This window comes from Styela clava, chromosome 13 (assembly GCF_964204865.1).
Source record: "Styela clava chromosome 13, kaStyClav1.hap1.2, whole genome shotgun sequence".
Taxonomy (NCBI): Eukaryota; Metazoa; Chordata; class Ascidiacea; order Stolidobranchia; family Styelidae; genus Styela; species Styela clava.
The window spans coordinates 7,921,477-8,043,048 of NC_135262.1; the positions used below are offsets into that span (position 1 = coordinate 7,921,477).

Below are 121,572 nucleotides of genomic sequence, written 5' to 3' on the forward strand. Positions count from 1 at the left end.
TATTAACTTGATTGATTTCATGTTAATGAACCTGCCCTTTATGTATTATGTAAATTACCGAAATTAGGAATTAGCTGGTATTAATGTTTGGTATAAACGTTTGCGGCCCGCAAGGAATTTCGTCATGTAAAAGTGGCCCGCGAGACCAAAAAGGTTGGGCAGGCCTGTACTACATGATAACATGTCCCGCTTCCTTATGTACAAACTGAATTTACCTTTGATTTGAATCGATAACTGAAACCAACTTCTCATCGCTCCTGACTGAGCAGACACAGTCTATGTATGACTCATAATTCTCGTCTGCAAGTTTGCACATTTTATCAGGGTGAAATATACTATAGCAGTGTCCCAAGTCCCAGATAAGTTCCGGTGAATTATTGGAATACAATACGATAGCGAAAAATTTTTCCTGCTAATCCTTTAATTCTGATCAAAAGATAACCGGGTTAGAAAAGTGAAAATCGTGATATATATTTGTAGCCAAACTTTAGCAAAAATAACTGCATGAAATATAGTTAGGCGTAGAAACTGTCGACAAAAACTACAGTATTTTGCTCGATGGATTATTAAAGAAAATAAATTAAAAACTATTTGGGCGACAGCAAAATGTTGCCCAAATATTTCTGTCGCCCAAATACAGCGAAAGTAACCCCGTGTTGTCGATCAAATCGATAAAATAAATGTATATATATATATATCGTATGCTTGTGAATATGCCATTGCATGCTTGGTTGTTCGCCTACACGCAGGCGATTTCTCTGTGTCAAAAGTATCGCATGTTTTGTGATTGCTTATTTTATTTTTAAAATGGTTCCCCTAAAAACCGGCTAAAATAAATCAAATTCACTGTGAAGTAAGTTAAGTATGACCAAAACACGACCAAGTGTGACAACCTGTATTGGCGTGTATTTATGGAACAATTCGAGTTTGGGTCTCATTGATATGTCGTAAAAGACATAGCTCGTTCGTCCAGTACAAAAATATTACACCTGTCGTATTACACCATCGACAAAATCCACCAGGCTGAGTCTTCGTTATAGGGCCTAGGCTGAATAAAATCGACTTTGATGAACTTAATACCACGCTTTTAGTTATAGAGTTAATATATAAATGTTGACTAAGTGTTCTAAGCGGTTTAGTAAAATTGACGATTTTTTTCAATGACATCCGTGGCGGAAATAGCTTGAGTATGTCACAAAACCTTCTTACAACAATAATAATAATTGAAAATTGATATATTTGGCGTATGGTTATGTCGAACAAAGAGTCTTAGCTCCCGATGGGTTTGGAAGTTTTTTTCACAATTTACTGCAATCTGTTACTGTCAACGTCTTGCATTGCGAGACATAAATAAATACTTAGGTGAATTCCAATCGATTGCGAAGTATGTGACTGTGTATTTATACTGAGTTGCATTAAATTTTAACGAATACAAAATTGGTATACTCATTAGGAATCTTTTTGTGGGACTATTTCAAAACAAGTCTAGTAAACTAATTGCTTTGAGAAATTTCTCCAACAATACCGCATACCGCAAGTAGAACATGAGCTTATGTTATTGACACTGTGATTCACTCAATAACCAAATTCACAAAATAATCAAATAAGATTATTATAAGAGATTATTGTAACCACGATGAGTCAATATCGGCAATACATTGCAATATTAAGAAAATAGCTTACTTGTGCATGAACAATGAATATACATTGAATAATATGACCGTTTTGTGTTTATTATATACACGATATTTTACGACATTCTTATTTACTCATTCATTAAAATGCAATATATATATATCTGTTCAATAGTAAAATAGTTGCTAGCATTATAGTTAAATAAATGTATTCCATATTAGGCTATTCCAACATTTGCTTAATACTTCAATACAAATAATGGTATATAGTATTAGTTGGAAAGATTATATATATATGTATATTATATATACATTTGAGTATAACGGCTCTCAAAACCCATTCAAACATATTTAAACTGAAAATATGAATGAAATTTTTTTTATTTTTAAAACCATTGAAACACCTCTGTTTTCTGGGGCAGTAAAATACCCAAATAAAAGTTAGCCTCAATATTATGATCTGATATTAATCTGGGAATTGGCATTTTGCAAACAGGTTTAAAAAAATTCCAATTTAAAGGGGAAATTTTTTGTTTGCTCTGCTATACATGGTGGTTTTGTCTTAAATTTTTCAACCTTCGGGGCAAATGTGGCGTGGCTTATATATAAACGATGCGACGAAACAAGTTTTAAATCGTATTTTCGACTGGAATATTAGAGCGTATGATACGTTTCTAATCAGGTAAGTGTTTGCTTCTCATTATGAGTAATCCCAACTGAAAATGTTAAAATTAAAAAAAGACCTGTGACGCCGAATCTGATACCTATGAATATTGTGTTTTTAACGATTCAAAAATAAGGAAATGATCCCGAATTGAAAGTTACTAAATTTACAAATGTTTTCAAGAATGAAAGCAAATTGTGTAGTGCTTCAAATTTTGCTTCATCGTGTTTAATTTTGATCAAGATCGTGAAACATTTTCTAAAATGCTTTTTTTTCTTGATTGGCGCAAGGCTACTTCGATTCCATTAGAATATATTGCTAGAATATGCTCCAATTTTTCAAATTTTCAGCATCTTAGTTTCGGCTTTCAAGTTAATTTTTTTTTGCTTTTTTTTAATATTTTCGAAGATAGTAAATTTAATAAATAATTAATCAACTATTTTTAGTTACAGAAATGCTGAAACTTGTAGCGACTGTTATTGCCTATTTGCTCTTTGCGGGCGATATCGCTGCGGGTCAAAAGTGAGTATTGTCTTGTTTTGTGTCAGATTTGTTATTTTGACATGTTTTGGTTTAGTTGAGTTATGAAGTTCTCAATGTCACGTAATCGGAATTGTGGAGGTTAAAAATTTACTTGGGAACCACACGCCCAAAATGCAAATTATAGCAGTAAAAGTAAATCAGCATGATATGTACAAAAATAGATTTATAGTACAAGAACTGTGGTAGTAGTTGAGGTAAAATCAAAAATGTGATTTTAATCTGATATTGATGATGAAAAATGATCCCGATGTAGCAACACGCGACAGAGTTGAATCGAATTATTTGAACTATTTTAAAAAAATATCAAACATGGCTTGTTGTCATCGCCAATAGTCGTTTGTAGCTCCACTATCAGTCTCCTCTATTTGTTTCAAGTTGGTGTCTCGCGATCTTGTTTTAAAAAATAAAAGTTAAAATTATATCTTATGTCCAAATTTTATCAAGAGCGGCTTTACGTCATTGCAAGTATTTCGTAAATAGCCTTTATTACCAACACATACTTCGGATATATATTATTTTGTCAAACTACGAAGCAACGGGTACCGCAATATTAATCAGTATAATATATCTATGTTCTATCAAACTTTCCGAAGCTATTAATGTAATGAATAACTTTATTTTAGCACATACGCTGTGTACATACCCAAATATGTTCGACGTGGAATCCCATTTAAGATTGGTGTAAAAATAATACAAAGTGAAAATCCCGTCATTGTTGAAGCAACTCTCAAATCGAAGGATTTCAATGAAACGTCAGTTGCAACAACTATTGGAAGCGGTGAGTGGAATCAAAATATTTCTATCTAGTTTATAATTGCGTATATACCAGTGGTCTGCCCTTTCAATAACAGTATTTGCGATAACTAACCAACTAGGAAACATATATTTTATAACCCTCCAATGAGGAATATATAATTATTCATTTCTCTTTCTTTTGCAGGCGAAACTCAAACGATCATCATCAAAGAGGTATTTTTTTTTTATATAACCACATTTATTTTGACACGCGTTAATCTATAATTGTAATACAAAATCTTGACTGCGCCATTTTGTAAATTTGTACAACTTTTTTCTCGTGTGTTGATTATTTTAGTACACAAAAAGCGCGACAGAGAAGAACAATTTTTATCGCAAATTTAAATTTAAAAGACGCAAATTAAAAAAAAAGACAAGCATAAATTCATCTTATAAGAATGTCTTGCAAAATGTTGCTAACAAACTTCTCACGAAATGAACTAGTCTATGAATACTTGTCAATTCATACATTGTTTAATTAAATCACAATTTTTGGAGAATGATAAGGACAAGGTGAGAGTAATGCGATTTAAACAATAATTATGATTTATTTGATACTATTACCTAACCAATTTTAAGTTTATTTTAAAGGTATATGTTTGAAAAAAATTAATACCAACTTATTATTCAATCAGGTTCCTTTAGAATACAAGGATGATCATTATTTTCAAATCGAAGTCGTCGGTACAGACAGTGTTACGGGTGTAGAATTATTTTTCAACAAAACCGAAGAATATAAACTTAGATTGCAGGACAAAGCTTTTTCTATTTTTATTCAAACTGATAAAGCAATCTATCAGCCTGGCCAGACAAGTAAGTAAAATGATGGTGTATGTTTACCTGACCAGGAAAATATAATGTTTTGCAAGAAAAGCTTTCAAGTACATACATAAAAATATAAGTGGATAATGTGAAAACTTAAAAGCTTCGTTTAAGTGATTATATAAAATACAAAAGCGTGCTAATTATCTTCTCCACGTACTTTGATTATAGTAAAAAATAATCAGCATAATGAATCAAATATACCCATTGCATTAAATTCATGTTCTTCCTGAGAAACAAGTACTGTATATACAAATGAATATTTTTGCATTTCGCGAGTTTTATTTTCTATGTTTCAGTCAAATTTCGTGCAGTGGTAACGACACCCGATCTCAAACCACTAAAGAATGCTGACGGCAAATTACCCGTGGTGAAATATAGTTTGAACGATCCAAGTGGCAACACCGTACTTCTTAATAGCAGTGCTAGTCTGGTCAATGGAGTTGTTGGTTCGCAATTTACACTTGGTCGACACGCCAGTCTCGGATCTTGGCGAGTTAAATATACAGTTTATGTAAATATTCTCTTATAAATATTTTGTCTTTTTATTTTTATCACAAATTATACCGATATTACGAATAAAACAAGAGAGAGAAAAAAATCTGGTTGAATTTAAATTTTTTTCACACGATTCTATCACGTATGTAGTACAAAAGCATTTGTGTGAATTTGCATTGACTTATAAGCGATGATATTGCGTTTGGACGTGAATCATAATAAATGTGCAATTCCCATCGCCTTTGAAATATATTCCACACCTATGAATATTAATTAACACCTATCCAAACTTTTTTCTTTTATCATAGCCATAGATCGTAATAACATTGCTTCAAATTCAGCCATTATTCTAGAGATTTTTTTGCAAAAATATAGTACAAATTTAATGAAACTCTGAACAACGTTTACGGTGTTTTTAGGAACACGTTGAATCGATGGATGTTACAGTTGAAGAATACAAACTACCCAAAGTCAGAATACAAATCAAAACAGATCAAAAATATTTGCACCCGAAATCAACGGAGCTAACTGGGGAAATCAGAGCTCTGTAAGTTTCGAGTAATTTTATGTTATAGTCTATGTTTGCTATCATCTATTGACGAAACATTACAGAAAAACGAATTTAATTACTAGAACTTTGGACTAGATTCCAATGAAGTAAATTAACGATTTTGTTAGCAGAATACTTCTAAACCCTCATGTTTTAACTTTGTAGATCATGTATAAAGTTACCGCATTTACTCTGGATAATTAAATCCATTTACCATACGTCTTTTTAAAACAATGATTGACGTCAATTGTTTAGCCAAACAATATAATATTCAATAGATAATAGAATAATTAGAATAATATTCACAGATATTGTAGTACTTTTTTCCACTTATATAGTTTTCTAATACAAGCTTCCAGCGCTGTAGTTTATGATTGGTCCGTACTGGTCTCGGTGACTGTATTCTTATTATCAAACAAATTTAAAGTTACATTTATCGTCAGTGTTTGCATTAATCTACAGCTCAAAAAACTTTCTTGTTGCTTAATTCTACGTGTGATACTTTAGTTTAGAGTAATTATTAGTTGTAATGGGACAGTTGCAAGCATCGATGTTCAGAAATGTAGTGAAAACTAGTTAGATAGGAGTTGGACTGTCTTTTCTCAACTGTTAATTGGACACGACGTAAACTATGAATAGTTTAGAAAAAAATGTTTTTGTTGCTGGGGTCATTGTTGTTATGAATGATATAAAATTAATTTCTTCATCAAATAATGGACCGGTTGATTTTCAGTAAAAATTCAGTACCTAAATATGGAAGAAGTCACTAGGAAGCTGTTTTTAATTATTTATAATGTTCTTATTTATTTTTGAGTCTCATAAAACCCGATGTTTTACCACAATTGATGCTTTTTTTAGTCCATTCGACGCGAATGATTTTTATGAAATATGGCAACCCTTTTTTACCATCACGCTCGACCGCCTCCCTAATGCTCTCCGGTCGGTCTTTTCCGCAAACTCAGTGCTCTCCTGTGACGTTGTTCCTCCTTCGACTTCATATAATTCAACTTTGCTCTCTTGTTTTATCGTTAGTTACTGACATGTGTGAAACCAATATTTTAAATATTATTAGCGATACCAAACTGCCTGCTTCCTTATAAGGCTCTTGGCGCGTAAGTCGCATCTTAATTAAAGGTGTCTATCTTATTTATTCCAGGTTTACATTCGGACAGCCAGTCAAAGGAAGCGGAAGAATAGAATTCACTGTTGAAAATTACTACGGCAGGAATTCCCAACAAACCATCGTACAAAAATTCTCCGTAAGGTTATAAAATAAACTATAACACAATAAATCTACATGCCTTTCCATATTTCAACAGGTGGGTCAGATGCAAGTAATAAACTTTTTTGTTAAGGAATTCAACGGGACAGCATTTTTCTCCATCAGGACGTTGGACATCAAGAACGTTCTAGGATGGAACCAAAAAGACATGTATACAGAACCTTTAAAAATTACAGCTTATGTCAAAGATAAAAACACAGGAGAAGAATATAAAAGTGAGAAAACCATTTTTGCATGATGTTTTATTCAATATTTTCACATAAATCCACAGAAAAAGTTTCAAGAGGCCATAAGAAAATTATTGATCATTAGCGACCATTTTCGTTCTCTTGTCCCCTTCAATGTTGAAGGAGTTCAGATAAATGCTTGTTTGATCAAATGATAAATTATGAATTTACTTATCCACTATAACTAATGCATCAACTAACTCGCCAAATTTGGCCTCGGAATATCTCTGTAACAAGTATTTTTTCTAATTATGAAACTTATTGGGAGAACTTCGTACAGTGAGTGGGTTTAAATTAGGCTTATTATACTTATATGAATAATTTTAAGAAGATGAACAAATAATCAAAAATGTTCTTCAATCTAGTCACTACCTCAAACTTTAGAAATTACTCCAAAATATTTTTTTCGAATTTCCCTTTTTTGCACAGAGACAACGTCTGTCGCCCTCAAGACACAACGGTTGATGTTTGAAGCTGTTGCAACACCTCATATTATCAAACCTGGATTTCCTTATACAGCATATGTGAGTCTGGGCGGAACTCCACATTATAGTTTTAATTGAAATGATAAACTAACTGATCACGCGTTTACTTCTGATTTGTTTCATCGTTTTGACGGTTTATCAGGTTCGATACAGAATTTGTGTGTAGATGGGTGCAATAGACTGTGCCGTAGCTTTTAATAAATTGATATATATATATAGCGATATAGATATGGATTATTATATTGTTTTGAAAAATATTTTAGATCATGGTGTCAGAAATGGATGGAACACTTCTTTCTGAAGAAGAACGAAATAATTTTCCAATATACATTGATATTGAATATTCGTGAGTTTTTACATATTTAAACCTAAAAAAGCCCCTTTTCCCCTTTTCATTTGTATTAAACATCAGAAGATATTCGACGTGGCTCTAGACATTTGACAGCCGAGTTTGATACATGATTCATTTTTGAGAAGTAGGTCTCTGTTTGACAGCCAAATACTTTTTTATGGAAACCTAGGATTCAAAGTATAATCAGCGTTCAATGATCATTATAGATATATATATAGCTTGGCGAAATGCAATTGTCATTTCTTTTTAATCTAGTTCATTTAGTGATCCAAACATCGTAAAATACTGACAAGCTAATTTTTATTCCACAAATCCTATTTAGTTCGCAGCCTAAACTTTTATTAATGGTTTAATAGTTTGGATTTATGCCGAATAATATTTCTCAAATTTTTCTTTTCACTCCTTTAGTCATTTTACTTTTCATTTACATATAATTAGAAACATATAATGTATGAGACAGCAACTCATTTTTACTTAATATTATTTTTTTGCGATGTGACTAAGATAGATTTTTAAGATAAATGGAGCATTCTGGAACAATCAAAAAACCTGTAAAAAGTTTGAAACATAGGAAATATCATGTGCCCGCTCACCAGCACATACACAAAAAATCACAAACCTTGTTAAACATATTCACAAATCGTCAGTAATTCTAGTCGAATTAATTCAGTTTTTTGCAACGTTCAAAATTACACCTTTACCTGTTAAGATACGAGTGGATCCTGGATGACGATAAACTTGGCAATCGAAAGAAAGAAAAAAAAATCTCAGTTCCTGTCGAGGTTGATGAGAATGGTATTGCCAAATTGGATATAATAGCGGATACAAGTGATTTTATTCGAGCAGACTTCAAAGTAAGACTTACTTATAACCATAGCAGCGAGTTGAACAGACCATTTTGGCTCTGCGATTTGAATGTCTCCGGTTAAGTTCTCATGTAGAGTATAGTGAATTTGGTAGAACACGGTAAACCAGAAAGTTTTTGGTACTCCCTAAATATTTGGTTCAATCAAAGATCGGTTTTTTGAATAACCGCCACACTAAAAATTCCAAAGCCCTTTTTATAAAACAGAGAGCCAAATTACTAACAATCATATGACGCAGTACACCATTACCAGATACCCATACCAGTTTAACAATTAGTTTATTTAAGAAAAATCTACGATGTTTAATCAAATTATATCTTAATTAATGGATCCTCATATAGATAAAATATTATACAATATAAAAGGCTATTTGAACTCTTATTGCTACAAGATACTCCGTTATGTCGAAGCAATCAAAATATAAACAAATTACTCATAAAACAAATTACCAACAGTACATTTTTTTCACTTCAGGTGGAGGTTCCTTCAAGTTTCGACGAAAACCAGTTTTGGTTGACTTGGGTTACAAATGCTTTTTTATCACCTTCGAACAGTTTTATAGAAATATCTACCGACGATCTTGCATTGGAAATAGGAAAAAAAGCAAATCTCACTATTCATACAACAGATATTTCCGAAAACTATTGGTTTATGGTGGGTAAATATTTAAATACGTATTAGTTAGGTAAGTTAGTTATGTACCTATTATTCCTTAAATAAGCTTATTGAGATACGTGAATACCCTGACTATTAAGATTGCGTTCAATCCTAAGATAACGGCTCGTTGGATTTGTGGCGACCACAAAACTATAAAATAGACCAGGGCTTCCCAAACTAGGGGCCGCGAAACGAATTTTAGGGGCCGCAAAGAGAGCACCAATTTTACACAAAGTACCATATCTATTGTACTTTTCCAGACTCTTGATTCGAAAAACAAATATTAAAAATAATGTGAAACAATTTCACGATTCGTAATGAACACATCATCATTCTGTGTAAATAAGACAGTGTCTTCAATTTTATTTCGAAAATAACACTAGGGCTTATTTTGGGAATATGTAGAGAATAACGAGATTTTTTATTATGCCAAATATGAATACGGATTTTCATTACTTATAAATAGCACGTCTTCATTTAAAATAACTGCTACATATAGAATATTAACCAATTATAAGAGTAGAAATTTCTTGCTATCGACTAGGACTCAGTGGTTCTCGAACTTCATTATATTGTGACGCCTTCCAAAAATATGCTCAAGTTACGACTACTCGTGAAAATACGTATTGATACCTTTCAATAAGAGACTTTTTTTGCAATGAGTTTCATATGAAGGAACAAAAAAACATAACGATAGTCAGTGAAATCATACTTAATGGGCCTTGGTAGAAAAGTCTGCTTTATATAAAAACGAAATCGCAAAGGGGATAGGAGTCCGCAACGCTTTTTGAACCAAGAAAAATAATCTTTATCTACAGAAAACCAAATTTTCAGAATTAAACTTTTTTATTGTAACACCATCACAGGTAAGGTCGATATAATCTCCCCCTTTTTCTGTAAAAGTAGAAGATATGGGTTGTTTGAAAGGTTCACGATTCACGAAATTTTGCGACGTCCTAGCAAAATTGAAACGACGCACTTCCACGGGATTAGGTCAAAAAAATTTGCGCTATTGACTAAGTCTTTTTTAAAGGGGAGCGCTTATATTAAAATAATCTATAAAATTTAGGCATGGTTTTATTTTCGGGGAAACACAGTAGAATCCCCGCGCTTATATAACAATGCATATTTTGATCGAAAGACCCGATTTGCGTGTGCTTTCATAACAATGCCAATGCCTAAAAGGCTTTAATAATTGTTAAGCTAGTTTGCTAAGTGCGCCTCAAAATTTATAACATATTTTATTTATTCTAAATGTTTTCTTGCTTATCATTGTTGCAAATGTTGTGTACACGAATAAAATTCATTTTACTGTTCTGTGATGTGTACGCTCTGATACGTCGGGTATCCTACATGCTTCAATTTCGTAGGCTGCAGTTTATTCATTTGCTGAACATGAATGATTTTTTTTTAGCATCTTAGAGAAAAACCAGGCAGAGATAAGAAGTACATATTAACGATGACGAAATTGTGTTTTATCAGGCAGCATATTTTTCGTGTAGGTGCGCCCTGAGTTTTTTCCATGATAATTTGGCGTCACACAAACCGCTGTCTTATGCTAAGTTTGATCAATAAGAGTGAATAATTCCAGATAAGTACCATGCCGTCGGTGGCCAGCAACGACTAACATACGGTAGCCAGACATCGTAATTCATCATTTAGGCCTGCATAAACAAACATTGAGCCAAGGCTGGACTTGCTATGCAGCAAAAGCATTCGCACCCATTACACTGAATAATTAAGTAACGTTAATCTGAATAAAAGTGTGCTTGTTTTTGTAATTGAGTAGGCCTATTAAAAGTTGAGATATAGCTGTGTCAATAAAACATCAAAATGCATATTTCGAGCTGTTTAGCATTATTAGCGCGAACAAGGGCCGCGGAAAATTTTAATATATTAAAAGGGGCCGCGAGCTAAAAATTTTGGGAAGCCCTGAAATAGACTATATATAGATTAGTGTTGTTCTAACTGTTTTCGTCGCGAGCAACTTGATACGGCCAAATATTTCGCGACACTCCGTAGCTAAAATAAAGTAATAGAACAAGTACTAAGCATAAATAGAACAATTACTGCTCTACTGCACTTTTCATCAAAACCAGTCACTACTAATTGCTTAGATTTAACTTCCCCTGAACCTCAGTACCGGTAGCCTATATTTCGTTGGCACTTTCTTCAAACATAAAATCTTAGAGCCAGAAGCGACGTTGTGACGTAACAATAGTTATCTAACGCATGATGACTCGTCTACGTTTGGTTTTGTTCTGCCTGGCGGAGGCGTACTTAGTTCTCTAAATAAAATTTACTTAGTTCACTGAACACTTTAACGATAATATCGGTCGGAGACCGAAGACTTATCGATCGAAACTGCGGTTTGGATTCATGACTCTATAGTGACACCGCGTGTCTCATCACTAATTAATTAATTACTCGCTAATTATACAACATAATGCATCCAAAATCAATAGGCTTCTAGTCCGAGATATGATGAATGCACATGCAAAATGGAGCAGATTCAACCTCGCTTTCGTGAGATATCATGTGCGTCTAACAGACAGACAAATACCTATCAACATACTTACCGATCAAGATCGATATGTAATTATGTCTTGAAACACTAATGCGATCCCACTGAGCCCTTTCGTGACCCATCGGGGGATTTGGGCCCCTCAGTTTGTAGAGCCAAGTGATATGTACAATTGAGTTAATTTTTGTGCGATGCCTAATTACGTTTACGTGATGAATGAGAACGTTTTCTACTCCTACGTCCGTGAGAAGGTTTAGCGAATCTGTTAACTTGTTTTGTTTGGTATACTGGGAGCTTCGGTATTTTGACATGTTATTAGACGTTGACGTCACCCCACTGCCTTTTTAATTCATTTTATTGTTTACAGATTATTGCCAAAGGAAACATCGTAAAACAAGAATTGTATTCACCCCTCAATCATGTTAAGGAATCAAACTTTTCAAGCTTTGAATATAGTTTTGATGTCACAACGGAAATGACTCCCAATGTTCTTATCATGGTATCATTCGTGCGTGAAGACAGTGAAATTGTTGCAGACAGTGTTAAAATCCCAGTACGGGCAGTTTTAGCCAATAAGGTAACATTGTTACTAGTATCAGATGCATATATTATCGGCACGTCAGTGAACATAACGATTTATTATGCATTTTATGCTGGCACTCTTCTTCTTCTTCTTGTTCTGTGTCACAGCAAAAAACGCTTCTCTCTTTGATGACTAGACCAATCTCTTTAAAATTTTCAGAGGTTGAAGATTTAATTTTTTGCTAGATAGCTATTGTTGTTGTTGTGTGTCCATATATTTGAGCATAGCTCTCTTGTTTATTTTTGTAAAGTTATTTTTGAATGATGAGTTTATTTAATATTGCTCCAAGCACGTTAGAAATAATAAGTTGACACATATTCACTTTCAGGTGACCTTAACTACAAATACTGATCAAACAGACATAAGATTACCAGTCAATATTACGATTAATGCAGAACCAGGTTCCTTCTTTGGTTTGAGAGCTATCGATCAGAGTGTTCTGCTGTTGAAATCAGGAAACGATATTACTCAGAGCAAGGTGGGAATGGACAATTTTTTACCTGATAAGAGTGTAAACCAATGCTGCGTCCATATGCCACTTTTCAGAGATATTCCCTGAAAGGCAAGACCTCGTCTTATTGATTGAACCTGGCTACGCCATCCTTGCTGATAATTTTGACATTTGAGATTGTAATCTTAGCATTTCATAAAGATTTACTCAAAAACTTTTTTATTCTTATTCTTCTAGTAATGGCCACCATAGTGACCATCTTCATTGACACATTTCCCTTCTTCGACGATTCTATTTTACGATTTACCTAATTTCACGTCTGTTTCGAATGATTGTCAAGAGAAAATAAACACGTCTAACATTCGAATCTGAAAAACAATACAAAAATTATATAGACAAGTAGTAAATATTTTATAAAAGAAATACCTAAATATTGAAATATTTTGTTATTTTTTATATAGATTTTCAGTGACTTGGACAAATATGGAAGAAATGAACATACAACTACCGGTTGGAACACACCATGGGCGAACAAATGGTGGTCTTACCCTATTCATGGAAATAACGTAGCTGAAGTTTTTGAGGTAGCTGAATAAGTTTTATTCTAAATCACAGATTATTGCAAGTGTAAGTTTCATGGTACTCGTGTACGTTACTCCAACGGAGTTAGTTTATTATTAATTGTCGAGTTCCGACATCGACACATTCCAATATTGCAGTATATATAATCTTTCAATTCCTGTTGTAACTTTTTATTTTGTAGAATGCCCTACTGATAGTTTTGACGGATGCTCTAGTATACCAAACAGTGAGACTGGGTAAGACTAGATGTAAAACTGAAACACTACCATAACCCACTTATCACGCATGTCAAAAGTGCACAATGAACAATATTTGCATTGTGACACTGACAATCGGAAACAATTACAAGAGGATTCTGATTACTATGCAGAGGCGTGGCCAAGGGGTGGTTAGTTGTTTCGATCTAACTTGGCAAATATAAAATTTGGAACCACGCCCTTTGAAAATTTCTGGCTACGGCTCTGTTACTATGGCCTATTTGTTAGTAATGATATTAAACTTTTACAATGATATACTCAAACACACTTGCGTACACGCAGCACATATCTTTGTAAAATCTCAAACAAGATGAAAAAGACAGATAATAAATAACATGCTAAAAGAGATCCGAGTTCAATATTGAAAAGTTATTTCCACTTATAATGTTGTAAATATTTTCTTTCCATAATAGGAAGCGAAAAATATTTAATGAAATTTTATTCCATTTTCTGTAAATACAACAGCAAAATATTATATATAATTAACAATGTTTTCTTTAATTTAATTAAAGATCCATGCCGACCCATTAATAGTAGTTATCTTGGAGATGACCGTCTTGGCACCCCAGCAGTACCGAGAAAAGACTTTCCAGAAACTTGGATTTGGACTGATGGGTACATTGGGTGAGACAACTATTTATTATTTAGCACAATGTTTTTCAAACGGGGTGCTGCGGCACACCGGTGTGCCGTAAAATATTTTCAGGGGTGCCGCGGGGAATTCTCCAATTTGTATGTCTATGCGGTGTAGTGCCCGGCAGAGTAATCATGTAGTACTTTTAGTTATCAGAAGGTGGCAATTTGCCTTGTGCTTGCAGACGAGAAAAATGATCAGTCTTTTCATAGTAGAATTGCCATTATTGTCGACTTATTAAATCATAATTTGAACTCAAAATAGAATTCACGGATTCCACGCAATGACTTTGCAGGGTTTTTATTCACTATTTAATACGAAAATAAAACCACAATAGAAAAGTAAAATCATGAAGGTCAATAGTGTCTTCATGAATATCCGCATTCTGGCGTCAGAAATGATAATATTTTTAGCTTAAAACTGAGAAAGTTGATTCACAAACGGTGACAGGAAAGATCAAAGCCGACCCAAAAGATAAAAATCGGAATAAAATCCCGAATTTTTTGAAATTATTCGATTCGATGAAAATATTTTCTCACCCTTGCGATCTGTAATCACGCCAGTAATCTGGCGAAACGCGTGGTAGTTCAAACACTGATGCAATGAAACTTAATAAAACTTCATAAATTTAGGAAATTGCACTACTTCATGAAAGCGTGGTGGAATTGACGATTATTTCATATCTTGAACACAAAAACGGTTATATTTTTAGGATAGTTCCTAAGCGGTCAGAAAGTCGAATAAGCGTTTTGACATAGTAAATGCCATAATCTTTGCCATCAAATTATGGTCGGGCACGACATTCACAACGTGTTAATTTAAAATTGTTCATAACAACTTTAGCATATTTAGTGTTTTTAGCGATAATACTTAATTGTTGTAGTGAAATACAGTTTGTTTGCCTCTTTCCTTTCTCTCGCAAGTGCCGACAATAACACTATTGAATGATTTTGGCAATGGGAAAAACCTATTGAATTGTAACAAAAATGATTTAGGTTGTGAAAAAGTCAGAATACATGTGATAATAATAAGGCCCGTAACGTGGAACGGGGGAGGGCGTGCAAAACCAGAGGGCGTAATCGGCGGTGCGTTTGAAGACCACGTATTACCCGTGCGGCCGCGAAACTTTTACAATAATGTGAGATGTTTCGAATACGTGAGAAAACAGTTGAAATGTCGGTAACTATTAACCATTTGTTCGCGTCCGACTATCGCACTCTTTATGAGTAAAAAATGTTTAAGTTTTGTGATAGGTGTGCCGCGAATATTTAAAGAGCTAAATAGTGTGCCGCGATATAAAAAAAGGTTGGGAACCACTGATAGCAAACTTTAACTGGAAAATACCTTTGAATCTTCCTAAGAACTTTCTATTTCGTATTGCTTGCCTGCCGATATTTTTAGCAAACTTGGTGTTCTCGAGTGCCGATACCGATATCTGTGTGTCCATATATTTGAACATTGCCCTTTTGTTTTCATAATGTTTGTACTTAACTCAACATAATATTTCTCCATGAATTTAGTAAGGACGGTTCCACCACATTAACCTACAAAACACCGGACACAATAACATCCTGGGAACTTAGTAGTTTTGCTATTTCTGATACAAAAGGACTTGGAGTCACTAGGAAAAATTCCGAGGTGAGAACGATGCTAGCTAGATGCTGAATAATTTAGAAAGTTTTGTTGCATTGAATTAAAAACTCGAACAAAGCTCGATATCAACGAAGATAAAAGTTGGTGGCTAAGAACTGACTGAAGAACTTTCGATCGATAAGTCTTCGGTCTCTGATTGATATTCTCGTTTTTATTTTGACGCTTAAGGAACAGAGAGTTTCTGCACTAATTAAGTTCACAATCAATCAATCTAATGAAATGTTTTATGAAACTCTTGTGGCATGCAACAAGCATTCAACCCCCGTGTCAAATTTAAATTGTTTCCCCATTCACAAATTCCATATTTCTTCTTCATGTATGTTATAACTTATAACCACAGGAAAAAATTGTAACATATTTAGTATTATTATTTTGCTTCTTAGATCAGAGTATTTCGAAACTTCTTTATCTCCCTCAATCTCCCGCCAACTATGATCAGAGGAGAAACACTCAACATGAGGACGACGATCTTCAACTACTTTGATAAAGATATTGAGGCGAGTGAATTGGTTGTACTTGAATAAAATATAATTAAACGAGAGCAAAATAGCGCGCATTTTACAATATGCCATAATATATCATGGAACCTAAGTCTTCGACGCAACTAGTGACAATAATTGCGTCATCAAGAATGAATTTAAGTCCGTTGGTCACCAAAACCTCTTCGAATAAAGGAAATTTAACTATTAAGCAATTTTTTATAAATGTTTCGTCTGACTAATGCACTACAGAAAATTATTCCTCCATTAATTTTATCTAGTACATTGGTCAGACGGAACGTTACAGAAATATACCTGAGATAATGCCCAGAAAAACTATTGAATCCTTTAGAATAGCGATCCTCACTTCTGCTAGTCATCCTTGCATTTTATACATAGTGATCCACCAGCACAATAGAAGAAGGATAAGTAGTTTTTCCCATAGACACCCAATCACAAGTTAATATAACTTCATTACAATATTGTTACATCGTCATCCTCGATCTTGAAAGCACATTTTATATTGAGTCTGTTATATACTAATTTCGCTTAAAAATGTAACAGGTTACCGTTACATTGGAAGAGAACGAATGGTACGATCTTATCATTATTGGAGATGATAAAATTGCAGCAGGTCCAATTCGAAATATTAAAATACCTGAGAAGGATTCAGCAACAGTCGTGTTCCCGATAACGTTTAAAAAAGCTGGAAATGCAAAAATACTTGTGAAAGCGCTGACATCTCAAGCTGGAGATGCAGTGGAAAGAACAATGGTTGTCAAGGTGAGACTATAACTTTGTTACTAATTACTTGCTGATAATCGATTTTAATCGGCAAGTATGTTGATAGGTATTTGTCTGTCTATTTGTCTGTTAGATGCACGCCATATCTCACGGAAGCGAGATTGAATCTCCTCCAGATTTTGCATGTGCATTCATCATATGTCGGACCAGAAGCCTATTGATTTTATTGAATTATGTCGTATAATGAGCGAGTTATTAATTAATTAGTGATCCCCTAACCTTCGATCGATAAGTCTCCGGTCTCTGACCGATATTCTCGTTTGACAGTTAATACCTCACCTAATTATATGTTTCAGTGTACGTTGGTGTTAATCTCGAACATGACGTCATTCAAATCATTTCACCCGGCGTAGTAAATACATGATAAATTCATATATTAGGAATAGCGCTACAGAAAGCATTAGAATTGTATTTTACTTTTAGCCCGAAGGAATTCAAAAGATTGAATCTCATAGTAGCATAATTGACAAAGCAAAAAATGATAGTAAAGCCGAATCAGTAATTTTCCCTGTTACTATTCCTGAATATGCTGTCATGGATTCTGCTCATGTAAAGTTCTCGGTATCAGGTAAAAAAGTTAATCAATAATCCATGAATATAAGGGGTTTTGTCAAGTTCGTGTATTTTTGGGGGTCATTGACCTGTTATTATTGTAACTTAAATATGAATAAATATCGAATTATTGTTGAACACGAAAGAAAATAAAATTGAGAAATTTAAATGTAGAAACTAGACTAGCCATTGTATGTAGTATATAATTGGTGTTTCAATCTCAATCTCAATAAATAAACACAACGATAACAGTTTAATAACCTAACAAAAAAAGCATACTGTACCGTTATGTTATTTAAAGTTTGTTTTTAGGCAACATACTGGGTAATGCTCTCAGTAACCTTGGAAATCTTCTAACAATGCCGAGTGGATGTGGCGAACAAACTATGGTCAGTTTCGCACCGGATGTTTACATCAGTCTTTATCTGGATAAAACAGGACAATTAGAGGGAGAAACTAAACAAAAATCAGAGAACCACATAAGAGGAGGTTTTATAAATGAGTTGAGGTACTTTCATCAAAAGTGTTACAAAATCCTGTGCATTTTTGCATTATAAATTGGATCAAAGCTACGCAATGTGCAAGTTCAATTTCTAACAAAAATATGGCATTACATGCTTCCGCCACATGTTTATAAACTTACTTATAATCGTCGCCACAATCCCACAACATGAGCTTTTTTAGCTGATGGTATAGGAATATCACATAGAAATCTATGCATATATGATAGTCAAAATAATCCAAATATTATCTTTGTGTTTCGACTTCGAAAGAACTGAGCATATTGCAGCTTACCAACAAAAGTTATGGCACAGAAATTTTTTCAACATCTTTTCGGTGGAGTTTATATTGTTTACTTTAATCTGTCTGACTGCGTTTACAGTGCCATCGTTTATCAGTATTTGAAAATTTCTTATGGCTTCTTACGTCTTGGCATAAATTCCAGTTTTATATTGACGGGTAACATTCTGGTCAAATCCGCGTACGTGATAACTGTATCTTTCCTGACTTCTAGATATCAACGATATGACGGATCATTTAGTGCATTTGGAAAGAGAGATAAGTTCGGTAGTACCTGGTTGACGGCATTTGTCGTAAAATGTTTCATAGCAGCAAAAGAGCTCAACAGTGATTATATTGAGAAATGGCCGCTTGAAAATGCAATTTCATTTCTTCTCAATCAACAAAATGATAACGGAACTTTTAACGAACTGGGGAAATTATTAAACACAAACATGCAGGTTATATACTTATTTATATATATATTTATGGTAATCTCGAAGCAATGATTATATTGAATAACTATAATTGTTATGATCAAATAGATTAGTGAAACTAAACCACCGTTCGAATAAAATTTATTGAAAATGTGACTTTTTGATAATTTTCGAAAAAAACTTTTGTTTCAGGGTGGAGTCAACAGCAAAGACACTTTGTCAGCCTACATATTAATATCTCTGCTAGAAAAAAATTACACAACTGACAAGGTAGTATATTGATACTTTAATGGGTAAACTTTAAAACCACAATGCCGTGCCTTATAGGAATATATTGTTGGACACAGAGTGAACCTATGAATCGTCTTGTTATTATGTTGATGTAGTAAAACTATCGCCTTTCTCCTCAACTACCGGACCAATCTCTTTCGCAGTAGTTGAAGCTTGTTGTTGTCGCTAGAAGAGTATTACTTTTATTTATTTCAAAAATATCTGGGGGCTCTATGGAATTTGTTTTTGTCTTCGAAGTTTCGTGGGATGACGTCATAAAAAAAATATGCATGCCGTGGTTCCGTGATCTCCTGAAGTATGCGCACCAAGATGGCGCACAACCTGTACTCAGGAGTACCAAAGATTTTATACTACTCCGATTTGGCATTTGTGTCCATATATTTGAGCATTGTTCTCTTGTTTAATTGTAAGAATTCTGGTGGATAGAATTTCAAATCTATGGTTTATATTCACAGCATAGCGTACCTCCAACAACTGGTATATCAATCCACAGTAACAGGAGTTTCGAAATGCCTAACAATCCACCTATTTTCGCGATTATCTAAATAAAAGTCTTTTTAATAACATCCCATATTGCACCACATACATTAGCAATTTGAAAAAGGGGTATATATGCTTTGGCACGTCACATTGCATTGTATTTTATGGAAGTATCACTTGAGTTCTGATTTATATCTTGGCTAAAGTCTTGGGATCTTTCTCTAGTATAGTTTAGTTGATATTTGAAATTAAAATCATATACTTTCGCAATATTTGTCTTTATCAATTCAATTCAGTATATAGAAAAAACAATAGAAAAGGCTCGCAAATATTTGGAATCCCGAATCAATTCTGTCAAAGATCTCTACTCTCTTACGATAATGACGTATGCACTCGCTTTGACTGGGAGTGATAAAGCAACAGATATGTTACAAAGTATAGATAAGATGTCTACTGTGAAAGGTAAGGATCAAATTATAGTTAGACTATCGCATCATGCTCTGAAGTGATGTAGGATACGTTGTGAATATGTTATTAAAAGTATTTTGCTAAATAAGGCTTCACGCTAGCATGGTAACTAAAACGGAAAAATGGTAAACTATGTGATCTGCGTACGGTACATATGGCTCAAATTAAAATCTAATAACCGATGATAATCTGTCAGTTTACTTCTTGTAAGACAAGGCGCAATGCTTAAATATATACCACAGTACCAGCAGCAAACGCCAGGAGTTCTCAAACTTTTGGTGTTATATAGTTATTTTGGTTGAAATATGGAGAACGAACCATAAGGAAGGCAATTTTTCGAAACAAAAAATTCAACGAAAACAAGACAAAACAACATCTTTTCAGAAGATCAATTCTTATGGCCATTTCTGCGGAACCATTTTTCTCCTAAATAACACTATAAGCTACCTTGTAACTTCTAATCTGCAGAAAACACAAAATTTTGGGAGAAATCTGTTGTTGGAGTATCAAAGTGTGAGGCTAGAAAAGAACGCTGTCCATTCAGCAATGACAAACCAAGTGCATCCTCTATTGAAATGACCGCTTATATCCTGTTGACGTACGTAAAAATGGGTAGAAAAGACGTAATGCCGATTGTCAGATGGTTAGTGGAACAACGTGGAGCATTCGGCGGATACCAATCAACGCAGGTGATCATTTTTGCAACTCGATATATACATCAAAAAATTCTAAAAATTAATCAATATCAATAATCAATACGTAGAATTCTAGGGTATTTTGGCAGGATAAAATGTAAGCGCCAATTCGCATTTGTTGCAGTGGCGTAGCATCCACCCCCGCGGTCGCGGGGGAGCCACAGCGCAGAGGGGCCCCGAGCGGTTAAAATTTAAAAATTTAAGCCGCAAAACCAAAAGCTGCATTGCAAAACCAGTAATGCACATCTTATAATGTTAATGTTAGTTCTGCTCTAATCGTTTTGTTACTTCACAATGCCGGGGTCGTCGATTTTCGGCGTCGTGTAGTTTGATCGCGACGAAGACTGTCAGAATGATGTCGAAAGCAAAACCTCTCAGTGGCGCACAGAAACGAAGAAAAAGTCCAAAAGAGGTAGAACGTATGAAAAAAATTAAAGTAACCAAGATAAACGAAATATTTAAACCAAAATTGAAACAAGTAGACTTGGGAATACCGAACGTAACTGAGGAGGAATTAGGCCTAGCGCCGGTGGTATCGGTAGAAAACCAGATACGCGTTGAATCTCTAAAAGTGATGGCGCCGGCGCGAATGAATTTTCTTCCAAAACTTACACGACAATTATCACAGGTAAGCTACTGATTTTTGGAGCAAATTCAAAAAAATTGATATGACGAAGATGGTGGATGAGTTTGCTAACGCGAAAGCGCAAATTTTAAGATAACATAGCCTTTTTATAGCGACATGTTATGCTTTTTGACGAAATAAAAAACAACAACGTTGTTTTAGCTTATGTCCGAGAGTTTTTAGGGTCATTTCCACGAAATATTTTGCCGAGGGGGGGGGGGGGGGGGGGCACGAGAGTCTTGCTACGCTACTGATTCGTTGTACAGTGTTGCGAAATAATTGTAATTTCATTTATTTACATCGTATTTTGGAGTTTAAATTCTTATGTTGACAATGTCTCAACACGTTGAAGTAGTACCTTGTCTTGTTTAGGATACCGTTATGGCGATACAGGCCCTAGCAACTGTTGCTGCGTTATTTTCTGAACGAGATATGAATCTTCAGGTGACCGTGAAACACAGTGAAAACAAAGATTTCATGGAAACATTCCAACTGGAGAAGAACAATCAAATAGTGCTTCAATCGACCGAAGTAATTTTTTCAAAGATAACATTGTTTTTCTATAAATGGACAAATAGCATGACACCGTTTACTATACTTCCATAGTTTTTGTCCTATCATCACTGCTCTGTCTTCTTTTTATCGCAAATACTTACAAATTCAAAATTTTCAGTTGCCAGCTATATCTGGAGATGTATTAGTGTCTGCTACTGGACATGGTTTCGCCGACGTTCAACTTACAGTTTGGTATAATCTACCTGTCGGCCCGAAAACAGATGATCCTTTCATTGTTGAAGTCCAAATGAAAGAAAAATATGGAGGCGAGATGATGTCGTTAGTTGCATGCTCGAGGTGAATACCAAAATTTTTTTTTTTTTAAATATTGTTTATTTTTACACGTCTCTTAAATATTAGGGCATTTTTTATATAAATATAAACAGTTTCATGAACTATCCATTAATCATACGAAAAAATCCCATAACGGTAATAAGTAATTGTTAATTGGTCATTATTATTGATTACGATGGTCGATGAACAAAACTCTTATATTTCAGAATCAACGACAAACGCAGAGACGTAGTGAACCGCACTGGAATGTTTGTGATAACAGGAAAACTTCCCAGTGGATACACTGCCAACGAAAAAGAAGCGACGACACAAAATGAAGATACCAAGATTGTTGAACTCGTAGACAATGAAATTACCGGATATTTTGATGAGGTTAGTGCAAATTTTGCTCTGTTTCAATACAGCGTTATCATCTACAAAAAATTCAAAACTTAAAAGGGGAGTTATAAGCGCTGCTCTGGTAGCGTATAAACTTTGATTATTCCCAGAGCTGTGGAGTATTAGCGGTATTATTGCCGGAAATCGTCAAACAACTACTTTTGATGGGAACAAAACCGATCCCAAGTGATGCAAGACAAGAATCTTGCTACACGCTATCACAAATTTATTTTTGTGATGTTTCACTACCAAGGTCAGATTTCCTCAGATATCAATTGCAGTTATTAACAGGACCGTGTCAAACTTTTTTATGCTGTCCAGGGCGAATTTTTGATAATATTTCCCCTTATACCTAACTTCATAACAAATTCGGGGATAAACAAATTATAGATGTTGTTGTACATGAGAATTTGTATTATTGCGCTAAACCATGCAATGACCAGACGAGCACATTGGTGGGAAAGGGCCAAAGCCATTGCTGACTCACTATCACCACAATCAGTGGATTGCATATTCTAATTGTTCTACAGCTTCCAAAAGGGAAAACAATGTGTATGAACTTGAGATTGACACGTTTTGCAGAAGTATCCGGAATTAAACCTCAGTTATTTCAAGCATATGATTACTACGAACCAGGTTTGTAGAATGTGATAATTGTATAATACAGACAAAAATATTATTCCCTAATATCTTCATATTACAGTTTATACTGTCAATCGTTGAAGAGAATTGTGAATTCGATATTTGCGCTCCTCGTTACTCGTTCAAATTCCACGGAGTCTAGAGCCGAAATATTGAACTTTCCGAAGACTCCTCCCAAAGTCAAGAGTTTCACAACAATATGAAAATTTAAATTTAATTTCTGTTGTAAAGTGTATTGTGGCATTTTGATGTGGTAATATGAAGTTTTGCCATGTCGATATTCAAATTTAGACTTTTCTCTTAATATTTAGCCAAAACAACATCATTGCTGTATTCTCTACCAGAAACAGACGAAGGGCGGATATGTGCCTCTTGTGGATCAGATTGTGTTGGATGCCCACGTTAGTATAATTTAAATTAAACTATCAATTGCAATTAAATAAATCATTTTGAATTCATGGTGAGAAAGAAAGCACGTTGGGATGTTATAGTATAGCTTATAATTTTTGTTTAATTTGTCCTTCAAGTGAAACTATACATTCATTTTAGATGTATGTTCTGAAGTTTTTATTGTTTTTCAGCAAAACAAATTACACTGGATTACTGCAAGTATCCTTGTCTCAAAAGTAGGTGACATTTGAGTATTTGAAATCTGAAAGCATTAACTTTCATTTTTTTTTATCAAGTATTCGTTTGCAGAAACTTTTCCAATTATTTTCCAGTTTATAAACGGCGACGTTTTTCAGAAACATAATTTTACAGAAATGACACAACTCACTCAGCATAAAACTGCTTAACTTGAGATAAATATTAACTGAACTAAAGGAATGTCATACCCGAATTACACAATCACACGATTGAAAATTTTAAATTGTATTTGCATGCTACTAATATTTTCGACATATTTGAAATAATTGTAATACTCATTTATGCCAACATTCAAACTGTACTAAAGCTGAAATGAGAGTTGCTTGCATCACTTGCTAATGATCTATTTAAAACCGAAACGGAGTTTTCATGCATAGTGAAATGGAATGAAGAATTTTGAAACAAGCACAGAAAGGAATGTATCAAAAACCCACCGCTGTCAAACGAACCATTTCTATTTACGCAATTTAATTCTCAATACCAATCGAAATCGAATTTCCTAAAGTACATTTGGTCTTTAAAATATTGAACTTGAATAAATGAGTAAATAAGTTAAGTAAACAAATACTACTATTTGGTTTCAGAAATACAAGCAATTGATAATGGATATTGTGACTTCCCTTGTCCAGGTAAGCTTATTTTCTTCTACATGTATTATTAATAATAACTAGTTTAAATGTAGCAGTATTATATATCTTTTGTTATTATGGAAAAATATACTGATATCACTCCAGTATTTCATTTGAAAACATCATTTTTGTCATATTTTTAGATTATACTGACGGTCTTTACTTCGATCCTGGATCGCATATTTACAAACTGATGCAAAAATATTCCAAACATACCAAATGCAGTGTTCCCAATGGTGCAGGAAACTCAGAACTATATATGGGCCCACCAGGTAAAATTTAATTGACTTTTAGATGCCATTACGTCATGAGGAAAACATATAAAAAAACAACTTTGTTTTACATTGCACAGTATACCATGATTAAGTTCAAATTGTAGCTCATTTTCTAACTTTGATGACCCATAAGCGGGAAAGAGAATATTATATATTTACTTAATATCTGAATTTGGTGACAAGACGTTTTCAACACAATATATATGAAAAATGTACACTAAAACGTTACAACATTATCATTATTTTTACAGCCACACTGCTCGATGGTAAAAGCGAATACATTGAATGTTCCTCTTCCAGATATTTGAAGCAAATGCTTTCAAGCAAAAAAGGATTTACAATATCGTTATTGGTGTATCTTAGGGAAAATCCACCATACGCAAAACGCTTTACTTTCTTCACAATCGGAACAAAAAAATCCAGAAAACCTTTTGTGGTGTTTGAAAAACCTCAATGGTTAGTACACGCACTACGAGGTATTTTTATTTTCTATAACTCATTTTCTTTAGAGTAATCCTTGATTTACACCACTTTTGAAAGTATCATGTGTGACGCTAAAAATTTAATTTTAGAGTCAGTGAAAATCTTCATAATACGCTATTTGAAAATTGGCTCTGGCTACAAAAATGTAACTTTTTTTTTTATTTCCAACCGCTGACTACAGATGACCAAATTTTTACTTTCTTGAATGTCCAAGCTAGCTACAAATCAACTAACCAACTTACATTGTCTTAATTGTGAATTTTATTCGACTTACTCACCTTGGAAAGTATTATCTTTTTTCTAGGTCTTCCTATTACTCATTTCGGGTAAACTTGAATGGATTCGAATATACCGTCGACGATATATATTCGTATGGCGAGATTAAACCTAATAAATGGACGATGCTAACAGTAAGATTGAGACAGGCAAAAGCTGAGGTCTTTTTAAACGACAAAAGAAAAGGAAAAAGTTCTAGAAAGTAAATTTGCTATAATGACTAGTTCTAAACTTCTAAAAAAGCGAAATATTCTTTTGGCGTTTATAGTCATTATCTTTAAACTACAAAACCGACATAGTTAATTTCAATGTCCTGACCGGATGTCTCTCGAAAAAAAAACATGAAAAAGGGGAAAGATGAAATATTGGAAGGGAATTATGTCATATGATTTTGTGGAACGGACTTAGTGTCGGCGTTTTTGTTCCCCGGACATGTCTATGTGTGTGGCAATATTGCAATAATGTGATAGTAAGTGAAAGAATCACTGCCTTGAATGATTCCTGAATAACTTTGTAAATATATAAATGATTCAAAATTCATTTTTTAAAAATTGTAGAAGACGAGCTACAAGAAAAATAACATCCGGTTTTACTCTCAAGATAGGACAACCTCTCATTGTGAAAGGCAAGCGACAAGGTAAGCTATTTTAAATTGAAAATGCATTTCTGATGTAAAAGTTATGTTGAGAAAATATGACGCATCGAGCGCGGTTTCCTGACACAAGAAACAAACACTACTCTACCAGATATCTCTTTTGTGATAAAGCGCTTTCGGATTCAGTCGTACTCATTTCAATTTTTAGTGTGATAGGAATCCACAAAAAATGAAGCATTTTTTCAAAAACTTATTGTGAAGCATGTGCTCGTTTCCATACTTTTGTGAAATGGATTGATTTGTACTTTAGGAAACCTCAAAGGACTGGTGTCTTCGCTTCATATTTGGTCTCGTTATTTGAACTACCAACAAATTTTGGATTTCTACTATTATGTCAATCCAATGATGTCAATTCACGATCCTCGACTGAGCAATTCTCGAGTACAAGAGCTTCTCCCTAATACGTTGCGTCAGTGTTTCATGGATTCAAATTATGAGTCATCTGATTTGAAGAAAAGAGCGGGAAGTTTAGCCACATCCTGCGACGATATGAGCGCAATATAATGTTCTAATTTTGTCGCATCTTTAAAACCTGTCAAATTAAATTTTACCAATAGTTATACTTGCTCATGAATCGTCAAATTTGTACCATTGGTCTTTACTAGGTCTTGGACATAAAACATAGACATCGATATTTTGATAATTAATTCTTGTTAAATATGATTTGTGTAATTGATGAATTGAATAAAATATGGTTGAATCAGTCTCTGTAGTTCAATAAGCGCGAAGAGTTAAAGGTTAACTAGCGACGAAATGTTGTTCATTGTGGAAAGTGTAAGCTATATTTATCCGAGAGCCTCAAATTTTCATTCACCAAGTTTCAAAACTAGATAGCGATCGGAGACCACCGACGTATCGATTTTGCGGTTTCGATTTCTTCGCTCTGACTCTACAGCGACAACGCGTGTCTCATCACTAATTAATTAATAACTTGCTAATTATACGACGTAATTCAATAGGCTTCTGGTCCGAGATATGATGAATGCACATGCAAAATTTGGAGCAGATTCAACCTCGCTTTTGTGAGATATCGCGTAACAAGCAGACAAATACCTATCAACATACCTACCGATAGAGGTCGATAAGTAAAAACGATTACATTGAATGTATATATAACATAGATATATGTTTGGCACCAACGTATTAAATTGAAATAACGGAGGTCGATAATAACGCTGGAACAATGAATATTTGCGATGCGGAGAGATGGCGTATGTAGGTCACAGCATATCTCGATTTACAATTCAAATTGTATGGAATTGGATTTTGCCTTTATCATGTAAGGTACTGCAACACATTGTGCTATGCAAAAGTGTTAGAAAAGTTCAGTAAGAACGATTAGCCATATTTAAATGTCACGAATGAAATTGATTAGCACAACACCACACCACGCATCAGTTTGTTAGAGATTGGTAAATAGCCTGGTAAAAAATTGCTAGTGCAGTACGATTCTGAGTTTTTCTGTCACTGACTCAACTGTTACATACCGATACTACTGATATTAATGTAATCGTGAATTTCAATTCCAACTCACTTACAATCCAAACTTAACTTTGAGAATTAAGGTGTAGAGGCAAAAACAACGTTTGAATACACTTGCTGTTAAGTTTAGCTTCTGTTTTAGCCATCCTCGACCCAGGTCAGAAAGAAGATAGTAGCCTATAAGCATACACTGCGTCCCGTTTCAATACTTCAGCCCTTTTCACTAATCAATCTCTGGCGTAGATTGTTATCTGCATCGAGGGGCAACATAAAAATGATAATTATCACCAAACTGGGAAATTGTTAACAAACACATTGACCAACGCAGATATCATTTCAATATAGAAACCGGTGTTTCGGTTTCGAGTAATGGTCAGTAATCAATTGGTCAAGGATATGGATCGATCTTCCGAGTCTGTGACGTCGCAATTTAACGAAAAACCCGTTTTCGACTATTGTGTAACTGTGCCCGTTCCTCAAAGTAAGTCGTACATTGTATCTTCTCTCTTTATGATGCCGAAAGTAGCCTTTGAACAATTTTTGAAAACACGTTTCCACGTTTTTTCTTTCGTTTGGCACAATATAGAAACGAATATTAAGCTTGCTCTCTTGCCAATAAAAGAGTTAACTACGAAACTTCTCCGTGATTGCAGTTATTAGTATGCAGTTGAGAGTTTCTAATATTAAGCGCTTAGTAAAGCGGAAATCTCACAAATCAGAAAATTGATTGAATGTTTCTTTGTTATATTTTATTTTATGCTGCATCTCCTTCGTTTGTTGTTCGTTTCTGTTGTTAAAAATTAACAGGTATCATAGTATGACTAAAATGTTTTGCGCCCCGCTTACTCAGTGGAGACTGATAAAATGGCGATAACAAATAGGTTCGTCACCCCTGATATATACTGTTCCTTTCTGTCTTAACTCTCCCCCTTCTTAACTCAGACAGTGACGATTTGCGATATAATAAGTTGGGTCTCTAAGTTAATGTACTATCGAGCACGGCAGGAGACGGCAACCTCCCCTGGGGGGTACAGCGCAAAGAGGCCCCAAGCGGTTAGAATTTAGAAATTTAAGCCGCCAAACTAAAAGCTGCATTGCAAAACCAGTAAAGCACATCTTATAATGTTGATGTTAGTACTGCTCAAATCGTTTTGTTATGTAACAATGCCAGGGAGTCGTCGATTTGTGGCGTCGTGTGGTTTGATCGTACCGGCACAATTGTGAAGACTGTCAGAATGATGTCGAAAGCAAAACCTTTCAGTGGCGCACAGAAACGCAAAAAAGGGCAGAAGAGGTAGAACGTATGAAAAAAATTAAAGTAACCAAGATAAACGAAATATTCAAACCAAATTTAAACAAGTAGCCTGGGAATACCGAACGTAACTGAGGAGGAATTAGGCCTAGCATCGGTGGTATCGGTAGAAAACTCCGGAAAACCAGATACGTGTTCAATCTCCAAACGTGATGGCGCCGGCGCGAATGAGTTTCTCTCAAAATTTACACGACAATTATCACAGGTAAGCTACTGATTTTCGAAACAAATTTAAAAGGTTGCATAATTTGGTTTTTGAAACTGAAATTAATAAAAAATCATCTCAGGAGCACGATGTCGCAGAAAAGGCTCTCTGGACTGGCGCTGCTGAGTATTGAATCTGAACGCTCCACCCGACTTGATGTGAGGAAGATGGTGGATAAGTTTGCTAATGTGAAAGCGCGAATATTAGGTTACCAATTCAGTGTTAACTCTAAGCGAATTATGAGTGCGAAAGTGCTTCGCAGTCGAAAAAAAAAGTGCGAAAGTGCTTTTGCCGATTTTAACAAGTTAGGTGCTCTAGCCTTTCATATAACCCATTTAAAACGGCATAGATACTCGAAAAAGCGCTCCTCCGGTTAATATTATGAATTAAAGAGAAGCCTTTCCGTTAACCGAGTTCCCTTTAAGCGAATTCATGTTTAATTAAAACAAGCGAATTCATCGGCAACGAAAAGACACTTGCCGCGAACAAAACTTTCATGCAATGTATCACGGTGTCAGTTGCTTACTCGCGTGAACAGCAAAGGCTTTCACATTTGTTACTCCTTCCATCTAACAGACAACGATTGATACACGTAGGCTGGAAACCATATTAGTTACAGGGTGGATCATTTGTACAAATCCTGTGCAAAATAATCCCCCCCCCCCCAAATATAAATAGCAATCAACTAATTAGGGTTAGGTGCGCTGGTAATTCAACTTTTCGATTTATCCCTAAACCTAATCTGATAATTAATAATTTGTGATTTTGAACCACTTTGAAAGTCGCCACCTGCTGTTTTAAAAGATAGGTTAACCTACGTTCCCTCCGAAATATTACACAGGATATTCCCCTGTTTTAGGAGATAGGTTGACCTACTTTCCTGTTAAACTTTTGTTTGTAAAGTTTAGAAACCAACAAACAGAAAATAACTTATCCTAAAACACAATTAAAATTCAGTCGGCAAGAAATTCGTCGCCAAGACGATGCCATACAAAACAAAAAAGATTTGGTCGCGAGAGTTACGTTAGATGACTGCAAAACGACGTTGTTTTTTAAGCAGAATGTAAAACAATCAAATTAAAAAACGGGAGTTACGACACCTTTAACACATCGTGTGTATTAAACTTCCCTGGTAAGTACTATTATTATTGTACTTATACACCTGTTGGAGTATTTCGGACAATTTCGGCTTTAAAATTAATGAAAACCCGACATATAATAAAGACGCAAAAGTAAAATGAACATTTATTGAAAAAGTTATTATTTAAGAAAGACAACATGATCGTACAATTCCGCCCAAACCTCGATGTTCGCAAGTGAGATGATAAATAAATATTTCCCTGTATTCGATCAATCAACTTTAGCGTATCGTTGTTCTGCCAACAAACAGCCGGGTGCAAAATATTTCCGTCCTGTGATATGCTCACAAATATTCTCGATATTAATATCATACCCTCGCGTATGTACTTTCTATTAGCTCTTTAGTGATCCCTTCCATCCATGGCCAAGTCATGTTTCGAATATGTGAACATTTTATTCGACCATACATGGCCGGCGGGATGTTAAAATTGTAAACAAGAGAGAGGTAAAATCAATCGCGAATTTCGTTATAACGGCTCGTTTACGAATTGTTGCGCCTGTTATCGTCGAAAATGATTACATTTGTTGTATTTTGAGGCAAGCAGTAATAATTAGGGCATGACATCATCAAAATCGTCAAGTGAGATCTTGAAATTGCAAATTCCGTAAATAAAATTGTGAATTACTCGGTAACGAATTCAGCTTCAATGACCGTCAGGGTATTGTTTTGTTGAAAATTATAATTAATGTGAGAGCGCCAAAAACATACAGTCCATACCGATGCGACTGCAATTTATATGGCCGCACTTGGTGTGGCGCGTTTATTAATAGTGTTAAATAAATTAAACGAATATCAATTATAACCAAGCCTGTCAGCGTGTTTATTTTCTGTGGGCAAGAATCGTAAAATACCATCTTGGGACAAATTCACTTCTATTATAAAATCTAAATTTTCAGTTATTATCGTTATACAAATAACGTGTGGCAACTTTTTAATTTATCGGCGACCAAAAAACCGCCCCACACTCGTCCAAACGTGTGTCAAGCTTGACCGACAGGAACAGATTCATCGACGACTTTAATTAGGGAAAATATGTATTTTGTTGGGAATGCAAAATAAATGTAACAAAACGCATTTTTTTGTGATATAACTTTGTATTTTTTAACTTTAACTTTTTTGTTTTATCTATCGTCTAACTAACGTCTGGTACACATTTTCGGGGAGAACTCTAGCCCGCGAAACGTCATTTAATTTAAAATAGTGAATGTTCCACGCATTTCAAAACGGAAAATCACCAGTAAGTCGACAGGGATTCAACCCTCCGGATTCAGTATTCTATATCCCTCCGTGTCAGAAATTTCTGAAGATTGGAACAAAGAACCCGTCAAACCGCCGCGGAAGAAGGGGAGTATTTTTTTCACTAATAATTAGGGCGTGACATTATCAATATCGTCAAGAAACTGGTGAATTTTCAAATTCCATAAATAAAATTGTGAATTGCTCGGTAACATTTTAGCTATAATTATCGCCGGGGTATTGTTTTGTTGAAAACATGTTGAAACTTGAGGGAATTAGTTACAATTAGCGCCTGACCTCTATTAGGCACTCGAGCACTCGAAAAAAAAAGCACTCGAGTCCAATCTTTTTAGCATTAAGTCGCATACGTAAAATATCCTGTAAAAGAAGTGCTGTTCATTAACGTCATCTCGTATTATGACCACGCAGAAATGCCTTTATTGCCGAATTATTCAATCACTATTTTAAATCAACATTCAGGATTGGCACAATTTCAGATTTGCGAAGTTTATCACCATAGAAAAACATGAGAAAGTTAATTATCGTCTTAATAAATATCAGCATCACGGTATCGACAATATTATTACCATTCGCATAAAATTGGGACCGTAAATTTACAAATCTTGATAGGTAATATTAAAGCCAACGCAAATGTTAATTTGAGTCCTCAATGTCTTCAACAGCTGTTGCCGATGTGAACAAACGGGTAAACCCGAAATATAAAACTTCGATGTCTGCCAACCCGCAAGAATTCATATTTGTAAAAAAGAGAGGGCGGGAATATAGATTAACAAAACCTGGATATCGCCGCCAAAACGATTGGTGATAAGAACAATTAGCGATTACAACGGAGTTAACCAGTAAAAAGGCTTTGTCGCCGATTTTTTAATGTTTTAATGTTTCCACCGACGTTCCAAAATATTTGTTATTCGGTACTCGTTAAAAATATTCAATTCAATAAAATATTAAATTTTGCCCACCCGTACTCGCATATCAATGAGAAATAGTTGTGTAAATATCGCAAAATGCCACGTGCTTTCAATATTGTGATTACAATAAAATGGCACTTGATGGTATTTTGTGATTTTGCAAATCTGTGACATGCTGCTAAAAGTTTCGTCTGATTTGAAAATCGTGCACTTTGGTTACAATACACCCAAAGTGACAATAACACTTTTATAGTCATTTTGAATTCAACGATATTATTGATAGTCACATGACCACTTTCGTCCAAATAAAGGCACTGCGTAGTATTCCAACATCTGGTTTCAAAGACGCGGAGCGTTTTTGCGGGAGAAGCGGAATCGGTGTGCTCGGGCACGAGAGTCTTGCTACGCCACTGGTTTACATATTCACCTTCGCCGGATCAATTTCAATAAAGCTACATTTCATTACATGAAATGGATATAATTGACTTGTATAACAAAGCATAATATGATGTGTATGCATCAAGTACTGACATACCTTAGGTAACTCCAACAATGGGGAGCATAGGTCATCCATTTACTAACTACATCCTATCATATATGATAACACCTTGCTTATAATATAATTATTCGTACTTGACATTAATCAATTCATTCAAAAATGTTCACCGACCTAAATTCCTTTCAATAACAAAAACATGAAATATATCAGTTTCCATCATTTTGGAAAAGCTTAAAATGAATAAATGAGATTGGAAGGGTGGGAATTCAAAATTTTCTAAAGATCAATTTCCATTTTTATTTTGATTATACGACTTTCTTGATTCTATTTTTTATACATTTTCTAATTCATGTTTGATACGAATTAAAACTAATTTCCTTAGCAGCGGTTTCCCCCAGTAACTTCGATGCACGCGCCGTTGACGTATGAACTTTCATCTGATGCTAGAAATAAACAAACATTCGCTACTTCCTCAGGTTTACCGAGTCTTTGCATTGGATTTTGCTTGATAGCATTCTCAGTTCTGTCAACGCCACCAAGCATAGGGGTGTCAATCATATCTGGCAATACGGCATTGAATCGAACTTTTTGTTTTTGGAACTCTAATGCCATGGTCTTCGTCAAACCTATAACTCCAAATTTGGAGGCTGAGTATGGCGATGATACCACGCTTGCTCGAATACCTGCAAGGCTTGACAGATTCACCACGATACCTCTAGTTTCCTCTTCCACACCTGAGTTTTCCAGTGAAGCCACAAACTTTTGAGACATAAGATACGTGCCTCTCAAATTCACTTTGATGACTTCATCAAATTCTTTAATAGTAGTTCCTTTCAATATTCCAGCACAATTAACAAGAATAGTTATTTGTTTGTCGAGATTGTGTTGGGCGGTTTTGAAAGCTTGTTCTACTTGTTCAGGAGAAGATACATCAGCTTTGACTGCACAATGTTTATTATTTTGATCGCTTTGCAGTAGTTTTATAGTTTCTTTTATCCCGTCTTCATCTATGTCAAGAACAGCAACACTGGCTCCTTCTTTTGCAAAAACTTGACAAACTGCTCGTCCGATTCCTCTGCCACCACCTGTCACGAGAGCTGCTTTCCCAGCCAGTCGTCCCGATGACATTTTATTGTATCTAGTTATTTCACCACACTTGCTTTTGAGAAGATATTGTTACTGGAATCAGCGTATTCAATTGTATTGCTCAATAGTTCTAGTTATTTTTATGACAAGTGTCCAAATTAAAGTCATAAATGGCTTTATGACTCACAAGTCAACTCAGTGCCGACTCTTGTGATGGATGTATGGCAATAGAATAAAACAAGCTAAACCAGTGTCTCGTTACTTACCGAAAAGGGAAAAAATATCGAAAGGAAACGCAGTCTATAGATAGACATTTGGCCTATTCTAACCCCTTTCCAACATAAATAGACAGACAATGGGGTAGACATAAAATATATATTTTATAATCTTTGTTAGGACCAGCACAGAGGTTATTAAGCTTAGACTACTTTTCGTTTCGCTCATTTCTATACTTACCACAGCCATCAAAATAATCATTGTCTTTGCATGCGACTTAACCTTGACTTTCAAACTAAAATTTACAAACTTTGTGAAAGAGTTAGGATCAATATTGACGAATATACTATGTCAGATCTATCAGCATGTCAGTAGCAGCAAAACCACAAGCCTACTATACTAGCAATCTGCTGCACTCTGCTTTTTTGTCGACCTCTAAACAAATTGATGCGTCGTGTTGTGCCAATCCAATTATGTTTATGGAAATCATCCAACTAAATAAGACCAATTCGTATTTACTGACCTATTCTAACTCTTTCCATATAGCACAATGTTATGCAGTAACAGGCCAAAGGCAAGATGTAATTCGATACTAATTCGTTTGTAAACGCAGTCTCATCGCATCGCAAATATTGATTGTTTGATCTGTCACAAACTGTTGGCGCCTGAGGGATATGCACCACTGAACTATAAATATATGGAACGATCTTCTCTCTCGTTTTGCGTTGTCTCAGCGCGGGATCATTTATTCGCCGCCATTTTGGCATTTATGCTTCCAAACTTTCTTCGTGCTGCATCTTGTTTTGGCTTGTTTTCGTCTATTTTAGTACCTAGTGATCGGCATATAGATGCAAAAACGTTATAAAGGGAAGGGCTGTCGAAGTGATTGCGAAGGAGATGTTGATGGCGAAAATGAATATATCAAAGGTCTTTTATTACGTAAGAAAAATTGTCTAGCAGTACCGTATGTTTAACAATATCAGTATTTATGGGCCTGTCAGTGTGGTGTTGGACAGTTTTCGACCTTGGCTGTTCAGATTTAAGTATTAAGTTTTCCATAATCAATATTCATATTCAAAATATAGATCGAAGGCTATTTAAACTACAGGCAAGAGATTATTAGCAGATTGCATAGCATGTAAGCTCATTCATTTCAAATATATCTTTGTGGTCAACGACGTGTGAAGTAATGAGGGTTTGACATAATATTTCGTGATGACTGGATGCTGGATCAACTCGACAATTCATATTTTTTCTTCCATATGGAACATCATTGACTTTCACTGTATATTTTCTGTGTGGTAGTTATTCAATGATTATTCTTGTCTTTTTTCACTTTGATATCATTCAAAGAGTCTGTTGTGTGGGCCGAATTTTCTGACGAGAACATGTTTAGAAAGTATAACCTCTTCTTCATATTTTTAAGCAGCTTTTGGGGAACTATTTCAAAACTAGTCTAGCAAACTAATCGCTTTAGGAAATTTTTTGAGCAATCATACCGCATAAGTAGAACATAAGTTTATGCCAGTGTTTTCCAACCCGAGTCCGCGGTCTCAAATGAGTCCGCAGAGCATTTGAATGAGTCCACAACGAGCAAGAATTTAACTGCGGGCCGCGAACGTTTTTGCGAAACTTAACTATCAGCCAAGTTACGATTTACGTTAGAATTGACATAAAAAATATAAAGCAAAGCAAAATATAAAGCAAGCAATTCATATAACATTAATCGAGTTAATAATTACTGGTTACTGAGTAGGGATGGACATATGTTCGAATATTCAACTATTAGAATAGAAATTTACTTTTCGAAAATATGGTCACTTGCGCGTCGCTCAATCAAACGATGGGACTCACTTGCGGATTTCCGACGAAAACACGAGTGAGTCTGCACACGTGTCGATAGATGGTGTTTTTCGTGAGTTCAAACATCCAGGAATAATTTTTTTTTTGGTAGGTGTCAATTGTGGCAACCCAAATTTTCTCAATTGAAAAGCGGCAATACAAAATACTAAAAAAACGGGGAACACCATAAGTTTTTTCGCTTAGGATTATTTGCTTTACTACCTCCACATTGGTTAGTACAGTACCCGCCGTAGGTACGAACAGCTCAGATTTGTCGAATTAACAAAAATAAAAACAAAATATAATGGGGCAATTTGCCACGCATTTTTATGTCCACGGATTGTCATGATATTTTCTGAGAGTAGTGCTTTTATTTCGTCCAGACAAACCGCAGATTAAAAAGATCACATAAAATTAATAATAAAGCCAGGCGATGAATATGTATTTTTGATTTACTAATATACGTTAAATATATTCTTAATAAGTACTAAATCAAGTACTTTCTGGAAATTTATAGCAGATAGTAGGATTTTTCTAACGGCGATAACAAATTCGCAAGATCGTAAAATAATATGTATCAAAACTAAATATAATCGGGCAATATATTCTCACATTATTATGTTCGCAGATTGCCGTGGCATTTTGAAGAAGTAATGCTTTCATCTTGTCGTAACCCGTCGTCTCAACCGCGAGTTACCATGAACACAATTAAAATAAAATAGAAAGACATTTTAAATTCTCGTCGTTGTCATGGATTGAAAATTGTGCGACAGAAAAGGCCATTATACACTGAAACAGTCGACTCTTAACGAACGCGTGATTGCAGCGAATTTCCGATTTTGAAATTTGTTAAATTTCTGTTGTGTTTGGTTTTATTGCTTCTTCACACAGAGTACGGTTGCAATGAACGCACCTTGAGTCCGCAAAGGTTTTTGCCGTTGAGAAAATAGTCCGCGACCAAAAAAGGTTGAGAAACGCTGGTTTATGCTATTGACACCGTTATTCCAGTGTTGCCAACTTGGATTATTTTAATCTAGATTTAGATTATTTTTGTGTGATTTAGATGTAAGAAATACCCATTTAGATGTTGGATTATTTTCTGGATTATTTCAGCGTCCATTTAGATTATTTTTTACAAATGTTATTTTGCATTGTTTTCTAGTGGCAAAGAAGTTCACCAGTACCTAACATTTGTAGATATAGATTAAAATACAGAAAAGTTTTCCAATCGAAGTTAGGGTAATAGTGCTCAAAACAACAGCGGAGGTTCGCCAAAATATTGGCAATTATTATTAGGCTATTCTATCCAATTAAAGAGTCCAGCTGCACACTAACACAAACGTATTCCTGTAACGTTGAAACTGCTTGTCTAAGGAAGTCTGACTCTGGTCGGACGAAACGTTACAGAAATACATTTGCGTTAGTGTGCAGCTGGACTCTTTAATTGGATAGAATAGTCATGTTTATTCCAGCTACAGTATACGCATACGGATCCACTAGCATAAAGGCATAGAGAAAAGATAGGAAGTTAGTCTCGCGCAACCAAACTCAAATTTATTTTTATTATTAGGCTATTGCTCTAAAAGTAGCGTGAACTGAACGCTGTTGTTATGCTAAAATCTGAAGTCAGGAAATACTGTCAGACTGTTGTTCACTAATTCTACTCCTATACTGCTATAAGAATGTTTAAAGAAACAAGTGCAGAAGTGGCAAACGATATGACCAGAAATTTTAAAAATAGTGGCTAAAGGATGACTTGCTGAAAGAGTGGTTAGCGCCCATGGCTGCTTATGAATCTAAGTCATTCTGCCAGTTCTATAAATACGGAGTCAAAGCAAAATATCAATATTTGAAGCAGCATACTGAGAACCAGAAACATTTTAAAGCTTGTCCATTCATTACCAGGACTCTTGATTCATCTATGACTCTTAAAAACTCCGAAACAGCAGAGCTGGAAGCGTCTATTTCCACATTTTTATGTTGTCACTCAGCTATTTCTAACTGCAGAATTGTGGCCATTTAGTTGATTTATGTAAAAGAAATTTCCCTACAAACAAAACAATGTCCGAAATGAAAATGCACCGAACTAAATACAGAAATGTACCCTTATCATACTGTCATGGGAAATACGGTACTCAGTGTGAGCTTTTAAAACAGACCTAAGATATGGTCTCTATATTGTCAGAGCCACCAAGTTTTTACGTAATAAGGTTTCTAAAGTCAGTAAAATAGTTGGTTAACCCGTTGACTTATATATTTTATAAACGATGCGATAAACAAGTTTCAAATCGTATTTTCGAATATTAGAGCGTATGATACGTTTCTGATCAGGTAAGTGTTTACTTCTCCCTATTACTAATTCTAACCGGAGATTTCGCCCGAGTTTCAAAAAAAGACCTATAAGCTGAAACTATGACGCTAAAAATGATAACTACGAAATATTGTGTACTTAGCGATTCATAAATAGAAAATGATTCCGAATTGAAAGTTACTAAAATTACAAATGTTGTCAAGAATAAAAGCAAATTGTGTAGTGCAACATAGCAATATTTCACTGTTTACAGCAGGGGTTCCCAAGCCGCGGTCCAATTAAGGCTCGCGAGACGATTTAAAATGGCCCGTCGAACATTAGTGAAACTATATCGTGAATAAATACTAATACGTTTAACAAATTAAATGTGTTCATCTTTTTGCGTCGTAGTCCTAGATGCCGCCAATTGTTACGTCATTTCAAGCACGTGTATATTCGTAAAAATTCAATTATACCGGTATCCTGTGTATACGTACCGGTATTAGGGTTACGTACGGCAGTATTTTAGTTATCAGCTCTATATTGAGAAAGCTTAAAGATGTCACAGAAACGAAAACTAAACACTAAAAACAGACGTTTTTTGGATGAATAGCAGCGTTCTTATTTCTTTATTGGAAAGAATCAAACTTCAGCGATTTGTCCTCCTTGCCAAAAACTATTCCAGTTCTGAAGGAATACAACATCAAGCGCCATTATGAGACGGAGCATACTTCAAATTATGATCAGTTGACGCGCGTATTTAAAGATTCAAGTCATTGCTAAATTCATACAAAAATCAAATGAACATGTTTAAATAAATGTCAAATGGTAGTGAATCCAAGTTATTGGCCAGTTATATTAAAGCCTACAACATCGCTAAAAAGAATCGTCCGTTTGTTGAAGGAGAATTTTTACGCGAATGCAAGTAGATGTCATTTCAAACAAAATGTAGCAGAACAAACCATGATTCGCTATCTGGGGTCATCTCGTACAGCCTCTGCATGTGTCAGTGAATAATATTGGTAGTTCAGCTGCCTAAGCCATACTCACCAGAGATAACAGTGTTATAAAAACTTCAACTCCAAACTTAATTAAATATCAGACCTTGGGTGTCGCTGCTTAATAATCAGTTCCCCGCGACTTCGCTTCCCAGTGAAAATGTGTGTAAATTTTACGTTTTTCATAATTTCGTTTGTTATTTTTACTGGATTGAAAAAATAAACTTGACTATGATATGAGTAGCCATTTATACGGAGTCGTATTCCAGATGTGCAAGTAACTTCATTAGTCGCAATCAGTTGCAAATCCTTGTTGAAAGTCGTGCTCGTTATTCCTCGGGTATTCTATCATCTAACTATTATACTCTATGATTTTATTACATAACAAACTGCGATACTGCGTGTATCTAGAATCAATCTTGCGGCCTATTTTGGTGCTTTTTTTCAAAATTTTCTCAGTGCGCTCAAGCGCGCCCTGAACCCCGGCCGTTACGTCGCGCTCTTTTGGTCACTCCCCTTTACTGGCCCGCGAGTATCCTCGCCTTGAAGTTTTGGCCCGCGGCCAAATAGGTTTGGGAACCCCTGGTTTACAGCATTGGCCAACACATGAGAGCTTACGGGGCCAAATACAAGGATTTTGCTTCATTTTGTTTAATTTTGATCAAGATCGTACAACATTTCCTATAATGCATTTTTTTTCTTGATTGCCATAATGCTACTTCAATACCTTTAGAATACATATTCTAGAACAGGGATGGCGAACCACTGACCCGCGGGTCACAAAGTGACCCACCGCGTTTTATTCGTGACCCGCCAAGGCACGAATAAAATAAAAATGCTAACATATCGATTATGAAAATTAATAAAACTGGCCTTAAATTAATCTAACAATAACTAAGCTTGGGCAGTCAGGGCCGCGATCGCTCATATTCAAATTGCTAATTTCTAAACCGGTATGATAATTTTCAAATCCCTCAATGTTGGACGTATGTCTGCACCGCTGTGTACCGTTATTCAGCTATTGGCTCTGACATCGTTTATGACATAACAATTGATCTGTTCATTTCTCGTAACGTCTTGTCTCTTCCGGAAGTGCATCTGCAGACTGTTTTAGGGGTTTTACGAGAACTAGATGCTACTTTGCATTTTAGTTTTTTATTTAGTTTCCCGGCTACAATGCCATTGAAAAAACAAAAGCTTTCAGACTTGAAATAAAAACCTAGCGAACTGAAATAACAATGGGCCAGTGTAAAAGTGCCTCAACGGGGTTTAAAGCTGACCGAACGCGTTGGAACCGTAAGATAATTTGCCGCATCAGCCTAGACGCATTTAGTAACCTGTATGCGTGTTTTCGTACTCTAATTTCATAAAATCGAGTGCCATGAAAATCCCTGATACACCAACTAGGCTTATAAGGTTTCAGAAGTTTCTTATAGTTACAAACATTGAATAAATATCTGTGACCCACTCTCTTCTGTTCCGCGATAAAAATATCATTTGTGACCCATTTATTGAAAAAGGTTCGCCATCCCTGTTCTAGAATATGCTCAAATTTTTCTATTTTTGGCATCTTAGTTTTGACTTTCAAGACAATTTGTGATTGAGTTTTTTTCTTGCTTTGTATAGGTTTTCCAATATGTTCAATATTTATAAGTTCGAAGATAATAAGTTTATCTAACTGTTTTTAGTTCAGAAATGCTGAAATTTGTACCAACTGTTGTTGCTTATTTGCTCTTCGCGGGCGATAGCACTGCTGGTCAAAAGTGAGTATTGTCGGATCAGACCTGTTGTTAGCATGTTCTGCTCTAGTCGGGTTACAAAGTTCTCAATAATTAGGCCTGATTACATGTCCATCGCAACCAGTCCAGTGAACCGGTTCGATTCGGAAATGTCAAAGTAGTCTCGGAGACCACTTAGCGCCCCCGATTACATGTCCAAACTAACAAGATCAGAACAGTTTTAGATCTGCCGGACTAAAGCAAATGAGTCGTGGTTTGCAAACACTGCATATAATTTATTTTCAATAAATCCATAAATTCAATACAAATGTTAATTAATTAAAGTATCAAAATTATATGCACGTTCTTGATTGAAGTTCTGTGAAGTTATTTGCAGAATATGATGAGGTGTTGCTTTCCCATTGAAATTTGCCCATAATCTAAGAACAAAACGTCAAATTAATTAAAGGCATAAAAGGTAGACGAGTTAGATCATTTTGGCCGTCCATTCAGCGTTCAACGGCACCTTATGTCACACGATACATTAACAAAATAATACGGTAGGCCTACAGTTACCACCAGTAGTCTACTGGGAACCAAATTTAAACATATACAGTTTATCAATCGAACACTTTGTGTGAAGTGGGCTCATCATATGTCAATAGAAGCACTTTCATTATTTAATATCGCCCTACTACTGCAACGTTACCGACACTGAAGCATTGAATTTGTACCGGTATGTACAGTTAGGGTACCGTTGCCAGCTAGGATGAGGTATGGTGAAATTTCATAACATTTCTCAATGCAAACTGAAGTTTATCAACATATGTCGTATTGCGCTCAGCTCCTACCAATGATCTTTAGACATTAAAACTTAATTCTCTATTTCAAAACAACAACCCAGCATGCCGCACCGGGATCCCACCAGTACAATTCAATTCAAATTCGTTTATTACTCCAGACCGCTGTGGTCCATATAAAAACAACACAACAAATAAACATAAGCAAAACAAAAATAACGCAATATATACATAAAATACCTGATATGACAATCAGATTCACAGTAAGTCTCAAAAAGAGTTATAATATAGCAATTTAAGAGACCAGAAGTGAAGTATAGAATCTAAGATAGCCCGTAACAAACAGTATCTGGGAATCAAATAATGATTGTAATATAAAATGTTATTGGAGTTCCTGCATCTCGTCATGAACAACCACAGATTTTTTCTATGGAGTGCTTCGAAAGAGGGAATGTTCCCAGATACCATTTTGTGACAGACACTCTCAGATCTAGAGACACAGTGAATTACGCGATAAGCATTATTATATGAAATTTTAACTTTTTTTATATTTATAAATATTGAAAAACAACTAGCGCTGGCAGTTATAAATGCTACAACAATACGTCTCAAATAAAAGATTTTTCACAGTAGTGGAACAATTGACGAAATTTTTCAAAATTATATGGGCTATAAAATAAATTGATTTATACTGACGTTTCAAGCCAAGGTCATCTCTAAGATCACTGGATAGAAAAACACCAAGATATTTAGTGGACGAAACATAAGTCAATACAGAATTACAAAGTTTGATATCAGGCAAGGTACCGGTATTTCAAATTTGGGTTCAACAGCGACGCAATAGATGCGGAAGTAGTTTAAATTAAACTTGCACTATCTAGCTAAATTTTTATTTGTTGAAAAACGCTACTCACTTACCAGAGATGAAAAGGAAAACAACTTTCATACCCCTTCGATCAACGTACGTAACTGCGATTTCTCGAGGAGCAGGATGAAGCAACTGAGCAAGACCAGTGCAGATAACTTTGAGACCTCCTCGATAAGGTGGTCTGATGTTGTTGACCGATAGCACGGATTTGAATCGCAGGCGAACCACTGAAGCGTGAAATAGTTCCCATATGTGGTCTGCTGGACCGGTCCCAGTGGACATGTAAGCAGGCCTTATAATCAGAATGTGATGGTTAACAACTCACCACACGCCCAATTTACAGCAGAAAAAGTCAAACAGCATAATGTGTACAAAAGAAGGTTTATAGTACAAGAACTGTGGTGGTGGTCAATAATTTTTCTTCCCCTTGCTCGTACACGCAAAGCCTGAACGATAATAATTGATAAGAAAAACTTCAGAAAGTCATTTCAACAAAGCAAATATTATCCATGCTAATAACATCGAATTCATCCTTTGTTATAAAATGAATACTTTTCACTATGTAATATATATAAAACACTGTAATGAAACGTTATGCCAATAACACAATTGTGCGTCTAAAAACGGTAAACATCAATATAACTAATTTATATGTAAATTACATTTTCATTCTCTATTTCCATTTTAACAAAAAGTTTCGTTCGCTTCAATCCCTCAATACGACCTCTACAAAGGATGGACACAATGCAGATCTAATACCTCCCAGGCTAGATCTATTCATGCAAGCAGGATTGCAATTGAACGTCGAACTATTTCCATGAAAATCGAGGTCTTGTGGCATTGAACATGAATTTCTCTTGGGTTACTCATTTACCTTCCAACGGATTCTGACAATCTTGAACAAAGTTCCTCATGATCGCAATTCACCGATATTTCGTCTAAAACCGAGAAAAAATCACCTGAACGTGTAATAAACGCCGCATTGGGGTTAACAAAATTCCATGCTTATTAATGTCGAATATCCGAAACAAAGTTGATCAATGCAAAATATATTAGTTACCGAAGTAAAAAATTAGAGTTGTCAAAGATAGAAACAGTAGGTTTGGGAGATATCTCTGAAGATAATGACATTTTCACAGATGTTGTCATAGCACCGATTTGACTTGAATCTTTGTCAATGCGATCTGTCGCATTTTCTACACAAGCGTAAGTCTTTAGCGAAAAAAGTTATTACTCAAAATTATTTATCATAAGGTTCAATTATTTTTTACATTATACATATATGTGCGTTGCGCCAGATTGAAAAAAATATTTATTTACAACTACACCTCGTCTGATATATATAATTCCTGGCGAAGGAGAAAAGTTATATTTTTCTATTTCTTTCCCCAAGGGCTCTATCGTATCCTTATGAGACTTTTCAGAATTTCGACAACATGTGTTCGTTTTTTTTCAGGTATTTGACAATGTATTTCATCTTTTTTGATATCGCTACCGATTTCGTTAGATGAAACATTCCCTGCCTCGCTCTTTGTAACTGAAAAGACTCCACGGTCACGAACTTTAATATTTTCAACTGCGCTTTCCCATTGAGGTTTTTCTAAACTCTCTGACTGCGGACCATGCAGATTTTAGAATTTTTCCTGTAAAGAGAAAAAATTGAATGGCTTTCAATAAAAAAACTGCAAAAAAATATACCTCAAATAAGTAATACACTACTATAAATAGCAAGTTACATGCGTACCCAAATTGCTTGGGTGTTAATTATTCCTTTAATTAATAAATTCGGTTTCGGCACAGAATTTAAACTGCATAAAGTCGATTTGAACATACCTCTATTGAGAACTGTTGTTGTGGTTAGTTTTGTTGAAGGCAGCCAATCCTCGTTGATTCAGCTAACCTTCCTTAGCTATTGACTGCTCTGTCTGGCTCCGAAGCATTAAAGCGATCTATGAGGGCCTGAACTGTCCAGATCGAATAATCATTTGGACAAAAATCCAGTTTTATTTTTTTCGTGGGGTCAACAATGGAATTATTCGAAAACCATTGGACGTTGGATAAGGCGACGTATTCACAGTGACAAATTGTCACATGAGGATTTGTTGCTCATCGTTTGGGTGGGGTACTGGTAAAATAGTAGACTAATCTTGTGTGCTAGTATAAATAATAGCTGCAAAAAAATAATATTTGAATCTTCTGCTAATGTTGGTATCAACGAAGTTTATACTTTTGAGCCCAGTCTACAGTTTTATTTTACTTCTATTAACTATTTAGTTGAGGTAAATACCAGCACTCCTTGCACCTTTCGAATTTGATCTTCCAGATAAAGTTAGGACTGAGAAATGAGGAAGCTTCTCGTAGCAACAGCCGTTGTCAAGAATCTTCTGTGGATCTGTATCGTCACAATGTCGATGTCGTGATGTATTGAATGGAGACATTTTTGTTGTATCCGAAAAAAAAACTATTACTAGCTTTCGCTCTATTATTAGGCTCAAAGTAACCATATTGATCCATTTGCTGAACTGTTGTGTTTATTGGACACGAAGTGGCTGAATGGATCGTGTTGCTTGATGAAATCCACCAGGTTTGGGTACATATCGACCAAGGTGGTATAACATGATGATTTACGTCGAGTTCTCATGAATTTGTATACAACTGCAGAATTTAAGTAAAAGTTTGTATTTCATATAACTCGAATGGCTAAACCAGGCCTGCACAACTCGATGCAGTACAAGGGCCATAACAGCACAGAAAATCTTGTCGCGGGCCGCATGCTATCGCTGTTGTAACTACTACTGTTCCGGTGTAACGTCTTATGGTCGTGGAATAAGTAAAAAAACGTTACCTCTTAACCAGCATACTAAAAACATCTAATTGTTGTTTCTAGTATTTTTTGGCAGGAAAAACTGATTAATTGCCGTGTTTCATGAATCTTTTATTAGGGCTTGTAACCGCTTTCGATTATTCTTTTAGAAATAGTAACTTTCTCAAGGCAGGGACAAATCATCGGAAGTTATCAAAATGTAAGATACATTGCAAACATTGACAATAAATCAACAATAAACACAAAATATCACAAAATAAAGATTAATGTGAAATGTTACACCTCTTGTTTGCAACAAGCTCAGCATAATCCGGCACGATGCTGGAACAAGATATTTTTAATATATCTTCCAGATGTCCATCAGTAATAGAGGAACGTTGTTTGTTTTTGTTGAAGTTCATAACTGAGAACGTTTGTTCACATATATAAGCGCTCCCAAATAAGCTGGAAATTTGCTTTGCCAAAGTAAGTAAATTTTTGAAGCTTTCTTTGTTCAAGCACTTGTAAAAGTCTTGCAACCTGCTTTCTGCATGTTTACTTTTGTATGCAGATGAAGCCTGCAAATCGATAAGTTACATTTGTAAACGTGGAGGTGCTTCTGCTGGATCGATTGAAAAAGGGTTTTCAATAATTTTTAGATGTAGTTCTTCTCCACTGGAAAGACTGAGTCTGTTGTTAAATTCTTCATTGAGGAGTTCGATGTGTTCAGCGTATTTGATTCCTGCTGCTAATTGTCTCTCTGGCGAAATATGCTGTGAGCAGATAGGAAAATGTATCAACATTCCTTTTAAAAATTGACTTTTGAAAAGTCTTAACTTTGCTTTGAAACTGATTACCGCAGCAAGAAAATCGAAGATCAGTTTTCTTTTTCCTTGAAGCTTGATATCCAGGTCGTTTAAATGTGAAGTAATGTCGCCAAGAAAAAATAAATCTTCATTCCAAGAAGAGTCGTTCAACTCGGAAAATACTTTGTACTCTGTTTTCAAAAATGTTGTTATCTCAGTTTTCAGAGAAATGAACCGTTTTAGCACATTTGCGCGACCTAGCCATCTTACGTCGGTATGATACACTACGTCGCCATATTCTGCATCAACTTCTTCCAGAAATAATTTAAATAAGCGGTGTTTTAGTTTTCTAGTTCGGAGATAGTTAACAATCGAAACAACGACCGACATCACATGATCAAATTCTAAAACCTTGCTGCATAAAACTTGCTGATGTATAATACAGTGGTGAGTGATAACCGTTCTTCAAATGTGAGCCTGTAGCAGAGCGGTGGCTCCATTTCTTTTTCCGCACATAGCTGGAGCACCGTCTGTGCACAATCCAACCAATTTTTTAAAATCACTGGATAGCTTTTTGGTAACACAATCTATAATAGCGCTGCAGATGTCTTTTCCAGTAGTACGACCTTGCATAGACTGCATACCAGCAAGCTCCTCAAATGCGTCAAAGTTATCGTCAATACCTCTTACAAACACTAAAAGCTGTGCTGTATCAGTAGCATCTGTACTTTCATCAATAGCCGAAGAATAATAAAAAAATTCCATTGCTTTGTGGCCCAACTGTTGAGTTATATTCTTCGAAATATCTTCAATTCTTCGTTGTACGGTCGTGCGTGAAAGGCTCACGTTTTGAAACTTTTTAATCTCACTAGGGCAGATTAAAGAAACTGCACTTAACATGCATTTCTTAATGAAGTCTCTCTCAGTAAAATTTCCCTCGAAATTTCGAAGCTAACTCTGGTAGCAGTAGTACCAGTGGCGGCGCGGCAATAGGGCCAACCGGGGCAATGCCCCGGTTCTTTTTTCGGTATAATAAAAAATATTCGAAAAATACCTCAATATCGGTTGCACAGACTGTCTACACTAGCCATATTCTCCCGACATGGTTCATTTTTCGCTCGCAAAGCCTTCGCCGAACGTCGACGGGGCGACGCCGATTTTGCCCCGGTTGCTCATTGTATATCGTATTCTCTCTTTTATCTTCCACTCGCCGCGTTTGTCTCGTTTGTTTTCTGTTTCTTTTACTAAATCATCGGGGCTAGCCCCGAAATTATGACGACACAATGCCGACGTTTCTTACAACAACGTGTTGACATATTCACGCATTCCTTCTCGTTCGTTGGTTGCTTGAAGAGTTGATAGTTTCCTCGCCTTCGTTTTTGTCGCTTGTTTCGCTATTTGAATCAGTTAGAGACCTTTAGTCCATTTGCTTTCGATTTTCCACATTCCTTTTGAGCTCCTCACTTCTTTCCGGCTTCGCATTTCTTAGCCTTAGACCTCATAATGAATAAGGTTGATGCACTACTTCGCACTCCGTTGTCGCAGCTGCAGCTAGAACAAAAATTAGAGGTACAACGTCTTGGGCCTTATCAACCAAAAAATTCTTCACTGGAACAATCCCATGACGGAGGAAAACGTCGGCGTACATTCTGCGCAGAAACTTGGTATAAAAAACACGAATGGTTGTGTTACAGCGAGGACAAAAATGCACTTTTTTGTTTTTATTGCTTACTTTTTGCTAACGCCCGTGACTCACGTTGGTGTAAATTTGGTTTTAGATATCTTAAACATCTTTCCGAGCGTGCCAGGGATCATCAATCTTCTATGGAGCATCTGGACAATGCAGTAAAATACCGAACATTCGGAAATGTTAATATTGCAACACAGTTGGATGAAGGACGCGCGGTTTCTATTCGTCGGCACAACCAAAACGTCGAAAAAAACCGCCATGTTCTCGGTCGATTGATAGATGTTTTGAAGTTCATTGGTTGTCACGAGCTGTTCCTCCGTGGGCACGATGAACGGGCTGGCTCTTCTAATAGAGGGGTATTTTTGGATATGGTGGAATACACCGCATCCCTAGATACAGTATTGAGAGATCATCTTGGTGCCGCAACTGTTTCGAAAGGGACATCTAAGGATATCCAAAATGATATGCTCGACTCAATGTATAAAATTTATTTACAACATTTGGCTCTGGAAATTGAGAATTGACAGTTCTTTTCGATTCAGTCTGACGAGACAACTGACATCACGTGCGTTTCCCAACTGGCTGTGATTTTTCGGTTTGTGAAAGATGGTAAACCTACCGAGAGATTTCACAGCTTTGTACCAATCGTTGATCGCACGGCTTGCGGGATATCGGCTGTACTGAAAGAAGTGTTACAGCCTTACAACGCGAAGTCAAAATTGATAGCTCAAACTTATGACGGCGCGGCAGTCATGGGTGGGTCGAAACATGGTGTTCAAGTTTATATAAAAGAAGATTTTCCTCATGCGCATTTTTTACATTGTTATGCACACCAATTTAACCTCGTTATTAAAAATATGTGTCTTGTCCGTATATTTTTTGCAAATGTTTCGGGGTTTTCTTCATTTTTTTCCGTTTCGCCGAAGCGCTCTGACCTCCTTCGCCAGATATGTAGCCGCTTGTGCACCAACACGTTGGAACTTCCAATCACGCATGGTGCAGGGCGTGTCCGAAATTAGGTGAGCTCATTGAGTGTTTCAATGGCATTCAGAACTCTCCGGTTTGGGACGAACGCTCTGTGAGGGAGGCGGCAGGTCTAAAGCGTCTGCTAGAAGATGGTGAGTTTTCATTTTTTCTCCACAATATTCTATCACATGGATGTATTATACGGCGCATTGCAGTCAAGGCTAATGGATGGAGCGTCTGTGCAGTCGTGTATTTCAGACTTCTGCGATGCTGTATCTCGTATCCGGGAAACAATAAAATACGACGACACATGGAGTGCTTCTTTACGCCGCGGGCAAACAACGCAGCGTTTGATTTTGTCTGCAAAGGAATTCTGGTGAATCAAATAGGCGATCGTCTGCGCACTGAACACCTTGCCGCGTTCTCTTTGATGAACCCCAAAAAATGTTCAAAATTTGCACGTCAATTTCCCATCCAATTGTCGGCTACTGTCTCCAATTTTACCCCATGATAAACGTGGGTAAATTGGAAAATGAATTGCGATGTATATACACCAATCAAACTTTTTTGAACATCACATCAACTTGCGCGCTCTATGGGTTCCTCATAGATAACACTCTAGTAACTATCTTTGCGGCGTATGCAAAATTTCTGGACATCATTTTGACGACGCCTATTTCTTCCGCCGACGCAGAGCGAACATTCAGCACGCTGAAGCGTATTAAAACGTATCTCAGAAACACAATGAAGCAAGATAGATTAAATTCCTTGGCTGTTTTATTCATTCGCATAGACGTTATTTCTGGGATGCATGACTTTAATCAGCGCGTTATTGAGCATTTTGCTTCCAAGAAACCGCGGCGTGTTGCATATATGTTCAAGCAGTAGAAGTCTAGCAGCATATATATCTATGAGTGAGCGACGCATGTCCTTATCTTTGCATTATATTTCCTTTCTTCATAGTAACGTTTTAAACCTTATTTTAGGTTTTGTCTGCTTTTCCGAAGTTTCTGTTAATATGTCATTGTATTTATCTGGGTAAATATTGCCTTTTCGTTTTGAAAGAGGTTTCAAAATAAACTATGTCTATATTTATTAATCCCTTGACTTGGGCGGGTTTTAAAGACACTTTCTTATCGTTAAAAATTGTCGCTTTTGCCGATTGGTTGTTACCGATGGAATGGTTTTTATACTCATAAAATGATGGGAGAACTTACAGCGCTCATCCTGTCCCCGTAGATGGGGGTGACTTGGTCCCGCAGTAGCTTGCCCCGGTTGTCAAAATGACCACGCGCCGCCACTGAGTAGTACTATCATTGCTTGAAAGTTTTAAAAAAATTTGTTCAGAGCGAAGATTGGTACGTAAACTTTCTGCTTTAAGTCGCTTTTCATTTGCATTTAGTTCAGCGAGGTTCGGGTGATTGGTTTCAAAATGGCGTCTAAGATTATATTCTTTTGAAACTGAAACCACGCTTCGGCAAGCTAAACAAAGTGTTTTTGAGTTTACTGCTGTAAATAAGTATTTATTTGTCCATTCTGAGTTAAACACTCTGCCCTCAGTTTCTATCTTTCTTTTCTTGTTTTCAGTCATTGCAACACTGCGGCATGCTACACAACAAACTAACTGCTGTCAAATAACCTGAAAGCGAAAATGCTCGGCAAACCACCAATTAATTGTTCATCACAATGGACTAATCGAGAGTCTTTGGTCAAACCCGCACGCACCGTAGATTTTCGTTTTACGTACATACACACAATTGTATCAGACACTCGCATCACAATACAAATACACAAACATATATTGCTAAAAACAAATTTCTCAAAACCATTTCGAGGGCCGCAATAAAAGGCTTCGCGGGCCGTATGTTGTGCAGGCCTGGGCTAAACTCTCTTCGACAACAAACATCAGACTAACAACGACGACATAGCATCCAAATGACCACTATAATTATATGGCGAATGCTAATTAGTAGTTGCTTTTAATGGATTTTATAAAAAGGTCTCTATTCATAACTTTACAACGTTAAATATTGTGACGAAACAAACTCACAGAAAGTTCTTGGCAACTACGGTTGCTACGAGAACCACTGTGAAGTGTGAATCCAACGGAATTTCAACGAAAAATTATTTCGCAGTTTCCAACCAGTTCCCACGCGGAAAATAACCTTTGTTAAATAATATTTCTTACGAAGAAATGGATTCTAGTCGGAAAAAAATAAATTTAAAATGATTTAAAGTCTAATTCGATATAAATATGAGTCTGAAAAATGCCGACAACGTTTGACAATGATTTCATTTACACGTACAAGTCGAGTGTCTAACACCACAGTATGATCAGCGGAACGAAACTTAAAAAAAAAAATGGGCCTTCAAAATCGACGAAAAATCAGATTTTGCCATATTTGGTGATAACTCAATGCTTCGAGGCGAAATTTGAAACTCCACATGCCTACGACGTTTGACAATAATTTCTTCTACATGTACAAGTCAAGTGTCTACCTCAGGCCTGGGAAAGTAGCGGCCCGCGGACGCATCCGGTCCGTGGCAATGTTTCCTCCGGCCCGCGAGCAGAGTTCTAGATTCAGACATTTTTTTTAATTACATATAAAATACACTTTAACCGTGAACTTCATTATTGTAATGAAAATCAGTGTTTTAGTGCTTTGTTTTATAGACCATGGCACCATCTTGCTATCGCAGTCAACTATACTCTGTGGAAATTATCAGCGCCTGTTTTTGCACATGTTCACTGAACACCAGAATAATCTAAGCGTAAATTTTGCAGGAAACAAGAACAGAAATGTTGACACACAATTAAGGGTATTTAAGGAAAATTGGACAGCCTAGTATTTATTCACTGAAGTTGATGAAATAGCTGTTTGTTTGGTTTGCCCAGAGAAGGTGGGCGTTCTTAAGGTTTTCAATTTGAGAAGACATTTTGAGACAAAGCATGCAAAGAAATACAAAAATTTCAGTGATAACGGAATGACACAGCCAGCGGAGCGTATGGCAACAAAGCTACAGAAGCAGCAAAGTTTTTTCCCAACCTAGCTATCCTGGCGGATCGGTAAAATTATATAAAATGTTTTCGTGGACCGGCAAAAAATTGAAATGTGTGGGACAGAAAAAAATAACATATATTTGCGTAATATATTGCAATGTCGGGCACTCATTATGCTTCTAGATGAAAATAGGCACACTTAAAAACATTCCACATGAAGAAAACTATCAAATAACGTGCCGGCCATAAATTGAAATGGGTGGAACATGAAATAATAACATTTATTTTCGTAATAAAATGCAGTGCTGGGCGCCCATTATGCGTAAGAAAGACATATAGAAAACATCTCACATGAAAAACATTTACATGCCAAACCAAACATGAGCTTAAATGGATATATAGTTTTCGTTTACGATTTTCTTTTTTATTGGCTTGATGGGCTTGGGTGTAAATCGAATGCATTTATTCTCCGGCTCGAAAATTCATAACTTTTTTCTTGGATTCCAGCAACGGACAATAAATACTGGTGCAAAAAAAAATGGATTTGGAGTAGGTCTATCACAAAAATTGCAGCAAACTGTTTAGCATTCAAAATCCGGAAACAAATTGAATTGGGTAAGTTGTACGATTGTATAACATCAAGATTTTTTAGAGCAAAACCTTTGAACTGTTAGCAAGGCATTATGCTTGATCTAACCTAAGAAATGGTTCTTTATTTCTAGTCTCCGATGCCTGGCATCAAAAGATATTCATGTTCAATGCCACAAGACCTCGATTTTCATAGAAATAGTTCGATGTTCAATTGCAATCCTGCTTGCATGAATAGATCTCGCTTGGGATGTATTAGATCCGCATCCTGTCCATCCTTTGTAGAAGTCGTACCTTTTCAGATGAAAAACATGGCAAATGAAACATATGATACTGTTTGTAAAATGAGTCGATTTGAGCGAACGAAACTTTTCGTTAAAATGGAAATACAGACCAAAAATGTAAGTTACATATTAATTACCGGTAGCACAATTGTGTTATTGTCATAACGTTTCATTACAGTATTTTATATATATAACATAGTGAAAAGTATTCATTTTATAACAAAGGATAAATTTGATGTTATTAATATGGATAATATTTGCTTTGTTGAAAAGACTTTCTGAAGATTATTTTACCAATTATTACCGTGCAGGCTTTGCGAAAAATTATTGAAACAAATTCAGGAAAAAGCATCAAGAAAAAATAATGTTTTTCATGAAATAAAAAAATTCTTCACCTTAAAATGCTCTCGTCCTAGTCAATCCAATAACTTGCTTCTTCTTGAGGAATATATTGTAGATATCCAAAAAAAGTACACTGAAAAAATGAGGTTATACATATATATATACTCAAGTTCAAATGTAGTAAAATAAAGGGCATTGCATATCAGTGCCGTCTGGTGGTATACCCAATATACAATGAATGCATGTATTACTAACTATACGGCTGCTATCTATTTAGCTTATGGTCCCATATGTTGATAAATAACTCGCTATTTGAAATATTTAAAACAATTTTACCAATACATATATCAACGAAAACAAAGTTGTCTAGCACAGTGGTTCCCAAACTTTTTTGACAATCGCCCCCCTATAGTAGTTTATACAACTTCATCGCCCCCCGGCAAGACAAAAAATATAAAGTCAGAATCGAATATATTACAGACCAAATAAGAAGACAAATCATAGTTTATAGTGTTTTTTAATGAAATAGATGAGCTTGGTGTTCTTCAGCGAGTTTTTTATGGTATCCAAAATTACCCCGTTTACTGGTGGAAAGGCGATTTCGTTGTTTTGATAGCAATAGTAACACGGCTGAAAACCCCTTTTTCACCATATAATAGGTCGGAAATGAAAGAATCCAGGGTTCTACCTCCTCAAAAACCGCCGTGTACTCTTGCCTTATAGTATTTTACTTCCTAAATTCACCCTATTTCACATTAAAATAATGACAACAAAGTTAATTTTCCCAAACTTATAATAATGATTTTCGTACATCTCATTCATTCGTACAGCATGATGACATGCACCAGAATACTTTGGTAAAATTCATCCCCGATTCCTCATCCTACCACGGCCTCCAGTCCGATCACCAGTCCATAATTAATCAGCCATTTGTTTTTGGATTCATGGATTCGGATGTGGAAGAAGTCGTGATCGACTATCGGCTACGGCTCGCGGGACAAAATTCAGGGCCAGTCTTTTGCGGGTCGCATATATTTTTTGAAAGTAAACGGAACAACGCGCGAAAACTGCGACAATTCGTGAACTCAACTCAGTCGTCTTATTAAAAAAATATTACAATGACATTCAATGTGACACTGTCTTGTTGCTGCATCACGCTGAATAGCTTTACGACGCCAAAATTGGAACATTTTCTAAATGGGCATCACTAATCCCAGTTCTTTGCTTGTTCTTTGTAATGTTCATTTTTGAAAAAAATTGTTCGCACAAATATGTACTTCCAAACATCGAAGTGAATATTTTTGCATGATTTGTGAAATTTTGATAAAGATTTCCTTTAAGAAGATACATTCTTACAAAAATAACCAGTGATGAATGTCTCGAATAGAATATGAATTTTATTTCCTTATTGCATTGCAATATATTCGAATATTGACTGCGCTATTGAACCCCTGCCCTCAGCATCAACTTTTCTTCGTGTTTCCATTTGTCTAATTATAATTAAATTGTGGGCTCGTTAAACGAGTAGCTGTTCAATAGAATTTGTAGAATATAATAAAATTTAGTCCAAACGTGTTTCAAGATAAATTCTGTTGCGTAAAAAAATGTAGTAATTTACTCCTCGAGCGTAGATTATAAATAAAAAAAATTTCATCGGCAAAACCGCCGTTTGGATGTTTACCCGGACATAGACTTCCTTGTTTACTTCGTAACATTGGCCAATCAGCAAGATGCAAAAACGTAACAATGCCCCTTTTCACATCCGCTCAGACACGCTCACTCAAACAGATTTTCAGGCGTGGTCGTGAACATTACCTCAGTTTCGCTTTTTGAATTATGTTCGTTAGTTTTTAGTTGTTTTTCGGAAATTTAAATATAAATCAAATAAATCAATGATTACTTTGTCTTCCTATGAGTTTCAGTTTAATTACAGGAATCAAAAATTAGTGTAGAAATAGCTGTGATAGACTAGGCTAAAATTCTTTATCGGTACTTTTAAAAAACAGATTGTTGAATGGTGTGTATTAGAATGATAGTTTGAAACAAATACCCCATTTTACAGGCAACAACTCGCGAAACCACTCTTAAAATAAACACCGAAAATTTTAAAATGGTAAAGTATGGGAAGAATTTCCCGCGGTCAAAGGTCCATTCAGCGAATCGTCTCGGGCCAGATTATTTTACTCCGGCCGTATTTTGCCGACCACTGGGATACGCAACTACTGTCCCTTACTGCGAATACGAGTCCAGAAATCCTTTCGCGTGTGATAATCGCCCACGTGATTCAAGCCTGCGAATGCACACAGATTACAGAATTAAGTGCGCCGAACATAAAACAGGTTTCTCGAAATCGCCCCCCTATCGTCCCGTTCGACTTTTTCGCCCCCCTCTGTATCGTTTTCGCCCACTGGGGGGCGATATCGCCCACTTTGGGAATCACTGGACTCCAGCATAATATACAACATATATAGACCTAACTTATTTTGAAGACAATTTTGTGACAACAGGATGATTGGCCATATATCATACAAGATTCGACATTTACGACTATACAAAAACGTCGTTGTACTATAATAGCTAGATTTTTGTAACAGTTTCATCAATTCGGAAGACTTCTAGCACGCGATCAATATTGGCGACTTGTCCCCTTATCGCGTCAAATAAGATTTTCGGGTTAACAAAGTCATCCAGCAGAAAATTTATTTGACATAAAACGGCATATTTAATGCATACTACGGATCAATTAGGTGTAGATGGAGATATAGTTACGGATATACGAACTTAATAACCGGAAGCGAAAATATAGCTCGATTACTAAATATTGGATTATCTAATTATGAGAGCTGTACTAACGAAACAACGTTACGCACGACGTCATAACGCAATGTAAATATTGTGAACGATTGCCAATGTCAATGAACCCCGGAAAGGAGAAAAGTTGTGTTAAATGTGGCGAATAATATTAATCATTCAATGTTTTTATTGCTGTCTTGAACTACCGACAATCGTGTCGATCGAATTTTGCGGAACACCCCCAAGGCGTATGCCGTTAATTACTTAGCATTTTATCCGATTTCCTTCTTATTTTGTACTGGTAACGTTATTCTGCGTAGAAAAATTATACTGGCGTCATTGAATAAAGCATGTCGCTGGTGTTTATGTTGTTTGCAAAAGTGTTTTTCGATACACCCTTTTTGACGAATCACATTATGAGTCAAGTCAGAATAGCAATTTTAACGATAAATTTGTTACAAATATAACATTTAACGTGGCTTATTCCAAATCATCATCGAAACCCCCTTAAATCATATATTTAAACTGGTGACAAACAATTTCAATTTGTGACTTTTCAGCTTGTGGAATTCGTGTCATCAAACTAGTTTTCATTCAGCAAATATTACATCATAAATCAATGACTTATTTGCATCGATCATATTTACTTGTTCGTTTTCACTCCCATATACCTTAGAATTGGATCACCAATTCCCTGACCATTGACCGAGATGTTATGTAACTTATTCTATGATGAAGATATATTACGAATACCCCACCAACGACAAGTGGGAACCACCTGATGCATGTATGGATATAATATCATATTTAACATATCGTGACGAAATCAATCCGTTGCGAGAAACTTGTTGTAATTTTACCATTCAGTTGAATGGTCGATTGAACGTCATGTTATTCCGAGAAACTTATTTTGTCATAAACAAATTTTTAGTAACGAATATGACTCCCTTTCTCTTGTAGGGCATTTGCTGCGTGAACTCGGCCGCGTGTGATCCGAAACTAATTGCCGCGTTGCCCATGTAGATTCATAAAAACGACATTGGAAAGAGTTACGTGATCGATTACAGAATGTTCCCTTCTTTAAAACTTGTGGAACGAGATCATGCCATTTTGTTTCTCATGATGACAAATAGGTTTTTTAAAATAACTTTTTATAATTGACCCCATGGTTGAATTGTCGTTTTACATACTAACCGCGCTGACTCACTTGAGCATACAAAACAAAATCATCGCTGACCAATCGTTCTAATTTAAAGTGATGTGCGATGAAATACTTGGGAAAGGAGAAAATTTATAGCAATATTGTAAATTTATCTTCAAATTAGAATCTATAGTTTAAGATTTTGTTAGCCCACGTTGATATGATTTGAAACTTGACGATGTCACAATATCTAAAATAGCCAGGTACTCGACCCTCATATCCCACACGAATCACAGTACGAGCAGTGGGCGTTTTAATGGAGTTACCAAATCACTTGGAATCTAGATAGCACTTAATGCTAAAAGAATATATGTTGAACAGACCTGGCCTTGTTCATTGATATATCCTGGCGTTTTGCATTCAAGCGGCATTCAAATCGAATTAGGGTAAAATATTGTATAACTATTCTCATGACACCGGAAATTTATCGTGAAGCATTACTGAGAAATCTGCAGATTTATACAACCATTTCGAAGATAAATTCATAACAAATCGAGTCGACGTAAAGGTGATTTTCTCAATACATTCCAGGAATTGACGATTGTTTCATCCTAAAACTTTGTCACTGGTTGCGTAAGTCAAAATTTTGTCACAACCGGTAAAAGTCCCTAAACAGTTTCGGTGTGGAGCATTTAAAGGTGCGTCCTCCACCCTTCTAGTCAGTGTCAAACGAAGTCGGTGTACGTAGCTAATGACCCACGTACTATATTGCTTGCGATTAACGTATATATTGAATAACTTGTAAATTGAATCCTACGTAAGCACGTATGCCGTAAAATTTCAAATTTATGTTTAGTTAAATGGTACCTTTTTGGCGTATATTATATTATATTGCCCTTAGACTTCTAAAATCCATAAGTTAGAAAGGCTAACGGACGAATGGGAAATCTAAAGAAATCTTTTCTTCTCTAACATAATAAAATATAAAAGCATAAGAGTATTGTACTCCCAAATAACAATGGAACTTGCTAATTGCATTGAGTTAATAAAAAGTTTCAGAGTAATGTTATTAGATGTAAAAATTGCAATCTAGAATTATATGTTCAAAACGCGGATGAATATCGGAAACGCCGTCGCAAAAGGCGGGAAATTTTGCAAAAATGCGCTATTTGCAATTCGACCGCGAAGTATGAGACGTTATCACAGTATTAGAGTTAAGTCACGTCTTTTGTGATTCAGGAAAATTGTTTTAATTTTTGTTTTGTTTTTTTGCTATAATTTTCACACAAACTTTTTACATAAATATATTTATAAATATTCAACAGATTTTAATTAGCGAAATTATGTTGTTTCATAACGCGTTACTGTTATGTTCCCTGGGCTTTGTGGGGACAATATCAGGTCTTCCAATTACGAGTACAAATGAAGGAAGATATCTTGAAAGTTTTATGAGGCTCGGAGTTGACAAAGTAGGTATTATACCTGACTACACTGTACAAAGTACAATGCAAACTGGAAGTGTCAGAACCGCACCGGAGCCAGTATTTTTTGTTGAAGCAAGGAATCAGTTCGGTGGGAGCCTGGGAAATGAAAAACCACCAAGGAAACTGAATCGAAATGAGCAATATCAACCACGAATTGATGTTGCTCCTATTTACGGATTGAAATCTGTCCCAGCGGGTTTAAGTGCGCTTACCGATGATCAAAAGGACTCTATAGCTACGGTAAGTGCTGAACTGGTCAAAACGATACCAGTGACAATTAGGAAGTGAATACGTTAGGGCAAGAGTATAAATTATATTTGACTATATCTGTATATCGAACGAATAACTCGTGTTTCTCTATATGTACTCTTTGTTGTCGTGAATATTTTTCTAGTTTATTAGAATTATTAAAAAAAATTTGGCCAACATAATTTCTTACATTAAACTAATAACTTTTAGTACTCTGTAGTCTGTACCTAAAATTTCTCTTTACGTATCTTTGACATGTTTTCAAGTTTACCTATTTACATTACGACTTTCATGATCCTTCCGCGCATCTATAAATTTTAAATTTGATCTTTTCAGGAATTTTTGATAAAATATAAATATGTGAAAAAAGAAACACCAACAAAAAGCGACATGATCGCAAAAATGCAAGAAAATTATGGAATGGAAAAAACAGGTATGGCTCAAGTCTAAAATTATCAATGGAATTTTTACGCTTCTAATAAATATGTAAAAAAAAACTGTAGTGAAGTGAGAAAACTGTGTTTGTTATCAAACAAATGCGTGATACGTTTTTAAAAATGTTGTAAATTTAATATATACATTTAGGCAATCTGGACGAAGAAACCGTTATTGAGATGTTAAGGCCAAGATGTGGAGTGAATGATGGCCCTTCCGAATACAACACGTATCCTGGTAGATTGAGGTGGCTAGACAAGAATGTCACATATAAGTAAGTCGGATCATTTTATCTTCACAAGAACCTAAAACGTACCTATCATTTCAATTTTTCATATATCATGAAATTCTCACAATTGGCATCGTTCGGAGTGTCTTGCACTCATTATTATGACCCTCTACTAATTTCCAAGGCCACTACTTTTTAACAGCCCGGTTAGTGGATTTACAAGGTTAATGTAGATATTCTGACCACGAAGTTTCAAAAATTATATTATTATTCACAGAATCAAAGGTTACACACCGGACATGAGTCAATGCCAGCAGAGAAACACATTCAAACGTGCATTCAGAGTATGGGAGGAAGTGACTGACCTAACGTTTGAAATGTCCGACTCTGATGACGCAGATATCATCATCTACTTTGGATATAGTGAGTAGAATTTCCCTTCAACTTGGATGAGTTCAATTTTGCTCATAGTTGGGGCGTTGCTTAAAATACGTATGAAATTGGCATTCAGATTTCAGGTCATGGTCAGCATAGTGGGTAAATAAATTTCTCATCTTCTGGTAATAAATTAATAGAATATTCCGTGCGTCGGAAATCCTAGAATTTGCGAACATATTTTCCGTAGCCCTTTGAAACGCTACCTGCAGGATTTTTCAACTGTGCCAACAAAATTTCATATTTTCAATGATCTAAATCGCAATTCTAACTATTATTCTTTCCACTTTTCTAGGAGAACATGGCGACGGATATCCTTTTGATGCCGAAAATGGCTTGTTAGCACATGCTTTCACACCAGGTCGTAGTCCTTTATCTGGTGACAGCCATTTTGATGAAAGTGAATTCTGGACGTTGGGTAAAGGAAGAGGTGAGACGCATAATAGTTGAACTAATTTGTACCACGATAATAAGTGGTGCCAGGTTTTCGTGCATACTACTGTACATTTTCAATTTCACATAAATATTTTTAATAGAGAGACTTAATTCACAATTTTACAAAAGTAATATATATAATCTATGTTTATTGTTCAAATTCTAAATCTTCTTTCTTCAGTTTTTGACACGTACGACGGTACTTCTGGTGGCGATGCCTGCGTCTTCCCGTTTTATTTTAAAAATAAATCATACAGATCCTGCACGTCTGTTGGTAGAGACGATGGATTGGAATGGTGTGCAACAACTTCTGATTATGATAAAGATGAGAAATGGGCTTTCTGTCCGCATGAGAGTAAGTAACGTGATATGTTCAATCGTAAAAATTAGTCACTGTTTGAGCACTCGGTGGTGTTGTAGACCGGATTTTGTAGTTCGAGAAATGTTCTATCCGACTGCGAGCCATATCGACTCCGGTTACCAACAAAAACAGTCAAACTTCAATTCAGTATTCCAACTCCGCTCTCTTAGTTATGGTTGAAAAATATTTTGGTGTCTTTCAGAACTTTTTACATACGGAGGCAACAGTGACAATAAACCTTGCGTGTTTCCTTTCGTTTTTCTGGGAAAGACGTATGATAGTTGCACGTATGATGGAAGAGATGATGGATATAGCTGGTGTGCTACTACATCTAATTACGACAAAGACGAGAAATATGGATTCTGTCCAAGCAGAGGTAAACACCCCGCATACACTGCCTATACTAAAAGTAAATTTTACAAGTCCCACCGTCCTAACACATCCCTTTTTTTAAGCTCATGGAACTAAAGGAGGCAATTCTGGCGGTGATGCTTGTCATTTCCCATTTAAATTCGAGGGATACGTATATTCTTCTTGTACTACAAGTGGTAGAAGCGATTACAAACTATGGTGTGCAACTACTGATGATTACGACAGGGACGAAAAGTGGGGATTTTGTAACGGAAACGGATACAGTTTATTTTTAGTAGCCGCTCACGAATTTGGGCATGCCATTGGATTGGATCACTCTAAAGTGCGAGGGGCACTCATGTACGCGAGGTGAGTAACATTTCACAATCACGCGATAATATACATTAAAATAAAATATATTTCGCATACTGCAATTTCTTTAAATTTTCTCCTCACGTTTATTCTTATTTTCAACTATTCTCACAGTTACGCATATTACGAAGATTTCAAATTACCAGACGATGACACTAGGGGCGCTCGAGATTTGTATGGTGGTCCAAGAACAAAATATTTACCTCCCCTTGAATTAGAGAAATGTGGCGGTACTTTGAAGGGTAGTACAACAGGTACGTGCAAAATTTTAGACACGAAAATGTTCATTTATATACATATACTTTGTGTAATATTAGTATTTGTAACGGGGTTTCTATATTTTAAGGACCAACTGCTACTCCAACAACCCTACCCTCCACATCAATAAGAACTAGGATAACTTCACCAACAAGAAGAACAACTACGGCCGGAATACCAGATCGATGTGACGAAAGTAACGAGCCGACAAATATTGGCGACAGGAAGATTGATGCCGTCATGCTGTTTCAAGACGAAACTTTCATATTCCAGGTAACGATCTGTTGAAACTTAAGGGGTTGTTAACTCGTATGATCGGTGTTGTGACGTTCACAACTTACGTGGAATCTGAATGTGGATAATTATTTCAGATCTATTATTTTAGTAACAGTTTATCCTAACGCATTGCTGTTTATTCATCGTTTAGGGACCTTTCGTTTGGAGAGTAAAAGGGTCGAGAAAATGTAAGAGTAAAAGATTAGAAAAAGTTCAGAGCCACTGGCCTGTTATCAAATGCGGAGTCGATGCTGCGTATCAAAGACCTTGGGACAACAAGCTGATATTTTTCAAAGGTAGATTTTTGTATGGTGTGTTATTTAGTTGTAAATGGTATATTGCAATAACGATTCGTTGTCTGTGAAGATAATCTCGATGAACCTTTCTGAAAGCCTTTGTTTGGTCACTCCAAACCAACATCTAGTAACCTAACCCGATGTACTTTTTAGGTAGCCAATATTTTGTTTACAACGGAGCAAAGATCGAACCCGGTTATCCCAGAGAAGTGACTGAACTTGGACTACCGGCAAGAACAGTAGTTGATGACGTAGTTTATATGCACGCTAAGAATCCGAATACCAAAAAAACTGAAGAAAGAACATATTATTTTGTGGGAGACAAAGCATATCGGTAGGTATCATGGATATTAATTATATCGTAGTACAAACGCGAAACTTTCTGTCTGTTCTACTCCAGTGCCATTACGATTTTACTAGTATAAACCATTCATGCGTGACTGGTCAGAATAATTTCATAACGGATGAGTCTATTTCATTGGTATTTAAAATTTCCGCAGAGTTAATATTCAAGATGGAACCGTTTTGAAAGAATTCCCTCCAACTACACTTGGTGAAGGAGAATGGAATAAAATTCCAAGGGATGTCGATGCAGTGTTCAGAGAGTCACTATATAAACGTAAGTTAAAAATGAATAAGCATTAAAACAAACTAGTAGGCAGATGAATAGAGGATATACATTGATGGAAGTTTTGCCAAGTAGCTGTTTTAAACGCAGTCACTTGAATTGGAAGATGAATGAAGATCTCATAAAAATTACATGCTTTTTAATTGAAAGTTCACTGATAATATTGAAATGCTATGCTCTCACACGATAACTCCATCGAAATTTGTAGAGTTCTTATTTCAAGTTTACAGTAAAAGTATAAAGATATTAAATTTTTAATCCAATTGAATAGAAAGAGAGTAGTGCCATCTGATTGCAATACTTCATTGATAAATTTATTTCTGAGAAATGGAGCAATAATAAAAAAAAATATAATTCAAAAGAAATCAAGTGAACAAGACGGGGCAATTTCCCGTAGTGTGTGTACCAATTTAAAGTTAGGCCATGATTTCATTCCGATTTTTTTTATTTTAGTGCTTATACAATTTCGGGGACTGTCTATGTTAGCCAAGTGAATGCCCATATGTTTCAGTCCCTTTACACAACTTAATTTAAAGTATGTGAACAAAATTAGTTACCTCCATATTGGTACACACATTTCGTGAGCGCCAAATTTTAGGCATAGAAATTTCGAATTATAACATTTTAGAATTTGTGCTAAAATCAATTTTTATATTTCCAGCATACACAGTTTTTGTGAAAGGCGACACATATTATAGATACGAAAACAAGAAGGAAAAGCTTGATTTTTCACGACCTTCAAATACAATGTTCCGATGTCCAACGCAATCTCGCTAATATGATTTCACGTCCGAAATGCTTCAAAATATTGCTTGTATTTAGCGTGTTGAAATATACATTTTTCTATGTAACCTAACTTTAATATAACCAGATAGTGTGTGAAAATTCTACTTTTTATATATCATGAAGATGCATATTACGTTCACTTCTTATTTGTATTTAACGCTATTTTTTTTCTTTGGACTCGCTTTATTTTTATTGCACTTGTTTTTATTTACGGTGTCATGTCACAAAAAATCCCAGTTGCAGGGTCGAATTAAGTTTCAGCCATCCTCCGAATACAGGTCATTGGCGAATCCGACAAGTAACAATGAAATGACAAATATTTCAGCTTCAACTGCGACTTCATTTCTCTGCTTTTGCAGTAATATTTCAGTGCTGGTAAACTTTGAACCTTGTATTGATTCTGAAAGTCTAAAACCACAATTTAGGAAAACTATAAATTATCATAATGCGCCATAATTTAATTTATTTTTGCACTTTTCCAAATGTAATAACTGTACTGCTTTTTTGATTGTTGATATTTCCATTTGTATAGGAGAAAGAACCTATTTAATTCTCATTATTGAAAAATAAACAGAATTCACGAAGATTACTTGTCTTAATTTTTGAAATTTTGGTGTCGTAAATTTCAGACTTGATGTATACATTGAGAATTCAATGTAACATTTATATAAAAGTTTAGTTTTGCGTGGAGATTTTTCTGTCCCTATATCCAAAAGGTATTGTCACAATTAGCTCTTTTAGGAAAAGTTGTCTCGATTATCTACAACTTTTCAAGACATTTTCTTATTTGACGTTGACATTTGTTCATAATGAACATACGATTTCTAATAACATATTGGTCCCACGGACCAACAAGGCAAAATCGAGAGAAAACTCCATCATATTCAATCTCATTTGTTTCGTATTCTAATCATCACAAAACATGACAGGAAGACAAATTTGACGCTTTACCTTCTAGGCAAACTTCACTACAAAAATATGTTCCCCACTCTAGTATGAGAATAGGCGTATGACATTTTGGGCCAAAAACAGCGCTCGAAGTATTCTTTTGTAAATGACTTTGCTGCCATCAACTCCTATTTTTATGTTGTCATTTTTTCGGTTGGTAGATAGATATATATCATTCGGTAGCGTCAGAGAATTTTTGACACAATTGGCTATAGATTTGCGCTAATTTCGACACTTTATGAAGATATGATTATTTTGGTTGCAACGCCAATCTTCACACTTCAGCGGCATAAATGAATTTTCAAACTTCATACTAAATACCATGCTAATATACGGCTAATAAATTACTCATAACCACAGAAAAGAACATTTTGAACTCGGGGGGAAACCAAACTGCCAATACGTAATTTTCCCGCCAAGTTGAACCAAAATTAAAATTTTGTAGATAGTATAAACTTTACCAAGTATGTATCATAGAAGGACCGCGCCTCATCGGCGCGTTCCACTTATGATACATACTTGATAATACCTTGTTGACAAAATACACATTTGTTGAATTTGAGTCAATGAATAAATGTTGAGTGATGATGAGCAATGGGGTCTTTCCTAACAAATAAGCAAATATTCATTGATTACTTGAGCAAAACATCTCAACCGGAAGTATTTAAAATTGCAGACTTTTCAAATTCATTCAATTACATCATTCTGTAAGTCCAATGAGTCAGTTAGAATTTGTTTCGTTTTTTTTATTTATTTCAAATTTGAATATTTTAATAGTGAGTTTCTTGCTAATAGAAACTGATTCAGTAAGGGATGCAATGATGATAGATATATCTGCAAATTTAACTATTTTAATCTAATTTTCTCATGGAAATATTATTTCTGAATGGTCATTGAGGTTAGTTATACATTCGAAGTACAACTATGATTAATTTGGCTGATTGAGCCAGTTTCAGAAGGTACCAAAAAAATGAAAAAAATTATGCACGAAATTTTCAAAAACTTAGTGAAAATGCCGTGGTGTATTTTTAAAAATATCATTGGTTTTACTTATGTTAATAAACTCAGGTAATCAAATTGAATGGAGTTTGTTAACCTTTCAAAGTGCGAAGCGCCCCATAAAAGTAGATCTTTATTTGGCAATGATAATGTAGAAGTATTAGAATCGCTCTCCGTAAAGATAGCAATCCAAGTAACCTATTCTGTTGGGAAAGAGATGACGAAAATTGTTAAACGAGAAGAGACTTTGAAATGCATATGAGTGTGTATTATATATTAAACACTTCTGTAAACGTCGCATGCTTCGGCTGCTTAGAATTCTGTAGACATTTTTTGACACTTGTGCATGTATATGAGGTAATGCTATATCTCAATAGGATTGAAGAAAAAAACTTACGTTTCAAAACCGGTATCGGTGTCAACACGTACTGCTTCATTTCATCTACCGATGCAGTTTTAAGCGAAGTAGAACGAATACAGTTATTGCAATGTTGTGCGGAAACCTCAAGCGTGAACGCTCAGAAGTTCTTTGTTCGTCGATATTGTAGTTGGAAATCCGTCAGCTTGATCTACAGTTAGAACTATTCTGTTTGCAATTTCGTATAGTAGTTTTACAATAATGCTTGTTTTTATTTAACATGTAACTATAGAAAGGTTATGTTGACTTCCGCTGGACACCAGGTATCATTACATAACAAATGCAACAGGCATATTGTTTACAGATCTTTTTCCCGGAAGTATTTTTGACAAGTGACTGTTAACATAAAACTGAAGAAAAAAATGAGAAATTTTACAAAATAGGATATATATAGAAGAGCGGATGTTTTTCGTTAAAGTAAATTAGCACGTCGACAGCGACAACAAAAGCTTTCGGATTGAGCACTCTAGAAATTAACAGCAAATTAATTTTCATTTCCTAATTTAGTGTTAAGTTACTTATGTCATAGCATCCTTTTTTGAACTTGGGGAAATAGTAAAGTAAGGGAGGCTTACATTTAATTCGGTATCATTTCGAGTACATTCATTCGGAATAGATAACAACTTTGGGGTGTTTTTACCTAGGGGGTATGTCATTACGAATGTTTCTATATCATACTGACACTTCAGAGAAGTATGCTATTAGTCATGGAATTGGCAGACCCCTAGTTTCTATTACCGATAATGAATTATGAGCTTTAACTGTGTGATACAATGATAGTTCTCTAGTCGGCCGTGTCTGATATAAAAAAATCTGTTGCCGGACGAAAAACAACGACTTAAATGAAATCACATATATAATTTGTCATTGCAAGGTATTTTTCGATTTCCGTATTGGGTGTGAGGTGGGATAAGGAGAAAGTGTTGTAATATTTGCTCTGTAACATATTATTTAAACATGCTATATATGCATAGATAGATGTATTATTTGAAATTCTGTAAAATCTACTGGTAATTTGCAGCAATTTGAGTATACCCGTGCATTGAACAGTATGAGACATTTTAGCATGTGTTAATTGTACAAGTACACACAACAAAAGTGTTGTAGTAAAATGAACAGTGTAATCCGTGTTATTCCTGTTAGATTTACAATTTTTTTCATCCGAAACCACCATTTCAAACATATAGTCAGATTCAAAACATAAAGATTCATTTTCAGATATTTTTCGAGATGTACAAATACTCTAGAGCTGCTATAACAGGGTTGTTATGTTTTGCACTGCTGGTTTGTTACTGTAATGCGAGGCCACGAAATAGGCACGGAGGAGCTCCCGGCTTCCGAGCTCCTAAGTTTATGAAATCCACTTCATACGGGAGAAAACAAGAAAACAAGTTTCGACTTGGGGTCGACAATACAGGTCTCATCCAGGGATGGACAATCAAAAGTCCATATCAACAAAGTCGACTTAGAAGTGAAGCAGAACCAATACAGTATATTTCACCACGAGCTCAATTGAATGGAAACTTCGGTAAAAGCCAAGCAGCACCGCAGAGACTTGGCAGACGACAGTATATACCCAAGCACTTTGAAGCCCCAGAAGCAGGACTCGAATCCGCTCCACATGCCTTGAAAATAATGACCGAGTCACAAAAAAACGCAATTGCCCAGGTAATAATTTTTATCAACATGTTTATGTATGCCTATGTTTTAATTTCATTGCAATCAAAATTTCTAACAGGCGAGTCACAAAAAAGATGAAACCAGAAAAATGATCATTTTTAGTGAAAGTCGGTATTCTATTGATATAATTTAAGACCGAAATATTTAAATAGATTTAATACGTAATCAATATACATTGTAAAGACGAAAATCTCGCTAAAATAAGGGTTTTTCCTCGATCTAATATAAGACTATGGATGACGGTAATCTACGTTCAACAGATTGTCCCCCATTATTGAGGAAAGGGCAATTTTTTAAATCTTTGTAACTTTTATATTGTGTTCTGGTCTGACGATAGTTTGTGTTTTGTATTTTATTAAAAATTCTATTTTTCCGATTTTTAAACACAGGAGTTCTTTCTGAAGTACAAATATGCCAAGGAGAATGCTTTAAATGACAAAGGAGACATGATAAGAACGGTGCAAAGAAATTACGGACTCAATATAACCGGTAAGAATTATATCTGCACGAAAAATACCAAGTTATCGCGTGGTTATGTAACCATACTCTATGTCTATACCTCATTGATTATCTTTCAGAAACAATTTTCAAAAGTTTACTCAGCCTTTTAAAATATCCATATTTATGTACCTAGGGTTGTACTTTTCAAACTCAAAATTTGATCAACCCCGACTATACTAAAAATCAGTGATGCCGATTTTACACATTAATTATAGGGGAACTGAATGACGAAACCGTTGTGGCCATGATGCGACCAAGATGTGGGGTTCCAGATGCACCAGCAGAGTACAACTTATTTCCCAATAGAGAACACTGGACGCACAAAGACATTACGTACAAGTATGTAGAACGACACAGAATAAATCTTCAATAATCTGTTTGCAATTATGTATTTGTATGTTACAAATTCAGTTTTCAATGAATAAAAAGAGAAGCATATACACCAAAAATGAAGAATATTTGTGGATTTTGTTGTACCCATAACCATAAACTCACACTCGATATCTTGTTATTCTCAAGTTATCCACCCATGCGGAAAATGACTCATTCAATGGTTTGTAGTCATTATAGATCGTAAATATTATTTGCCAGACAGACTATGAGCAAAACATGACAAATAGCAGCTTTGATAAGACTGAAAAATGAAATAGTATGGGGTTTTCCACAAATGTACTCAATCCTTATTTTAATATTTGAAACACAGAATTGAAGGATACACTCCGGACATGAGTCAATGCCAAATACGAAACGCATTTAAACGTGCATTCAGAGTATGGGAGGAAGTGACTGACCTCAATTTTGAAAAGGTTGATAGAGATGACGCGGATATCATCATTTATTTTGGATACGGTATGGCTCACTTTATTGAGATTTGAAATTAACTGAATATATAGTAACAAAACAATCTTTTTGCATACTGCACTCTACCGGTTAAATGCCATCAAACAGTTTAGTTTCTACAGTCTGTAATGAAACATTTGATGGTGTATTATAATTGTTCAGTTTCTACTCCTCGCGAGGTTTAGGAGTCTATTTAACGTTGTAGTTATTAATACCAAATAAATATTCGTCTGAAACATAACGTTACAATACCAGGGGCCAAAATCATATTGCATTGAGCACCGCATTCAAATAACATTAATCATAGATATATTTTTTTTCTAATTATCTACCCACCCCAAAGTCCTAATTTCTCTTTTTCTCAAACATGAAACTACTTATCATTGTAGTTGCCAGTTTTATTCATTGTTGACAAATGTGTTAGTATGGGTGCATATGGATGCTTCCCCAGCATCGATTTCCTCATTTATTCCCGTGACAATGAAAGCAAAATGTCAGCGATAGACTGGGCTGAAGTTAGCTAGCTATTAGTACGAGTAAGCGGCACGTGGTTGTATATTTTGATATAAATAATGTTTTTTTAGCTTGTGAATCAGTTTGTAAGTCTCAACTCTTCAAAACACTCGCAAAATAAGCATCCAAAATCATAGTAAAGTATAAGAAGAATTTTCTTCGACCTTTGACTCCCAGAACACTTTTCTGTTTTCTCCCAAAATTTTTGGAGCCATTCGACATTCATAAACTGGGTATATGTTTCAAACATCATTTTCATCATCATAACATTTAATAACCTGTCATTTAAAAGTACCGGTAGAAAAGTTCAGCCTAATCTATCACAGCCATTTCTAGACAAATTTTTGATTACTGTAATTACACTGAAACTACAAAAAAAAATGATCATGGTTTTATTTGTTTAATACTTAGATTTCCGAAACACAAATAACAAATAGCATGCAATAACGCCATAACGAGATAATACTCACAATCATGCCTTGAAAAAAGTGTTTGAGCGACTGCTAAGTTGTTTATTGTTACGTCACATTTTTGTATCTTGCTGATTACATTAGACACGGAAGTAAACAAGGAAGTCTATACTTAGAGAAACATCCACAGTTTACCGATAAGCGAAGAGGCTTACGTAACAAAATAAAAATTAAATTGAATATGTCGTCATTAAAATGCCATCAACTTTTGTGTTATATAAAAGTTGAAACACGTGGATTGAAGAAGATGCTTGAAAATGAATCAACTATTCTTGGGCACAATTTTTATTGATTTTATTATGCTTTTAAAAAAATAGCAGCAATCCATAATACTTATAATTTTTTGTCGTGATTTGTGTCTTCAGAGGAACACGGAGATGGATATCCATTCGACGGCCCTAATGGGCTTCTTGCTCACGCTTTTACACCGGGTACCACAGCTATATCAGGCGATAGCCACTTTGATGAAGGGGAATTTTGGACTCTGGGAAAAGGTAGAGGTAAGTGTCTTTTTGTGATATAACATTTCGAGACTTATCTACTTTTTTGCGTCTTGATGTAATGTAATTTGCCGATTATTGAAAACCGCCGACAGACAGTAGTGTTGTCATATTGCTATATCTATTTCATAATATATTTTTCTTCTCTATATTTTACAGTATTTGACACTTACAATGGAAACTCCGGGGGAGATCCTTGTGTGTTTCCATTTTATTTCGAAGGCGCGAGTTATAGTGCTTGTACCTCCGCTGGTAGGTCCGATGGCTTAGAATGGTGCGCCACTACAGCTGACTACGATGCTGATGAAAAATGGGCGTTTTGTCCTCATGAACGTAAGTATTGTTTGTTCAATTCCTTTGTATATAATATTTTAAAATTGTCATGTTAATTCGTCGTCTCAAAATGACGTAGCGATCAACTTTATATGAATTATCATTTATGTCTCATACATTTATAGTTCTATTCACTTATGCCGGTAATGGAGACAATGATCCTTGCGTATTTCCCTTCGTTTTCCTTGGAAAATCATACGACGAATGCACGCCTGAGGGAAGAAGCGACGGTTATCTCTGGTGTGCGACTACTTCCAACTACGACACTGATAGTAGATGGGGATTTTGCCCCAGTAGAGGTCTGTAGACTTTTGAAAATTTTACAGTTAACATTCGTATAGCTTTACCTACAGCTTTTATAGTATACTTTCCGTCAAACAGTGAATATTAAAATGCTGGACTTCTAACTTTTACACACAGCTCACGGAACTGACGGTGGTAACTCTGGCGGCGCCGCCTGCACGTTTCCTTTCAAATTTGAAGGCTATACATATGTAGATTGCACGACGGTGGGTAGAACCGATTATAAGTTGTGGTGTGCAACAACAGACGACTACGATAAGGATGGAATGTGGGGCTTCTGTAATGGAGAGGGTTATAGTTTATTTCTTGTTGCTACTCACGAATTTGGACATGCCATAGGACTGGATCACTCGAACGTTGCAGATGCGTTGATGTATCCAATGTAGGTCAATTTTTGATTTTACACAAAATGTTTAACGATTTTCTTTGCTGTTAAGTATTTTTAGTATTTTGCTGTTTTAATATTCAACTCCATTACCTCCCAAACTCAGGTATTCGTACCATGCTGATTTTATTCTTCCCGACGATGACAAAAGAGGAGTTAGAGATCTATACGGACCAAGAAGAAGGTATTTACCTCCATTACAGCTGGAAACATGTGGAGGAGATTTGACAAAATCAGAACCTACTGCAACGCGTGAGTAAAATCACTATTAGTGTAGGGAGTACGAGTTTAACTTAGTTGCTAACTTTTGTATAGACAACAGTCAGCATGTATTTGATAGCCACACTATTTACTCCATTCTCCGTGATTTGGAAACAAACTCCCTTCCAATGAAATATGCCATGAGAAATCGTGTTGTTGTTTTAAATCCTTCTGATAGTTTCGTTACATGTCTCTAACGTATCGTTTATAATGCAGGATATAAAGCATTGCGTTTGTTGCTCATATGAACCCCAAATTTGCCAACTACACAATTTCTTTTTTCTTTTTTAATGTCGTTCAGGTCCACCAAGAACGTCAACTCCAACTGTCACACCAAGAACGACACCACGTGGAAGGACTTCAACTCCGACACAATCTACAACTACACACTCAGGAGACAGATGTGACGGCGTTGTTCCCCCAACTGACATGTGCCAACGAAAAGTAGATGCAGTGATGTTGTACCAGAATGAATTTTTTGTTTTCCAGGTAGGTTAAAATAGGACATTAACAGATATATCGATATTACTACGCATAACGAATATTGGCACCATAACCTACTGTCAAATTTAAGATATATATATTCACAAATTGACTACCCATTATTGTTTTTTTGCTCAATTCCTGTTTGCTTTTACAAATGTACCAAATGTTTCATACAAATGTAAATTTAATTTTGTTTATCAAATTAAAAATTTGCATACTGGGTGTATTTGAAAAATTTCAGCCCAATAATTGATAAGATACAAATGACCCTTCAAGGAAAAGGCTGCAAATTACCCATATTGAGCTACAAATAATGCTTGTGATGCTATGGTTAGAATATATTTGCGCTATGCAATTTGCTCCAATATTGATTATGAAACCAATTAATAAACATTACTGTACATTCTGGTTTTCAAGAATTGGTATTGCCGTAATTGATATATTTTAGGGTCCTTTCGTATGGCGAGTAAGTGGCAGAGGAAAAAACCAAGTTCAAAGTCCTGAAAGAATAAGTAATCATTGGCCTACGTTGAAATGTGGAATAGATGGTGTATACCAGAATCCCATCGATTTGAAACTTATGTTCTTCAAAGGTAAATTAAATTATTCAAATTTTATAGCACTTACTTTTAAAATGACCGAATAGAAATTTCCGCTTTGTCGGACAAATGAACACCGCAATATATGATTTGCGTCATATGCGTCCACACGATTAATATGTATTCTGAATGACCGAATGTGTCAATTTGCAGTTCCTTTGTCCTGGCTTCAAAATTTAAAACCAACTCGAGGCTCATTAAGCTTCAACGTGTATTTATTGTAACTTCCAATTCAGCACAAACAATATCTGACAATGCATAGTGAGATGTTCTATGTCTACGATGTAAACAATATTCCGAGTGGGCAACATCCAAACATGCTATAGCGATTGGGTTTTGCTCTTCTATTAAATATCGCCTCCACAACTTTTTTTTCATCTTGATAAAGGTGTTGAGCATAGTCATTCAAAATATAGTACTAAATAGTCGCGTAAGGGATTAAGTACTCATTTGAAGAAGTCGAATCACAAATTGTGAAAATTTACCTGCGTGTGAAGTCATGAGCTTCAATTAATTATTTGATTCGATTATGAGAAACTTGATGCAATAATTATCATTTCATCAGGAAGCCAGTACTTCCTTTTTGACGGTGAGAATATTTTACCCGGCTATCCACGAGAGGTGACCGAACTCGGACTTCCGGCAAGAACAGTTGTTGACGATGTCGTTTTCATGAAAGGAAGGAACCCGAAGACTCGTAGAACGGAAAATAGACTGTACTACTACGTCCGCGAAAAAGTTTACAGGTAAAATCGGTGCGATATATAAATGTACAGGGATAAAGTAAGTTTTTAAATGCTTTACCACACGAAATTTCCTGTAACGTATATACATATGAAGTCAATGAATATCTTATCTAAATCAATGAGTTTGAATATTTTTTCATCATAATATAGAATACAACAGGGTTATCCTATATGTATTCAACTATTCTTTCATTTAAATTCTCTGCTTTACACTTGAGTTATTTATGAACAAGGTTACATCATAATTGGTACATTGTCCCTGAAAAATAAAAGATTATGCACGACGGCCAGAAATATACAGACAGTCAAATGTTACTTTCCATCTCATTCAATTTCCATTGGGTATAATAATGTCAAATAAAATCTCATCGAAGATTGTTCCGTTGAAGTATATAAAGATCTCCAGCGCACTTAAATACAATAATATATTTAAAAACAGTGACACACAGCTTTGCAAAAATTTTAACTTGCGTTTCATTTTAAGAGCCGATCCTAAAACAGGTATATTGATGGAAGGCTTCAAACCTTCAACGTTGGGTGTCAAAGGAACAGCTTGGGAAGGCATACCACCCAATATTGACGCAGTTTTCAGTGATTCTCAAAATAGGCGTAAGCTGATAAATATATTTTATATCCGAACTGTTTTATAGCCGTAAAATATAAATATAACGACGCAGGGACATTCATATTAAATTTGGTTAAAACGAGTTGCTCATAAAAAAAATGTTTTTCGACTGTTAGCTGGTGTACAAAATACAAATAGCAACATTACAAGCCAAATGGATAAACATAAATTTATGTGACTGGACTACTTTTATCTGCCTTCACATTACACGACTAAAAAGTTTTGTTGGACACACTAGAAGGTTATTACTTTTATTAATTTCAAAATATTTATGCGGGATGTATGGAATTCGTTTTCACTTTAAATATTTGTGTGATGACGGATGTAGTCGAAATGAAATAATGCGCATCGTGCCGTGGTTACGAGGAATTGTTTTTAGCTTTAGAATCTGGGTGATTAGGTTATCCATCAGTGAGTGTTAAAATTTTCTGATAATAAAGCAATCGCCACTATTACATAAAATGAATTTCTAACAATAAGAAAAGGATATCGCTATTGGACTGTAACAAAATCAAAGTAAGTTCTCGCTAAACACCCCACAGAAACAGGGAAAATGCTATCCACTTCTTTCAGACTCTCATATATACCTTTCATGTTTTAGGTTACACTATATTCGTGAAAGGCATGAAAATCTTTCGCTACATGAACGTGCGAGGACAGCTGGATTACTCTCGCGGATTCAAAAAATTCTTCACTTGTCCCATCAAAGTAGAAGAATTTATACCGTTGCCTCTTCGTGAATAATCATAATGTGTATATTTCGTTTTCTTCGTTGTATTATAAGGCAAAATTAGTTGTAAAATAAATTTCATTGCCTGAGGTGTTTGATGTAGGCTATGATACAAAACAGAAGGCTGTGATGATATAGTTTATGGTGGCTTTCAAACTTCCGAATTTATGAATTCTGGAGATAAGTGAAGTAAGAATGTACTAAAAAACAACTATGATTCTAATATAATATATTTATATCTGCATTGTTATCTTTCCCAAAGATGGCAAAAGATACAAAAACGTGTGAAATATTAGAATCTGAACACGATGTGAAATTAGACACTGAAGATTACTGCAGTATATTTTGAAGTAAAAAGTTTAAAAGACCTTTGTTTTGAATAGTATTTTTCCAGTTGTTTTCAACTTTTTTGTGCATTGTGATTAAAATGATAGCAAATTGCACAAGCTTGCACAAACATGTATTCTATAGCAATAAAGCATAAAATTACAAATAATTGAAAAAATGGTTCTGTTTACATAGCTCGGGACTCTTTTCTCCGTATTAGGGTGATAGTATTTGGTAGGAGATGTTTCTTATCTTTACGCAACAACGTAATTGCCTGAAGCTTTTGCTTGTCGCTCATTTAGCGTAGATTTCTGCATAAAAATCCTATGCATGTCGGTATCATTACGTTTGAAAAGACTTCTACAGGCACCGACTGTACGACATTACGGAGTATCAAAATTATAGACCATATCTTGTCCATTCGCTCAACCAGGAATCGATTTTGAAATAGAGCTGATTTATTTCTAACAGCAAACATTCAGTATATTTTAGTGTTAATCTTGCCATGTAATATAGAACTCGCCGTAGTGCCAAAAAATAATGATGAAAGGCCGTCAAAAATACCGGGGCTTGGATTCAATGAACGATAATATTGATTCTTGTTTTTTCTGCTGATTTGGTGATATAGGGCCTCCTAGCGGATGAAAACATCATCTTATTCACAGCCGCTGATAGACATACTTCTTTGCTCTTCAAGTTGCGTAGGAATCTGCGCGAACTGTGTTTTTTTATTCTCACGTAAAACAATTTTGTCCAATGGTGGCCGGAGGAGGATAATGAACGGCTTCAGAGTAAAATTACTGTCAAATACATATGTGTACTTTCCGAAAACGGTGGGCAAACGTTACCGTTATTCATACGAAATTGTGGGATTTTTTTTTTATAAAAATAGTAATCCTGGCATATAGACCGATTTCACAGTTTTACTGACCCTTGACCCAGCAAATTTCATCTTCTACTTTACAATTATAACATTGTTTATGCCTATTTTGTCAGTGTTTTTGCGAGTTGACGCTTGGAAACCTGAACATGTTTATAGAGTTCGTTTCATTTCAAAATGTTCAACCACGTGCCGACAGCTAATTTTAGCCTAGGTCGTAGTATATCACAGCTTTGTCGTGACTATTTTTTGATCAAAATAAATCTCAAAGACAAAATGAAGGCTAAGTTATTTGATTTAGACATAATTTTATTACAATATCTAAAACAGACGAATAACAACAGTCAAGGCCACTAAAACAAGTCAATATTTACAACCATCAGTAGAGGTTGCGCGAGACTAACTCCCAGTCCTTTCTTGGCGCTAGCGGGTCCGTATGTGTATAATTCAAGGATGCCGTAGCAGGAATAAAAATATCATACTGTGCAATTCAAGAGTTCTGCTGCACACTAACACGAATGTATTTCTGTAACGTTTCGTCTGACCAAAATCTGCAACCAGACTGTTGTAAACTGCTTGTCTGACGAAGTGTGATTTTGGTCAGACGAAACGTTACAGAAATACATTTGTGTTTTTGTGCAGCAGGAATCTTGAATTGCATAATTTAAAATCATGCTAGAAAGTCATTCCGAGCAAAAAAAAGTTACCGGATAACTGCGAAAATATTAATTATTACGTCACATTGAATTATTGCGGATCAGTCAATGATACGTTAATACAATATCATTTTAATGGTCAGGTAAGCATCGAAAGCGAAATACCCGTTATTTCGTTGGTTGTACTAAACAACAATAGCCTGGGTGATACGGATTTTTTAAAGAATCCTACGCAAGACGGTGAATTTATTTACGCAATACGTAAGACCATTTCGACCCCATTAAGACATATTTGTTGGACATAATCGCGACTACTATTCAGACATATTTGACGTCAGCAAAAAGGTAAAATAACAAATATCGATAATACTTACAGAGATCAAAGCAATTGTTGGTAACAATAGTCGACTACTGGAAATATCAGACAACAACAATGTATTCATAATAATCTGATCAAAACTATTTTGGCAAATCATCAATGAATTTCCCGACAGATTATGAGCAACGACTTGAATAACTTTGGTCCCGGATCTTTTCGCATGCTCTAAATTGAAAGCAGCTTATGGCAACAGTGGCAGTTTTCAGCAGCTTATGAAGTATGAAAGTGAATTTCTATTTCAACATAATTGTATTTGTGTTTTGTGTTGGTAATTGATGTTAGTGGTATACAGAATGTTATATTCTTATATTATGACATTTTATGCTGTTGCAAAATCAAAGCGATCAATAGTTTTTGAAATTTAAAAAAGGTAAAGGATCACTTTATAGAAGTAGAGGATCACCTGGATAAAATCAATCTGTAGACTTCTTGCCTCTTCCTCCACCATGCATCTGAAACAAATGACCGGTTAACTAATCCCATATCCCGTCTTGTCGGTATCCTTCTCCTCATGGATAATTGCAAAAATACGATTTTATGGCCACGGCGGTCATACATCTGTACCGTAACGCTTAGTCCTGAATGCACACGGTTTTTAAGAAAAACGTCGGGCAAGCACTACGTAGGTCGTAGTAGACGGTCGAGTATGCAGAACAAAAGTGTTTCCTTTTAATTAAAATAAAACGACAACATTTTGGTGTAATATCGGGTCCTATGGAACTCAGAAGAAAATTGAATGAAAAACCTCTTTTCGATTATCATCTACTGACATATTGAAAACCATGATTGCTCGAATAATTTCCGATGAAAAGTGTTTTTCTAAATGTGCTACCGCAACAACATTACCAACTTAGCACATGATCCATATTTACCCTTAATGTCCAACAAATGTAAATTCAACAAGCTTCAGTCATAATCCAGTAGTGGAGTAATGAATACAGATTTGATATAAATGTGCTGTTTTTCGGTAAAATAAAGGTATAATAAGCATACAAGATGCAGAAAGTTTCATAGTCACTTATCACAAATATTTTGTCAGGTTATCGTTTAAATACGTTTCGTACTCGCCTAAGTTGTTCAGCTTATTCAAACCATTCATATTGATGATGGATTCGAAATATGTGTGACTTCTAATAGAGATTAGTTCGTAAAAAAAAAATGTTTTTAAATAAAATAGGGCAAATCTATTCATTTGACTTCACACTTGTCGTGAAACCTTCAATTCCGTCGTTCAGGCCACCTTTTAAAAGAGATTGCGAAGATAAGAGAAGTATGTATATTGTAAAAAAAAATTAGTTTAAAACCGAGATTAATATACTAAACCGAAAACGGTAAACCAATGAATAATACAAATGCGCAATTAATCATCCCGAAAATTTCAAAAAAGGAATAATTTTCGACACAAAATCATACGACAATTTACCGTTGTTTCTTGTTGTGAGATATATTTCAGGGTTCTCATCATTTGTTTACGTCAATACAACGTCACGTCAATACTAATATAAATCAAGAAATTTTTGGCTTCCTCCTTTTAAACAAATCAGAGGGTTATTTATTTATTTCACGCAAATTGATAGCTTTCTACCATGACGAGGTTAATTTTATTTGCCATTACCAACTCATCATAATAATGATAGTACATCGACGAAAAAGCGTGTGCAAATTTTTATTTTTATCCAAAACCGAGGACATTTTATACATATATGTTTGCAAAAAAACGCTGTTACTGTTTTTGTAATATGGCGGATCAGCGTATGATATCTCCCACAATGTTGCTCGATTGAAAATGATAAATGTGGGTCTTCTCCTTGTTTACTAACACTTAGGGATCCGTATGTGTCCTTATTTGAATCGTGAATCCGGTCCCAATTAGAATTGGGAATTACTAAGTACAAGTTTATGAATAGCATATTCTATAAGCATGCAAATTTTGATATTATATCCCGATTGTTCATTGCCCGAAATTTTCAGACAAAACAAGACATGAGTATACTAAGTATTTTGAATGAATTATTGTTGAAACTATTGAGAATTCATTTGTAAAATGGTCCACGATTAGACTCATAGAATTTGTCAGTTTTATGATGCGCCACATTTTTTTCACATCAACAATAGACATATATCGAATGGTAAATGGAAAAGAGATTACATAAGAAAGAGGAAGCAAGCATGTAGCAAGGTACATGTATGTTTTGCTTCTAAATAAAATGCCATATGTAAACGATTCTATCTTATTTTAGTAACACTTTATTGTAAAAACTGCCTGCAAAACGAGCACAGCCAGATTTGTTAATTAAAATATATTACGTGTTTTTATCATTTTTATTATTAATTGTATGGATGCATAAAAAATATCTCCTCATTATTATTTTACATAAAATTCAAGTTTTGATAGAAAATCTATCATCCCGTGTTATTTATTTGATTTTTCATTTGATATTTTTGTCAAAGAATGAAAGTGCTTTTATCATATTAATAGAATAATAAAATAACAAATCGATAAAGGACACCTGAGCAAACTCACTGTATAAAAATAGCTGACAAAATGTAGACAGGATTGTTATATACATCAATCATTTACTGTGACAAAATTAAATTAAATACACTGAAATCAGGCAGTATATGTTTGCTGCTGCTCCATTTATAAAATTAAAAAAAATATATTTAAAAGAATTCTATTTAAGACAGTTTATATCAAATACAGCTAACGTTAACAAATGCTCACGTGCCGTGACAACAAACATTATAAAAAATAAACGATGAAAAAATTGACAAAACTCGTATTTTGACTATCTCAAATATGCAATTTTCTAATAAAGTGTGAATGTAAAACAACTATCTGTACTTGGTTATTATCAACCTACTCTTCCTAATTGAAATATTTTTTGTTACGACTTCACGAATCTTAATTGATTGATTATATATGTATGCATACTTCATAGTCAAATATCGAATTGTTCTCATACTAATTCATGCCTTTCAAAACAATATGTTGAATAAATATGTTAAAAAAATATTTTATCAGCACAATATAGTTTTAGGACATAGAATTATAGTCTTCGCTTATATAATGGTCGATAAATTTGAATCGCTCTACATATGCTCAAAAATTTATTCATAAATGTAAAGCAAATGTCATACCTGAATATCGACGTCAATTTTGACACAAATGTATCCGTTGAAAAATCATTTTTATCTTTTGTTCTGCAACAATAGTAATACACGTTTGATATTTTTTGAGCCAACTGTCAATATCGTATGTTTTTCAACGATTCTAGGCGAAAATTCAATTTAAGGATTAATAGTCAATAAAAATGTCCAAATATGTAAGCTGATTATGACGGAAAATTCTTTGATCTTTACAAAAGCATATAATGGTTTAAAGTCGCCGAATTTACAAAGGGTTTCAATATGAAATTGACCATTAATCTTTACTTAACCATGGTTGTTTTAATGGAAAATTATATTTTGTAGCTTATACTGTGCTCGGCCTTTCTTATGCAGAAATTACGTCAATGAATTATGTTGAAATAAATACAGAACATCTGTTAGTGATATATTTTCATTTTTGCCTTAAAATCACGTAATTCGGATTAACCAGTTGTTCGTGCCCACGCTACAATTTTAGCCCGTTTGGGTACCAATTCATTCGTCTTATTCCATCGTCTCTATCCAAACTGTAATCCGTCTGGTTGGCTCCGGAATAGAAAAGAAAATGACTGTTGAAAAGCACGTCAAGAAGTATCATATGTCAAGTATGAAAATGTATATTAAAACTCATAGAAACTTCCTTGGCGGGCGTGGACGGGAATGAAGAGTCACGTACAAAATATTCTCTCATCAAAGTTGCATAACATAGTCATCAATCAGTGTTTACATTCCCGGTATCATTGACCCAAATGAAGTATATCTGAGGCTATTTAGCCATTTGTAATCCGCATGCTACTCTATTACTGGGTCGTGCGAAAATTGTATAATTGAGTTATCCCGATACGCCCATGAGATAGAAAAGTCGCGAAAGTTTTCCAACGTTGGTTGCCCCGATGTGCATATGAAACTTCAAATTTTCTTTACTGTTGAATAATGTTCAACTTTTCTGAAACTTTTAATCGTAACAACGTCATTAATTAATGTTTGTATGACTTATTTTGTTCATTTACACACAAACAGAACTACATACGGATAACTAATGAACATGACCTACCAGGGGTGGGGGTCTTTTCGAATGGGCATGCCATATTTGAATTTGTAAAAACGAGATATGTTTAGCGAGATGGTAAAACGATTGGTGGCGGCGCACTGTATCACAAGCTTATTAAACAAATATTTTTTCGTCATTATTTTATTCGCTTCTGTTGAAAAACGGGGCCCTCATCATTTTTTTTTTGCATCCGGCAAAACTTCGAATCTAGTCAATAAAATCACGTGGCGACCCAAAAATATTCAACGTCGTGAGAGTAGATCATCCATTGAACAGATAAATCATCGTCGACGTCGAAAATGTGACAGAACGGCGGAAAAAGACGATCGCACGTGCCGCATAAAATTACAAAGACTCCAGGGTTGACTTATTGTCTTTATGTTGGTTCACCTGGCGCGATGTACGACGACGCCCAACACGACAACGAGCCAATCCCGTCACGAAATTTTGACGCGATTCAAATGATTATTTACAACTATAAACTAAATCGTTTTATGGGCTACTGCATGAGTAATCAGTCGGTTACTAAAGTGGTTTGATGTTCAAACAAAAACGAACATCAATCTAATAAAAGAAACGATCGGGAATACTGAGAATTGGATTATTTAAAACTAATTTCTTATTTTTAGTAAAAATCAAACTGTACTCGCTTGTTTAGATAGATATAATGAACCCTTAGGTAGAATTATCTTAAAATTTCGAGAATATATAGAATTGAATTCCCAGTTAGAATTGGTTTAAAGTGGTCCTCCATGCCTACTATAAGTCCTATAATATTTCAGGTCTCACAATGTACAAATGACTATCAAAAATCTGATGCTTAGTTATTCCAAACTTCATTTACACTTCTGAATTATTAGTTATTACAGCTAAACAGTCGCTAACTTTATTTGAAATTCATGCCTTCTACAGAAAACTTTGTTTGACAAGGAAAAATGAAAATCAATTCGTGACTTCCATATCCTCATTATGAGAAGCTAATATTATTACTTTACAAAATGACTTCAAAAACCACCGTCATAAAAGTTGAGACAATATTTACAATTCGATTGCTTTCATCTCATATGGCGCGAATATAATTGTTATGAAGTAGAAAAGTAAATCATTCGTAAATCAAGAAGAAATTAAGTATTTCTCATAAATTTCAAACAGGAAATGAATATTCATTAATTATTTGAATTAATTTCAACTACACAATGGAAACTCACTGAATTGGATGACGTTTCCCATGAATTTTATTACCGCTACTTTAATCATCGGCTTTGAATTATAGACTCAATGTTGGTCTTCAAGTTCTTTATAAAAGGACTTGGTTGTTTGAACTAACCACTTTGTGTAAGTTAAAAAAAAATGTTAATATTCTTCAAAAATAATTATAAATCTGAAAATATTGCTGAAAATACGATATTATATAAACATTCATTGTTGACTATTTGATGCCTTTCTGGCGATATCGTTGTGTTGAGAGATCTGATAATGCTGTACTTTTCCTGAGATAAATACATATAGTGATAAATAGCCAATATCGATATTTCTATATATATATATTCTTTACATATTTTGGGTCTGGGGCTAGGTTACAGTCGTAAACTTTTAAAAGAGAAAGCGAGATTCGAATCACTAATGTAAGGACTACATAGAGCTCAGGAAATGCTATTAATTGCCCGTAGCACCAACGCTTAGCGAGCGCAGGTAAAACACGACGTAAAACTTGAACTGGCGTTATGGAATGATAGTTAACAGCTATCACAGAATAACTTTCTTCTAAAATTGGAAACTGGTGCTAACAATTCATCGTTAAATATTCTCAAATTTGCACCATTTCTGTGTTTTCAAAATATTTATTCGATTTGAAGTATTGGAATTGGATTTGTCCATCTCTCGTTCTCAACAATTAGTTATTTCTTGATTCCTGCCCGACTACATACTCGCTATTCATCAATTATATTTCACCGACTATCCAGTGGTGTATTTCAACGTTATTCGTCATTCGTAACCAATAAATTTTTACAGATAGATCAAGATTTACCATTGGCAACTTGTAAACTGGCAAGTTCATAGTTCGGTCTCCCATTTTTCACGCTTGACATACGTGACGGCATTCCAGTAACTTGCCTCTTGGACACTTAGAAAGTATTTTTGTTGTCGCAAAGTCAAGTGAAGGCTGGCAGGTTGACAAATACAATAGCAAGCAGCGATACCCAAGGTTATATCTTACATTTGGACATTTACCTAATTTCAGGTCGATTTGTTTATAGTATTAAATGAAACAGGTTAGATTGCAGCACTCATATTGGCCTGGAAAAACGGAGAATATCCTATTCTTGTGTATTATTTACAGGAAAATATATTAATTTTAAAATTATTCCACTGTAAGGTAAGGAAAATGGAAATTTTGAATTGCACTTAAAATTGGTATCAATTTAATTAATTATCAATGCATGGTATTAATCTTAATTTAATTGGAGGTACAGCATGTTTATTGTGGTGAACGGTACCAAAATGGTGGATGATTTGTGGTAATTGTAACGAACTACCTTTATTATATACTAACCAATGTGTATTGTGAGCGGGAAGACCTCCGCGGACGCCATTTTATTTTGCCACATAAATTTGCTTTTTATTGTTGTCGCAGCGACGATTATCGCCATTTATAAAATGTTAGTCGAGGAATGGATAGACTAGTGTTTTGAGATGTGACAGTGAAAAATAAACGTTTAAAATGCAAGTGCAAGATAAGAGCGATGGCTTACTAAATGTACATGAGACGTATTTTCAGTATTAAATTGTTACTGAAATAGTTTTATTCGTAAAAAATGGTCGTTTTCATTCCCAGAGGTATATCTCACTATAGTTAGTTATATTTGTGATTAGGGAAAATTTAAATAAATATTGTAACTTGATTGTACAGTTATTGTATCCCCATCTTATTTCATTTATAGCTTATTTTCGGGATTTTTGTAACCGTGCCTTGAGCAAAATTCTCATAAAATACTGTAAGGGATGTTCCAATTGTGAATGCATAACTACGCTATTGAAGAAAGTTTATACAAAAATGTTTTTGAGTCTCAATTTCCATACAAGATACATGGTAATATCACAGGTATATATATATAACTTATGTGAAACTGCCCATTATCCCTCTATGAAATAGGAATAAAAATGAAAATTGGAATCCTATAGCCATCCCAATTCCCACTTCTTTAGATATTTATAAATGTTCAACAAAGAGAAAGGTGGTTGTCATAGAAAATTTTAATTATATTTTGTTAAATGAATACTATCTAAATATAATATCTATTGTGTTTATGATTTCTCTGGGATTGTGGTTAGCATAAGCAATAGGCTAGGTTGATATGTTTGCTATTCTTTTATGGAATAACAAAACGTTGCTAGCCAAAGTTTCTAGATAGTTTAATTGCAATATTTCAAATATCGAAATTTAAAAATGTATTTAGTTGTTGTAATAATATTTACCACATGACAAAATAAATAATAATTAAAGCAGATGCCATTTGAAATGCCAATCGAGTCGTTTCGTATAGAGTAGTTATAATCACTGTCAGTTTAGTTCTAAAATTTCTGCAAAGTCAAAGCATAGTGGTATAAAACGAAAATTACCTATTATTTTTATCTGTTTAGGAAATATTGTATTAATTTATTCACTAATCGTGTTTCCAGCTCCCTCGAAAAAGCAGATTAAAATTCTGCAATATGGATATAGACAGGGACAATACGGGGGCCTTATTCTACTGTCGGGCTGGGTTGCTAGAACCACGTTTATTGTGCCATACCTTCCCATCACCAAGCCACTTTTCTATGGCATGTTGCACACCAGCTGTACATGGACATAGTCAGCAAAACTGTAATATATTATGGCCTTCTCCAATCTGGAATACAGATCTCAATGATATTGCTCGGAGATTGCTCATTGAACGTCGTTGCGTGAGTGAAAATAATTTTAACGAACCGAGACGTGAAGATAAAAACTTGACCCTGAGAAGTAATTATATGGGTCGTTGCTATAATCCTGCTAAAAATTTGCAAATAAATGTCGAAGGTTGGGGATGTTGTGACAAAACTGACAATGAACTTGGAGACGAGACTAAACATCATAAAATTCTGTCAGAAAACCGACTTTATGACGTCAAAAACAACGAAAATAATAACGACGACATATTTTCGTCTTCTTCCGCTTCAACAAATACTTTTTCTACTTGTGATAATTTAAATATTTCATCAAAATCTGATATTTTAAAAACGGAATCTGATGACGATACTCCCGATGAAGATGACGATAGCCAAGAACACAAAAGCGAACCGTTTTTGAAATTTGGTGTAAGAGCAATTCTCGCCAAAAAATCTCACAAAGAATCTAATTCTGGTGTTTCGTCAGGTTAGTAATATTTTATGTCATCCATTTTTCGACTCATAGAACTTCTAACTATAAACGTTATCAAAAGATCCAAAAAACTTCATTGAGCATGCCCCAGATCCAAGAGCCCTTCATGTCCATTAACATTCTCGACCATGGCTGAAAAGACAAATATCTTCTATCGCGCAATCATTTTAGTTGAAAACAGTTTTGAAAATCAAATATCAATAAATATAGGTATCGAAACATGTTCCAATTGTTATTACAATTTTTAAGACGATTTTTTCAAGCTATTTTTCAGGTGAATAATGAGTAGTTTTGTTGTTTCACACTTTTTTATATACAATTTATGGGTTTGATATAAAATTAACAGGAATGATGGTTCGAATCATTTATTCCCGTTTCTGCTTGTATTTTTTTGTTTCTCTATACATCCATCACGTTTATGGTTAAAATAAATCGGTCGGTATCCCAGCAATTCGAACAGGGCAAGCATGAAAACTTTGCAAAATTTGCACCAATATTTTCTCCTTCCGGTCGAAGTAATGACATTTGAATTCGTTTTTAAAAAGCCAAATTTCGAGACTCGAATGGAGCCATAATTTGTAATTTAAAAATCTTTTTATGTTCTTTATATATCTATATATACTTAAAAATTTTGTGCAAATCCGTTTGGTATTCGATAGCTTATTGCGTTAAAGTTGCTTCCATCTAAAAATATTAACCGTAAATTGGCTGCGCTTTTAAAAATCTTCTTATAATTTTGAAACACGAGATATACTTGTAATAAAAGGTATATATTGTGTGTAGTTTTATGGCATAAGTATTGGTCCATATCCGCCATGTCAGTTTAAAAAGCGTTTGAATGATGAATTCCATTGTTGTCGTTTGGGACATGTATTGCCAACTTCAGTATACATAATAAGGCTTAAGCAAACACCTTCTTTCCACACTTTTAAAAAAATAACGACAAAGTTTACCATTTCTATTATGGGCAATAAATTAACCGTGCACATAGCGCGTGACTCTACACAACTATGGAAGAAAATTCGTGCTACTCGGCTCCTAAATCAATCCACAAGTTATAAAGTTACTTCACTAAATCACGTTCAAGTAAACAATTGTTTTGAAAGCAAGTGCCGAAACGGACTAAATCCACAAAACACTATTCCGTGTCTCGCAATTCTGGTCATGTTTTCAAGGCTAATTTAACACGATTGAAATGTGTTTTTATTTGAAATTTTTTGTCACATTATTTTCTATTGTAAGAGAAAAGAGTAAATTGATATACATTTTTCGGTCAACTTGATCAGTTTAAACGAATCAACGATCTTTAAACTGGTTGCTCCGAATCACCAAATCATATGTTTGAAGTAGCTCTTAAATCGCAAGCACAAAAAATTTTTGTAAGTAAAAATGAAGACAAATTTGTTGAGAATGTAGCAATTTGTTGTTTTCGATTTATAATGCTACCAATAATGAAAGGTTGCAGCGTGGGATTCATGACAATGAAGACTAAAGCACTCATCAGCAATCAATTTTACATTTATGCAGTTATCCTCACTCACCAATGTCAATCTAAATTGAATCCTACTAATTTAGATAAAGTTTCAGTGAAAACAATCCACTTAGTATGACATGGGTTTATCTAATACCAAGTAAATTTAGGTTTTATTTTTCTTCAAACTGTTTTGATGAGTTAACTGTTGTCTCGTCCAATATTTTTGTTTAATTAGTATCCATTTTAGTCTATGAGTAAAAACGACGATCGTTTTAATTAACCGTCTACAATTTCAATGTCCACTACATTGTCGAGACAGGCATTCTACGGTATAAGGTTACAATCCCACGGCTTCAATGACCCTTGCCTTTCTAGGTAAGCAGTATATACGTCTTTTCATCAGGAGATGGGTTGAGAAGCTTTCTACTGGAATCAACACCAAATGCCATTGACCATTTGTTAGCCCTCCGTCACGCCATGCCCCTAAATTCACAATACGTCATTAGCTTTTTAACCTTGCCGTGAAACTGACCTCAAAGGGTAAAACTTTGGCAGATGCCTCAAGTAGACTTGTTTCCGTTTTCGCTAATTCGTACCTACCGCTTGTTAAAGTAGGCCGACTTTCCTGTGACATTTTTGTTGAACTTCGATTGTAATTTACGCATTGCCGTATTTAAATCACATATAATCGTTGCCAGAAACGATCTCGTACTATTCTAGAGTATATACTGGTCGACATATTAGTGACAATGAGTGTAGTTCATTATAAAACATATATTGATTTTCAGTTAATCTTCTACAAACAAAAACTAATTTGTTGGATATGAATCTTCTTGACATTTCTTTGAACAATTTTTAGCAAAATTTTTTATAGTAAATCAAACTTGAATCGAGCATAAAATGATTACCTGAGCAAAGTGCAATTTTGCGACAAAAACGTAAAGTAAGCACTTTTTAAACAAACAAAACCAAAACGCAATAAAACGTGGAATTTAGGCAAACAACGTGTCAAAAAACATCACTCCAAAAACCAACTGACAAGTTAACTAAGCCCGCTATAAATGACACACATCGACACCGATATTTAAATTAGGTGTGAAAAGCAAACTGAAACGTCTCAAGGCCGCGGGAGGAGCCATATTGCGGTTACGCTACGATACGCGTGATTGAAGCAAAGATTCTAACAAGGATTCCTTGAACAGATTAATGCAATTGCCTTGTCAAAACAAGCTCAAGTTTTTCATAAAAAAACTTATATCACCTTCGTCGGTTGCAAGTACATACCATGTTTAAAATGGCGTCAAACTTAACCACTTTTACAGCTAATACAAATTCTCGGCAATGTACAATTTCAAAGTTTCTAACGAACATGAAATAAAAGAAAATGCATCATATAATCTACTTATGTCTGCTGAGTTATTTTAATTTTTGGATAAATTTTTATATGCTTTGCAGATTTTTTTGAAATGTCAAATTATTGATTTTTGCAGGCACCAAATCAAGTCCATCTCACATTCCACCCACCTTACCATCTTCTCAGCAATTTGATCCGATTGATCAATATAAGAGCTACTTCCAGCAATTTGCTTTCCCTCTTCATCGAACTACATTTGGAGGTAAGCTATTTTTATATTTTTATGAAATGCTTTATAATTGTATTCCCGACAAGTCATACTGCACGACGAATTTACACATCTTTCTCCTCGAATAGGGCTATGAACAACACTCCACATACACAGAAGCAATTTTAATTTGGTACGATCGCAGTATTTTCAGATTCGGCATTGCCTACCGAGTGAGTATGGATTTTGGACGCGACGTCTTACCCTGCGATGCCGTTATAGTTAATTCTACCGCTTTGAAGGAAAGTGCCAGTGCGCAACTTCAATTTCATCATTTGTAGTTAATCTCATGTAGGGTATATAGAAAACTACGCAACGAGTTTTGTTTTGTGTTACTCCATATGTGAAAAAGTTACTTTTGTCTTATTTCCCCATCACAATTATTATTACGCAGATGTAGTTCAGCTTCGCTATTTGGTCTATCAACTTGTGGTTCAAACTAAAAATAATTGTTCTAAACTTTTTATCTTTTGATAAATGACGATTTTTAGTAATCTGATTATTTTAGATTTGTCTTTATAGAAAACGTACATTATGAGTATGAGTGTTTTCAATAACATTAATATGTATAAATTAGAGACTATTGAAAGAAGTTGATAAAGTGAGAAAAAAATTGATATTTATATTTAATGGATATCAAATTTTAGTTTTTTAATTCATTCGTCAGATTTAAAAAAATTCGAAAACAATCTTTCTTGTTTTCTAATGGAATTCCGAGGAAATTGGGGTTAACCTCAATGTTTGTTCAGTCGCTGTTTGTTTGAAAAATAACAGAATTTCCACATCGTCTACTTTTTCTCACTAATAACGTACAAGTAAGTAACAGCATCTGAAATAAAAGCATTCCAAATTGAAATCCAAACCACGCCAAGGTGGTTAAAAAAGAATCTATCTAGGTAGAAAAAATAAAAAATAAATAATTTATCAAAAACTTGATCGTAGGGCACTCAATTGTTTTTCTGAATGAGAATTATGGAACAAAAAAATTCCTATGGCAGATGAATTATTCGTCGAGATTGGGTTTACATTTTTTTCCGAATTTCCGAATTACATAGTTAAAAAAAAAACTTCAATATCATTTAGTCATGATATTTGTACGAAAAGATAGTCAAAAAAACTAATTTCACTTAAATGATTAGGTTACTGTGATGCCCAAGATTACAAGAGTGTAAATAAAATCATTGGAATCACTCTTACCCACCGTGGGTGTTATCCATTTGTAACTTTAATTTAATTAATTAATAAAAAAAAATTATTAAAAAAAATCACAAAACATTACATAGAAAATTAATGTATGTATGAGCAACGTTTATGTTAAATAACATAGGGTGTCCATAAAGTCTTACATTTTTTTTTAATTGCAAGAGAATTTATCGATGCCATATATTGTCAAACCTGGTTAAGATATATTGAGAACTGACTTCATAACAAAATTGAAATTGTAAAGGGACTTTATATAAATGAGTTGTACAAGTAATCGAAAAAAAGTAATACAAAGTTATACAAAATCTAAGAGTATTGTACAATTTTTGCAGAAATTGTGTTACCTGGGAGTTGTTGAATTCATTACCACACTAATATGCTTCATTTATAAAATACCTGTACTTATTTAATTTAACTCATATTTTGACTTTTTACAGACTTTTGGTGCTAAACATCATATATTATAGACTACAAAAATTCTCATTAATTGTGATCAAGAAAACTAATTCATGGTATTTTAAAATGTACTTTTAATTTCAACTGTATTATTTTGCCGTGATATATGGCAAAAGTGGATTACTAAGATGAAATATACGTCACTTCAATGAATTCTTTTGTGTCGTTTGCGTAGAAAGGTAATAATAATCGGAAAAGTTAATATAACATAATGTAATTTGCTCATATCTCAGTCAAAAAGTCGACATCAAAGTTAGAACGCCGCCATGTTCCATTGTATTAGATAATTCTTCCCAAATAAAGCGGTGTGTTAGACAAATATCTAAATCCTCTCTCACAATGTTATCACGCTCATAGTCATCTTACGTAAATCTTAGATAGACTGCCTTCGAACTACTGTTGAAAAATAAAAAAAATTATTGGAATTTTGATGGATTACCGGATGTGAAAAACGTCCCGCCATACGAATAAAATATGGTAACAAATTAAATTCTTGTAACAACAAGGGTTACAATTGAGAAAAGCTTAGGAATAACACTTACGTTTATTTCTATTTAAAAAATAAATTTAGAAAAATAAATTCTAAAACTCCGTAAAGGGTGATAATGTCTTAAATAATTTCTGAATTTTCGAAAATATGGAAATATAACTTACAGAAATAGGGAAAAATATAAGCTGAAAATATGACTGTAATTATAAAATCATTTTCTAATCGTCCCAAAAGTAAACTCGCACTAATTACGGTTATTTATTTACAATAGGTGTCTTTATGAGAAACATAATTTTTGTTTATTGCTCATAATATCGGGTATGTTTTATAAAACATTTGTTATAATATACCCGTATAATTTAGCGAATACAGCACCGCTTTCTAGAATACGCGAAAATAGTGACTATAATACGTTTCCCATGTTAGAAATATAAGTTTTGACCATATGTGATCAGGCACATATTATAAATATACTGCATTCTACAGAAGCGAATTATTTCTCGTCTTTACTCAACTAACTATTGATGAGTAGTTTTGTTATTTTGTTGTTTGAGATTTTGTTCTTATATTGACATGTTTTGAGAAAAAGACATGCTAATCAAATTTATCAAATAATTCAATGAAATTCTAGCGAGAAGTCAGAATTTTCTTGGTTAGAAAGCACTCAATAATCGGAAAGGACAGATTGTATTTTGGCAATGGCCTGAATAGACAACATACCAATGCTCAAATATAGGAATACGTCAAGTCAACTAGAAAAATTTGCCATTTTTTCTCTCTAAGTTACCGAGAAAAAATCGGTAGGATTATTATCGGATCGGCATAGTAAATAAACATAAGATTTCAAAACTCAGTCTAAGCTAGGGTTTTGAGGTTCTACTAGCTAGATCGGCCATACACCAAACATGACATCTTGTTCACAATATATAGAAATTATGTCTGATTTTGTTACATCTATCAAAAGTTCAATCGAGTCATCCAAATTGAAATGTCTTTTTTTTTGAAAAACATATGCCATTAATCCTAACGCATACTTTTTGGTCTGCATTTCTCTTATTAAACTGAAGGAATCTTAATCGAACCACATTTTATTGACCGTGGTTAAATACCCGCCCATATGGAGATACAATATTCTGGGTTTAAGCACAAGTAAATAAATAAATAAATAACACAACTCTTCAAGCTTCATATAACTAATTAAAATAATTTTCATCGAGTAAAAATTCGAAATTTTGCATCGCACAATATTACCGATATGTATCCATTATTTTGCCGTTTCGATCACGGCTGATATACTTTACTAATCGTTGCGACAGAAAAGTGGATGCAAAATGGCGGTGCTATAGTTTTACAAGCATACGCGTGATTTACGGCAAGTGACACCTGAAGATGCCATAAAATATCACTTTATTAATGTATATTAAAACGCACCTGTGACATTAGCTGAAGCTACGATTGAGTAAATGTTATCGCAAACAAATTTTATAGTTTAATTTACGTTCTACATGCTTTATACTAATTTTATTATTGTGTTAATAAAATGCCCTAAGCCAATACATATTTGAATTTCTAATATAAATATTTATTATGTTAGCTTGAGTTGGTTTAACTATTTTAGAATCACACATCTTGGAATCAATTTCTCTTTTCCCATGCAAGCCATCGATGAACTCCAGAATATAAATGCTAAACGAATGTTTAAAAATATAAAAACTAGTGTCGAACAATAACTATTCGAGTATTTGAACTAGTTCGCATAGTCTCAATGTCTCAAAGAATATCAAATCCCACCTGTCCGAGTTGAAACTGCATTTTCAATTATAAGTAACTGAAGGAGACATTAAAAAAAAAATTCCAAACTTTGTTTTGCAGTGCGAGTTATAATTTCAAATATCCTGATCACCAAATATTTTGGAGGATTACAGGCCCTAGGTTGTGTTTCTAGTTCCTTTATGTGATGTTTTAAATCTACGCTGCAAACAAGAATATATAAAAGCAAATAGTTAAATGTAAGAATCTGTGCTAGATTTTGAATATTTATTTTCGACCTTATACAGCCTACTGCATTATTTACGTCGTAAAAAAGCGGGACATCAGATTTAGTTGTGAAATATTTTAACGGGGTTGAATGTATTTTTCAGTACCGCATCACAATGTGGGCGAAATAGTTCCTTCCTATTCGTGGCTTCCTATAACAACAAGAGGAAAACCTAGACGAGGAATGCTACGAAGAGCTGTCTTTTCTGACCATCAACGAAAATCATTAGAAAAGAAATTTCAGCAGCAGAAATACATTAGTAAACCGGAAAGAAAGAAACTTGCAAATAAACTGGGTCTAAAAGATTCACAAGTACGTTTATTTACAAAATGTATAAAGATTTATGACTTCATAAATGATTGATTGCGTGTTTCCGAAATATTATAATAACCACTTTCTGATACTGAAGCGTATTGTTGTTGTGCGATCATACGATATTGGAAACTAATTCCAGAATTACGATAGTTCCAGTTTCACCATATTGCCCAGACAAAGAAAAGTATCGCCCTGTATGTAAATTGTTTCTTTATCGCATTCAACAACGACGCAAAATCCAGAAAAATCCAGTATTTAGGGATATGGAACTTACACGATTTTATTTTTTGAAAATATTTTTAATAAAACTAATAGAATACGCAGATTATTAGTCAATAAAATATCTTTAAATTCAAAACTTCGAATAACTTAAATATAGTATAAATGTTTTGTGAAGTAGAAGATCAATCGCAGATTTGTTCCTATACTCAATCCTAACACGGTAATTTGTTTGTTTCCATTAGAAACATAATATCTCGAATGAACTGGAATGAGACCATAATTTTACCTCCACATAAAACAGGATTTTGTTATTTGAGGCGGTTTTGAGACGGTTTCGGTCTCCTACAACAGGAGACTTAGAAAACATAGATACCTCAACATCTCTACTTTATACATCCATTCAGAACTCAATATTTAACAATTTATAGGTTAAAATCTGGTTCCAAAACCGAAGAATGAAATGGAGAAACACAAAAGAGCGGGAACTCCTCGCAAGTGGTGATGGAAACCGCAATTCAACTATTCCTCATAAAGACAATCCGAATCCCGATCTTACAAACACGAAAATCGAAACAGTAAGGGTACACACTTCTATTGTGGACGACAACGAAAAATCAATGTCTACTGCTGGTGAATCAGTGTGCCATTTATCCAAGCCTCTAGTAAATGGTGTGAACCCGGAAGTGGCACCCAACTATGACGAACCGGAAACGTCAACTTCTAGTAGTTTTCTAAAATTCTGTCAACGATATGAAGGAAATCCAATCCCGTAGATAACTTAAAAATAAAACCGAGCACAAAAGACAGAGCCAACGTTGGCAGTGGGCGAAGGTAAACTTGAACTTAAAGCCAAGCAACCAGATGCTGAATCAACATTGGTATTCTGATATGCGTGTTGTAAAAATCATAGAAAACTTACTATATCAATCATTACACCACTGTAACGCCACCAACATCTTAAATTAGGATATGTGTTAAGAGTTGGATTTGACTTTTAAAGTTGACGAATGTTATTTTTATACATAAAAATATATTTTGACTTATTTTGTATATTTTCTGCTACTTGTGCTCACAATATAATTGAGTTATTTTTCGCCTAAAATTGGAGTTTCCTGTAAAAAAATTACAAAAAACCTTGGCAAATGATCGTGTACATACAAATCATCCAGTTAGTTGGTTCATATTCACAAAATCTGCTTTCGTTGGTCAATATAAAAAGTTTCGAAGTTCGTTAATGAGAAAACAAACGCTGCTCATGTAGCGCGCTGTGTGACAACAATGGAATTTTGATGATAAAATAATGCCACAGTCAAATTTCAGTAAATGTGTCGCGCTTTTGATATAGGGAGATTGGTTGTACTATAAACCATTACAATGCTGCTTTACATTGCTTTTTTATATGATGTAGTGATAAGAAAATGTCCATGTAGAGCATTATTTCTACAATACTTCCGAACTTTGAACTCTTGAAACGAGGACCACGAGTATCGAATATGTTCCTAATTTAAGTCTACATTCTATTGTATATATCTTGTTATTTAGAATTGTCGATGCAAAAATTAAATTTTGTAATAAGTGTCTTTAAACTACTACCGGGAAGTTGAAAAATTTTAGGTAAATGGTAAAAAATTTAGAATAATTGATTTTTGTTACAAAGAAAACTGTAAAATATGACAATTGATTTCTGTTGATGGATGCAGTGAATTATAGTTACACAAATAAAAATAAACTAGACCCTTTATTCTTTTATAGAGAAAAATACATGCGCTATATGATGCTCATGTCATATGTGTAATACTTTTGGTTCAGCCTTTATCTACATGAGGAACGATACCAAAATGAACAGATTATCGCTTTAAATGAAAGGCTTATATGAGTTTTTTCAAAAGTTCGTTTCCATCTTCATAACCATCATTCTGATCCAAAATGATAAAACATCTTTCATTTGAAAGTACAGTACTAATAACAAATTTTAGCTTAGTCTATCCCAACTTTTTATGAGCTGGTTTTCGATTATTGCTACTGAACCAACAGTTATAGGAAGGCAGTACGACAATTATATGATTTATTCCCAAATTGAGGGGACACAACTAAAAACTAACAAATTGGTGGAAAAACCACAAAACAAAAATGAGCTTAGATTTACAATCATATCAGAACACTTGACTGAACGGCCGCTAATCTTCCAATAATTACACCACCTATGACATCTTGCGGATTACCCAACGTTACCGAAGTAACCAAGGAAGTCGATGCCCTGAGGAACATCCATTATTGTAGCCTACATGGAAGTTAAAAATATATAAAAACATCATTTGTAATATACACCTCTGTCAATTTGAGGCGACATCAAAAGAAATGTTCTACGAGAACACATTGATTGACTTCTGCTGCACAATTACCATGTATGTAGGAAATTAGGTGTAGAAATGTTCTCTTCATTTGTGCAAGAAGCATGAGTGAATGGTTAGGATGTTGGAACGGTAGAGCAACAGGGATGACAGTATTGTCAAATTGGTAAATCCTAGACAAATAATCGTCGAGTCACTGTCATAGAATTGCGACTGTCACTGTCTTCTGAAACGTGAAAGATGCCGAAGTAGAAGAAAATTGACGGTTTCAACGTCAATTTCTCCGTTGGTGAGCTCTTCGATTCGAAGCAGCATTGAAGTGATTATATATATAACTGGTTAATGGCTGTTGCTGTTAGTCATGGGCCCTCGTATGCATATTACTGAGAATTGTTCTGTTTTTTTTTTATTATTAATATAAAGCAGATTTAATCTGATGAAAATATATAACATAAAACACTGCCAGAGAGGTTGGAAATGGCAGAAGAGATTTTTAAAAATCGGCCACTATTTTACCAATCAAAATGAAGAAAATTCTGACTACCAGCAAAAAGCGAAACGTAAAAAGATAATCTACAATTGTGAGGTATGTGGCAAGGAATCTCAGAATAACATCATTATTTCCGACATCAACAGGTCCATTCAATTGAATAGCACATAAATGCGAATTGTGTTCGAGAAGTTTTTCAACTAAAGATAGTCTACAAGTACAAGCACACATATATTGACATACTGGACAGTTGCCACATAAGTGTGTTCACTGTGACAGGGGTTTTCGAAGCAAGTCAAGCCTAACGGCACACGTTAGGGTGCACATTGGCCATAAACCTCACATCTGTAATATATGTGGGAAAGATTTTATACCCGTGCCGACCTAAGAAAACATCTACGAAGTGACACACATTAAATCATATAAATGTGAAGAATGTGGGAAGTGCTTTGTTGATAAGGGGGGTTTGTGTAAGCATGTTGTCATTCGTCTTAAAGAAACAGAATTTAAATGTGATGAATGTGGCGAAGATATGGAAAACAAACAAAAAAAAACACTGAAGGAGCATATGCAACCCATGCAAAGGAAAAGCTATTTTCCTGCACAATTTGCTCTGCTTTATTTGTCAGAAAAAAGGTTCGAAAAACTATCTGATATGTCATTCAAACAAAAGACCATTTCCATGTGTATGTATGTGAAATTCAAGAGCTCATTAAAAGGCCATTTTTAAACTCATCTGAAACTGCATATTAAATCCATGCATACAGTGATTCGTGAATTTGAATGCACAGTTTGTGGTAGAAAAGTTCTACATCCCATATCACTTCGCAGCCATATGAAAACGCATTGTGATAATAGGCCATTTTATTTTGAGATATGCGGGAAATCATTTCAAGAATAAACATCTTTAAAAATACATCGACGTATACACATGAGTGAAAAACCCTTTTCGTGTGAAACATGTGGAAAACGATTCAGTCAAAAAGGGGGTCTGGTGATTTTAATTGTGTTGATCGCAATTGCTGTTTATAAGTGTAGAGTGATATTTCGAAAAATCTACCGGAAGTGGAATCATAAAATATGTTTGTCGTCATTTGGTGTGTCTTGTCGCATTGTTGGTTTTGTGTTGATTTTTAGTAATAGTGTCGAACGGGTTCAGTAACCGACAGTACCACGAGGAAGCAGCTGATGACACAGTTTAATTATACGGTCGAGCATGGACAGTCGTCAATTCATTTCAAAGAAGGGCACGCGATACCTAGGCAGTTGTCTTTGAATTGAGCGAAGTCAGGGAACGGAAAGCGCAATAAACGTGCTGTCACGCGAAGCTCTACCTCACAGCGAGGGAGATCTTTTATTACCCTCTCCCGGAGATTCTGATAGTAGTTAGCGAAGTCCTGGCGGTACCACAATTACCGTGAGTTCTTCCGACTCTTTGCAAGGTTAGATAAATTACGTATGGGATAGGATTTACATATATATCGCGGGGTGAGCAAAGGCGATGCGATGGCTTAATTGGTGACCGTACATTTAAACCCACGTACATTTGAACCCATACATTTGGACCTGTATATCCGCGGTTCAATCTACATGAGGGTGCTAAAATCCATGGGTTAAGGTTAGCATGGGTTCAAATACCCGTAAGAAAAAAATTCCATAGGTGCAATTGTCGTGCGTTCAAATTACGGGTTCAAATGTACGTGGGTTCAAATGTAATGAAACCGGCTTAATTATATGGCGAACTGCGGCCTCTCGTCCGGATACCAATACATGTCGGGTTATGGTATTAATCAGCCAAAACAGTTATTTGTTTTCAGATGCACGGACTTAAGGGTGTAGGAAGCCGTAACCGGCCAGCGGTTATGTGAACCACCCTACACGCCGAGTCACATGGACTACTTTCGATTGCTTTTGATGCACAAGTGAAGTCACAAAGAAGGAGATTTCGTTGTTTATATAATATCGAAGCGAGGCAGCAATATTTAAATATTCATGTTGTGATATCGGCGTGTTTGTAATAATAACATTATAGGTATAAACATATATATATTTCAAATAGGCAGGATAAAAATTAAAACGATTAATTTTAGAGTCAAATGTTTAAGTGTTTCACTGTTTATCAAATGTTTAAGTATTTCACGAATAAAATTTTCTTGACATAAATATTTATGGTTTTTTAAACACATTGAAAATTGAGAAAATCATTAGATTCACTACCTAAACATACAAATAGGTGGCAGGACGTACTTGTATCTTAAAGTATAATAATTAGGTACTTTCGTATTTTCGGGTCGTAACATTTCGCTTGTGTGAGAAACAAAACTTGTGTGGGGCCGGGAGCTTGATCTCGAATATCCAATCGGTACCTGAGTTACAAGTTTATTATCGTACATAAAAGTTTTGTATTCCTCTGCTTCTTCGATAAGTAAAGATTTAGATAAAGTAGGTTTGACGACTTCATGGCGTCTATTTTTATTTTGAGATATTGATACTCTTGTTAGAGGTGTCTGTACTCTCTTTTCCCCAATTGGTGCGCTTGTTACATTTCGATGTCCTTCCATAGCTTTACTCTCATTTTCTAAATTGAAAGATGTTAAATAACATAAAAACACTTCCACAATTTTGTAAAGCAATGAAACGTATTTTGTTGCATTTCTTGCATTTTCGCTATCGGTGGAAGATCTTATATTCGCGCCTCTTGTCCAAGCTACCAATTTATGGATATTACAATCAGTTTCATATACTTTACGACAGGAGTCGGCAACCTTTTGTCGCTCACGGGCCAGAATCAAGGGTTACAAGTCATTGTCGGGCCGCACATATTTTTAAAAAGTTGAAAACCCACGGGTGATACTTTTTACAATAAAAATAAAGCAGTGATAAATCTCACGAATAGAATATAGATTTATTTTCTCATTGCAATGCATCTCAAAAAATTCCACTTGAATATTTCCGGCGCCATTGAACCATTTGCACTTAGTATCAACTTTTCTGCGTTTTGGTACCATTTGTGCAATTATAATTAAATTATACGCTCATTAAACGAGTAATTGTGAATTATATACTTGTTAGGTTGTAATATAATCTAGTCTACACGTGTCTCACAATAAATTATGTTACGTAATGAATATAATCGTCAAAACAGCTGTTTTATTACTATACTTCAGTAAAGCATCGCGGACCGGGTTATATTACTCCGCGGGCCGGATCCGGCCCGCGGGCCGTAGGTTGTCGACCCCTGCTTGACGACGTCGCCCTATGGTACAACGACGTAGAGGTCTTTCAGTTTGCAAAATAATATTTTAGAAATGCCAATATAAATACACGTTGCCAAAGTTCAAACGCTCGACGCTCTTTTTTGTTTAAAAATCTAAATATATATAGAAGTTTAATTTATGTTGACTTGAATGTCCACTGTCGGTGGCACAGGCCACCCAGTCACGTTTGATTGTCGTCAACGGACTGTCGTGTAGTTACTAGTCCATGTCTTTATGGGATCAGTTAATCAAATATACGACACATATTTTATCAACGAGTGTTTCACGGCCAATTATAGTATATATACAATACAATATATATAGTATATATATTGATTTGAATTAAAGGTTACCTGATGCATCAAAAAATATTCGGTTCATGTTCGAACAGAATAATATATAATGAACTAGTAAAATAAAATTTTGTACACTTGCCATTTTCATTTCCGTTTTCTACTTTTCTCTTTTTCGCTTTTCTTCCAAGGAAGTGTTTCAGTAAGACAGGCCTTTCTCCCATTATCATGCCATACATGACGCAACATGTAGGTCTTGTTTCAGGTACAGTCTAGGAATGAAATTAGTTTAGGTATTTCATAGAGAATTTGGATTTTTGTGCGCTTTTATATCAGTATTTTAAGTGACACCGATGCTGCAAACACATACAAAGTCGCTTACCTTAGGACGACTTTGAATATTTCTCATTCTGGCAGGGTTTGATCGATACGTTCGCCCAGTAGTTTGCCTCATATTCATCGCCCAATCGTACGCGTTGGTACTTGCCGTATTGTGATAATTAAATTGTCTGAAAGACAATATTTTAGAACAAATTACGGAGATAAGAATGAAAATATTACTTTTAATAGGGCATTTACTAAGAACGGTCAGCAAAACTGAGAATAGGCTACATGGTTCGCCATAAGAATAAACGGCGTGATCCACTTTGTGAATTGAATACGGTTATATTTATACCAACAAACAAACCTTTCAAAATCATTTTCTATCTTCAATTGGATTTTCTTCAACTTATTATCTTCGAGCCGATTCACTCTCAACGCGCTTTGATAAAACACAGAATCAAGCAGTGAAGTTGTCGGTTCTTTCTGCTTTTGTTGAATTCTGGTGCTCATGGCAACTGTACGGTAATTTTTAACAGTCAGCCTATAATGCTATTCTAGTAATTTTATTTTCCTAACAAAATAATACCCTTAGTAAAAATAAGCTTAACTTCAAACTGCTAGCCATTTTAAATGGGTGAACCGATAATAAACTAGTTTAGTCTAGCGGCCTAAATAAAGATCAATTGTTAGAAGAATAAAGCAAACAATACGCCAATTCATAAGCACGGCTATCCTAAGCTTTCGACAACTTTATACGTGATTAGATACACACGTTCAGCAATCATAATATCCACTTCACATTGTTTGGTCTAACTCGGAATCTATGCTATATTGAATTCGTTATCGGGCTTGAATAGAAGGCTACATCGCTTAGTTTGGCTTCTAATCGCGTTGTCAGTAGAGCTTATTTGCAGTCTATTAGTTACAACGGGTGTCGTGTGCTGTTCAATGTTTCGCATGGTATAAGTTACATTAAATTAAGACAGAACCCTCTTATAAGTTAGGCTTTCCGGCGTGTATTTATATTCATTTTGGACGAAATGATAAAGCCGCTGTTCCGGTATATACTGGGACATGATGTATGATATCCTGCCTGAAATTATTAGTCTAATCCTGTCCACTGATGTAGTCTGTTTTAGTGGGTATGTTGCAGGATCCCAAGAGAGCGTTGATCTCACTCAAATTCGATCGCGATAGTACCTCATACAACTTAGTTTAAATGGTTGGCATCTTTCTTGTCTATGAAGTCTTGGTAAATGATTCTTCGTGTTTACTATGTAACAATACGCTGAACTGTTTCGTTCAGTCTTTTATTTACAATGGAACCATATCGCTTGACAATTGTTATTTATGTATCATTGGAGACTAATTAGGTGATATAACAATACAATGGTATTTAAAAGGAAACTATATTTAAATAGTGATATTTGCTACAACCCGATAAAAGGCACCTTTCACAAGTATAGATGCAATATATGAAAGTTTTATTCCCCATGTACAAAATACCCTTTTGGTTGGCATTTTAACGTTCGCCTATAACATTTGCTCGCATTGGCCTAGAGACAAATCAAAATAATGCAGGCGCCTATCAAGGCAATACAAAGCTGAAGTATCCTTATAATTTTGTTGCGTTCACCCCGACGAAGAACGACTCAATCATATAGAGAAGCCCCTAATTTTGTTACTAGATCAAACTAGCCAAATATTCTAAACCAAGTTATCTTTCCTGATGGGTGGACATAGCATTCGGATAACACTAAAGGTAAAACACCAAGATATCCACCAATTGGCGTTGAAGCCTTATTACTCCACAGAAAAGCCACGATAAAAATAAAATTTTGTCTGAACCACAAATATTCCTGGGTAAAATCTGTACGTGGTTTTAAAGACAAGGAAATTGAAATTTCAAATGGAATTCTTGATACCAATACTTCCGATTTGTGAAACAACTCTTCGAAAAATAATATCATAAGACACAATTCATCATTCGATATTAGTTCTCAGGAAATAAGCATCGGTATACCCCACTTTAATCAATAATGAAAGCCTCACAACATCATGCAATTTTTATTTTTAAAAACCAAATTGACAAACACGATTGAATCATTGCATGTATAAAGTAAACGTGCCACATTCCAATCCCACAGACACCATATTCCCAATATGTGTGCGCATACAGGACAACACAAATATAAGTGATAAAATAAGCACAGTGGTACAACAACGATACACTCTTACAACAGAGCTTGAAGATTATATTTAACATATATTTCGAAATACTGAATTTTATTTGCCAACTCTCATTTCAATTACAGCATATATAAGGAGAACTAAAAGAAAAATCGCAATATAGTTTATACAGCATCTCTGACACTCAGTTAATAGGCTCCACACCATAGAAGTCACTTCTCCAGAGACTTAGAAAGATTTATTATTAGTTGTCATCCAAAAAAAGTACATTTGTGAGTTGTGACTAAACGGGTTATTATTATTACATGAATTCTGATGTGGACTGAGAGACAGCAATACGACCTGACTGAATCTTGAAGTCATCTGCCGGGCTGTTAGAATTTAATAACCTATAAAGAAAAGCCTGAAAATATCAGACATTCAGTATATGATAATGTTACAAATACTAATTCTGGAAGGTATCAAACTACTTAAAATATTGGCACTGCATCGAGAATAGTCTGTACCTTAGAGTATATAAAAAGTAAAAAGGACACTTCAAATTTTATACGTAAAAATAGCAAGAAAGAAAACGCAACAAATCATCTACATGGCAATGCAATATGGAACATTATATGGCTTCACCATTCGCCACTCACAAAGGCACACATGATCGCACCCTATGTTTTAAATTTCAGTTTCTTCTTCGTCTTCTGAAGCTGACGGCCGACCTCTGACCTCCTCATACCATTTGTTGGTTAATTGTTGCATTTGAGTTCTATTTCTAATCAATTCCTGTGAAAAGAGATGGAAACAGGCATTCGAGTATATGATTTCATTCTGATGAAGAGCAATGTCAGCAAGACATACCAAGCCTCTCATCCTGCATCAGAACAGTGATGAAAATTAAAACTGACCAGCCATTATATGTACGATAAGGCTGGTAATATCAGCAAAAACCATTAACTTGACAAAATATATCTTGAGTTACTATCATGGATTTATGCAGCGGTTTTACTTTCGAGTTTCCAGGTGCTAACCAAATACTAATCATACCAACTTCATTACTCTTTGCAATCATTCACTACCCAAGATCAATTAAGTGATAAACGAACGGGCTAACTATTCTCAACTGTAGTCAACACCCTGTACGAAAGGGAAGAAAAGTACAACAAACTTGCACATTGCAAAACCCACACATTTGATCTGTAGAACAGGCTCTCTCTCAGTCTCACCCTTTACTTATTTATAAATGTCAGTTTACCCCTCTTGTGGACTGTTTATGATATCGCACTGTAAGTAAACTATGAAATATAGCACAGAGGCTAGAAGTCTCTGCAGCAAGAGCATATTAGTATCTATTCAACAAAAGTACTTCTATGCTGTCAACAGCCACATTTGGCCTTGTACCCCTAGTTGAGAATCGCTGCTGTAAGTATGTGTACCAATATGGAGTTAACTAATTTTGTTCGCCTACTTTACATCAAGTTGTGTAAAGGGACTGAAACCTATGGGCAGGGGGTATATCCATTTGGCTAACACAGCCATTCCCATACTCGTGATAGAACTAAAATAAGGGAAATCGGAATAAAATTATGGCCTAACCCTAACCTGGTACACATATTACGGAAGTACCGGCCACCAAGCATAATACATTAAAGTGTCAGGTAAAAAGCCTACCATTTTTGTTATTCTTCTTGTAAAAAACGGCATTAGATATTTTGCATCAAAATATGCAAATCCTTTCAATTCTGGTCTCGCAGAAATATATTTTTCTTCGTATTCTTCTTCCGTTAGCTCAGAAATATGATCTGATTCGATCGCTTTTCCTAACTCTTCAGTTTTACTCATTGTTAAACCGAGTCCGACTGTTTTTAAATCCTGAACTTTCAGACACTGAAATAAATTGTAAAGAGCTTTAAAAGTAGAAAAAGTCATTTCTAGGGTAGGACTGTAAAGATAAATGATCAACCCTTACCCTGACAACTGGGAACGTTGCTCCGCCAAGTAATAATAAAGTGAACAAAACAATAATTAGAGAAGTTGTGATGATAACTTGACGTTTTTCATCGCTGTCAAGCTCCAGATGAAGACTTAAAACATAACAAATGGCTCCTCTCAAACCTGAAAAAGGATGACATATTATATTAGAAAACAAAATATCCAAATCTTTGACCAATCGCCATTGTTCTACAATTTCGGGTCACGAAAAGCGAATTACTGTGTGTATATTTCAAATAATTTGGTTATGATAAGTCGAAAAAAATATTTATGAGATATCAACTGCTTGTTCACAACCCACAATGCGAGGGATTTGATGATGATACTTTTTTAATTTTTGTAAAAAAAAAATTTTGACTAAAAAATTTGAAAATTTGAAATCCAGTGAAAACAAGCCAAAACTCCGAATCCACAACCCTTCGTCAAAGATTGTTAACATTAGTTTTGAGAATATAAAAAAACACATATACAGATGACAATCAGCAAATATTTTATTACTTACCACTAAACCACATGATAAACTGCATTCTTTTTGTTATTTTTGTATCTCGGAAATGATTTAATATCCATGATAAAGGATAAATATTAAGAGCTCTGGCGAGTAACAGGAGAACCTATAGTAAAAGGTAGCGTTCAAATAATAGAATGAGCGCCTTGCTTCATACAGTCATGTCAGTATAATCTGCTAGGATTGAGACAATAACTGTCAATTTGATAATTCTTTCGAACTTCCTGGTGTCAGGTTAACAGTCTGAATTTAGGATTCAAATTATGATTATTATTTAAATTAATATGAGTCAAGACTTTAAAAACCCAATAATGACTATTTGTGTGACAACATTATGATTCATATCAGAGATATAATGATTTTGTTATGAGGCCATAAATCAATCGAAAAATGTGAGGAGGGGCAGCTACAAGAGGTTCTTTTATAACTCAAAACTCCCTAATAACAAATAGGAGTACCGAACAAAAATTAATATCAATAGACTTAATTACCAGTAATAACATTGGCAAATGGAGGAAAACCAAAATTTGAAATCATCATCACACATTTTGAACAGAGCTCGAAAAATTATTACAAATCTAATGAAAGAAAGAAACTTGTCCTTTTGCCACAAAACCAAGAATTAAACAAATTGTTATCGTGCCGAATTCGTGGCCTAGTGGCTAAATTGTTAGAGACTTAGATATGTTAACATTGAAAGGTAAAATCTCAGGTTCGAATCCCATTCCCATCACCTCACCCAGGGTGTATGAATTGCGTAGGCTCTGTCGAACCCTAAATATTCCCGTTCTTCAGGGCAATAGTAGATTCTTACCCAGCAGTCAGCTGCTTGTATAGAGCCTTGTATGAAGTGAAAGACGCACAAAAAAAATTTAAATATTCACATTGAATACAACTGTAACATGAAAAAATATTCAGATTGTTAAACTATGAAATTTTAGATTACAACTCACAATGCTCCAAATAACAAATGCTGGTTGGAAATTGTGTTGAAAACTGAAGATTGCCATTCCAAGATATGCAAACACACTTGTTTCTGTATAAATTAAGTGAAATTAAATGTTCCATATTACTACTACTATTATCAATATTATTACTATTCAGTGTAGAAAAGGCTCGAGTAACCATTTATAAAACACTTAGAGCATTCAGCAGTGGTTCTCAAACTTTTTACTACCCACCCCCTTGTTTAGAATTTGCCAAGTCTCGCACCCATCCTCAAAAATAAAGAGCTAACAATAAGCTACGATACAAATAACAGGTAGTAAGGTGAAAGTATGTTTCAGTCAAAAAACCTGTTAAATATCCGCAATAAGGCGGGCGAGATCAAACCTAACAAATATTTTCATTTTTAATGGGGAGCGCCCCATCGTTTGCAAACCACTGACTTAGAGTGACTTAAGTCACTCGTAAATATTATCAACTGCCCACTAGTGGGTTGTGACTCAGTGATAGACTCGATTTCTCACTCAGATGACCGGTGTCTCGACCTGTGACCTACAGACTCCTACTTAGCACTGTTACTATTAGTGAGTGACTATAAATTCATTATACCTGCCATATAAGCCAGTGTTCTGAGTGTCTGCTGAATGTTTATTTGTGTCACGAGTGATAGATTGTGATGTGTATAATGTGACATAACTATCCCAGCAAACAGTATTGCCATTATGCCTGAAAATTGAAAATATTTTAGGAATACATTTGGGAGAAATCATAAAACCATGGATGGGTAGGATAACTGTACTAGAAAACATGATTTTATACTATTCCGAATACTTTAATTTTCTTAAGATGATTAATACCATAATTTCAAATATTGGAGAGTAATTCTGATCATGTCATTCCCATCCTATGTTTTATATTAAATAACAAGACCATAATTTATGCCAACTTTTGATTTGTAAAATATACCGGTAACATAAAATATAATTTTCTGTTTTAGAAAGTCAAATTGAGCATTCACATGATTTGCGTGTTGTCAATCTTTATCAAAATAACAAGATTTTAACACATTGACTACAGAAACACTATTTCATAAATTTGAAATTTTCAGGAAAATAAATATAAGTTTAATAATAAAGTCGATCAGAAAAACATCTTAGTTTCCATATACACACTGCAATTTGGAAAAGTTCAGTAATCCTCTCACACATTAACACAGTCCTTGGACAAAGGCAATATTATCATAACTTGATTAAATAATATCATAGAAAAAGTGGCACATATTAAAAAAAACATAAAGATGGTATTTAGGCGTACATGGTTGACTGGCATGTTTCTAACTACTGCTCTGTTGACTCTGCCTGTGTGTTTAGTATACCTATATCAACCAACTGTAAGGATAATGTAGCAAAAATCAAAACTAACTCAATAATAAATTTCTGTAACTACTATCAAATTAATTTAGAAATAATATAGAAATTGATTATTTTCAAAATGAAACACAAGAAATTATTTGTTTAAAGCAGGATTTGAGAGCAACTAAATATAAATGCAATGGATTACTAAATTAAGTATTAAGACAAACTGCATGACAAGCCTACAATAAATAAATGATTTTCCATTCCACAAAATGTTAAATCTGACACAAAATCAGTTCTAACAAAAGCAAGACTTCAAACTGAACGCAATACCTGAAAATCCAGCTGCATGAACAATAATAGAAAAAGCAGTTTGATGTGAATTTATTTATAAAAGCATAGCATTTGTTATTGAAAAATTCAATTATCTTGTTATCTGGATTTCAGACCTGAGGTGCAGAATGCATAATAAAAATTTAATATAGAGAGCACAAAGAAAGTAAATCATAAATCACTAACTAAGAAGCTTAAAAAAAGTTGGGTAAACAAGTCAGATTTGACAATTTTATCATTGCACAAAAACAAAAGTTATGGCATTAAAAGTTATGTTTGTAATATTGACCTTTACAATAATTTGTAACTTTTTACTGTAGAATTGACAAAAAAAGACTCTTGAATCAGAAATGAGGTTAAATTGACAAACACAAATTAAACAAACCATATAACAACTTACCCGAGAGTTTTAGTCCTTCTGCAAGACCATATGGAATATATGAAAATATCAACATCATTCCCATCTCCAAAGAAGGAGTTTTACGTAAATCAACCCACTTCATCAAGTAAAATACAGGTTAAGAAAACTATTCATTTGAATGCGTTGAAATTACAGGTTAAAGTAAGTTCAATAAATAAATAAATATTAATGATAAAAATAAGTTTTCAAATTAAATATCAGTGTATTGGATAAAAAACGGTGAAATGGATAAATATATGTCACATTGACACTAATACCACATTGTGTTTGACTAAAGTGATTTTAAAAGTCGAATTCGGATTTAGTAATATATTGATATCATTTACTTCCTCACTGACTCCAGTCTCCTCGACCCTGATCATCTTATTTTCTACAATATAAAATCTCTGAAATAATAGTTTATGCATTTTGTCCGGTTAACGAGCAGGAATTCAAAATAGGTATTAGAGACTATTTTTCAGATTTATTTAAAAAGATAATCCCTGGGTAATTCAATTCAAACAAAAACAATATTTATAAAGTTTTAAGTGATTTGAGCATGATTTGAATTACAAACTAAGCCCGGAAGATAGAAATTGAGCTTAGAAATTGTGGAAAAGGATATCAATGCGCTGATTAAACCCAGCAGAACACCAAGTAACGCAGATCCAAACATCATTCTTAAGAAGTCTGTGATTGCATGAGCGAATCTTGAGGATGTGTCATCCTCCGTTTCATTTGCTAATGCTTGGAAAGTGCTGAACAAAATATTAAAAAATTCATCAATAAATATTACATTTTCATTATCATATATCATTCAAATCTTTCCATTGGCTCAGAAAAAGTAACATTCAAATGCAAATTTCTATTTCAGTTGTAATGCAGCAAAATTATGATATTATATGCTTTATTGTATTTCAATTTATTAATGTTTAAAATTGAGTATTATTCTATGAATGTCACATGCACCCACATTATTATCCTGCACGCTAAAAGCCATCATCGGTAAATGCAATAAGTATACATATTATTTTTATGAAATAAACTTTTGGATCAATACTTTTTCAAGTCATAAAACATAATTGTATTGGAAAAAATCATGTGACTATGTATGTCATGTGACATGATCACATGTCTCGGGATCAAGAATAACAATAGAAATTACATTGTAAATCTTTAGAAATTTTTAACTGATTGAAGATCACTAGTATTGAAAATTGAACTGAACAAAATCACTCATTTTCTCAAATACCCAAATTTTTCACAGCTATAATTTTTATTATGCAAGGTTGCACACCAATAAACGTTTCTAACAAAAAAAAATTGTCTGCCTAATATTTGAAAATGTTTAAATTTGATCCAAAAATTTACATTCGTAATCCTTACTTTGTCAGTACAATCGACACTGCATCGTTGAGAATACTTTCACCAAACACCAACATATTGAGAACGGGATCCACATTTAATGCATTAAATATTGCAATAGTTGCTACAGGATCTACTGCTGATACGAGAGATCCAAATGCAAAACTGTAAAGTAAAAGACTTTTTTTTTATTAACCAGACGACAAAGCTCAATTACAATTCGTATCTATAATTCATATTAAATGAATAATAACATGAAATTTACTGAAAAGCTCAAAATCAGCGAAAGCGAAAAATTTAGGGTAAAACAAGAGCCCCACGAAACCCAGAAAACATATGAAAAAAATGATAGCTTCCGATTCCGACACTGCTCACGCTCAGTGTAAAATTTATTATAAAAATTGATTCAATCCGATGATATCACTGCGCAAACCAACATTTGAAAATGAAAAGAAGAGTATAATTGCTCTCTTCATTTTATTAAATTGGTAGCTGTGATATAACTTGTAATAATAAACTCTACCTGTCTAACAAAGTAAGGTTATATGCAATTCCTGCAACTCCCATCAAATAAATTCCTCCGCCTACAAACATTGCAGATATTGTTGTTCCGATCACAGCAAATACCAATATAGATCCGATGTTTTGAAAAAAGTTTCCCTGAAGAATTATATATGATTGTATTATGGACGAGTAATACAGCTTGCTTTTGTGCATGTAAATGATCATACCACGATAGGATGACCAATACAGACCATCGTACTTATCTTTCAATGTTAATTTTGAAGAAATTTGATTACCGTATTTCTATGTGTATAATACGCACATATGTATAATACGCAGGGCTCTTTTAGAATATGGATTGTACAATACACCAAGATCCATGCATAATACACATGGCCGATTTCCATCACTCACTTGCGTTGACCGCATTTTTATCTTCGAGAAGCCAGACTGGACAACAACAACAGTCAAACTTTATCTTATCACTTATTTACACTGGTTATTGGAATATATGTGTTTCCCTTTCATAAACAGGATAGTCCATTCCGCGGGTGTGATTCTACTGCGACAAGCATGATCTAGTTATAACGGACCTTGTCACATAAAATTAATATAAATAGGACGGAAACATGTATTCAGCAATTGCGTGTAAAATATCGATCAAGATTTTTTTAAAATTTTTCTATGCCAATGCATAATACCCCCTAACTTTAGAGATGAAATCCGGTACCAGAAGTGTGTATTATACACAGAGAAACACGGTATTTTATGTCAATTTCTAAATGCGTTCAGATAAGAAGTACCGTCATTTTTAAGGAAGTAGATCGAATTTCAGGAAAGCACTTTTAATTCATCATGACAAACAGTTTGGAAACTCTCAGAGTAGAATACGGTAAAAGTCAAACAAAAAATTAAATTTGTGATTACAAACCTTATGTAAAGAATATCCGGCTTCAAAAATGATTGGTGGAAGCAATAACAGGAAAAAAGTATTTGGACTCAACATCTCTGCATCCTGAAAAAATAAGGAATATATTTATAAATAAGGAATCTTTTAAAACAATTAGGATAAAGAAAAAAAAAACATTTAAGATCTTTGTTTCTGGAGTCAGGAGGTAAGAGTTTGGCACAAGTTCTTCAGGGTGGAGAACTATCCAGAGTCGAGAGATAAGAGTTGAAATTTTGAAACCTCCAGAATCCGGAGGGATTTCGTACATTCAATGGTGATAATCAAATTCAAAAATTCAAATCTTCTTGCAGAAATTAAAAAAGCGTTCACAGTCTATTAAACAGGGGTTGCATATATAGTTTTCAAAAACAAATTTATAAGAATCCTTTCTTAATTTTGAATTGGAATTATACTTGAACTAGACATCAAGACATGACCAATTTTAATTCCAGACAAAATCCTAAAAAGTTAATTTCGAATCATTCGAAAAACAAAAATCCATTAATAAATCATGATTTATCAATATGATTGATTTAAAAAAATTTAAAACACTCTTTATATAATCAAACGAGAAAGATGAATTATTCCTACGTTGTTATATCTTACCAGCCAATTTCCAACTCCTGCTTTTTGCATCATCCTTACTACCCCTCCAATAGCAGCCCCTGCAAAGTGAAAAAGTAACAGTATTTTAGAAAACAATATTATGTGTTTCTCAAAATCAGAAAATACCCAGTCAAACGTTCTCCATAGCCTACTGGAAACATTGCTAGTTCTTGAACTTCATCTGAAGTTTTGCTTGAGTGTCAATGACTTGAGGACTACTCGGAAGACAAAACAATACAAACTTTATTCTGCGTTCATGAATCATGAATAAGTAAGTATTAGAGAATAATAAAAAACTAAAGTATATTAGTAATACTCCAGCAAATACAAAGCAAAATTCCACCCTGGAGAATTATTCCTGCCCTGTTGAGAAACATTGTTCTAACCATTGAAATCCCTGATCGGAATAAAATCATTTAACATTTTATTGCCATGCTCAGAGTAAAACATGTACAAAAGCTACAAAATCACAACTCCCAATATTTCAGATGATATACATTTTCTTATTGAATAATAAGAACTAAACAACTTACCTAAAAATACAACAGCAACACTGTCTGGCAAAAGATGAAATTTAAATTTGATGAGAAGATGAGTGAGCAATATGCATAGTGCTGTAAAAATAAAAACATAAAATTGAAAACCAAAGCGATAAAGGCTGTTATCTGCTACCAAGGTCAACCAGACTTAATTCATTCAGTGATCGAGAATCGAGATACTAAGTTTTCAGAGTCGAGAAATCAGGGATTCCAAAATTTAATATTTCCTAAAAAAAAATTAAATGTGAATGAAATGAGCCTTTTTTTAGTCTGGGTAATTTTCTGCAGCCAGGGGGGTAAGGTGAGAAGGGATAAAAACACCCCTTATTTGAAATTTTTAGAAAACTGAAAAAGACGCCAATAATACCGGTAAGTTATTTTCAGAGGGTGATGAAGAGCTTTGTCCAAAGCGAAAAGCATAAATATGTTGTAAAAGAGGAAAATTGTTTATTCAGTTTAGGATTAGACAGTTTATGTATTTATACTCAACATATGAGGCTTTAACACAAAATATCAAAACTTGAAAAATCTGTCTTGAGAAAATAAGAAAACTGAATTCCCTGTAACTTTTTATTGAAATATTTTGGTGACTAATGCTAATTTGGTAACTAATCTAAACATGATTAGATACCAAGAATGCATTATTTTTGTTAATGTAAAATATCCAAATTTCAACATTTGCCTTTCCGGCTTGAGACATTTGAATCAGCTAAAGTCAATCAATCAACATCATAATCAATCTTACCTAAAACAATTAAAATAAAGAAAATCTTCATGCTACTGCTCTGTTCTTCCTTCTGGGCTTCTTGGCCAGTTTGAATATTTGATATGGCTTCTTCAACTTGCTTTTTTCCTTCATCTTCTGTTGTTGTACTTATTGCTGTTGTTGTTGTTGTAAAATTATCAGACGCTGTGCTTTTGATTTCTTGAGGCCTAAAGTGATAAAGTGGAAAACAGTTAAGCTTCGTGCCAAAACTGAGCTATATTTTAGCCTAAACAGTAAAATTTGGTTTTAGTTAGGTTGTGGCCGCATCAGACGGGCCAAATTGATGTACCCAACGAGCCAGATTTGGCTTGCGGGCTGTAGTTTGCCCATGTCGGCCTTATGGTCACAAAATTAACTGACTAGTATAAAACAACCATTTTTAAATAAAATTTATTTTCTCAAAAATTAACTAACGTGAGATATTCTTTTCTAATGACTCTATTAGAGTTATATAGCATATCGAACATACTGGAAAGGTAAGTGTAAAACATTTAGAATATTGTTCTGCCGCATTCACACTTCATTACAATAAGAGACAGAAACAAATCTCAACAAAACACCATAATAAAACCATTTACTGTATTAATTGCTACAAGAAGCAAATACATGTTCCAATTTCGTTCAATTACATATGTCGTAGCGAAATCAACATGTAAATACAACATATAATATAGCATTCTAAAATACGACACTGAATCAGAATAATGCCTCAAAAAAACTTGAAACATAAATCATTTTGAAATTTACTTTCTTACAAAACATTGCAAAACAACCTAGAATAAACCTGTATTCAATTTTAGGACCCATGTCAAATAGAGCCATTTCAATATCTCTGAAGTAAAAGCTGATTATATCTCAGTGAAGGCTTGTTCAAAGCAAAGCAGTTATACACTTTATATTAATTTACCAAGCTTGTATAAGATTTTATTATTTCTCAATAAAATTGATAATTATTCTCAAAAAAATAAATAATTTAAAATTCACAAAAATCATTTTCAAAGGCAGTTTTCGAATACTAAATCTATTCCATTACCCAACATTCCACTAAGATTGTTCACCAGTTTTCTCTATTTATATTACTTTAATTAAATTGCTTTTATAATATAGAAAAAAACATACAAAGAGTCCACATTCGTGTTTTTTGGTGCATCTTCTAAGGCTTGGCATGATATACAAAGAAATAAAACCAGGAATAATGATAATTTCCAAGTGCGGCCGATGGTTGAATATGTATTTATTTTCACTACGTAATTTACATTATTAAAAATCATGTTTAACTATCATCTGTTAACAAAAATTGCACAGTACAATGAATCCATTGAAAAGAAAAGAGCAAAAAAAAACACAGATTAAACCTTATAGTATCGCAGGATACATTCCAGTTCCAAATCCCAAGCACCCCCCCCCCCCCTCACCCAGGATATAACGTATTGAAATGGCAATTTCGAACCAGAACAATTCCAGCCCCCAAATTCCATACCCCTAGATATCAGTGGCTGCCCATACAGGCCTTCATTTCCGAGAGAAAATGTGAATTAGCGTCATATAAGGAAATTAATAAACACACAATACATTAGAAATATCATAGTTCAATTTTTCAACAAAACTTATGATAAGGAAAACAGCATTTTAACTGTAATTCACCAAAAGCATGGCTTGTGAATAAAGTTTTCTTTGAAAAATAAAGTAGTTCTTGAAACAAAGTTGCAGAACTGTACAATTGATAAATGGGAAGTTTAGATTTTAGAATATTCAGAAAGCCTATTCATAAGAATTCAAAGATACCGGTAACTCCCATCCCAATATCCAAAAAAATTGAAAAGTAAAACCAAAATTCCAATTGAATTTTTTATGATATCGCCATACTCAAAAGCACTCACTCACTATAACAAGTAGTAAAGCACGCACAATTATAAATCAAAGTATGTATATTGAAATCAAAATATAGATTGATCTTTGACAACGCACCATTCATGATAACCAATGCTTAAATTTTTTTTGATCAGATTCACAAGATGTGCAGTACCAAATGTTATTCAAATATCCAATAAGCGACTCTTATTTATTCTGCACTACATTTTGTCTCAATGTCAATCAACAGATAGATATGTCATTGAGAGGTTTCATAACCAATAGCCTTATGTGCAAAAATAAATAGACAATACATTGAAACATTTAAATTAACAATCTCATATGAATACAGGATGAAAGGACCTGGTATTTCCTGCAAAAATAGCACGGAAATGAGTAATAATTGTAACAAAGAACTCATGTACTACCTAGTTATGTTGTAAGTATTGTCCAATTAATTAATACAATTCAAAAAAACAAAAAAATTTCTATCTGAAAATGAGTTTAATTAAACCAGAATTTCGAATTCTCAATAATTGGGAGGCAGTATATCAGACTTTCATTGGCTATAAGTGGTCTCAAAAGAAAAAAAATTGAATTGAAGGCTTGCATACCCCAAGCTTTTGTTCGATTTGGTTTCATGAAGTTCAGAGCTGAAGTAAAAATTTTCTTTAATCTGGAATTAGGCGAGATTCAAAAGTCAGTATTTATATGGCTCTCGGAATTTGAGGTCAGACGTAAATTTTTCCCATCCCTGATCCATATATTCAAAAATAGTTTGATTTAAATGATTTGAAATCCCACAAATATAACTCAATTCATGAAAAATATTTTCTGTGATACAACTTTATAAGTGAATTTGAAACAAGGCACATAATGAGATGTATAAGAAATAGATATCACCAATGAATAAGTCTAAAATAAAATTATGTTTGATGCTTCGTTATATGATTTAAATACAATATTTGTGACTGTAATTGATTATTATAGTGTTATGAAAACTGATGTATCATTCATGTTATGATGACAACGGTGGTTCATGTAACTGCTGGTCAGTTACAAGCTACAGTTTCCTCCAACATCAAGTCCATGCATCTGAAACAACTGGTTTAACTAATCCCATACCCGACAAGGACCAGAAACCAGACAAGAGCACTTGGTCGCCAGGTGTATTGACAATTGATAGCACAGCTGTGATATAATTTGCTATACAAAGGAGCATTTGTTGAAGTTTACGGTACAGTAGCTGTGCTTGCTAATATCCATGTTAATTTGTACATCTTGACAATTTAACCACAAGTTCAGAACCAGATCATTTGATAGCTAGGTTGTTAGGTGGATTTGCAATTAAAATACATCATTTGCCAATTTGCATTGCAATTTCAGCTTCTTAGAAAAATGTATTCAAATATTAAGATACCCACATACAAATAACTAATGTTAAAGATTAATCCCAGTGAAAAATTACATTCCTATTTACTAATAATGTCTGGAAAAACCTCTTCAACCATTTCACATAGTAAATTATAGAAAATATGTTTGTTCAATTTCTCATCTTGTAAGGCATGAAAAATCTTAAGAATGCCACGTCTCGCATTCTCTTGGCCAATTAAGCTTTGAAACGCTTCAGGGATATTCTGTAACAATTTAACTTGTGCCTCCAAAGCCGTTTGAGTTTTCTCTTCTTCAGATCTTGAGGATGTTAATTTTGGCTTTAGTTGTCCATCGGGCCACATCGAATCCATAAATAATTGAAGATAGTAAGTTAGCATTGGATCAGAAATAAGCCAATGTAAAGTATCTTTAATTTGTTTATTAATGGTTCCACCGAAAGCAAGCCTCACAAATATAACTAATGTTTTACGTAACGGACGAAACAATCCTTGAATTTCAAATATTTCTCCGACAAGTTCATACAACGGTTCAGCAATTGAATCTAAATCAATCACATCATCTGCATCTGTTTCATCGCTGTCAGAAAGATCGTCTTCGGATCGCAGAACCGACTCAAAAATATCTTTTGGTAATGTAAAAAGTAAATCACCAATTTGCCATAATGATTTTTTACGAGAAGTTTCACCGGTAGAAAAAAAGGGATTTGAAGTATTCCTGCGATGACTTTTTCCTCGTAGCAGAGAATCATTTTTAGATTGTTCTGGTGGTTGACTGAGAAAGGCATAAACTAATTCACTTCGACTTAGTATTTCATCTTCTAAAATATCTTTCAAATATTCGTTTAAAACTACCTTTGATTTATCAAGAAATTTATCCGATATACCACCAAACATAGGAATATTTGGTAAACGTTTCTTTTTTAACCAAGGTCGGAGATCACGAAGACTACGGTGCAATAATTTGAATTCATCAAGATTTCTTGCAACGACCCAACCAGAAACATCATCTGTAACTTCCAAAAGAGGGACACCAGAACACAATACAATTATACTGTAAACAGGGACTTTCGTCGCATTTTCATCATTAATAGGCAAAATAGCAACATTATCAATATTCGCACTCCAATTTCCCATTCGAGACCACCACGTTTCCGTTCTTTCGATGTGTAATTGTTGCTGCAATTTGTCCTTCTGTAAATCAGCGATATCTTGTTGCAATTGCTTCGTCAATTTCTGATCTTGCTTGCCACCAGGTTTGAGACTCTCCAAAGCTTGTGCTTTATATTCCAATTTTTCTTCAATGTTGCGGAGTTTTTCTATTGCTCCATCAGATGGTGACTTTCTATTTCCAAAAGCAGCTGTACGGTGCGAATAAGAATCGTCTTGCTCAGGTTGAAATATTGCATCCTCGGAAGTACTATCATCCCTTAATTGTGGCATCAATTGGTAGATGTAAAAATCGCTGACCAAAAAAGATGGAAAATGATCCTTTTCTAGTATTTTATAAATCTGTTCTTGGAGAGTGAAAAAGTCATCTGGAGCTTTATTACCCACAACACAAGTTTGCATGCCCTTTAGTAATGATTTCTCAATATCAATTCCTAATTCATCAGAAGTGCCTGGTACTACATAAGTTTGATAAATATGACTTATGATTTTAGCAAGGTTTTTACCAGTAGGTTCGGTATCACGGATAATTTCAACTTCACTCCAAAATTTTAACAACGACCCACGTCCAATTTTTTTCATGTATTTCATGAAATAGCTGCGAGCCATGGGAGATGCCATTACCTCAGAATAAGAAAGCAAATGAACGCTTGATGTAATGGCTGCCCCAGATGCCTCGTCTCCAAATTTAGGTTGATTTGAATTGCCATCTCCTCCTAGTGCTTTTATTCGTTTTTCGCACTGTTGTCTTGCGACTTGACACTGATTAATATAGCGTTTCAAGTCTCGAGATATCAGTAATTCTCCCTTTGCCATACTCTTCGCTTTCCCCAATTTTTTTTCGTTTTTTTTTAAACTGCTTATTGCAGTAGCATGCATGAGTTCTGTCATGATGTGACGTCTGATTTGATATAATTGATTAATATTATCAGTACTGCTAATTATTCGAATAAAATCTTCGTAAGTTGCGGCATACATATACGCTCGTGTTTTCTCCTCTTGCTCAGATTCTCTATGTTTGATATAAGCTAATATGCTTAGATTAATATAGTCAGGATCACAAATACTATCAATCATTGGCAAAAATACCAAACCAGCCAGAATTTCTCTCAAAATCAATTTTGAACTAGAATTTGACGATATATGAATGGGGAAACATAACTTTATAATATATCCACTAATACGGCGAAGAAATTCCTTTTCTGAGTTGGTATCATAGAGACAAGGGTGAAGACTAAAAAGTTCAGCATTCTTTCGTGAAGGATCTGATGCACTCAGTTCTTTAAAATATTGTACCAATGTTTTTACGAATCTATCCATCACTAGATGTGTTATGTCAACTTTGGAGAGATGTTTTGAAAAATATCGATACGCCTCCCAAAAGTCAGCCTTGACTAACTTATGCAAACGTCCATGATCATTGCTAACAGTGGCATACCATGTTTCCACAAAGTCTCGGAATGTGTATTCAAATATTCTATTCATAAGCATATCAACATTTTGTGAAACACAAACATAGGTTCCACTTTGTACACTGCTCCGATCAGGAATTTTACCAAGCATGGCTATTTTGGTTTGTATATGTCGAAGAGATGTACGAGGAGTCTCATGCATGCGGTAATGCATGTGAATACTTTTTGATAAGCCTTTCAAGAGAACAACAAAAAACTTTTTAATATGGAAAATGAATCCCTCACCAGTTGGTATATCATAATAAGTGCGATTCCGTAATATTCCATTCTGATTTTGCGACCACGGATATTTATCAACTGCATAGTCAACAGTTTTAATCGCAATATAGATTCCAGTCAATATACCAATCAATGCAGCAACAATCGCAGAAACCATATTGAAAACTTTAGAAGGGATTGCTGTGTCAAACATGTATACGATCCACAAGATTAACAAAATGAGAGTTAATTTCCTCCAATTAGAAAAAACAGTAAAAAATTTCAATTTCCGCAAGACATCCATTATTAATGTCTAATCAGTCTTTTTCTTTTCTACAACTTTTTCTGTGTAAGCGGCGTAAATAAAAAGTCCGAGAACAACATGAACCACTACAATTGAAGTTAAAGCAGATGGCACAATACTCGCATCTTCTGTGAGTTTGAAAAATCCTTCGAAAACCAAATTTTTTGCAATATAATATGATGATATTGGACCGGTCACCATAAGAAAAGTATAAAATAGCATTTGTATCACTGTTGAAGCTGGGACAGCACCTTGTTCTGCTTGTTTCACTGTTTCTTCATGTAGTTTTTTCTTTAAATATTCTTCTGAACTGGTATTTTCTGACATTTTATATCAGTATTTCATTTATGAATTAGCTGTTAATTATGAGTATTTTCTCTGGATCAGAATATAGGCATAGCTTATTTTGAATTGTAATCCAATCACATAACACTGTACGGTAACACTACAGCATTACTGCACTAAGAGAGAAAACAATCAAAACATAAAATACAGTACTGCAGTAATACCAGGGACCCTTCAGAACCGCTGTACCTACCCAACTTGTAGACGAGTCTGCCAGTGCTGTAGTGTAGTGACACAGTGATACCGGTACGATTGCTTGCAAATGCAGAAATGTTTGAATGTAATTAGCTATAGGTAGTACTATATTTACCTTTCTAATGCGAAACTGTTCGTTCATCACATCACTAAAACACATGATTGAAAACATTGACTCGTCTTCGTAGGTTAGCGAAATACTAAGAACGATAAACCCTAAGTGACTATAACCCTTGGATAACCCCAACCTCTAAATCTAAATGATTGACTTGCATCTTGTCTCATGCGACACAACAGACAGACAGACTGACAGTGACAGGTCAAAATTTATTCAATCAGGAATAGCGGACTTGCACGGTTCACGTGACTTTGTTTACGCCGCCATTTTGGACGGCAAAAAATAAATAAAAACGTCCAGACCTCGCTCCTGTCAGTTGCAAGTCGCGTTGATTAATGACATAATAAATGACAAATCAGGCATAGGGCAGATCTCCAAATGTTTAAATTCAAACTGTGAGTATTTCAACTTACAATGTATGTGTGGATTCAAACAAAATATTTTAGATGTGGAAAATCACGGGACTTGCCATTTTAATATCAGCAAGACTACAAGAAGATTTATCTAAATTGTGATCCAACAGGCGGAGTCTCAAAAAGGTCGTGTCCCACTAGTCCCACGTGTCTCCCTTGTCCCACTTGTACCACGTGTTCCACTTGTCCCACGTGCCCCACTCATCCCACGTGTCGCACTTGTACCACGTGTCCAACTTGTCCCAATTGCCTCACGTGTCTTACATGTCCCACTTGTCCAACTTGTCACATGTGACAAGGGGGGTCAATGAGTCATGCACTAGGTGACTAGGGTGTCCATTTGACTTGTGTAAGAAATTAATCATCAGTTGTCATAAAGTATTATGCCCGATACATTGGTACATTTTTAATTCGTGGTACTAGAAAAAAGTAGTTCCCGGCATTCTTATTGTATGCTAGTTTCTAGATTGTTCAGAGAGGGAGATTTGTTGTCACTAAAACAAAGTTAACGCTATACTGTATAAACATAAGCCAATAAAGGAAATAATTCAACAGTGATTGATTATTGTTTTGTGCGGATCGGTTTGTAGGACTGATAATGGTGATCTGGGCTCCCGATCCATGCGTATAAGTTGTATGAAAGCTATCATGATGGCATGGTATAGTACAAGGTGGTCCGAACCCAGGCCCGCGGGCCACATGTGGCCCGCCGCTTCATTATCTGTAGCCCGCGTCACATTCGGAGAGTAATCGATAAATCGCATTTCGTGTTGTTTCGTAATTAAATTAATCAGAAAAATCTTTTGACATCCTGTTACATCA

The 121,572-nt window shown here is 34.7% G+C and overlaps 9 protein-coding genes, 1 long non-coding RNA gene and 1 pseudogene across 14 annotated transcripts; 4 read left to right on the top strand and 7 right to left on the bottom strand.

The window, feature by feature from the left end:
• Positions 1-2,221: 2,221 nt before the first annotated feature.
• On the top strand, positions 2,222-27,209 carry LOC120332902 (CD109 antigen-like). 4 transcript variants are annotated; one of them, XM_039400244.2, is made up of 39 exons: positions 2,223-2,316; positions 2,745-2,820; positions 3,465-3,619; positions 3,782-3,810; positions 4,272-4,449; positions 4,758-4,972; positions 5,376-5,503; positions 6,663-6,765; positions 6,862-7,003; positions 7,445-7,539; positions 7,764-7,846; positions 8,562-8,706; positions 9,193-9,372; positions 12,267-12,476; positions 12,811-12,960; positions 13,395-13,517; positions 13,697-13,751; positions 14,285-14,396; positions 15,927-16,044; positions 16,443-16,556; positions 17,103-17,321; positions 17,766-17,910; positions 18,207-18,402; positions 18,910-19,135; positions 19,304-19,381; positions 20,179-20,344; positions 20,819-21,039; positions 22,043-22,201; positions 22,344-22,522; positions 22,726-22,891; positions 23,428-23,533; positions 23,851-23,940; positions 24,121-24,165; positions 24,772-24,816; positions 24,960-25,088; positions 25,343-25,547; positions 25,879-25,984; positions 26,408-26,487; positions 26,756-27,209. In XM_039400244.2, the coding sequence occupies exons 2-39, from the start codon at positions 2,753-2,755 to the stop codon at positions 26,904-26,906; spliced, it is 5,115 nt and encodes a 1,704-aa protein (XP_039256178.2). In that variant the 5' UTR covers positions 2,223-2,316; positions 2,745-2,752; the 3' UTR covers positions 26,907-27,209. The 4 variants fall into 4 exon arrangements, with proteins under 4 accessions (XP_039256179.2, XP_039256178.2, XP_039256177.2 ...); XM_039400243.2 differs by having other exon boundaries at positions 2,224-2,316; positions 25,879-26,052; XM_039400245.2 differs by lacking the exons at positions 26,408-26,487; positions 26,756-27,209 and having other exon boundaries at positions 2,222-2,316; positions 25,343-25,567; positions 25,879-26,042.
• Positions 27,210-33,410: 6,201 nt separating this feature from the next.
• Positions 33,411-35,208, bottom strand: LOC120333368 ((3R)-3-hydroxyacyl-CoA dehydrogenase pseudogene; annotated as a pseudogene).
• Positions 35,209-41,734: 6,526 nt separating this feature from the next.
• On the bottom strand, positions 41,735-43,440 carry LOC120333373 (uncharacterized). The gene is made up of 2 exons (XR_005568224.2): positions 43,178-43,440; positions 41,735-41,899 (listed from the first exon to the last, which is right to left on the bottom strand). It is a non-coding gene; the product is annotated as an uncharacterized LOC120333373 (long non-coding RNA).
• Positions 43,441-46,268: 2,828 nt separating this feature from the next.
• On the bottom strand, positions 46,269-47,661 carry LOC120333122 (general transcription factor II-I repeat domain-containing protein 2A-like). The gene has a single exon (XM_039400472.2). It carries the CDS (start codon positions 47,634-47,636, stop codon positions 47,202-47,204), a length of 435 nt encoding a protein of 144 aa, XP_039256406.2. The 5' UTR covers positions 47,637-47,661; the 3' UTR covers positions 46,269-47,201.
• An 11,209-nt stretch (positions 47,662-58,870) lies between these two features.
• On the top strand, positions 58,871-64,722 carry LOC120333349 (72 kDa type IV collagenase-like). Its single transcript, XM_039400750.2, has 14 exons — positions 58,871-59,265; positions 59,611-59,707; positions 59,860-59,983; positions 60,216-60,361; positions 60,669-60,803; positions 60,990-61,163; positions 61,372-61,545; positions 61,625-61,889; positions 62,007-62,146; positions 62,239-62,423; positions 62,578-62,722; positions 62,876-63,056; positions 63,223-63,341; positions 64,012-64,722. The coding sequence occupies exons 1-14, from the start codon at positions 58,885-58,887 to the stop codon at positions 64,125-64,127; spliced, it is 2,382 nt and encodes a 793-aa protein (XP_039256684.2). The 5' UTR covers positions 58,871-58,884; the 3' UTR covers positions 64,128-64,722.
• A 2,979-nt stretch (positions 64,723-67,701) lies between these two features.
• Positions 67,702-75,978, top strand: LOC120333348 (72 kDa type IV collagenase-like). The gene is made up of 14 exons (XM_039400749.2): positions 67,702-68,169; positions 68,571-68,670; positions 68,898-69,021; positions 69,386-69,531; positions 70,871-71,005; positions 71,165-71,338; positions 71,464-71,637; positions 71,759-72,023; positions 72,133-72,278; positions 72,589-72,776; positions 73,222-73,366; positions 73,938-74,118; positions 74,603-74,727; positions 75,345-75,978. The coding sequence occupies exons 1-14, from the start codon at positions 67,732-67,734 to the stop codon at positions 75,485-75,487; spliced, it is 2,484 nt and encodes an 827-aa protein (XP_039256683.2). The 5' UTR covers positions 67,702-67,731; the 3' UTR covers positions 75,488-75,978.
• Positions 75,979-85,562: 9,584 nt separating this feature from the next.
• LOC120333358 (uncharacterized) lies at positions 85,563-95,862 on the top strand. Its single transcript, XM_039400764.2, has 4 exons — positions 85,563-86,312; positions 89,283-89,408; positions 93,705-93,913; positions 94,567-95,862. The coding sequence occupies exons 1-4, from the start codon at positions 85,631-85,633 to the stop codon at positions 94,909-94,911; spliced, it is 1,362 nt and encodes a 453-aa protein (XP_039256698.2). The 5' UTR covers positions 85,563-85,630; the 3' UTR covers positions 94,912-95,862.
• Positions 95,863-96,977: 1,115 nt separating this feature from the next.
• LOC120333366 (uncharacterized) lies at positions 96,978-101,482 on the bottom strand. The gene is made up of 4 exons (XM_039400778.2): positions 101,218-101,482; positions 100,912-101,038; positions 100,672-100,801; positions 96,978-99,557 (listed from the first exon to the last, which is right to left on the bottom strand). Exons 1-4 carry the CDS (start codon positions 101,361-101,363, stop codon positions 99,193-99,195), a joined length of 768 nt encoding a protein of 255 aa, XP_039256712.1. The 5' UTR covers positions 101,364-101,482; the 3' UTR covers positions 96,978-99,192.
• A 1,422-nt stretch (positions 101,483-102,904) lies between these two features.
• Positions 102,905-120,049, bottom strand: LOC120333351 (sodium/hydrogen exchanger 8-like). 2 transcript variants are annotated; one of them, XM_078119621.1, is made up of 15 exons: positions 119,931-120,049; positions 113,273-113,460; positions 112,522-112,602; positions 111,989-112,047; positions 111,365-111,448; positions 110,453-110,589; positions 109,951-110,094; positions 109,190-109,322; positions 108,565-108,670; positions 107,086-107,202; positions 106,485-106,567; positions 105,526-105,637; positions 105,001-105,146; positions 104,703-104,918; positions 102,905-103,817 (listed from the first exon to the last, which is right to left on the bottom strand). In XM_078119621.1, exons 2-15 carry the CDS (start codon positions 113,301-113,303, stop codon positions 103,710-103,712), a joined length of 1,557 nt encoding a protein of 518 aa, XP_077975747.1. In that variant the 5' UTR covers positions 113,304-113,460; positions 119,931-120,049; the 3' UTR covers positions 102,905-103,709. The 2 variants fall into 2 exon arrangements, with proteins under 2 accessions (XP_077975747.1, XP_039256687.2); XM_039400753.2 differs by lacking the exon at positions 119,931-120,049 and adding an exon at positions 114,413-114,592.
• LOC120333347 (sorting nexin-25-like) lies at positions 114,698-119,683 on the bottom strand. Its single transcript, XM_039400748.2, has one exon. It carries the CDS (start codon positions 119,677-119,679, stop codon positions 116,617-116,619), a length of 3,063 nt encoding a protein of 1,020 aa, XP_039256682.2. The 5' UTR covers positions 119,680-119,683; the 3' UTR covers positions 114,698-116,616.
• LOC144431465 (vacuolar ATPase assembly integral membrane protein VMA21-like) lies at positions 119,683-120,006 on the bottom strand. Its single transcript, XM_078119622.1, has one exon. It carries the CDS (start codon positions 120,004-120,006, stop codon positions 119,689-119,691), a length of 318 nt encoding a protein of 105 aa, XP_077975748.1. The 3' UTR covers positions 119,683-119,688.
• Positions 120,050-121,572: the final 1,523 nt, after the last annotated feature.

What these genes read in the sequence shown, in the direction of transcription:
- LOC120333347 (XM_039400748.2), bottom strand. Translation starts at nt 119,679, where the DNA reads ATGGATGTCTTGCGGAAATTGAAATTTTTTACTGTTTTTTCTAATTGG.
- LOC144431465 (XM_078119622.1), bottom strand. Translation starts at nt 120,006, where the DNA reads ATGTCAGAAAATACCAGTTCAGAAGAATATTTAAAGAAAAAACTACAT.
- LOC120333349 (XM_039400750.2), top strand. Translation starts at nt 58,885, where the DNA reads ATGTTGTTTCATAACGCGTTACTGTTATGTTCCCTGGGCTTTGTGGGG. An exon ending in GACAAGAATGTCACATATAA is followed by an intron (nt 59,984 to 60,215) that starts GTAAGTCGGATC and finishes TATTATTCACAG; the next exon opens with AATCAAAGGTTACACACCGG. An exon ending in GTGGGAGACAAAGCATATCG is followed by an intron (nt 63,057 to 63,222) that starts GTAGGTATCATG and finishes AAATTTCCGCAG; the next exon opens with AGTTAATATTCAAGATGGAA.
- LOC120333348 (XM_039400749.2), top strand. Translation starts at nt 67,732, where the DNA reads ATGTACAAATACTCTAGAGCTGCTATAACAGGGTTGTTATGTTTTGCA. An exon ending in CATCATTTATTTTGGATACG is followed by an intron (nt 69,532 to 70,870) that starts GTATGGCTCACT and finishes TTGTGTCTTCAG; the next exon opens with AGGAACACGGAGATGGATAT. An exon ending in GGGATTTTGCCCCAGTAGAG is followed by an intron (nt 71,638 to 71,758) that starts GTCTGTAGACTT and finishes TTTTACACACAG; the next exon opens with CTCACGGAACTGACGGTGGT.
- LOC120333358 (XM_039400764.2), top strand. Translation starts at nt 85,631, where the DNA reads ATGGATATAGACAGGGACAATACGGGGGCCTTATTCTACTGTCGGGCT. An exon ending in TCATCGAACTACATTTGGAG is followed by an intron (nt 89,409 to 93,704) that starts GTAAGCTATTTT and finishes TGTATTTTTCAG; the next exon opens with TACCGCATCACAATGTGGGC. An exon ending in TGGGTCTAAAAGATTCACAA is followed by an intron (nt 93,914 to 94,566) that starts GTACGTTTATTT and finishes AACAATTTATAG; the next exon opens with GTTAAAATCTGGTTCCAAAA.
- LOC120333366 (XM_039400778.2), bottom strand. Translation starts at nt 101,363, where the DNA reads ATGAGCACCAGAATTCAACAAAAGCAGAAAGAACCGACAACTTCACTG. An exon ending in ATAGAAAATGATTTTGAAAG is followed by an intron (nt 101,039 to 101,217) that starts GTTTGTTTGTTG and finishes ATTGTCTTTCAG; the next exon opens with ACAATTTAATTATCACAATA. An exon ending in ATATTCAAAGTCGTCCTAAG is followed by an intron (nt 100,802 to 100,911) that starts GTAAGCGACTTT and finishes TTTCATTCCTAG; the next exon opens with ACTGTACCTGAAACAAGACC.
- LOC120333351 (XM_039400753.2), bottom strand. Translation starts at nt 114,564, where the DNA reads ATGATTTTTAATAATGTAAATTACGTAGTGAAAATAAATACATATTCA. An exon ending in CCGGATATTCTTTACATAAG is followed by an intron (nt 110,590 to 111,364) that starts GTTTGTAATCAC and finishes ATAATTCTTCAG; the next exon opens with GGAAACTTTTTTCAAAACAT. An exon ending in TGGGTTTAATCAGCGCATTG is followed by an intron (nt 108,671 to 109,189) that starts ATATCCTTTTCC and finishes CCTGTATTTTAC; the next exon opens with TTGATGAAGTGGGTTGATTT.
- LOC120333122 (XM_039400472.2), bottom strand. Translation starts at nt 47,636, where the DNA reads ATGTTAAGTGCAGTTTCTTTAATCTGCCCTAGTGAGATTAAAAAGTTT.
- LOC120332902 (XM_039400243.2), top strand. Translation starts at nt 2,753, where the DNA reads ATGCTGAAACTTGTAGCGACTGTTATTGCCTATTTGCTCTTTGCGGGC. An exon ending in AAACGATCATCATCAAAGAG is followed by an intron (nt 3,811 to 4,271) that starts GTATTTTTTTTT and finishes TTATTCAATCAG; the next exon opens with GTTCCTTTAGAATACAAGGA. An exon ending in CCATCGTACAAAAATTCTCC is followed by an intron (nt 6,766 to 6,861) that starts GTAAGGTTATAA and finishes TTTTTTGTTAAG; the next exon opens with GAATTCAACGGGACAGCATT.